The sequence below is a fragment of the Ochotona curzoniae genome, unplaced genomic scaffold (assembly GCF_017591425.1).
Source record: "Ochotona curzoniae isolate NIBS_2020 unplaced genomic scaffold, NIBS_Ocur_1.0 contig_3520, whole genome shotgun sequence".
Lineage (NCBI taxonomy): Eukaryota > Metazoa > Chordata > Mammalia > Lagomorpha > Ochotonidae > Ochotona > Ochotona curzoniae.
This window is the reverse complement of record NW_024465894.1, coordinates 6,501,733-6,631,483: the sequence shown is the minus strand read 5'-3', so window position 1 is coordinate 6,631,483 and position 129,751 is coordinate 6,501,733. Positions and strand designations below refer to the sequence as shown.

The 129,751-nt window shown below is 51.8% G+C and overlaps 13 protein-coding genes across 21 annotated transcripts; 7 read left to right on the top strand and 6 right to left on the bottom strand.

Moving 5' to 3' along the window:
* The first annotated feature begins 4,775 nt into the window (after positions 1–4,775).
* Positions 4,776–6,666, top strand: SPINT4 (serine peptidase inhibitor, Kunitz type 4). The gene is made up of 2 exons (XM_040981226.1): positions 4,776–4,890; positions 6,485–6,666. Exons 1-2 carry the CDS (start codon positions 4,776–4,778, stop codon positions 6,664–6,666), a joined length of 297 nt encoding a protein of 98 aa, XP_040837160.1.
* An 18,205-nt stretch (positions 6,667–24,871) lies between these two features.
* WFDC3 (WAP four-disulfide core domain 3) lies at positions 24,872–38,255 on the bottom strand. 3 transcript variants are annotated; one of them, XM_040981073.1, is made up of 8 exons: positions 38,216–38,255; positions 36,676–36,768; positions 36,038–36,169; positions 35,253–35,399; positions 35,042–35,044; positions 27,974–28,105; positions 25,617–25,802; positions 24,872–25,086 (listed from the first exon to the last, which is right to left on the bottom strand). In XM_040981073.1, the coding sequence occupies exons 2-8, from the start codon at positions 36,752–36,754 to the stop codon at positions 25,070–25,072; spliced, it is 696 nt and encodes a 231-aa protein (XP_040837007.1). In that variant the 5' UTR covers positions 36,755–36,768; positions 38,216–38,255; the 3' UTR covers positions 24,872–25,069. The 3 variants fall into 3 exon arrangements, with proteins under 3 accessions (XP_040837007.1, XP_040837005.1, XP_040837006.1); XM_040981071.1 differs by lacking the exon at positions 35,042–35,044; XM_040981072.1 differs by lacking the exon at positions 35,042–35,044 and having other exon boundaries at positions 27,974–28,102.
* A 94-nt stretch (positions 38,256–38,349) lies between these two features.
* On the top strand, positions 38,350–55,816 carry DNTTIP1 (deoxynucleotidyltransferase terminal interacting protein 1). Of its 2 annotated transcripts, none has more exons than XM_040981409.1 (13): positions 38,350–38,510; positions 39,051–39,121; positions 40,071–40,167; positions 43,799–43,897; positions 46,506–46,574; positions 46,813–46,869; positions 47,086–47,144; positions 48,299–48,344; positions 50,660–50,718; positions 50,820–50,880; positions 52,951–53,022; positions 55,296–55,351; positions 55,466–55,816. In XM_040981409.1, exons 1-13 carry the CDS (start codon positions 38,406–38,408, stop codon positions 55,602–55,604), a joined length of 990 nt encoding a protein of 329 aa, XP_040837343.1. In that variant the 5' UTR covers positions 38,350–38,405; the 3' UTR covers positions 55,605–55,816. The 2 variants fall into 2 exon arrangements, with proteins under 2 accessions (XP_040837343.1, XP_040837342.1); XM_040981408.1 differs by having other exon boundaries at positions 38,385–38,510; positions 48,296–48,344.
* A 1,360-nt stretch (positions 55,817–57,176) lies between these two features.
* UBE2C (ubiquitin conjugating enzyme E2 C) lies at positions 57,177–60,096 on the top strand. 2 transcript variants are annotated; one of them, XM_040981069.1, is made up of 6 exons: positions 57,177–57,305; positions 57,631–57,658; positions 58,083–58,169; positions 59,207–59,411; positions 59,510–59,569; positions 59,855–60,096. In XM_040981069.1, the coding sequence occupies exons 1-6, from the start codon at positions 57,202–57,204 to the stop codon at positions 59,911–59,913; spliced, it is 543 nt and encodes a 180-aa protein (XP_040837003.1). In that variant the 5' UTR covers positions 57,177–57,201; the 3' UTR covers positions 59,914–60,096. The 2 variants fall into 2 exon arrangements, with proteins under 2 accessions (XP_040837003.1, XP_040837004.1); XM_040981070.1 differs by lacking the exon at positions 58,083–58,169.
* Positions 60,097–62,183: 2,087 nt separating this feature from the next.
* Positions 62,184–64,379, bottom strand: TNNC2 (troponin C2, fast skeletal type). The gene is made up of 6 exons (XM_040981067.1): positions 64,326–64,379; positions 63,216–63,267; positions 62,947–63,090; positions 62,734–62,848; positions 62,478–62,614; positions 62,184–62,297 (listed from the first exon to the last, which is right to left on the bottom strand). Exons 1-6 carry the CDS (start codon positions 64,326–64,328, stop codon positions 62,266–62,268), a joined length of 483 nt encoding a protein of 160 aa, XP_040837001.1. The 5' UTR covers positions 64,329–64,379; the 3' UTR covers positions 62,184–62,265.
* Positions 64,380–70,754: 6,375 nt separating this feature from the next.
* Positions 70,755–75,850, top strand: SNX21 (sorting nexin family member 21). The gene is made up of 3 exons (XM_040981407.1): positions 70,755–71,175; positions 71,481–71,638; positions 74,842–75,850. Exons 1-3 carry the CDS (start codon positions 70,902–70,904, stop codon positions 75,514–75,516), a joined length of 1,107 nt encoding a protein of 368 aa, XP_040837341.1. The 5' UTR covers positions 70,755–70,901; the 3' UTR covers positions 75,517–75,850.
* Positions 75,851–75,888: 38 nt separating this feature from the next.
* On the bottom strand, positions 75,889–86,549 carry ACOT8 (acyl-CoA thioesterase 8). Of its 2 annotated transcripts, none has more exons than XM_040981405.1 (6): positions 86,358–86,547; positions 85,428–85,564; positions 81,742–81,967; positions 78,096–78,253; positions 77,362–77,556; positions 75,889–76,088 (listed from the first exon to the last, which is right to left on the bottom strand). In XM_040981405.1, exons 1-6 carry the CDS (start codon positions 86,480–86,482, stop codon positions 75,970–75,972), a joined length of 960 nt encoding a protein of 319 aa, XP_040837339.1. In that variant the 5' UTR covers positions 86,483–86,547; the 3' UTR covers positions 75,889–75,969. The 2 variants fall into 2 exon arrangements, with proteins under 2 accessions (XP_040837339.1, XP_040837340.1); XM_040981406.1 differs by having other exon boundaries at positions 75,945–76,088; positions 77,459–77,556; positions 86,358–86,549.
* Positions 86,550–86,678: 129 nt separating this feature from the next.
* On the top strand, positions 86,679–105,149 carry ZSWIM3 (zinc finger SWIM-type containing 3). The gene is made up of 2 exons (XM_040981404.1): positions 86,679–87,134; positions 102,769–105,149. The coding sequence occupies exons 1-2, from the start codon at positions 86,980–86,982 to the stop codon at positions 104,699–104,701; spliced, it is 2,088 nt and encodes a 695-aa protein (XP_040837338.1). The 5' UTR covers positions 86,679–86,979; the 3' UTR covers positions 104,702–105,149.
* Positions 105,150–106,496: 1,347 nt separating this feature from the next.
* ZSWIM1 (zinc finger SWIM-type containing 1) lies at positions 106,497–109,115 on the top strand. The gene is made up of 2 exons (XM_040981402.1): positions 106,497–106,563; positions 107,325–109,115. Exon 2 carries the CDS (start codon positions 107,440–107,442, stop codon positions 108,808–108,810), a length of 1,371 nt encoding a protein of 456 aa, XP_040837336.1. The 5' UTR covers positions 106,497–106,563; positions 107,325–107,439; the 3' UTR covers positions 108,811–109,115.
* Positions 109,116–110,052: 937 nt separating this feature from the next.
* Positions 110,053–111,141, bottom strand: SPATA25 (spermatogenesis associated 25). Its single transcript, XM_040981066.1, has 2 exons — positions 110,987–111,141; positions 110,053–110,645 (listed from the first exon to the last, which is right to left on the bottom strand). The coding sequence occupies exons 1-2, from the start codon at positions 111,039–111,041 to the stop codon at positions 110,053–110,055; spliced, it is 648 nt and encodes a 215-aa protein (XP_040837000.1). The 5' UTR covers positions 111,042–111,141.
* A 1,447-nt stretch (positions 111,142–112,588) lies between these two features.
* Positions 112,589–115,357, bottom strand: NEURL2 (neuralized E3 ubiquitin protein ligase 2). Its single transcript, XM_040981065.1, has 2 exons — positions 114,457–115,357; positions 112,589–113,722 (listed from the first exon to the last, which is right to left on the bottom strand). The coding sequence occupies exons 1-2, from the start codon at positions 115,193–115,195 to the stop codon at positions 113,607–113,609; spliced, it is 855 nt and encodes a 284-aa protein (XP_040836999.1). The 5' UTR covers positions 115,196–115,357; the 3' UTR covers positions 112,589–113,606.
* Positions 115,358–115,549: 192 nt separating this feature from the next.
* Positions 115,550–120,606, top strand: CTSA (cathepsin A). 3 transcript variants are annotated; one of them, XM_040981399.1, is made up of 15 exons: positions 115,550–115,615; positions 115,806–115,999; positions 116,154–116,265; positions 116,417–116,467; positions 116,552–116,638; positions 116,844–116,999; positions 117,262–117,353; positions 117,681–117,765; positions 118,288–118,379; positions 118,461–118,539; positions 118,634–118,773; positions 119,276–119,351; positions 119,781–119,870; positions 120,058–120,162; positions 120,313–120,606. In XM_040981399.1, the coding sequence occupies exons 1-15, from the start codon at positions 115,562–115,564 to the stop codon at positions 120,394–120,396; spliced, it is 1,497 nt and encodes a 498-aa protein (XP_040837333.1). In that variant the 5' UTR covers positions 115,550–115,561; the 3' UTR covers positions 120,397–120,606. The 3 variants fall into 3 exon arrangements, with proteins under 3 accessions (XP_040837333.1, XP_040837335.1, XP_040837334.1); XM_040981400.1 differs by lacking the exon at positions 115,550–115,615 and adding an exon at positions 115,635–115,669; XM_040981401.1 differs by lacking the exon at positions 116,417–116,467.
* Positions 120,607–120,810: 204 nt separating this feature from the next.
* On the bottom strand, positions 120,811–129,222 carry LOC121157293 (phospholipid transfer protein). 2 transcript variants are annotated; one of them, XM_040981398.1, is made up of 16 exons: positions 129,157–129,222; positions 128,570–128,683; positions 128,382–128,481; positions 127,508–127,636; positions 127,141–127,296; positions 126,237–126,300; positions 126,073–126,136; positions 125,431–125,522; positions 124,267–124,443; positions 124,107–124,163; positions 123,063–123,227; positions 122,904–122,971; positions 121,809–121,851; positions 121,651–121,714; positions 121,494–121,570; positions 120,811–121,076 (listed from the first exon to the last, which is right to left on the bottom strand). In XM_040981398.1, exons 2-16 carry the CDS (start codon positions 128,670–128,672, stop codon positions 120,984–120,986), a joined length of 1,452 nt encoding a protein of 483 aa, XP_040837332.1. In that variant the 5' UTR covers positions 128,673–128,683; positions 129,157–129,222; the 3' UTR covers positions 120,811–120,983. The 2 variants fall into 2 exon arrangements, with proteins under 2 accessions (XP_040837332.1, XP_040837331.1); XM_040981397.1 differs by lacking the exon at positions 129,157–129,222 and adding an exon at positions 128,762–129,068.
* Between the last annotated feature and the right edge of the window lie 529 nt (positions 129,223–129,751).

Below are 129,751 nucleotides of genomic sequence, written 5' to 3'. Positions count from 1 at the left end.
GACACATGTACGTCCTCATCTGTAAAGTGAGAATGATCACACGCTATCAGCGCTTTGCCTCACAGGAAAGTCAGGAGGACTCTATGTGTAAAGCTCTGAGGTCAAGGTCAGAAAGCAGGCAGTGCCAGGTAAGGTTTGTTAGTTCAGTGAGACATTGTGATGAACATAACAACAACACTTGTTTAAAAATATCCTCAGGGCGTAGATGCAATGTCTTAGTGTTTAAAGTTCTCTGCTTGCACACGCCTGCATCCCATGTAGGCGCTGGTTCTTGTCCCAGCTGCTCCATTTCCCATCCAGCTCCCTGCTTGTGGCCTAGGAAAGCAGTAGAGGATGGCCCAAAGCCTTGGGACCCTGCACCTGCATAGGAGACCTGGAAGAAGCTCCTGGCCCCGGCTTTGGATCAGCTCAGCTCTGGCCGTTGCAGCCTCTTGGGGAGTGAACCAGCAGATAGGAGATCTTTCTGTCTCTCCTTCTCTCTGTAAATTGATTTGCCAATAAAGACAAATAAACCTTTCTTTAAAATGTATGGTAGTATTGTGGGACAGAGGTTTGTACAGCTGCTGCCTACAGTTCTGGTGTTCCGTGTCGACGCTGTTTGAGCACCAATTACTGGGGTTCCAATTCAATTCCCTGCTAAGGCACCTGGGAGGGCAGAAGATGATCCAAATGGTTCAGCCCTGCACCCATGTGGGAGACACGAAGAGGCGTCTGGCTCTTGGCTTTGTTCTGGCCCAGCCCTGGCCATTGCAGCCATGTGGGGAGTGAGTCAGAGAATGGAAGATTGTCTCCTTATCTTACTTCTCTAATTGTTATCTTTAACCCTTATTTATACTCCTTCAGAACTCTAGCCTTCCCACTTTTTACTTGTTGGATATTATGGTTTGTGGTGAATTCAGTCTGTGATAATAGAGCAGATTGAAATTATACCTCTGCAAAAAATAAAGAAACAGAAGGGAAATTAAGAGGGGAAGAGGAAGAGAGGAAAGTATGGTTGTCTTCTTGGAACCTTATAAATAAAATACACAAAATGCATTTTTTATGTTAGTAAAAACACAATTAAAAGTGGTGTGGATTTGAAAACACTTCCTGGCCCAGTAGTGGCATCACTGGGAGGTGCCTGGGTTGCTGTCAAGCCCTTCAGAATTGGAACACATAGGGGAAGCACAGTCACAGCCCACCGACTCCAGGATTCTTCCCCTCCCTTCTTGAAGCAGCCATCCTTGGCCAGGACTACCTGTGCTGCCAGCACCACGAAGCCTGTACTGCTTCTCCACTTCCTGCTGGTGCCCGGGAGGCCCAAGCAGCACTTACTAAGTAGATGCAGGGTCCAGTGCCAGGTAAGGGAAGCAGCCACTGTGCAGCAGAGAGGATCTGCGAGCAGTCTGACACACCTCCTGAAAAAGTGCAACGTCAAGGCCTTACTGCCTTCAGTCGCTTGCTTTCAATCTCTGTCCCATTTTTTTTTTTAATTGCACCACCCTGGGCAAAGCAGCTGAACCTCTGATTTTACCCTTGTAGTGGATCTTAATGATGTTGGAATAACCAGGAAGGAAAACCAAGACAGCCATGCAGATATAGGGGACCCTTTCTATACCATGGTACCTGCTCAGAAAGTACCAAGGACCGTACATGCTATCAGCTTCCTCATGGAGCTGAACCTTGCTGCCCCCGGTTCTTCGATGCATGCCTGTGCTTGATCCCCTCTTTCATGCATGCAAAGAAGGAAGAAAATGAAGCTGGAATCTACATAACATTAAACTTGAAGAGTATTTCCTTAAAAGAAACATTAGGAAGTCTTATGCTTTGTTTTGTTCAAACATACAAAGGTGTTGAACAATTAACAATGGTTATCACCAACAGGACGGTGTAGAGTTTGTCTCAACAGCCAGCACTGCCCAGTTCAACCTAATAAGAGCAGCATGTCAACCTTGACCAATAACAAATGGGAAAGCACATCCATTTAACAAGTCTGCACTCCTCTGTGGGGACAGCACCAGAAGAGGGATGTATATGGAAGTTCAGGTGTCCAGGCCTGAAGACCTGGAGGAGGTTCCAGGCTCCTGGCTTCAGATCGGCGCAGCACAGGCCATTGCGATCACTTGGGGAGTGAATCATCAGATGGAAGATCTTGCTCTCTGTCTCTCCCCCTCTCTATAGATCTGACTTTGTAATAAAAATAAATAAATCTTAAAAAAAAAATTTTTTTCTCTAAGGTTAAGAATTTGCCTAGGGAATACTTAAAACTATTTTTTTTTTTCTCCAAAAGCACACACAGGAAACTAAAAGATGCTTTGCCTAACTCCTCTACGCAGAGCATTTGGCAAAGCTGGGGTCCGGCCTGGGGACCTCAGGAATGCCCCGTTTCCTCTTCTAGGTCAGAACTGCCTTTGCAGCGACCACTTGGTCTCTTGCTCCAGTAGTCCCCTGCAGGGGCTATCTGTGCAGTGCCTGGCGCAGCAAGTGGTCCAGGATGTGCGCAGCTCAGGGAGGCACACACACAGCCCGAGGGGAGAACAAAGCACTCAGACCTGCTCTGCTGGGGAATGAGCTCTTCCAGCCTCGGTCGGAAGGACAGGAAATCAGGCGGAACCCTTCACCCTGTCTGTGACTTTGGTCAGCTCACGGAGGTCATCAATGTCCCCCTGTGTCATGGGAAAAGAGAATCCTCACGCCTTGGGGTCCTGTGAAGATTACACTAGGCCATATCAAAGCTGCCAGCAACTCACGTCACTCGAGTTTCACTTTTTCTCCCTTAAAAAGAAGGGGGAGGGTGGCATTGTGGCAGAACAGGTTAAGCCACTGTCTGTAATGGCAGCATCTCCTAGGGGCGCTGTTTGAGCCCCAGCTGTTCTGCTAATGCACCTGGGAAAACAACAGAGGATGACCCAAGTCCTTGGTCATCTTTTTCCTAATGCACCTGGGAGACCCAAATGAAACTTCTAGCTCCTGGCTTCCATTTGGCCTGGCCCCAACTGCTACAGCTATTTGAGGAACGAATCAGCAGACAGAATCACTCTCTATAACTCTGCTTTTCAAATAAATAAAATAAATCATTAAAAAAAAATAAAAAAGAATGGGAGCCTGGCACAGTAGCTTGGTGAATAATATCCTCGCCTTGCATGCACCGGGATCCCATAAGGATGCCAGTTCATATTCGAGCTGCCCCACTTCCCTTCCACCTCCTTGCTTGCGGCCTGGGAAATAAGATAGCCCAAAGCCTTGGGACCCAGTACCCACACGAAAGACCCCAAAAGGGCTCCTGGCTCCTGGCTTTGGATCGGCTCAGCTCCGGCCGTTGTGGCCAGTTGGGGAGTGAACCAGCAAATGGAAGATCTTTCTGTAACTCTGACTTTCCAATAAAATATATATATATATCTTTAAAAAAAAAAAAAGAACGGAAGGGAGAGGACCTTAGTATCATAATTCTGATGTTACAAGAACGACGAATAGGAATCTTCCATCATTCCACCACAAAACCAAGGGAGTATTCATCCCAGATGTATCCCGTGATTGATTCTGTTCCAGAGTGTTTGTAAACAGCTGGCCTAGGGCCTTGTGCCCTTCCCAGAATTGGCACATTAGAATGGTGGTGTTTCACTGTCAGTAGATAGTGTGAGTTCCAGCTGAGTTGAAAAATAAAGAATTGGCATGTAGACCGGGCCAGCCAGAGAAAGAGCAAAGGGTCGAGAGTTTATGTTGGCAGTGGGGAGGCTCGCCCAGCGAGCCCTGAGGGTCAGCACTCCTGGAGTGCCATGTGACCTGAGACACTGAGTCGGGCCTGAACTGAAGAGGGTCTTTAAGTTAGACTAAGGAAATTCAGTGCATGGGGGAATCCTTAAGTGATTAACTGCAGCTGTGTGGAGTTACTGAATTGTGGTCATTTGGGAAGATGCAGCTCAACTTGGCTGCATGCGCTGGAGACCAGGGCTGGAGGTGGATGACACCGGAAGTACTCAGGCCCAGGAGGCAAAGGCTCATAGCAAAATTATAGTGAAGTGAAGAGGAAGGGCGAGTAAGATGGGAGGTGACATGTGAAACTCACATACTGGCTGTCAAAATACGGCATTTGTCATACATGATGATCAGTGAAATGCAGATCTGTAGAGAAAAGAAGAGACAGAAAGATCCTCCATCCACTGGTTTATTCCCCAAATGGCCACGATTGTCCGAAGCCAGGAGCCAGGAGCCAGGAGCCAGGGGCTTCATCCAGATCCCCCATTTGGGTGCAGGGTCTCAAGGGTTCAGGCCATCCTCTGCTGCTTTCCCAGGCCATAAGCAGGGAGTTGGACTGGAAGCAGCCAGGACAGGAGCAGCACCCACACACCCACATGAAATGTTGGCGCTTGCAGGTGGGGAACTAGCCTGTGACTGGTAGTGCCAGTCCCTACTTCCATTATTGTCAGATTTATTCCTTTTTTTTTTTTTTTAATGTACCAAGATTAGTGTCTTTGCTATAGAAGGCCAAAGAAGGAAAAGGAAGCAGTCGTGTTAATTCCTTGCTCTGCTGGTTCTACCCTCTGTGGTTAAACATAGGCAAAAGCTCTGACCCCTTACATTAATATGATTTCTAGAAGAATGTGGGACTGACTCACTATCAGGGCGTCTAATCAGTTGGAACCTTAGCCTTTATGGCTGGGTACCCAAGCACTCAATGATCAACTTAGTGCCCAGTCCTAGCCCTTGGGGTAGGTGAGCTCAGTGCTCTCAAGTATCAAACCTAAAATATAAAACCAGCTGATGCTGAGACTCTCCCACCAGCTACAGGTGGCACCATGAAGCTTACTCTGCTGGCATCTCTTCTAGGAATCCTCATCTTCTGCTCACTAACCCCCCAAGTATTGGGTGGCGTTCAAAATCTTCTTCAGGCCATATGTGGGGACCTCAAAGGTATGAAGTTAAGGCAGAAACTAAATTCAAAGACCAAGGAAGAATGAGAGAGAAAATGTTTGAAATAAGTGTGCTCTCTTGGTGGTGCTAGCATCCTGGGAGCACCCAGGGATTCTGAGGGTACCAACTCAGAACATTACTGACCATGGAGTTGTCATGACGATATGTGGGATGATGAAAAAATCAGGTGTGATACAAATAAATCCTTTCACAGATAAACTTTGCATGCCAGTCAAACATACTAGGAGTATTTCAGTTTTGGTTTTTTTTTCTTTAAAGCAGAAAGACATAGGAAAAGACAGACACACAGATAGATCTCTTGTCTGCCACAACAGTCAGGGTGGAGCCAGGATCAAGGACTCAGATCGAGGTTTCCATGTGTGAGGCAGGATCTCAGCTCCTAGAACCACAACCTGTGGCCTTCAAGGGTTTGCATTGACAGAAAGCTGACAACAGGAGCAGAGGCAGCATTGAAACCCAAGCATCCTGCTGAATAATGTGGGCAACCCGAGTGGCACCTTGACAACCATGTGCCAATGCCCTACCTCCAGAAGCATTTTGAACTGGGAGATTTGGGAACAATTTCAAAGATCCAAGACTCTTTTCAAGACCATGTCCTGGGATGAGAGAGCACATGGTTGCAGACTGAGCAAACGGATTCATTTTCAGCATCTGGACTCTGAGCATGTAGAAAACACTTGTTTCTCTGTTGAAAGAAGATCATAATGTATAGGAAAGGCAATAGGATTTTATTCCATAGTCTTCGCATTCAGGCTTTGTGCTTCCTCGGTGGCAGGAAATGTCTATCCATGAAGCAAATCTTCAGAGTCTAGCTGTGCCGTTTAGTATGTGTGGGTTCACGAAGAAGTGACTCTGTTGCCTACTGTCTCTTAGCCTCAGTGTCTACATGTGGAAACTAGAAGTACCTGCTTCAGAGGGTGTTTGTGATGACAAGTAAAATATGCATGTGACTATACTCCAAAAGTAAGTTTTACCAGAGTAAATTCCAGGGAAACACCTATTTGGTGTGTTGTCAATATAAGCATGTTTGCGGCTGCTTCAACCACATACTACCCAGCTCTTACCAGTAAAAACAGGATCTGTCCCCATGAAGGCAAGATAAGCTGACAGAGAATGGGGCGAAAGTGCATCAAGTCAACCATGCTGCTTCTTGAAATAGCACCAAGCACAGTTACCTGATTTTGCAATGCAGAGAACATTGTGAGTGTATGTAATCTCTAGAGTGTTCTGAACCATATACTCTGTGTGGGCAGTTAAAAAGGAAAGACGATAATGATGTGGGGGAGAGGCAATCTCACCTTTGTAAGCTGTAAGACATAAAATGTGGGCGAAACTCACTCTTTTGCACAAGCTAGTGACAGACCCAGCCCCTCAGTGCTCAGGACCACCACATGGAGGGTCATCAGTTTGACCCACTCAAGGGCCACCTTGCCTAATGACTCTAATTCCCAGAAAAAAATTTAGATGTTTTCCAGGCATCTTAAAGTTAGTCATGTTTTCAGACTACAGTGATGCAGCCTTTCTTCCCAGTCCCAAACAACTCCTCTAACTCATTGGGAACCCCCCCTTGCAGATCCCTGCAAATTGGATGTCAACTATGGAAGTTGCTATGAAAAGCATGTGAGTTTCTTTTACAACAAAAGTTCCAAAGCATGTGAACGGTTTGTGTACTCGGGCTGTAATGGCAACCTGAACAACTTCCGGCTTAAAATAGAATGTGATGTTGCCTGCGTGGAAGAATACCGACAAAAGTAAGCAGCCCGGTCTTGTCGTGGGTCCTTGAGGGAGGAAAGGGGTGGTTCTAAGGTCCCAGATTAGAGTAAATGCTTCAGGATCCAACTCTGATTTGGGATGGGGAAAGCAGAGAGTTATTCTGATGAAAGAATTCAACAGTTGGGTTGGATCTCAGGATTGTTTGTAGTCAAGAAATCCAAAGTCCAGAGAAAACACACACCTACTGAACACACACCTACTGAACACACACCATAAACCAGGTGCTTCTTGAGGCAATTCACATATACCAAACCTGATAGAGGTAAATGACTGGTCCAAGTTTTCATTATAAAATATAATTTGAAAACATGGGTGATGGTCACCCAATTCTTAACCATCTTACCCACACAAGATTAACCATACAAAATTCATGCACCCTCAGACCTTGAAATCTCCATGCTATTTCACAACACAATTAAGCTCTGAGCATCCCCTTGACCATCTCCCAGCCACTGGAGCCGCAGAAGGTCAGTGGAGCCTAACAGGGCCAAAGTGTAGCTGCTTCCCAAGAACAGATGGCGTATCCTTGGGAAGACTCCTTTTTGCTCAGAAATCTCCTTTTGCTCATTTTGAATTCCCATTCAATCTTTGCGACAGTTGGCACCAAAGAGGCAATAAATAAGTTTCCAGTGACCAAAGAAGTGAGAAATTAATCAATGGAAACAGAAAAAAAAAAAAAAAAAAAACCCCACCGAAAAAACAAAGCATCGTCTTAGCTTATTTTAGGATACATAGAACCTATAGGAGCCCAAGGAGACATTTCAAAACCTGTATCACAGATCTGTTTGGGTTTTGTTTCATATTTCCTTTTTTATTTTTGCTTAAACAGGATTGGAAAACAAGCAAGTGAACCCCAAATTCCTTAATGAACCATCTGAGATGGCGCAAGAAAATCTACAGCGCTCTTTTTAATACTTCCATAGTTCTTGAAACTGCAACTTACTATTTCCCTCGCTCTTTTGTTGTCTGTCTTTGGAAATCACTGAATTGCCATTAGAGTGACAGCATCTTTGTGTCACCCCTCCTTCCTCTCCCCTCGCCTTGACTACAGAATGTCGGCTGCTGCAACCTGCTGGGCCTCCCCTAGCCCTGGTGATATTTTTCAGACATTCTCACGATTATAACACTATCCCACAAGTAAGCTACCAAAACTTATACGATTTGTTTCCCTTCCTCTATTGATTTGAACTTCCTAGTGGAACCCCAATATCAAATCTGTGTACCCTTTTGACCTTGAAGCCAACTCTAGCAGTGACTCTTACACTCATATAAAATAGCCCTACATTCACAACAAACGTTTCTTGGTTGTTTCCTGAGTCATGTCTCTGAAGCCTTGAAAATCACCTGGTCTGAGCCTGGCACGGTGGCCTAGCGGCTAAACTCCTCGCCTTGAACGCTCTGGGATCCCATATGGATGCCGGTTCTAATCCCGGCAGCTCCACTTCCCATCCAGCTCCCTGCTTGAGGCCTGAGAAAGCAGTCAAGGCTGGCCCAGTGCTTTGGGATCCTACAACCGTATGAGAAACCTGGAGGAGGTTCCTGGCTCCTGGCTTCGGATCGGCACAGCACCAGCCATTGCACTCACTTGGGGAATGATTCATCGGATGGAAGATCTTCCTCTCTATCTCTCCTCCTCTCTGTATATTTGATTTTGTAGTAAAAATAAATAAATCTTTAAAAAAAATCACCTGGTCCTTTTTATGAGTAGCTCTTTGGTCATATTTCAGGTCTGCCATCATTGAATCGTAACTTGCCTATTATCAGTTTTCTGTGAAAAGGAATCATTTTCTTCTGTCCTGTTACTCTGTTTCAGCTACTCCTCCCTCCAAAAAAAAGAAAAAAATGATCAAAGAAACATCGATTTTCAAGACTCTTGAATATAAGGTTACAAGATCAACATAGCCATGTTTTGCTCAGCTATGAAAATCTCAGATCAGGAATTTGTTTTTCATATATTTGAATTAAATTCCCTAAAGTAATAAGACATATTCTGGCACCCATCATTGCCTTCTGTGTACCCACCCTGTCTATTCTGCACACAAAACCCAATTGCTCAACTCTGAGTCACAACTGAACTGTTCGCTACATCAACATCAAAGGTATTGCAAGCCAGAGAGACCCTGCAACCAGGCACACAATCCTCAGAAAACAAAATAATGTTAAAAAAAAAGGCAGATAAAACTAAAAGATAATACTTTGAAAAGCTTAAGAAGCTGCAGAAAGCATTGGCAAGCCAATTAAGTAAAAAAAAAAAATAGTGTGTCGGGGGGAATGTTCATCAACAGGGCAAATAAAAATTATAATATTCTCATTCAAAAGTGATAATATAGAAATGAAAGTATATGAGCCAGAATATACACAGAAAGGTGGATTTTGGAAAACTGATGTTTACTGAAAAAAAGTATAAACCCAAAAAACATAATTCACAAAACACAAAATAATAAACATTTTATTCTTTGCAAACCAAGGATATTATTATACAGGTACTTATACAAGAAGACATGAAATGTGTTTTCGCAAAAATTTATTGACATTTCAATGTAAAAATAATAACAGACTATTGACCTTTATAACACAAGCCTAATAATAGAATGGAGTGGATAGGTTAGAGCTCACATTTTGCTTAGTTAAAATTCAAAATTGATGTTCTTGATTCACAAAAGTTGAGTTCAACTATGTATCTGTTACAACTGATCTGATGAAATTGCATGAGCGTTATCTTTGAAGCTGTGTTATATACATGTGATTATATTGCAGATCAGTTACCTCTTTAAAATTAGGTACAAGTTCGTCTCTAGCTTTTAGAAATACGCATATTAGATTTTTTTCTCCTTAACGAATCTTAATATTGGCATCTGACATCAAGGCCCTTCTACAGAAGTTCTTCAGATTTTCTGCGTCTATTGTTTTTAAGATTTTTTTTTTTTTTAATCAGCTATACAGAGGAGGGACAGAGTCGAAAATCTTCTGTCAGGGGTGTTGTGGATTTTCACAGAGGTGATCTCAGAATTTCTACACAGCACATTTGAGTCAAATATAACATGAGGGTCATGATGCAGAGTGAGCAGGGAAATTTCATGCCTTGTCCTCACAGAATTAACACTTTGGAGGAGGCCTGGAACGATGGCTCAATTGACTAATCGTCCCCTTCGCAAGCGCTGGGATCCCATAGGTTACTGGTTCACGTCCACTGCTCCACTCCCATCCAGCTCCCTGCTTGTGGCCTGGGAAAGCAGAAGAGCATGGCCCAAAGCCTTGGGACCCTGCACCTGCGTGGGAAACCCAGAAGAATTCCTAGTTTTGAATCGGCTCAACTCTGGCCATTGAGGCCATTTGGGGAGTGAACCAGCAGATGAAAGATCTGTCTTTCCTTCTCTCTCTATAATCTACCTTTCAAACTAATACACAAATATGTCCTTAAATTTTTTTTTTTTTGGATGAGAGAGGGACACTAATCTCTCTGGCAAAAATTATAAATCACCATCACTTATTTGTGAATAAAGCACAAGATGCTAGAAAAAGGTGTAGCAAGAGAACTTAGTAGGTCCACAGATTTGAAGAAACACTTCCCATAGGAAGTGACACCTGAGCGGATATCTGAGGCATAACGAAGGAAAACCAGACAAAATGGGAGCCCACAGGAACTCCCAGCAGAAGGGAAAACACATCGACCTTGACGCACAGCTGCATCTCCCTATGACCATTTAGTTGCCTCTAGATGTTGCCACGCACAAACGGAACTTCACACTGAGCAGCAGTAACTTGCTGCTCCACGTGTTTTGGTGTGAAAGGCCTGTCCTTCAGGAGCGTGCCACAGCCTCACTCAGGAGGGAAACCGAGGCATTCGTTACTTTCTAAAAGGATGGGATTGGCAACGGGTTGATGCGGAGAAAGAGCAGATCCGAATTCGTTCCAAGAGTCTTTCACGCTAAAGGAGAAAATACAGACTTTTGGCTGTCGTGTGGACCAGTTTGAAATCAGGTTGATGCATCAATGTCTTAGCAAATTAGACACCCCAGCTGGAAGTTCCTGTTAAACACACAGAAATTCCAACCTAAACGTTCTAGAAACAGGTTCCAACCTTGTATCCTTCTAGCAAGTCCTCTAAGGTAGAATTTGACCTTATCCGCTGCCCCAAATCCTCTGGCCCATAGCTCCCCTCACATGAAATGGACGAACATGGGTTATTTCCTCCAATTCCCCGCCCCCAAGCATGTAAGTTTCCTCTGCCTGATGGGAAACTTTTTTTTTTTCCCTCTGTCTTTCAACAAAATGGGGCTGTAAATATTTTTTCACTTTTCCTAAGTTTTATTGTGTGACAGAGGGCTACTTATAAATCAGGAGCTGTTTTCTCATCCTTGCACTGCTGAATCCTGGGAACCCCGAATGAGGTCCTAACTGTGGGTTTTAGGATCCCAGCCAGCGCCGCAGAGCCAAGCATGGCCTATTCTGCGCCTGATTGATTTAAAACACCTTTCTCACTAGGTCAGACCACTGCTGGGCTCACTGGGTGACAAAGCCCTTCTCGCTGCCCTTCCTTTAAGAGATCTCCACCAGACAAAGTCGAGACGGTTTCATTAAAATACACATTAACTAGAGTTAATGGCTCTCTGGTTTCCACCTCATAAAGCTCTCATCCCATGTCTCACAGGTCATGCCCATCCTGAACTGGAACACTGCACCTGTTCCCATGTGGAGAGACCAGCACACTCTCATCCCTTATTTTCACATAACCAACCAAGTACTAAGGAGATTGAAATCCATGTGATTGGTTACCTGCCTCCCCAGAACACAGGAGCATCCATGTGAAGAATGCCGAGGCAACCAGGACTCTAGCAGGTTCCTAACCAAATGCTGTCCATCTTCCCTTCCACGCAGTCCCGCAGCTGCCTGGGCTGCTCCCTGCAGAGGCCTTGGGGGCCGGTGAGCAGGACACCCAAGGACCTTGGCTCCTTGGAGGTCACAGCCCTCTACATTCCTTGCCAATACTGACTCAGCATTCTCACCCCCAGGAGGCACTACAAACACCTTTACTGCTAGTTTCTTCAACAAGGATCTTATTTATATACATTTCTATAGCTAGATTCAATTTTTCTTTTTTTTTTTAAGATTTATTTTTATTGCAAAGTCAGATATACAGAGAGGAGGAGAGACACAGAGGAAGATCTTCCATCCAATGATTCACTCCTCAAGTGACTACAATGGCCGGAGCTGCACCGATCTAAAGTTGCCAGGATTAGAACTGTTGCCCATATGGGATCCTGGCACATTCAAGGCAAGGACTTTAGCTGCTAGGCCATGGCGCCAGGTCCTAGATTCAATTTTTTTTTTTTACAAACTCTGTCTTCTTACTAAAGTGAATGTAGTCTAATTCAGGAATATTTCAGACAAGTTCAAATATTTTCATTATGGCTCAAACCTAGCTACTTTAACATAAATACAAAAGCATTTCAAAAAGTTCACTGAAAAGATGAAATTAGAAGATAAAATTCTCAGGGCCCAGTACGGTAGCCTAGTAGCTAAAATGCTCCCTTGCATCTGCTAGGATCCCATATGTGTGCTGGTTCATATCCTGGCTGCTCCACTTCCCATCCAGCTCCCTGTTTGTGGTCTGCAAAAGCAGTGGAGGACGGCCCAAAGCGTTGGAACCCTGCACCTGTGTGGGAGACCTGGAAGAAGCCCCCGGCTTCAGATCAGCTCAGCTCAGCTCAGCTGTTACAGTCACTTGGGGAATGAACCAGCAGATGGAAAATCTTTGTCTCTCCTCTCTGTAAATCTATCTTCCCAATAAAAAAGAATAAATATTTTTTTAAAGATAGGTTTATTTTGGTGCCAAATAATCTACACAGTTTTTATAATCTATGCAGGTTTTTTTTCAGAATTTGCATTTTCTGCAAACATTTTAAAGACCCCTTACATTCATTCTCTTGCAGTTTTGTCTTCTGCTGTTACATTTCTATTAGAGTTTTCTGCTTTCTTTTTATTGTGGTAGAATACATAAAACCTCAAAGTGACCATCTTCACCATGCGCACAGTGCAGTGCCATGAAGCTCATCACACCGCGGTGGGACCACTGCTCCCCTCCTCCACAACACTTCTCCTCTTGAAGGATAAGGCTCTGCACCCCGGAAACAGCAGTGCCCCATGTCCCTCCTGCCCCGAGCACCCAGTAGGAAACAATTTATTCTCTTCTTGAATATTTTATTAATGAATTACTTTTTTAATTCTGTAGGAATAGCAGCAGAGAGCTAGAGCTTTCACGTGCTGGTCCATTCCTCAGTTGCGTGTGGTGCCCACGGCTGAACCAGAACACAGCCTGGAGCCAGGAATCCCATCCACGTGGCTTCCGGGGTGGCAGGGACCCAGATCCTGGAGCCATTGCCTGCTGCATCCCAGGGTGCACATTCGCAGGAGACCAGATCAGAAGACATCTAGGGTCTGAACCAATGGGTAAAAGACCTCTCTCTGCCTCTCCTTCTTGGTAAAATATGCCTTTCAAATACAAATAAATTTTTAAAAAAAAGCTCCCACCCAGATGATTCTACAAGTGAATGTTACCAAATGTTTATAGAATGAATACCAATCCTTTACAAATTCTTTTGAAATACAGAAGATGGGATACTTTACAACTTATTCTATGAGATGAGACAAAAATATCACAAGAAAACTATAAACAAATATTCCTTATAAGTATAGGTACAAGGATGCAAAAATAAATAATAATTTAAAAAACTCAATAACATAGAAAAAAGTTCTAGGACCCGGCATAGAAGCCTAGTGGCTAAATCCTTGCCTTGCATGCGCCAGCATCCCATACGAGTGCTAAGATCCCATATAGGGGCTGGTTCATGTCTTTTTCCAGCTCCCTGCTTGTAGTCTGGGAAGGCATTCAAGGATGCCCCAAAGCCTTAGGACCCTGCACTCATGTGAGACAATTGGAGGAAGCTCCTGGCTCCTGGCTTCGGGTTGGAGCTCAGCACAGGCCGTTGTACCCTCTTGGGAAGTGAACCAGCAGACAAAAGACCTTTCTATCTGTCTCTCCTCTCTGTAAATCTGCCTTTCCAATAAAAATAAATAATTCTTTTGTGGAACAGGCTGGACCAGTCTGCTGCACATATTGGCATGCACAGGAACCAGGGCTGCAGGCAGGCCCAGCAGGGGTTTTGGGGGGTTGCTCCCACTAGGCTGCAGTTCCTACTGGTGTACTTGAGGTAAGAGTGTGTGGTGGCAGCATTAGACTATGTCATAGCATTCATTGATTTGCATATGAAATGGGGCTGGGGACATGACTGGGTGACTGCAATCACCAGTGTCTTTATAGGCTGATACGTGTGATGGACTGAGCCAGCCCGCACACTGGCTAGTACACACAGGACTCAGGTTGGGGTCACCTCTGGCAAGATTCCCTTGGGAACCTCCCTACAACTGGGTCACTGGACTCAGAACTCCCAACAGTGGTGAAAATCACAGGATCTGAGGTCTAAGCGTGGAGTGCGTGCGTCAGGACTGGGTCTCCATGGTTGCTGAGGCCTCTGAGGTGGAGAGCATGCCCAGACGCTCGAGGGAGACATGACCACCAGTTCACTGAAGCCTGCAGAGAACATCGAGTACCACGGAGGGCAGAACAAATTGGACAGTTCTCCCAGACAAATACATGAGCGAATCAAGACTCTAAGGTGGATTAGATCAGCCAATGGACCTTGGAAGGATTTCCTCAACCTTGGAGCAATGAAGCCAGCTACCTCTCAGAATTATCAAAACCACTTAAGCAGTATCCTCAGAACATGCGCCACATTGGGGACCCTGGGATGACATCAGGTGGCCTTCCTCCATTCCTAGGTACTGATGCGGTTGGGTTGCTGGGAGCCGCCCTCTCCCCTTCTCTCTCTACTTTCCCCAGCTGGAAGCAATTGTCTCACTCACTTTTCCCCCATTCCTCGGCCCTTCCCACCCTAATGGAGGTCCACATGGGCGCACATCCCTCTCTACTATGTAAATATCATCAAAAATAAAGTGAATTTCTTATTTAAAATAAACAAGCAAGCAAATAAATAAAATCTTGAAAAAAATTATACATCATGACTAAATCCAGTGGAATTTGTCCCAGGAATTCAAGTTTACATAAACATGTAGAAATCAATATAACAAGCCATATTAATCGCGTAAAGAACAATCAACTCAATAAGCAAAAAAAGGTCATTGGCAAAATCGACCACTCTTTTGTGACAAAATGCTTCTCTAAATGCTTAAAAAGGATATCGATGAAAAAGTCACAGATAACTAGCCTCGTCATCCATCATTGATGTATTTTGTTATTTTTGCTGCATTTTCCCAAATTCAAGGTTAATTTATTTGGAAATTGTCACATTTGTTAAAGTATCGATAACAATTGATTTACGACTACTCATCATAAAAATGTTGATGTGCTGGGCCCAACATGATAGCCTAGTGGTTAAGGTTTTTGCCTTGTATATGCCGGGATCCCATATGGGCGCCGGTTCTAATCCCAGAGATCTCGCTTCCTATCCAGCTCCCTGCTTGTGACCTGCGGAAGCAGTCGAGAAAGGCCCAAAGCCTTGGGACCCTGCACTCATGTGGGAGACCCGGAAGAAGCTCCTGGCTCTTAGCCTCGGACTGGCTCAGCTCCAGCCATTGCGGCCACTTGGGGAGTGAATCATCGGATGGAAGATCTTCCTGTCTCTCCTCTCTATATATCTACCTTTCCAATAAAGATAAATAAATCTTTTTTAAAAAAATGTTGATGTGCTGAGCTTCAAGTGGTCATGATTTCTAAGTGTGTCAGTGTGTGTATGTGTGGCTGAGGTTCCACAGCAGGGCCCTGACAAACCATGGCCTTTCAATCTGCATGGCTGGGTACCCAAGCACTTAATGTTCTGCTCACTGGGCTGACTCTGGATACCCAGCCCGGGCTTCAGCCCCAGGGATACTAAATGAAAGGTGTGGGTTTAACTCCTCGCAACATAAAGAGGTCCACCTGCGTGACACAACCCCAGCCCAGGCCAGGCCTCCCCTGCTGCCCTCTGCGACACCATGAAGTCCAAAGACACCCGCTTCTCCCTGCGGCTCCTCGCCTTCTCCGCGCTCCTCCCTGCGCTGTCTGGGAACCTGCTTCCTCACGACCTCAGGGTTCAGTTGTGTGAAAGCGGGCACCTCGGAAGTAAGGCCAAGGAAGAAATGGAAGCCTAGAGGGAACGGGGAGAAACAGAGCTAGGCAGCCTGGGTGGATCACTGCCAACTAGCAGCATCGAGTCCTGCTTTATCTCAAACTACAGCTCTGAGGTAGCTGCTTGATTTTCCTCTGTGGGTTGGAGGAGGAAGAGCGAAAGTCAAATCAACCTAAATTTTTCCCAAACTCTCAATCCAGACAGTATGAAAATTGGATGGATGTCTGGCATATTCTAGAGATTTCTTTGTTGCTGTTTGTGTGTGTGTGGTTTGTATATGAGTTTCAAGTCGATCCAACGCTGACACTTTGCAGCACTGTGTTAGTTCTGACCCTGAGCTGCAGAGGTCTTTAGTTGCATGCTTAGGCTACTCCCATTCTGCTTGTTTAATTTTTTTCTGATTCAAGTTAAATGGGCATGTATGAAATATTCAAAATCCAGGAGAGAAATCCCCACTGAGGATAAGAACTGTAGCTGGACTTGAAGACAGACATTGGGAAGTACGGTTATCTTTATAGAAGTATACCTACGAAATTTGTACTGTTTATATTAATTAAAAAACAAAAAGACTGACATGAACTCCTTTATCTTCATGGTGGTCATCACTGCTGCTGTTCTGAACACCTCCCTCCATGATCACAGTCCGACCAGGTGAGTCTGGGTGCTGAGACTAAGCGGGGAGGGGCACTGGCCGGGAGTGGCCTGGGACTCTGGGAGAGACCAGGCGCTGAGAGCCTATAGCTCAGGAGCAAATGAGAGGGTAAAAGAGCCTTTCTGAGTAGGTATTTGTGGAGACTGGTGGGTCAGAGGGTGCAGATTAAGGGCTTTGAAATGTGTCTCCTTCCGGGCCAAGCAGTGGGGGTCAGATGAGATGTTCCTTCCAAGGGTTGTAGGAAGCGAGTAGAGAATCAAGGAACAGGATCTGTTGTACACGAAGAAGGACCACTGCCAACAGTGGAGGATCCCCCACATCTTTCTTGCCATCAACTCCAAGGTCAGGGAGCTACCTCCCTCTGCTTCTCCACCTAGTTCCCCACATCATGAACCCAGGCTATCATCTCAAGTCATTGCCACATTTCACACACACTGACCAATGTATGCTTAAGAAACTCTGTCCCCTTCTGCAATGTTAAAATCAGATGGGCTGATGTGAACTGATGGGTTTGAGTAGTCAACTACAAAGGCGGTCAAGAAAACCTCACTCTGGGATTTTTTTTTTTTTCCCCACAGAATACTGCAACTATCCAGTGAAGTCAGGCAACTGTAAGTTAATTTTGACTAGATTCTACTACAACACGCTGACATTTTTATGTGAGCCCTTCATCTTTTCTGGATGCCAAGGCAACAGAAACAACTTTCGTCATAAGTATATCTGCGAAAAATTCTGTCTTCCTAAAGAGTAAGTCTTTCGGTTCCTTGACACTGAACCCTGGGGACTACGGTTTTTCAGGAAAAAGCAAGTGAAAGGAAAAAGAAAAATAGGCAAGAAATTATACCTGGGTGGGGAGTTGCCGGAGTCCAGCTCCAGCTGAGTTTGGAACTCGCGAAGGGTGCGTGGATGAGGCGCAAAGAAAGAAAGAGACGGACCACTAGGAACTCTTGATCATAATGGACCATGCACAAAAGCTGTCTGCTTTATTTATACAAAATCAGTCAAACTCTGGCTCAGACTTTTTATATCATGGTCAAGTGGGTGCTTCTAAAGATAACTCTGCCATTTGCTTCACCTAAGGCTAGGATGTTATCCACCTGGCGCCTGGCTAGGAAAAAGTTCTCAGTAGATGGTGCATATCAATCAATAACAAATTCCTACCACAATTACTCTACAGCTTGATCTTGAGACAGTCAAGGAAAGAAGGGCTTCACAGGAAGGACCTAAAAGATCAAAGAAAGAGGGAAAGAATAGATTCCACTACACCTGAAGACAGAACACCCTTGATTAGCATAGGATCAAAAGGGGAGTTAGCACCCTTGATTAGCATGTTGCCACAGGATGCAGCAGTAACAGCAATAACAGCTTTTTGGCTAAAAATGGTAACAGCAACATCAGCTTCTAAGCTCCTACTGATATTTAACAGTAACTCCGCAGAGGCAGACAATGCCTAAATAGATTACAGAAATCTATTGGGGTTGTCCGGTGTCCATGCAAAGGGAGGCAGAGCTGCATTCAGGTGTTGTAGAGACATCCACCGGGCCTTGCCACACAGCAGGAAGTTCCTTGCGGCCTTGCCTGCAATGGAACCATACTCTTCACACCTTCCTGTCTTACACATCCATCACACAGACCCCAGCAGGAAGTTATGCCAGAGATAAATTGTGGTGTCCTGGATTAGACAGTTTAAGAACACTCTTAAAATTGAGAAAATTAAAGCACAGAAAAGCTAATGATTTGGCAAAGTTCACTCAAAGATAGACAGATGTTAGATAGATAGATAGATAGATAGATAGATAGATAGATAGATAGATAGATAGATCTAGATAAACAGACAGGCAGACAGGCATCCAGAGTCTAACTTTCCACCTGGCACCACACAACTGCCATGTTGGCCTCAGAATGTGCCCAACATGTAATGGCTTCACAAGTGAGAGGCACAGCTGTGAGTTCAGGGAGAGAGAGAACGTCAGGGGTGACGGCTCTGTATCCTCAGCGACTGGCTAAGCAATGGGCTCACACTCAAGAACAGAACTGACTGAACCCATACACCCTCAGAGTCCAGCAGCTTGTGCTTGCTAATAATCAACCAAGGATGGAGCCTGCGTCAGGAGGGCTGTGAGCACCCAGCACACCATGAGATGCTACAGAGACGCAAAGCTCCCCTTGGTAGATGATCTTTAAACATAACAATGTCTTTACTAATTGCTACATTTACTTATCTCATAGGGATAGAGGACAAGGAAGACCAAACTCTTAATACAACAGAAGGAAGAACAAGGACAAAGGAATATTCCTGATGGGAAAAAAAAATGATGCCGAAATTGTTCTACATAAATTGGATTTTTCTGGAAGTTTTTTGAATTCAGAATTTTTGCTCATTTCTTTGCACAGCTTTGCCTTTCATACTGATTCAATGTATAAAATTTTAACTGAGAATTAAAATGTCAGCCCTGGTCTGATTTTATTCACCCCACACCCTTCCTAGATTCTTCCAAAACTACAGATGATCTGTCTCCAGACACTGACCTACCCATGTAGTGAGTCAGTCTGTACGAAGGTAACATTGTTGTAAGCTCCTTAGCATGACTCACCCAAACCGAGTCCATCTCTGTGTTCTGTTGCTGACCCAGTGAGTGTCCTTGGAGATGGCACTAGAAGAATCATTAAACTTGTTCATTTGATACAAATGATGAGTTTCAACCTGCAACAATACTTGAATTCTAGGGAAATATCTCTTGCAGCCCAAGCACCAGCAGTATAGAAGGGCTGACTCTACAGTGGTGAGCCACAAGGCTGGGACCAAACTGAGCCTCTGCAACCAGCACACAGAGGGGCGCACCCCTCCACTTTGGCTGCTCAGATGGTAGTCAGACCCCCAGGCAAAGCCATTGCTCCAAGCAGCTAACGTCTATATTCTGAGGGCCATAAGAAAACAGGGGTGACGGCGTACAAGATGAGTCCACTTCTAGGTCACTCTCAACACTGCCAACCCAGGATTAAGGTATAACCTTGGAGAAATCTCGGGAATGGACAGGAAGCATAGGTTAGAGATGTCCCCAGAGGCCCTTTCCCAGAAATTATTTTCGTACAAAAAGAAGAGGGAGGAGGAGGGGGAGGGGAGGGGAAAAGAGGGAGGAGAACAGGAGGGAGAAGAGGAACAGGAGGAGGGGAGAAGAAAAGGAAGGAAGGAAGGAAGGAAGGAAGGAAGGAAGGAAGGAAGGAAGGAAGGAAGGAAGGAAGGAAGGAAGGAAGGAAGGAAGGAAAAACAAGAAGAATCTGATAGTCTCTAGGTATTGGGTCATTGTCTTGGAGTCCCAGAAAATGCTGTGTCTTTGTTCCATGGCCTGGAGCAATAGTTCAATCACTAAATCCTCACCTTATAGGCACTGGAATCCCATATAGACACAGTTCATATCCCAGCAGCCCTGTTTCCCACCCAGCTCCCTGCTTGTGGCCTGGGAAAGCAGTAGAGCACGGCCCAAAGCCTTGGGACCCTGCACCCATGTACAGGAAAGAGCTCCTGGCTCCTGGCTTCAACTCTGGCCGTTGCATCCACTTGGGGAATGTACCAGAGGACAGAGGATCTTTCTGTCCCTCCTTCTCTTTGTAAGCCTACCTTTCCAACAAAAAATAATCTTTTAAAAATATTTTTTAAATAAATGGATTTTAATAACAAAGAGCATATCAGAAAATGATGGTGTTGTGGTGTCAGGTGTCAGAGCACAAGTCAAGCTGCCGCTCACAACATCGTGTGCCGTGTTGGAGTGCTGGTCGGAGTCCCAGCTGCTCTGCTTTCCAGCCCAGCTTCCTCCTAATAGCCTGGGAAAGCAAAGATGGCCTGTGTGCTTGTATCCTTGCCATCCACATGGTAGCTCAAGATAAAGCTGTCTGGCCCAGGCCTGGTTATTGCCAACATTTTGCCAATAAAATGTAGCTGAAAGATACCACTGGCTCCCCTCCATCCTTCCAAATTTTTCTTGAAAAAAAAAAAAAAGGGAAGAGAGCATTTGAAGTTCAGTAGAGCATATAAGAAAAATATGAACTTACAGAGCGGGAAGTCGGAGCAGCAAACAAGGAGGAGAAGGTAAAGACTGGAATCAAGTGTGACTTGTGTGTCTGTGTCTTCAACATCCAGAACCAAGGGGTACCCCATAAAGAACCATGGACTCAAAGAGCAAAACCACAGACGGCTAGAGAATGGGCTGGCAACACTTCTCAGGACACACACTGGAGGGAAACAAGAAGACTCAGAAAGATAAAAGATTCACAAAGCAATGGAAGTCCAATCCAGCCAAACCTTTTATACATTTAAGTCTTTACTGGGTACTGTGTTACACACTTGGAAGTCATAAAGAAAACAGAAAAAAATAAGGGAAACAAGTATTTTACAGGATTTTGGGAGTATATATTCATAAGTTTAAACCAAAAAAAAAGGGGGGGGGGGTTTCTGGAGGACAGCCTGGCTGTCATTATCCATTTTTTTTTCCGTGACTGGACTTCTAGAATGTCAATTCTTTTTCCTGACCGGAAATGGTCTATGACTCTGACTTTGCTGCCCCCTGGTGGTTCTGAAAACAAAGCTCTCAGCTAAGCATTTTTTCCCTTTTCCATGTTGACTTCTCCACATTTTGCTGCTTTTTCTTTTTTCTTTCTCTCTCTTTCTCTTTTTAAAAAAGATTTATTTATTTTTATTGGAAAGGCATGTCAGGTTTACAGAGAAAAGGAGAGACGAAAATATCTTACATCCACTGGTGCACTCCCCAAATGGACCCAACAGCCAGAGCTGAGGCAATGTGAAGCCAGGAGCCTCTTCCAGGTCTCAAGCACCAGTGCAAGATCCCAAGGCTTGCGGCCATCCTCCACCGCTTTCCCATGGAACAGTCACACTTGAGGTTCAGCAAGTGCTGGAGCCCCAGAAGCTCCAGCCTGCTGTGAGATAGGGAGGAGAATTCCAGAGGCTGACTTCAGGGTTAGCAGCTGGACGGCGGGAAGAGAGTCAGCTTGAATGCCCTTAAACTGGAGACAGGGAGGGGCCTTGCAGCTTCTTTGGCTTAGGAAAGCTTCCCAGAAAGGCCTAGCAGAAGGGGAGAGACAAAATTTGGCCCCATCTCAGCCCTTGACCTCCAGTCCCAACACAGTCCCAAGTTCAAAGTCAGCCTTTTGGAGCCCAGTGCAATAGTTCAATTGGCTAATCCTCCCTCTCCCACCCCATCCCACAAGTACTGGGATCCCATATTGGCACTGCTTTGCATCCCAGCTGCCCCATTTCCCATCCAGCTCCCTGCTTGTAGCCTCGGAGAGCAGTGGAGAATGGTCCAAAGCCTTAGGACCCTGCACCCCTGTGGGAGACCTGGAGGATGTTAGTTATTTAAAAAGGTGCTAGAGTTCTAGTTCTAGTTCATACGATATTTTACGCACAGCTAATTCCGGCAACCTGGTTCTTTACCGTGAGCTGAAAACACCAGACGCAACAAGGTATCTTAGGAGGTTTATTCCAGCGGGGCAGGAACAGGGGAAGGGGAAGGGGGAAGGGAGGCCAGAAGGAGGAGAGAAGGGAAGAGCAAAGAAGAGAGAGCCGCACCTGGGGCTTTTTTTTTTTTTTTTTTTTTGTCTGCCAGGTGTGGGGGCGGGGATTGGGAGGGTTTGAGGGCAGGCCCCAGGGATTAGTGCCTGGGGATGATTGGTGAGTGGGCGGGGTTGGGGAAGCGGCTGGGAGATTGGGGGTGGGGTTCTCAGGTAGAATGCCAGGTTACATCTGATTGGTGGATGGCCAGACTGGCACGAATTTCGTGAGCTGTGAGGAAGAAGAAATGGCGCAGGGTCCAGGGTGGGATACTGGAATAAGTCCTTACAGAGGAAGTTCCTGGTTTCATATCAGATCAGCTCTGGCCATTGTGGCCACTTGCAGAGTGAATTAGTGGACAGATCTTTCTCTCCGAAAACCTGCCTTTTGAATAAAAATAAATAAGGCTTAAACACACACACAAAGTAGTCTTTCAATGCTCTCTCCCTATCCTTCCTTACTCCTGTCTCCTATCTCTCCCCATTTCCTCCTTCCTCCTCTCTCTCAACTTTGCCACCTGGAGCAGCTTGCGCATAAAGACAGGATGCCATAGATGAGAAGGGACAGTGCACAAGGGCCACTCTCCTACTGCTCAGCCTGAACTAAAACTCCCCCTCCCTTTCCAGATCCAGAAAATTATCCTACAGTACTTGAAGATTCCCAAACTGTCATTTTTCATTGAAAGCTCTCCCATGATGCCTTTGTAAAACCATTTATGTGTGCTTTTGTGATTTTTTTTTTCTTTCTGGAAAGAAATACAATGATAAGCAATTGGTGTGTGGTGTAGCCATCAAATTGCCACCCTGGGGCCCGGCACGATGGCGCAGTGGTTAAGGTCCTTGCCTTGCACGCCCGGGATCCCATATGGGTGCCAGTTCTAATCCCAGCGGCCCCACTTCCCATCCAGCTCCCTGCCTGTGGCCTGGGAAGGCAGTAGAGGTCGGCCCAGGGCCTTGGGACCCTGCACCTGCTTGGGAGCCCTAGAAGAAGCTCCTGGCTCCTGGCTTCAGATTGGCGTAGTTCCAGCTGTTGTGGCCCCCTGGGGAGTGAATCATCGCATGGAAGATCTTGCTCTCTATCTCTCTTCCTCTCTGTATATCTGATTCTACAACAAAAATGAATCTTTAAAAAAAAAAGTTGGTCATCGTCAAAATGTTTGCAATATTTAATGTATTGATACCTAGTTTAATGTTTTAAATTGTTTTGTTTGAAATTCAGAGTATCAGAAAGAGAAATAAAGGGAGACACAGAGTAAGAGATTTCCATCTGCTGGTTCACTGCCCAAACATCCATGATTGCACCAGGACAAAACCATGAACCTGGAACTCCACCTGAGTTTCCTCTGTACGGACAGCAGGGTCCCAAAAACTTGGACTATCACCTGTTGCTTTCCCAGATACATTAGCAGGGAGCCGGATGGGGAATGAAACAGCTGGGGCTTGGACTGGCCTCTGACTAGTAGCTTAACCCACTGTGCCACAACACCGGCTCCTGCCTCCTCAGCAACTTTTGATCCAGGTTTCAGATCCAGATGCGCTTCAAGGCGGTGTGATACATGCAGTCCACTAACTAGTTACTCAAAAGGCGCATTCTCTCCTTCTTCCTTCCTAGCAGCACCTCTGTGCTCATGTCTAGGCAGATGTCTCTTCTAGCCCCAGGTGTGAAGCCAGGTGTGAGGCATCCCATTGGCTTCCCAACTCCCTGTGGCCACTCCCGAGGGAGCTACCACAGCCACTGTAGGGTCACCAGCCAGGACACTGGGCATCATGAAGGCAGGAGGGAGCCCGGGCACTGGCATCCAGCCCCACACTACTTCCCTCTGCATCCAACGTGAGAAAATTCTACATCTTTGTGACTAAGCCGCAGCTGGTTGGGTTTACTTCTGGCAGTCCAAGGAATTCTTAATGAATAAACTAAAGAATGACACTCATTCTTTCATTCATTCAATAGACATTTATAGGGTGCTTTTCTAACTGAGAGCGTATAGGCTCTACTTAAGAAACTAGAACTCAGGCCCGGCGCAGTAGCCTAGCAGCTAAAGTCTTAACCTTGCACATACCAGGATCCCATATGGGCGCCAGTTCTAATCCCAGTGGCCCTGCTTCCCATCCAGCTCCCTGCTTGTGACCTGGGAAAGCAGTCAAGGATGGCCCAAAGCCTTGGAGCTCTGCACCCACATGGGAGATCTGGAAGAAACTCCTGGTTCCTGGCTTCAGATCAATTCAGCTTCAGCCATTGCACTCATTTGGGGAATAAGCCAGCAGATGGAAGATCTTTGTTTTGTCTTTCCTTCTCTCTGTAAAATCTGGTCTGCCTTTCCAACAAGAATAAATAAACTTTTTAAAAATGAAACTTTCTAAAATCATCTTGGTTTCAAGAATCTAGCGGTCTCCCCTCCCTTCAGTGAAACTGCTGACGGAGCAAGCTGCCTGTCTTGGAGCCAAGGACTGGCCCTCGAGGAACGAGGTGCAAGGAGAAAACCTTTACCCAACCCTGTTCCGCATCGAACCCACATGCCCCAATACAAGAAGGTCAACAGGCCCAAGCCAGGGATTGATCTGCACCTCCCGTGGGGCTTGAGACAAGTCTAAGAGAGTCATCCTAGGCTTAGCTTCCCCCGCATCTCCTGGAGCCCCACGCTCAACCAACACCCATGTCAGTGTTCTCAGAAAGAACCTATCAGCCCTCCTCTTTAGTCTCACTCCCACAGCCACACTCAGAACCCCTTGTTCTCCCTTGAGCTCTCATCTGGAACCCCAAAGAACACACACACACGAGGGTCAGAAGCAGCCTGTATTGGGGAACAGAAGCACACACACCCACTGTGTGACACAGGGCCAGCTCAACTCTCCACGCAGCAGGAGGAAGGAAGCAGAGTCAAGAAGGCCAGGAGGGCTCGGCACAGCCCCAAGATGGCACCTTCTCCTGGCTGCCAAGCCACATCTCCCAGAGTCGGCAAAAGCTCCAGGGAAGTCGGGACAGCTAGGGCTCCAGGACCTCTGCAATAGAAGGATTATCAAGTCACAAGTGTGCCCTCCAGGTCCCAGCTACCCAGGGAGTTTTATCTACTGTCAAGAACTTCGGCTCCCGAGTCCTGGACCATCCAAACCAAACTGGCACTGAGGGCTTACTCAGAGAACTACCCTGTATCTCCTCTTGCGAAAACGGAAGACCCATCTGTTCCTTCACCCACCCTTCACCTAACCCCTAGGCATGCCTCATCCATTCCCACCTCTATGCCTTCAGGAATGATCTCGGGTTATGTTTGGCATGTTGCTCAGCTAGCCCCACTTCATCACATAAGCTGAGTCTTGGGGTTTGGGTCAAATCACAAAGACCTTCCTGGGGAGCTGCACCCACTCCAACCTCCCACAAGCCCACACTGCTTACATGAAGGATCCTGTGCGTGGCACAGATTCTTTTTCTCCAACTAGATTCTTCTTGACCTTTAAAAGTTCCCTTCCCAGCACCTCCGCCAATGCGCCACACACAGCAGTTAAGTCTGTAGTTGCCCACAGACTGGACCCACCTGACTGGGAATCGGACCTGACTGTCCAGTTGGTGTGGGTGGTGTGTTCAGGCAGCAGGCCTCGTGGGACACAGAAGCGGCCGCACCCTGACTTGCAGCACTTCTCCCCAGCCTGACAGTTCTCATCCATCATACAGTTGACGATGCACAGACCCACCAGAACACTGGGACAACTGCCTGCTCGCCCTGTCGGGAAAACAGCAGGAAGAAAAAAAAAGGGGCGGGGGCAGAACGCCGGCTCATGGTCTCCAAGCTCCCATGTAGAATCTGGACACTGACCGAACAGGTGAACACTCAGTTCCCAACCCACATTAAATCAAATCAAAACCAAGGTCTCTGGGAAGTGGCGAGGCTGCAGGGTCCAGGCTTTTGTAAGGACCTTAAGGGGGTTCTGAGTCAAGGGGACTCAAAGTCTTCCAACTGTGTCACAAAGAGAGAGGTGACTCAGGAGTTGATAGCTCTGCAGGTATGGAGACAAAGATGGGCAGAGTAGAGAAGGAGTGAGACCCCCTAGACCACCACTCCTCTCCTCCTGTACTTGGGCCTTGTCACTTCTCACAGAGGCTTTTTCAGACACCTGGAAAAATTACGGTATCCCCTGCCCTGTGCTTCCGTAGTTATATCACACTTTATTATAATGCCTTGTTAAATTATCTATCTTCCCTGATAGGCTAGAAGTTCTATGTTGAAGTCTCTCCCCAAGGCCTCCAGCTTTGCCTGGGAATGTTAGAGACCAAGATGACACCTGCCCCAAGGATTCTGAAAGGGCACTCCACGGAGCCTGGCACAAAAGAGGGAACTCAAAAAACTTCACTATTTTTTAAAAAATAGTGAAGAAACAAAAGATTCATCACCTAACTGCCTTCATCTATATATTACAATGGAATTGGAAGGTAAGGCTATCTTGGTGTGAAAAAAAGTTTCAAAATCCATACATATAAGGAGTCTTTAAGATGTTCACCAGAAAAAAAAAAAAAAAAGACTATTGTGAAAAAAAATAAAACTAGGCATGGATTTCAGCTTTTCTGCATCCAAATAAATATTATTTTGCAAATATTTTATATTTTCATTTACTTAAAAGGCACAGAGAGGAATGCCCACAATAGCTAGGACTGGGCCTGGGTGAGGCCAAGAGACTGGAACTCCATCCGGCTCCCCTATATGGGAGGCAGGGACTCAAGTATTGGGGCCAGCATTTCTTCCTCACAGGAAGCCTCAATGGGACACTGGAGGGATCAGGAGCAGTATAGCCAGGACCCTAACTGGCACTCCAGTATGGGATGTGGGTGTCCCGGGCAATAGTTTAACCCACTGTGCCATGACCACCATACCCACTTGTTCTTTTCTCTTTTATTTATTTATTTATTTATTTATTTATTTTCATTTTTACTTGAAAAACAGAGAAGCAGAGAGAGAGAGAGAGAGATGTTCCATTCGCTGGTTCACTCTGCAAAACCTTCTAACAGTCAGGGTTATGTCAGACTGCAGCCAGGAGCCCAGAACTCCCGCCAGGGCTCCCACCTAGGCAATGGGGTCCCAAGCACTTAAACTCTCAGCTGCTGCTTCTCCAGGTGCACACTGGCAGGAAGCTGGAGCTGGAAGTGGATCCGGCACTCTACACTGGCCACTGTGATAAAGAACATGGGCATTCCAGGTGGCGTCTGTCCCACTGAGTCAAATACACATGATCAACTTATCTTTTCAATTCCTTTTTCTGCAAACGTTTGGAAGAAGCACCTCATAACTTGCTTCCAATCACAAGTTCACCTCATACAGGAGGGGTAATTTTGTACTAAAAATTACGTCTGGGGGCTGGCACTGCATCTCAACAGAATAATCCTCCATCTTCTTCAAGTGCTGGTATTCCATACGGGTGCCAGTTCATGTCCTGGCTGCTCCACTTCCTATACAGCTCCCTGCTAATGGCTTGGGAAAGCAGCGGAGGATGGGCCAATGCCTTTGGACAGTTCATCCTTGTGGGAGACCTGGAAGAAGCTCCCGGCTCCTGGCTTCAGCTCTGGCCATTGTGGCCACTTGGGGAGTGAACCAGTGGATGGAAGATTCTCTCTCTACCTTTCAAATAAATAAGTAAGGAGGAGGAGAAGAGGAAGATGAAGATGAAGCAGCAACAGTAGGTGTGCTCCCTTGCCACCCGCCCTGCCTCCCCCAGTCCTCCGAATGGTAACGTGTCTGCTTGGCCCTAGGAGAGTTCCTTTGGGTTGGAGGCTCTGGGGCACAAGAAGTCTGACAAATCTGGATGCTCCCTAAAATGAAATAGACCACTTGGGGCTCCCTCCCATGTCATCGTTACAGTGCAGAAAACACACAGGTGTCCCTTCCCAGAACAGTCAACGTACCTCCCTCAATGTCTCCGCGGCAGACGTGACCACAGCCGGTGCTACAGCATTTATGCCCCTGGGGACAGGACAGGTCTCCATCACACAGTTCTTCACATGGAAGGGGGTCAGCAGGACATTCACCACCAACTTCTGCCAGAGTCAAAGCATCGGAGCCCAGAGCATGAACTACTTTCTTCATTGCATTCCAGGTACATATTTATAGGTGTCATGGCAGTGCTCCCTGGCATTTTATATCTTTGCCATTTCTCTCTCTCTCTCTCTCTCTCTCTCTCTCTGAGAGAAGATCCCGACCATAAACTATGGAATTGATTTCAGCACTTACGGCTTAAAAACCACAATTCAACAGCTCTGACTGTGGCAAACACACTACGTGCCAACCCCACGTTTGTGTTCCCTTCTGTCTTACTGCGGCAGACATTTCCACTGGTGGCCTTGAAGGCACTGCATGCCCAGAGATTCGTGCCTTTGTGCAGGCCCCTTCTCATGCATGTCACCGTATAGCTTCAGCAAACTATGTGGGACATTAGCAAGTGTGACCCAAGCAGAAGTCTGCCAGGCACTTAGATGTTGGGGCTGCTTATCTTACAACATTCTCTTGTCAGAAACCAAGTGCCAAGCCAGAACACAGCCTAGGCTCAGACAACAGGTAAGGCCCCCACAGACAGAGAATACTGAGGCAGACAGACCACCCAGCTCACTCTAATCCCCACTTGGCTCCCAGCTAAATGCAGCTGCCAAGTGACCTTAGCTACATCCTGTGGTCACCCAAGCCCCCCCACATCTGTGAGAAAGAGTTACCCACTGCTGATGTAAGCTACTAAGTTTGAGGATGACTTGTTACGTAGCTACAGACAACCTAACACTGGAGGTCCAGCCAAACTGATGCACTTCCCCACATCCTTTTCCAAGCAGAGTGGCCACAAAGTAAGACATAACTTAGGTGACTTCTGAATTTCAATAAACGGAGTACTTCCCTTCCAAACTGCACCTCATTCTTTCTTTTCCCAGTCTGAAACAGACACGTCACAGAGGTAGAACCACCTTATTCCAACAGGAAGCAAGCAGCATGAGGACCAAGTCAAGGACTTGGTGAAGGACAAAAACAGCTTCACTTTTGCTGGTACCATGAAACCACCTGTCCAGCCTAGCCACCTACCAGGAACTCCCTGTTATGTGAGAGAAACGAACCCCTATTTGGTTAAGTTTCTGTTGTATGCAGCCGGGCACATGCTTGCTCTCCTCCTTCATCATTGCTGAGCAGGAAACTCAGAGAAGAGAAAGTGCTTGCCCAGAGGTAGCACAGGAGTCGGGGACAACACAGCACAGAATGGAGACGCCTTCCACCTCTCCACCTTTCAAACACGTAGCAGGTAGCCAGGTCCTCAGAGGCAGACGCATCCAAAGGCTGCAGCCAAACCAAACCAACTCGCCATGACTCATCCATCTCAGTGTTTATTTCAAATTTATGAAATGAAGGGAAAGGTAACAGGCAATTAAAGCTTTTATAAAGGAAAGAAAAAACCAGTCCAGGCAAGTATGATGGCCTGTGCCTGGCTCCAGAAAGTCTGTCGTGATGGAACAAGCCAGGATATGACTCCAAGGAAAACATGGGAAGCCAGACAACTGAGGTGCTTACCCTGCACTCCAAGATTTTCCCCAACAGCCCTTATTGCAAACAGTCTATGCCACTGCAACATTTCCAAATCAGGTGTCCTGATGTTTCTCTTTCAGAAAATATGATCATTGAAACCCTCAGACGCACCTGCCGACACCGCCCCAGCTTCCTGACAAATGCTGACATCCGTGTAACAATGAACAAAGTTTCTCTGTTCAAGAGTTGAGAAACCTAGACATAAATATCTCCTGTTGGGAAAAGTCAGTACCATCAATTCCATGTGGAGTTGAAACCATATACTCTATAAACTAGGTACCTAGAGCACTGCACCTCCCAGCTCTTCCTGTGTTGCTGAGCTTGACCCGGAAGTGGTCAATCGCAGGAGCATCCTGCTCTTCTCCAGCCTCTGTCCCAGGACTTTATCCTGACTTCCTTGTGCTCCCTTTTGCCAAACTTGAGAAGCAATAAAGGGGCACTCAGTGAAGGTGTTAAGGCTCACACAATCAAAAAACATCCTTCGTGGGTCCAGTGCAGTAGCCTCACCTTGCAAGCACCAGGATCCCATATGGGCATGGTGCATGTCCTGCTACTCCACTTCCCAGCCAGCTCCCTGCTTGTAGCCTAGGAAAGCAGTAGAGCACAGCCTAAAGCCTTAGGACCCTGGACCCATGTAGGAGACCCAGTGGAAGCTCCTAGCTTTTTGCTTCAGATCAGTTAGCTCCGACCACTGTGGCCACTTGGAGAGTGAATCAACAGATGGAATATCTTTTTGTCTCTCCTTCTCTCTGTAAATCAGACCTGCCTTTTCAAAAAAAATTTTTTTTAAATTATAATAAAGGAAAGAAAACATCCTTCGTGACCAGCACTGAGCAAGCCCACCTACTCCAATAGGCTTGAATGTCTGTCAAATGACACTCTCACTTGAACATCAGGAATTCACAAGGCCTCACTACCCCCAGGCCCGACTACACCCCCTTTCCTTCACACTCTGAAATCCAGTTCTCTAGCAATGTGGTCTTCTGATCCCTTCCACATCTCCCACAGACACTGCAACAACATGTCTCATCGAGACCCTTGGAGACACTGTCTTGAGCCTTTCACTAGCTAGCAATGTCTGGTCCTCATGAGTGGTGGTTCCCACAATCACCTGACCAGGAAATCGGGAAAAGGAGCGGGAATGACGCCCTGGATGGGGAGAGCATCCCTCTATCGTCACCATCCCCAAATGCCAAGTTATTAGCAAATCAGTAACATGGCAAAAGCCCAGGAGACAGTCACACGCCCCATCTTGGCTCCAGTGTTCACTGTGTCTGAGATAAGAAAGCCAGTTCCTGGGAGAAATTAGAACTTCAGAGCTTCTTAAGCCAAGAAGGGCTTCCTGGGCTACCAAATTATTCTATTCTATTCTATTCTATTCTATTCTATTCTATTCTATTCTATTCTATTCTAATTCTATTCTATTCTATTCTGTTATCTCTCTCTGTCTCTCTGTCTCTCTGTCTCTCTCTCTCTCTCTCTCTCTAATTCAGAGACAGACACCCAAGTTGGGAAAGCGTTTGCCTAAAGCCAAAGGTGGCAGAACCGGGTCTCAACCTCCAACTCTGGCACTGAGTTCTTTTGGTTTAAACCAAATCTTTGTGATTCCCTACATTCCAGCAAGGATCACCCTGAAACACATCAGTCGGGACAGGAATTCACTCAACTTGGTGTTTCCAAAACATAAAACCCAGTGGGAAGGGCAAGAGATGCAAGTGCGTTAAGCCATCACTTGGAAATGTCCATATCCCAAATCAAAAGTGCTTGGTTCAAATCCTGGTTATTCCAACCCAGCTTCCTGCTAATGAACCTAAGCAGCAGATAACAGCTTAAGTACTTGGTTTCCTGCCATTCACATGGGAACCTTGGATGGAGTTTCTGGACCTTGACTCCTGACTCAGGACTAGTTAGACCTAGTTACTATGGGCAGTGGTTGGAAGAAATCTATTTCTCTCTCTCCCTTTCTCTTTCTCTGGGCAACCAGAGTTTTAGAAAAAGGCCAACCAGACACATGGTAACTGCTCCGCCAACTCACACACAGAATGTGTTATAACAGGCAAAGCTGCGAGTCCCAGAGCAGCTGCCTTTCCTCCAGAGGGGAGGTGGGCCACAGCGGGGCAGGCAAGAGGACAACTCCTGGCTTCATCCAAATCTTGATTCCTCACCCATTCCTCCCCAGCAAGCAACACCAACCTCACCCTGCACCATTCTCTCCCTCAGCGTCCACAGCCACACCCAGTCCCACAGCCTGTGATCAAGGACCTGCAGCCCCCCACTTTTCCACACCTGCAATGTCACCTCCCACCTAAGTCACCCCAGTGGTTGCTGAACTAATGCTTCACCTGCTTTACCTGCCCACATGCTTCTTCAAACATGAAAAGAGCAAATGAAAACTAGACTGGGCCCAGACTGGTGGCCTAGTGGCTGAAATCCTTGCCTTGCATGTGCCTGCATCCCATATAGGCACTGGTTCTTATCCTGGCAGCCCCACTTCCCATCCAGCTTCCTGCTTGTGGCCTGGGGAAACAGTCGAGGACAACCCAAAGCCTTGGGACCCTGCACCTACATGGGAGAGCCAGAAGAAGCTCCTGGCTCCTGGCTTTGGATTGGCTGAGCTCCAGCCATTGCGGCTACTTAGGCAGTAATGAGTGACTGGAAGATCTTCCTCTCTGTCTCTCCTTCTCTCTGTAAATCTTCCTTCCAAACAAAATAACTAAAAAAAAAAAAACAAAAAACTAGGCCCAAACCTGCTTTTCAACCCCCTCAAAGACTTCCTTCTGTGCTTATAATAACAACTAAGAGGGAAGTCCTGAACACCACCCCCCAAGCCTACCCCTTCAACCTCAACTGGAACCATTCTCCCTCTCCGCTGTTCTCCAGACACGCTGGCCTCCTTTCACTTCCTTTGCCCTTGCAATGGCCTCTTCATAGCTTTCAGCGCAATGGCCACCTCCTTCTCATTCTCAGAGTTTAAAATGGCACATTTTTTCACACATTTCTCGGAGTTCAAAATGGCCCTTGTAATCACCCTCAGAGCTCACAGCACGACTTGTGGTTATTTTCCATTTGTCTACTTGGCTGTTTCCTGTCTTCCTCACCACGAGCGAGTGCCGTGCCAGCACCACTGGCTACCCAAATGCCAAGCAAGGCAGAGACACTATGCACTCAACAAACGAGTGTATGAGCAAGCAAGTAAGTGGGCAGGTCAGTCTCCAGCCGAGTGGGGAAAGCTCTCCAACAGAGCGGTGTTGGGTGTAACTCCACAAGCTACTGAGCATTCCTTGGCAGCTTTAGTGTAGACGTCTTAAGATGCGTTTCCTCTAAACTGCATCCTCAGACTGTGAGGTAAATATCCTCACTCCCATTTTATAGATGACAAAAGCGAGGCTCAGGGAGATAAAGGGACTCGCCCAAGTTCACACACCAAGCATGCAGAAGAGCTAGGAGTCACACTTACGACAGGCCACCACTGCTAATAGGAGGAGGAATACTTGTAAAATACAGGCTCCTACCAAGTTAGCCATGCCCCCCAGCAGGTCCTAGATCAGTGGGACACCCTTCCTCTGGCCTGTCCACCTAACTCTGAGGAAAAGGAAGCCCAATCTGCGTTGGCCAGGGGCCCAGGCAGCTCGCAGAGCCACTATGCCCAGGTGCCAGCCTCAGCCTCGGCCCCCACAAGTTAGCCATGACAGCTTCAAACACTGACCAGATTGTCCCAAGCCCTACAGGCGGGCAGGGAGCCACCCGAGACAGGTTCCCAGGGCTGGACCGTGAGCATCCTGCCAAGGAGTACAAACTTCTATTCTTCCTTGTGGGCAGGCTGCCCAAGGCAGCTGCCCCCGCCAGGCACAAACAGCTTCAGTGGGAACTGGGAAAGGACATACTACCTGGAGTGGTGTGGCTGGAAAGAAAGATGTTGTCATGTGTCATGGAATTTCAGAGTTTCCGAGAGGAAGTGAAGAGGGGAAGAGAAACTGTTTGTCCCACTCAACCCCCTTTAGGAGGCAAGATGAAGAAAGTGACTGTATACTGAGTGCCATTTTACATACTATGCATCCTTACAACCATCCAGTTTCATTGTATTTTGTCTTCCCATCTTACAGGGAAAAGAACAGAGGTCCAGAGCCACAGAAGACACTTGTGCAAGGACAGGCTGACCAGGCCTAGTGAACCCCAAGCCTGAACCTAAGACTCTTGACAACGCAAACCCAGGCTTTTCCCCCTGAACATACTGCCACAACACACACTCAGGTAGTGGAAGGCCCCAATTAGAACAATTGAGAGGAAAATAAAATATCGAGATATAAACTATTCAAGACATGCTTGTAAACTTTAAAACACACTGAAATATACCAAAAACAATTGAACAATGGGAGAAGACATAAAAATTCATCATTATAATGTCATGTTCCTCCTAAGTTAATTTATATATCTAGCATCATTCCTGGGGGTAAAATAAGTAAAAAAAACCTCAACATTTGCGAAGAGAGATATCATGATAGAATGTGTATACATCTGGGGGGCTGGCATTTTGGCACAGGGTTGAGCTGCCGCTTGGAACTGGAGTGCACGTCTGGTCCTAGCACTGCTGTTTCTGATCCAGATTCCTGCTGCAGCCTGGGGGGCAGCAGAACACAGCTGGAATTACTGGGTTCCTGCCACCCACATGGGACACCTGGACAGAGATCCAGCCCCCGGCTTCTGCATGTGCAGCTGGTTATTGAGAGACTTTCAGGGAATGAGCCAGGGGTTGGAAAATCTCTCCCTTCCTTTCATTACATATCTATTTATTTATTTGAAAGGCAGAGTGAAAGAGATACAGGGAAAAAGATGTATTTATCTGCTAGCTCATTCCCCAAATGCCCACGACAGCCAGGATTGCCCAGCTCAGAGCTGGGAGCCAAGAACTCCATCCAGTTCTCCCCCAAGCTCTTGAACCACCATCCACTGCCTTCCCAGGCACACCAGCAGGATGTCGGATGAGAAGCAGAGCAGCAAGAATGCCCAATGGCAGTCCCATATCAGAGGCCAGCCTTGCTAGCTGTGGCGTAATCCATTGTTACTTTCATGAGGCTCCAGCGATAAGAACTGGCAATCAGCAAGCCTTCCAAAACCATGTTGAAGGTATATATGTTGAAATGGAGATCTAGGCTATGGGGACCTCCCAAGTGGGAAAAGCCATCTCTTAGAAATACCTGCATACCAGAATCAGAATTCAGCAGGACCTATTTCCAACAGGACATGTGCGTGCACGAGGAGGGCACTGGCCCGCTAGAAGCAAGTGAGAAGGGAACTGGGAGCCGCCCTCCGCAGGCATCCTGATTCCATTCTGCTCTCCCTCTGTAGTTCCTCGGAGAAGCGTATAACCAAGAGCACCGCGGCTGGCGGTGGGAACTACCCCACAGCCATCACACCTGCTTGCAAATAAGGACACACCCGGCTTGCCCTTCCCACACAGCATGGCCTGGGTATTCCTCCTCCATCTTTATTTCTAAAGCCTCAAAATGTATCAGACACTTATTTTTTTTTCCAAAGTAAAACCAGCAACAGGAGGGTGTATGTGTTTCTGAAGAAGAACCAAGCAGGTCAGCCAGACTATGGGGTCTAGGGAGGAGGACTTCTCACCCAACATCTGTGCAGATTCGGGGACCACACAGCTCTTCTTGCAGCCAAACACGCAGCATTTCTTCTCGCCCGGACAAGACTCATCGTTGACGCACCTTCTGAAGCAGGATTGCTTTCGAAGAACCCTGGGGCATTCTCCTCTCCTCCCTGCAGCAAAAGAAAAGAAAAGAAAAAAGGGCGTGATGGCCACAGAAAGGAGACTAGGATGTCCAGTGCTAGGCAAGGCAGAAGGGGCAATCAGAGGAAGGAGGGAGGAAGCCCTGAGCCTCATTTCAGCTTTCTGACCCTGGTACCAAAGCAAAGAAACAATACAAATAACTAACAGTGGCTGACAATCACAGCAAACCATGACCTTGCACCAGGAAAATCACTTTTGACCCTTAGCTGTTCTAATTCCCCAGATGAGGAACCTGAGACTAAAACCTTAAGATTTTAAATCTTAAGGTTTAAATAAATAAGGTGTTTACAGCTAAAAAAAAAAAAAAATGTGTGATGCTATGGTCTCTCAAAATCCCTACCTTAAACAGGCTTCCTTTCCCAACTCCACCCTCTGGCTTCCCCAGGAATTCAAGTCCAAGGTAGGAGACCTGACAGGCAGAGCTGCACTCACAGAAGGCAAACAGCTGGAGTGCTAACTGACTGATCAAAGGGTGAGGGACCTCCAAAGGAGAGAGTAGTGGGATTCGCTAGGCAAAGGCCAGTCCGGGAGGTAGGTTTGTGTGGGGCAGAGGCAAATCCGGATAGCCCGTGGGGACAGACATTTTGTTCCCCTCAGGCCAACGTACCCTTGGGAAGGTCTCCTCGGCACACCCGCCCACAGCCCGTGCTGCAGCACTTGTGGCCGGCTGGACACGCGTCGTCACCCTGGCACAAGTCTCTGCAGGGGTTCTTGTCAGGAGGACAGGCTCCAGGTTTCACTGCAAAGACAGCACCTCAGGTTCAGTAATGATGGGGTGTGGGAGGCCAAGGGTACTTCCAGAACATTTGGGCTCTGCAGACTTTCCTGTACCAACATTATCTGCAATCATTTCCCCCACCTACCACACAATTGTTCACACACACACACACACACACACACACACACACACACCAGCACCAAAGGACCAGCCAGCCATTCTGCAGATACAATAATGCTGGGGTGATCCTGTTCACACTCCAGGGGCTTTAATGAAAAGCTGGGACCTCTAGATAGGCCAACCAGAAATCCCAGCTCTGTGCTCAGAGCGTTGGAAAAGCCAGAAGGACATGCTGGGCTGTCCAGAACACCGAATTGCCCAGCCTTGTTCTATACAGACCCTCGTCTCCACCAATGATGAACTCCATCCTGAGTAGCAGGGGGAGTGGGGAGAGGAGGAGGCTCGGGAGACATCTCGGCGGATCCCTTCCTGTTCCCACGGGCCAGCCTCCCCCAAAGGTCACTCACCAAGCTCTCCTGAGGTAACCCAGGCTGCCAGAGACGCAAGAACAAACGCCTTCAGGAGGAAGAGGCCACTTATCGTCATGGCGATGCTGAGACCTGAGAGAAGAGCTTCAGTCAGGCCAGACGCTTCCAATTTGCCTCAGGAGAGGGCAGGCCGAGGGCACAGCCCTACACCGAGTCCCCAAGTCTTCTGTGTGCCAGCGAATGTCTCCTCCTGGCAAGAAGCGGCACTGGCTGTGGGTGTGTGAGAAGATTCCTGGCACTACCAAAGGCAGCATGGGATGGCGGGGATCCAGTTCCACGATGCAACACACACAGCACCCCCTGGACACTGACGAGCAATCTAGAACATGGCTGGGGAAAATAGAGAGACGGCCACTGGATAAAGGAACAAAGGGAACCCTGGATGACCACGGCGACAGCTGAAACAATTGCGGGAAGGGATAAAGGCACGACTTCACAAGAAAATGACCAGAAAACAACACTGGCGAAATCAAACAACACTGTGACCCTAGAAAGGACAGAAAGGGCCACAACACTTGGAAATTACCGAGGCCAGAGTCATGCCACAAGGGGCTAAGCCCACTGCCTGCACTGCCTGCAACCCATGGGGTGCTGCTTGGAGTCCCACTTCCTTTATTTCCAACTGAGATCCCAGCTAATTTGCCTGTGAAGGCAGCATAAGATGACTCAAGTCCCTGGGCTCTTGTTACTTGCATAGAAGATGAGATGCAATTTCAGGGTGAGGCTTTTAGCCGCTTGCTCTCACTCTCTTGCTCTGTAACTCTACCTTGCAAATAAATCTTCTTTAAAAAGAACGAGTCTGGAGGGCTGGCATGGGAGCGTGCCATGCTAAGCCCTCACCAGCATTCTAGTTCAAATGCCAGATGCCCCACTTCCACTCCAGCTCCCTGCCTGTGGCCTGGGAAAGCAGCAAAGGCTGGCCCGAGTTCTTGGGCGCCTGCACCCACGTGAAGTCTCAGAGGAAGCTCCTGGCTCCTGGCTTCCACCTGGCCCGACACCAGCCTTGTGGACAAACGTAACAGCGTCCACTGCCACTGCTTGCTTAGTCTTGTGGAGTTAAAGGGCAGCAGACAATCAAGGCACAGGGTAAAACCCCCCTCAACAGGCGAAAGTTTGACACCAGGAAGTCGCCCCCTATCATGACAAAGCTGATTTCCGAGCAGAGATAATGACCATGGGTTGATGACCTAACATTCCCAAGTCCATCCACACATACATTTACACATACAAGATTTATTATAAACCTCCCCCCTCCAGTAATCTTGCGCAGGTAATAAAGCTAATTCAAAGTGGCTTAAAAGAGTCAAAAAGGGTTGAGGCCGCTGTAATTTCCGAAGAGGAATAACAGATGGCAGTGTGTGTGTGTGTGTGTTACGGATTAACTCAGTCCTCACTGCCTCGCTAGTCCCTAAAATCAAAACAGGCAATCCAATCCCAGAGCCAATGTCCCTAACCCCCTACCGCAACCGCTGTGAAGTCATTTCTGTCTAACTGCAAACACGCGTGCTCTCTCGCCTACCCCATCTCGCCCCGCTTGCACAGCGTCCCAGGACAGAGGCGAGAAAGGCGGCGGTTCGGTTCCCCGGGTAACGCCGCGGCGCTCGGCGCCCAGCTTCCGGGCCGGCCGGCGGCGCGCCCCAGTGACGTCACGGAGCCACTTTCCGGCCGGTGGCAGAGTCGAGCTGAAGTTGTGGTTGCCGGGGGGCGCCATGGGGGCCACGGGCGACGCCGAGCAGCCGCGGGGACCCAGCGGGGCGGAGCGCGGCGGCCCTGAGCCGGGGGATGCGAGCGCAGCCGGGCAGCTGGTTCTTACGGTGAGGACGCCCCGGATGAGGCCTGAGCTCGGGGCCGGCAAGAGCCTCGGGCTCCCGGGGACCCTGGCCCGCGGGCGAGAGAACGCGGCGGCTGGTGCTGCCCAAGAGGGTTGGCGTTTTCGCAGTCTCACGACCTGGGTTCAAATCCTGGTGCCGCCCTCTCAGCGAGGTGACGTGGCCGGTTCTGTCAGCTTCCCCCAATTCCCCCCACTGTCCGCTCCTCCAAGTGCCTGTTCTGTAAGATGGAGAGGAATGGGGCCCGTCTTAAAAGTTGTGGGGCTGGGATGACAGAAGCAGGTAAAGCTCCCGGCACTCCGAGCTGCCGCCGAGTGGGCCCTTCCCGGGAAGACCGGACTTGGGACATTGGAGGCAACCTGTTTCCCCGCCCTCCGGCAGTGCCTGCTAACCCTGGCCGCCCCCTTAGCCCAAGGTGGGAGATGCCATGACAGGATCTGAAGGGCAAGAGTGCCCAGGCTTGCCTCCATCCACCTCCACCCCGTGGACGTCAGTGACGTTTGCCCCCCACCTTGGTCCCCGCAGAACCCTTGGAACATAATGATAAAGCACCGTCAGGTGCAGCGAAGGGGTCGCCGATCACAGATGACAACAAGGTAAGGCCGGCCCTCGGTGGACCTCATCCCAGGCACTGGCTTGGAGGAGAGCTTCGAAGCCTCCCCACCCCCACCCTCCAAGTCTGAAAAGGCTTTGGGGGGACCAGGAGGAGACTTGGGTTCTGTGATTATGACACTGACCGAGTCTTTTCTCCCCTCTGAACCCATATACAAAAAGGGGGAGGGATCTATAACGCCCCAGATCTCTAACGTTCACTGGTTCTCCCACGGAGGAGTCAGGTAGCTACGTCCTGAGAGGCCCTAAGCTTTATGAACCTTGCCCCTCTGAGCTCAGGTGTCCCGTGATGCTAAAGGCAGTGAGTGCCCCCTGCAGGGAAAGGAGAGAGGGGCTGGGAAAGAACCTGGGCAGGACTGAGTCCCTGAGGGAGCCATCCCTTGAGGGACCCCCATGGGTGGGACTCAGCTGCAGCCCCCTGAGCAGGACCCAGCTCCCCCCCCCAGGAACCCACCCTGGGCAGGACCCAACTCCCCACAGGGACCTCCCTGGACAGGACCCAACCCCTGAGGGACCCCCTGGACAGGACCCAGCCCCTGAGGGACCCCCCTGGACAGGACCCAGACCCCGAGGGACCCCCCTGGACAGGACCCAGACCCTGAGGGACCCCCCTGGACAGGACCCAGACCCTGAGGGACCCCCCTGGACAGGACCCAGCCCCTGAGGGACCCCCCTGGACAGGACCCAGCCCCTGAGGGACCCCCCTGGACAGGACCCAGCCCCTGAGGGACCTCCCTGGACAGGACCCAGCCCCTGAGGGACCCCCCTGGACAGGACCCAGACCCTGAGGGACCCCCCTGGACAGGACCCAGCCCCTGAGGGACCTCCCTGGACAGGACCCAGCTCCTGAGGGACCCCCCTGGACAGGATCCAGCCCCTGAGGGACCCCCCTGGACAGGACCCAGCCCCTGACCAGCTTCCTCCTGGATACAGCTTCACAGACCCGGCCATCTCCATGGATCTCCTCCGGGCCGTCTTGCAGCCCAGCATCAATGAGGAGATCCAGACGGTCTTCAACAAATACATGAAGGTGAGAGGACACTGGGATTAGAAAACCAACTGGGAGAAAGATTTCCTGGGCAGCCTGTTCCTTCTGGGGTGCTTCACCACTGTCTCCCTTGCCCACTCCCTGTCCCCACCAGAATTTTTCCACTCTTTATTTTTCTCTGAAAGGCAAATTTTACAGAGAGAAGAGAGACAGAGTGGTCTTCTATCTGCTGTTTTACTCCCCATATGGCCACAAGAGCTGAAACTGGGCCAATCCAAACCCGGGAACTTCTTCTAGGTCTCCTACATGGGTGCAGAGTCCCAAGGGCTTGGGCCTTCCTCCTCTGCTTTCCAAGGAGCTGGATCAGAAGTGGAGGAGCTGGCGCCATATGGGAGACTGGGAGTGCAGGCATAAGCTTAGCCTACCACCCCATGGTGCTGGGCCTCCCTGTGTCTGTCGTGTCTTTCTTTCTTTCTTTCTTTTGCCTAGCTATTTTGAGAATAAGATTACTTGAGTGTAATGTGCTTAGCACATGTTTGGAAAATAATCACTGTTTTTATCATTAAATATTAACACTACTAATTATTATTTAAGCGTTATTTCCTTGACCTGTGAATAAATGCTCTGTGGCTCTAGCTGAATGTCCCATGGATGCGTCTAGCTTAGCGTATCAGCACTGACCTCTTTGGGCTTTTTTCTAAACTTCCGTTTTTATGTAGCCAAAAAAGTATTTTTTGAGTGACTGTCGCACTGCCACATGCTTCACTGGAGATGTAGCTGCAAAGGAAACAGAAAAAGTGCTTGGCCTTTCTAAGCAAAGCCATGCCGTGTTCGAGGAGGGGCTGGGGGGGCCTCTGCTGAGAGGACATTGGTGTGAAACCCAGATCGAGTGAGGAAAGAACAAAGCTTACAGGCGCGCGGGAGGTGAGCGGTCCTGCCCAGGGGAAGAAGGAGTGTGCAGAGCCAAGGAGCTAGCCGGCGTGACAGGAGCTCGCTGGTGCGGAGAGAAACGTGCTCAGAGGGGCACCGGCCTCTGTATAAAATCCTATATAAAATGGCCTGCAGTGATGACATAGCCACACTCCCTGTGTGATGGTACTACCCTTTCCGTGTCCGGAAATGTACAGTCCTTTTCACACTTGGTATTCAGATGCAGAAGAAGGGAAGCCACGAGCGATGGGGAGGCCAGGCTTCCACCCAGGACCGCCTCCCTCCGAAGCCCTTGCCTTCCCCTGGGTTTCTGTCCCGGACAGTGCTGGATCAGCCCCATCTGGCTGTGGGCTCCTTGTAATGCAGTCACCTGCTTCTCACATTCACTTTCAACAAGTTGCAAGTGGACTTGATTGCATTGCAGCATTTATTTACTTATTTGAAAAGTAGGGTGACCAAGATAGATCTTCCACACACTAGTTCCCTGCCCAGATACCTTCAACAGCCAGGGCTGGGCCTCAGGCGGGAGCCAGGATTCTCTGCTCAACCTGTGATTCCAGCTGAACACCCTGGGAGGCAGCTGGTGCTGGCTCAGGTCATTGGGTCTCTCTACCCACAAGGGAAACCAGATTGAGTTCCAGGCTCTCAGCTTCAGCCTGGCCCAGCCCTGGCTGTTGCCACATTTGGGGAGTGAACCAGTAGAAGGAAGGTTGCTGTCTCTTTATCTTTTAATAAATGTATATAAATTAAAATTATTTAAAACAAAGGGGTCATTCTACACGTTGTTCTGCAGCTTGACTTATTTCATTTACTATATTTTGCTCACAGTTTTAGGTTAGCACGTAATAGTTTGTCCAGATTGTGCTGTGAGAGGGACAGGGTAGTCTCCTTTGCCATGGGCTTCCTATCGTTTACTTAACTGGACCCTAGAACATGCAGATTGTCTTTAGGTTTTCTTTACTACAGTTAATACTACAGTGAACACTCCATGTGCATCGTTGTTCACTTGGGAATAATATTTCTGCGGGATCAATTCTTAGAGGTGGAATGGCAGGTAAAAGGAAAAAATGTATTTTTCCCCTCAAGAAAATTGCTCTCCGGAGAGGTCACGCTCTGTTGCATTTCGGTCCGCAGTGTTTGAGAAGGCCTCGTTGGTGGGCTGACTTCGTTGTGCCTTCCCGCGGTGGCGTGCACTCGCTCCGTAATGCCCATCGCACTGCTGGTAGCACAAGCTGCTGGTTGGAAATCCAGATTATTTCAGCTGGCCACCACTTAGCCAGGGATCAGTGTCAAACCCTAGTGTTCATATTCATCTCTAGTATTTAGGTATTTATTTGTTTTTGAAGTCCAACTCATTTAATTTGACCTAAGACATTACTCCTATAGTCCTGGGGTCTCTAGCCTGATCCTTTCACACTCTCCCCCTTTGTTGACGGCTAACAAGAAACCTCAGCTCTTGTTAAGCAGCCCATCCCTGCACTGTGTACCCTAGTAGCAGTTTTCCTCCATCCCAGAAAGAACTGACACTTCCCTGCAGAGCCATGATTGGGACTCTTGTGACAAATGCGTATACAGGTGCCTCCCGTAAGTACGAGGGCCTCCCTGTGTCCTGTGGTGTCAACGTATGGTGTTTTCAGACCCAAGCTCACCCTCTTACCCAGTGGGACAACCTTCTGCCTACCCTTCCCCAGCCATCTGCGGCTGCCAGGGTCCCAAGGCCCTTGCCAAATCTCACCCCTATGCAGCCCACAAAGGTTTCTTTGCAGTTGAATAGTCAAGATTCAATCAGAAATTTCTCCTGTCTCTTTTTTTGTTTGTTGTTTCTGGCCTACCCTACCCTGTTCACATAATGCAAAGGTAGTCTTTTTTTCCTAGCAGAAGTAGCACATGTTTATTGTGAAAAATTAAAAGGCCGTAGACAGGGCCCAGTGCGGTGGCCTAGCGGCTAAAGTCCTCTCCTTGAACACACCAGGATCCCATATGGTCACCAGTTCTAATCCCAGCAGTTTCACTTCCCATCCAGCTCCCTGCCTGCGGCCTAGAAAAGCAGTCGAGGCCAGCCCAAAGCCTTGGGACCCTGCACCCATGTGGGAGACCTGGAAGAAGCTTCAGGCTCCTGGCTTCAGTTTGGCTCAGCTCCAGCTGTTGCGGCCACTTGGGGAGTAGACCATCAGATGGAAGATCTTCCTCTCTGTCTCTCCTCCTCTCTGTATATCTGACTTTCCAATAAAAATAAATAAATCAAAAAAAGCTATAGATAAGCAAAAAAAAATTGATCCATGATCTTAACACTATGTGTGTGTGTTAAAGGTGAATGTATCTGAAGTCCTTTGTTTGTTTTCACTTATGTATATTATTTAGCTTTTACTCTGTTTTACAGCCTTCTGTCACTTGAGAGTATATCACATCACAAATGCTTTTAATACCAAAAACATACCTGCTCACTATCCTTACTGTGAGTTTCAGTATTTGAAAGTATGGATGTGCCATAACTTAGACACTGAAAGCTCCGTAGGTTCACACTGTTTATCCCCCGAGCCTTTGGGCGCCCTGTGATGATGTCTTGAGGAACGGGAACGGAGGGTGGGGGTGGAGTCAGGAACAGGAATCTACACCCCCGGGCCCTGCGGTGACGGGGGCTCTCCTGGTGGAAGCCAGAGGAAAGCTTCAGCTTTCTGTTCAGCTCCCTTCTGCACGATGCACATCAGGAGGACCTCTAACCTTGTCCCGTGTGCTTCCCTAGTTCTTCCAGAAGGCAGCACTCAATGTGCGAGACAACGTTGGGGAAGAGGTGGATGCCGAGCAGCTGATCCAGGAGACCTGTCGGAGCTGCCTGGAGCAGGTGAGGCGTGGGGGCCAGGGTCGTCCATGGGGACTTAACTAAGACATGTGGTCCTATCATGAGTGGTTTTTTGGAAAATGCTCAATAGACCGCTGTGTCCAGGTAGAGCTTGGAATGGTTGCTGACTGAGAAGGGAAGCAGAGTAGCTCCTGTATGCCAAGTACCATGACAGATGCTTTATGTATTCACTGATGTTTCAGGAGAAGGCCTGTGTGGTAGGTGTTTATAATCCCTCCGACAGAGAGAGAACGTGTGGCTTAGCATACTCATAGAAGCAGGAAGTGAAGTGGTGGTGGTCAGAGGCAGTGGGAGAAGCGGAGCGAGGGCGGTCAGAGGGCTTAGATTTTTGGTTATAAGATAAATATGTTCCATGGATCTAATGGGCAATTAATGCTCTACTCTGTTTAGTTGAAACTTGCTAAGAGAGTAGGGTTTGGTTTTGTTTTAAGGTTTACTTATTTATCTGAAAGGCCGAGTTCCAGAGAGGGAGAAACAGGGAAAGAGATCTTCCATCACTGTTCACTCCCCAGATGGCCCAAACAGCTGGGTCTGGGCTACTCCCAAACCAGCAGCCCAGCGCTCCAGCCAGCTCTCCCATGAGTTCCATGACCCAGGCATGTGGACCGTCCTCTGCCTGCCTACCCAGGCACATCCTGGGAGCTGGGATTCTCACCAGCCCTCGTGGGGGACACCCAGGTCACAGGAGGCAGCTCACATCCTGGCGCCACAGCACCAGTTCCACAGAGTAGGGCTTGTATCCTCACCCATGCACACGTAACACACTCACATAAAACGCTAATTGTGATTGTTGATTAATTTAATATGGAGATCATTGTGTTGTGTATGTATGTCATTGTATACCTTGACTATGCACAAATTTCCACCTCAGTGAAGCTGAAAATATTAGCATTAAAAATGCACATTAAAAAAAAAAGAAATTATGGCTCAAGACACACAAAAATTTATACAGGGGCTGACGTTGTACAGCAAACCAAAGCCATCATCTGTGATGCTTGCATCCCATCTCAATATCAGTTAGGGTCCCAGATGCTCTGTCTCTGATCCTGCTAATGTGCCTGGGAATGCAGCAGAACACATCGGGAATGCTTGGAAACCTGCCTGGGAGACCCAGGGGAAATTCCCGGCTCTCTGCTTCACTCTGGACAGCCTTAGCCAACATAGCATTTCAGAGAGTGCATTGGTGAATGGAAACATTCTCTCTCAGCCTCTCCGTCGCTGTAACTCTGCTTTTCAAGTGAATAAATAAATCTTTATAAAGAAGGAAAAAGGAAGAAAATAATTGGTATGGTTAAGATCTAAATCTCAGGTTGCTTAGTTCTTGGAGGACCACTTTCAAACTGTCTCGCCCCCTTGTGGTGTCCTGGGGACTAGCACCCTGACTTCTTTCCCATAGGGTGGGGTCTGGAGTTCTGCCGCCTGTTCCCAGGACAGTGCAGAACCTGTTTACGTATATCGGCTGCTGTTATTATTAGAAATTGTCACCATCACCCAGATTCTGTGTTTGACTGTGAGGCCAGTAGCTGTTAAAACTGGAAATTTCATCATAATCAGAGCCACGGGATTACTTTGAATTCAGTCTTGTGAGCGTAATTATAGCAAGAGGAGAAAGCAGTGTCTTCTGGGAGGTTGGCTGCCTTGGAAGGGAAAGGAGTGTGTGTGTGTGTGTGTGTGTGTGTGTGTGTGTGTGTGTGTGTGTGTGTGTGTGTAAGGAAGACAAGCCTGTCCTGCCACTTAGAAAATAAACTACAGTGTGTTAGTTAGACTTCCACTTTGTTTTTTTTGGAGGGTTTTTTTGGTTTTTGTTTTTTAAATTTTGTATTTTCTAACTTTTCAACAGTGATCATTAGTTACTTAAATTTTAAAAAGGATATATATCCATGCACGTGCTTTTGTGTGCATTTATGTATTTATGCCTTTATGTTGATAACTAAAATTTTTTTTTGTAGAAAGATTTGTTAATGGGATGAATATGATGGTTCAACTGGCTAATCCTCCACCTGCAAGTACCAGCATCCCATGTGGGCACCAGTTCATGTCCCAGCTGTTCCACTTCCCATGCGGCTCCCTACTGGGAATGCGGTTAAGGACAGCCCAAAGCCTTGGGACCTGCACCCATATGGGAGGCCCAGAGGAGGCTCCTGACTCTTGTCTTCAGATTGGCTTGGCTCCAGCTGTTGCAACCTTTTAGGGAATAAGCCAGTGGATGGCAGATCTTTCTGTAAGTCTGCCTTTCCAATAAGTAAATGAATCTTTAAAAGGGAGAGACAGAATAGAAATCTTCATTTGCTGGTTCACTCCCACAAATGGGGGCCACACCGGGCCTGAGCCAGGAGCTAAGAACAACTTCTGGGTCTCCCACATGCATGGCAGAAGCCCAGGCACATGAACAGAGAGCCAGATGGGAAGTGGAGCCTTGGGGACTGGAGCTGGCGCTCCGCTAGGGCATCCATCACCACAAGCAGCAGCTTGATGCTGCCCCACAATGCCAGCTCTAACCCAGCTTGGAGTCATTGTAACTATGAAAGGGACAGCAAAGTGTGCCAGCCCACCCAAAGAGCGATTGTTACACTTGCTCTTCTCCCACCAGGCTAAACTACTGTTTTCTGATGGAGAGAAAGTTATACCCAGATTGACCCATGAACTCCCAGGCATAAAGGTCAGTCACTGTCCTGTGGCCTCCAAGTGGGGGGCCCATTGGGCTGGGAGGTGAAATGTGTGGGCCCAAGGACATTTTCTGTCCCCCTGCCACTCTACCTGCCTTGGAGGGCCAGGTCAGAGTAACCCTCTGCTGGATCGGCTCCTGGGGCCACTGTCCAGGGGCTTGCCTTCCACGGCCCCGGAGGGCCTGCAGCCCAGGTCCTGCCCTTCTACCAAGTCTCTCCCTGTTCCTTCAGCGAGGCCGGCAGACAGAGGAGGAATGTGCCCATCGAGGAAGCCCCATTCCCAAAAAGGTAACCCTTTTCCCATTTGATTCTGGGGCCAGAAAAGGGCCCTTTGGCTCCAGACAGGGGTGCCGCACCTCCCAGGGCACCTGCAGGCCTCTGTGCCTGAGCGGCACACAGAACCTGTCGCCCCTCATTCCCTTTCCAGCCATGCTGGGGCTTGCCCGATGGGTTGGGGTATCCCACACGGTCAGCCCACTGACAGCTAACTGTTCTCTGTGGCAGAGGAAAGGACGGCCTCCCGGACACATCCTGTCCAATGACCGGGCAGCTGGCGGCATGGTGTGAGTAGAGGCCAACAGCGTGGGGAACAGAGAGGGAGAGGCCAGAGAGGCAGGGAGGTGGGTGCTGAGAAGGAAACGGTTTGGTCCTGTTGTACCCCAGGACAGTTCAGCCCTACTTGATTCAACCTCAGAGTGGCTTCCCTGGTAGTATATATGTGTTATATATTGTAGGCCCATAACTGATGTAAAGATCTAAAGCCCTTATACACTTGCCTTTTAATCCTTCCAGTCTCCATCTACAGAAGGTATAATTTTGAAAAAAAAAAAAAAAAACAGATATACTTACTCAAGCCCATGTCATTAAAAGGAGTCAAAACTACTATAGTTATTTTGAAAGATTTATTTTGAAGATGTTTCTTTTTTGCAGCAGTTTTAGATTCACAGCAAAATGGAGAGAAAGTTTTTTTGCAGCAGTTTTAGATTCACAGCAAAATGGAGAGAAAGTTACAGAGATTTCCCTATACCCCTTGCTCTGCCTCTCCATACATCCACATCTGCCACCAGAGTAATGCACCTGTAGTAAGCCAGGAGCCCATTCAGCTCGGCCCTGTGCCCCTGGGGCTTCGCTGTGGTGTTGTAAGCCCTGTGGGTGCACGTTCATGCATGGCGAGGTGGGCCCATACACGTGCGATCATGCAAAGTATTTTTACTACCCTCTGCATGTACCTCCCGCCACCACACACACACTCCTTACCATTATCATAGATTTTAGAAGCAGCAAAAATATTTTTTTCCAGACAGAAAGTCTATATGTCAGACAGACAAGGACACACTGTGGTTAAGAGGAGACCACCCGCTTAGGTGGTGTAACTGTATTACTTACCCTTCTGCTTGTCTCCCATCTACTCTGGCGGCAGGATGTGTTCCTCGCAAAGAAGAGATAGGGAGGGCAGGTGCTGCTTTCACCTCCTTTGTACGGAGGAGAAAACTGGAACTCGGAGGTTCTGGGCCTTGCCGTGGCTCCAGGGAACAGCAGGGCTGGTGCTGCGTGGTTTCTGGCCCAGTGCCTCTCCTTTGTACGTCCACTGAAAGCATGCCAGTGTGCACCTGGGGCTGACATGACAGCGTAAGGAGCTGCCACTGTCACCAGCCAACTTCCAGTCCTAGGCCTCACATCCTGGAGAACTGACATTCCTGTTTTTCCTTCTAAGCAGATGGAAGCCAAAGTCATGTGAACCAATCCGCCGGGAAGGCCCCAAGGTATGAACATGTGCACAGGGCAGAGACCACTGTCCCAACAGAGATTCGGCCATGACCCGGGACCTGCCATGATGGAGGGAAACTGGGGTTGTGAAGAGGGTCTCCCCCTCCGGCCGCTACGGGGGATCCCACAAGGAATAGGAACGAGAGGAAAAGAGAGGGCTCAGATTTCTTGTCGAAGGCTTGCTTCTACCCGTAAAAGCTAGTCTACTCCAATACTCTCCCCAGCACTTAATAGAAATGATGGATACTGCTAAGTCTTCTATAAGGATTATCTTATTTGATACTCAGAATAAACCTACAAGGCAGATTGCTCTCATTCATAGCTGGGAGGCATCCTTTCCTGTCAACTCCTGCATGCTAGAGATTATTTTGTCTCGGTTTTTTTTAATAACTTGATGCCCTTGCAAGTTGCACAAAATCACATAGCTCGTGACAGCCGTCTCAGGCCCAAGGTTTTTGGACGCCAGAATCTGTGCTCTCAGCCCTCTGCTCCTGCTGCCCCGGCACAGGGGACTGCGGGCTGTCTCAGCAGCCAGGCCCTTTCTGCACATGCAGTCTGCCATGGCATCCCGCCCTCACTCGGTCCCATGTTTTCCACACCTGTCTCCGGGACCTCTGCAGGGGCACCTTCTTTGACACTGCTTTCCTGGTGACTGCTTTGGCCTGAACCCCCCTGTTCCTGCCACACACCCCTTTTCTGTCTTCTGAGTTTTCATTCCTCAGCAGTGACTCCTGTCCATGAAGATCCCCAGAATTCCCCTCTCAACCTGCTTCTCCCCCTTAAGGTCCTTGCTGGATGATTATGGCGGCCATTCTTCTGGTTTTGGGGATCACTGCATGCTGAAACTCCCAAACCTCTTTGTTCAGCCTGCACCTCTCTCTGCGCAAGCCTTGCGTGTGCTCTGCGTGCCAGATTCCCTAGCCTTGGGGTTATATCAGCATTCCAACTCAGCAGATCCAAAATGGAAATCGGAATCCTCCTCCTAAACGTGTTCTTCGCTCTTCACCTTCGTCTCTGCCTCTTTCTTCCTCGCCTCCCTCCACCCAGTCAGGCCAAGGGTCAGTTCCATCCTGTCCCTCCAGTCTTGCTGTGTGAGGTCACCTCTCAGCTCACCTCCCTGCCTGTCTTCCACTTCAGGCCCCTTCTCCGTGGCAGTGCGCTCTGTTGGAACTAAGCTAGGGTGCTTGCTTGGCTCAGCAGCTCGCATTGCTGGTTAGGGTGCCCGCCCCCAACAGCAGAGTGTCCATTTCGGTTTCTGGCTGCTCTGCTTCCAGTCCAGCTTCCTGCAGCATGTACCCTGTGATGGCGCAGGTCATGGCTCAAGTCCTGGAATCCCTGCCACCCCACGGAGACCCAGATGGAGTTCCAGCTCCTGACTTGAGGAGTGTGACCAACCAGTGCACAATCTATCTCTGCCTTTTAAATAAAATGAAAAAAAAATTTAATTCAAGTAAATCTAACTCTCCCTGTTTAGAGGACTTCAGCAATTCTCCCTTGCCTCCATATTGACACCACAAGCCTCCCACTCTTACCTCTCCATCCTCATCACTTCAGTCCCTGACTGGCACTCTCTCTGCTTTGGCAGCACAGAATTGCTTGTTGCTTCTCCACCTGCTAGGCCATCACTACCCTCTGTCTGGAGTGCCCCTCGCTCCCCTCCGCCCTGTCTGCTCTCCGAGTTCCCTTGGGAATGCTCTCTTCAAGGGAGCCTCCCTGGCTCCGCCCTCCCCTTGGGCACTGCTCTGTGTCCATCTCCCATGACCTAGTGCACTCATTACCTTACATAGCTCTGGGGCCTCCTGGAGGAATGACTAGGCTTTTGAGTGTTTGGGTTCTTTTTTATTTTAAAGGCAGAGTGACAGAGGGAGAAACAGAGACACACAGTGAACCATCTGCTGGTTCATTCTCCAGATGACCACAGTGGTCAGGGTTGGGCCAGACCAAACATAGCCAGGATCCAAGAACTCCATTTTGGTCTCCACCTGAGTGACAGGGGTCTGAGGACTTGGACCCTCTTCTCCCCAGGCACATCAGCAGGGAGACGGATCTGAAGCAGGGAGCCCGAGCACCTGGACCTGCCCACTGAAATGGACTCTCAGTGTCGTAGATATAGTGACTTCACACGTGTGCCACAACACCAGGCTGTAGGCTGTGTCATCTTGTTTTGCTCTCCAGCCTCTAGTGGAAGGCTTGGGATAGTATAAGCACCCATTTTCTTGAGTAAGCTGCTCATTGACAGTGGTGTCTTCAGAAAAAGAACAAGAGGAGGCAGTGTTTCTATCCCTTCAGCTGCCCTCTGTTTTTTGCGCAGTGGGACCCAGCTCGGCTGAATGAATCGACCACTTTCGTGTTGGGATCTCGAGCCAACAAGTAAGTCTGAAGAGCCTTAGTGCTGATGGAGTGGTGGCTTGGCAAACAACTGCTGGGGCTGCACCTGCTGGGATGCTCACCACCTGTCCGCTCCTTTCCAGGGCCCTCGGAATGGGGGGCACCAGAGGGAGAATCTACATCAAGCACCCACATCTCTTTAAGGTATGTGAGTATACTGGGAGGCAGGTGGCAGTGGGGACTGCATGGCATACAAAGTGTGGCACACACACTGGTCTGGGAGACAGAACCCCTGGGCACCAGTTCCCTTCCGTACCTTTTGTCATTGACTCACCACCATGTGCCTGGTAACGATGGCTGCTTCCCCACGTGTCTCCTCCATTTCAAACCTGGTTTTAAATACAACCCTGATGTCATCTCATGGAACTATCCGTCAAGATAGGTGTTACCTTTATTTCACAAATTTGGAAAAAAGGAAAAATGGAAAAGTTGAGAGAGGCTACGTGAGGTAACTGGAGTCAGGGTTCATATCTAGTTCTGTCTGCAAGGCCGGAGCTTTTACTCCCTGCCCTATTCAATTGTCTATAAAAACACAGCACAAGGCTCAGCCCTTTCACAGAGGGGCCTCTGGAGGACACCTGTTCAAGGAAACAGTGGGGGAAATCACATGGAGTCACTAAGAGAATATATGTATCTTACCAGTCACAAAAGCATTTATATTGAGCAAGAAAAATACATGTGTATTCCTGAAGTTTGGTAACCCTTGCCAGAATGTCCAGCCCCTTTAGGCTCCCCAAACGGCTGGCTCTGTCTGCCACATCCTTGCAGATGGGCACACCTACCTGCTTACCCTTCACATCTTGCATCCCAGAATTCCCAGCCTCTAGATAGGTTGGTCAACTTGCTGCTACTTTTTCCTTTCATTGTCTTCACTCCTGCCATTCCTTTTCTCTGGATGACCTGCCCTACCCCATCTGCCCATCTGCTCAGGGACAGATAGATGTCTGCTGTTGAGCTTGCAGTCATCCCCCATAGAGTGCCTGGTTGAGTCCCAGCTACTTCATGCTTCCAGTTCACCTCCTGCTGATATTCCTGGGAAGCAGCAACTGATGGTCAAGTGCTGGAGTTCTGCTGCTGCCTGGGAGATCTAGAGGGAGTGCCTGGCTTTAGCCCTGCCTTGTACTTGCTGTTGCACCCATGTCGGGAGTGAATTTGTGGATGGAAGATCTGTCTCTCACCTTCCAAATAAATAAATAAGAATCTTCAGGGACTGGCATGGTGGGTAAAAACCAACACCTGCAACACTGGCATCCCGTATGGGTATGTGTATAATATCTGGCACAGCACAGAGCAGTGCCTCGGCTTGCGCATGACTGTGTGTAGCCGTGTCTCCTGGCCCTTTCGGGTATTCGGCTTAGGGTATTTTTTAGCTCCTAGTTCGTGTTGTTGTCTGGCTTTCATTTTAGAAACAATAACCACAATCATCGCAGGTGTTACAAACAAGAGCTGCAGAGCTTGCGTTAAAGGGGAGGCTCTGGGGCAAGCACAGTGCTTGACAGGTTGCCAACACCTGCAGTGCCGGCATCCCTTAGGGTGCCTGTTTGAATCCTGGCTGCTCCACTTGCAGTCCAACTCCCTGCAGTGGAGGACAGGTGAAAGACAAAAAGGCCCTGACTTCGGCCAGGCCCAGCCCTGGCTGATACAGCCATTTTGGGGGTAAACCAGGGCTTGGAAGATCAGTATCTGTCTGTCTCTCTTTCCTCCCACCCTGTAACTCTACCTTTCAAATAGATAAATACTTTTTAAAAATAAATTTAAAAGAGGAGGCAAAGTGAGTTAAGCCACTGACTATGAAAGCAACATCCAATATGGGTCCAGTAGAAGTTCTTGAGTTCCTAGCCTTGGCCTGGCCTAGCCTGGCTTTTTTAGCTATTTAGGAAATAAACCAGCAGATGGAAATTCTTTCCCCCTCCGTGTCTCTCCCTTTTTCTTTGTAACTCCGACTTTCAAATAAAAAAAAAAAAGCACTAGTTTAGAGAAGGTTCTAAATTAGTAGCTGTCTGTCCCACCAGTTGCTAGAGAGGCTGTTGAACAAGGAAACAGGTGAGGATGTTAGCAGTGTGCTCATTCTCTGGGAACTGGGTCTTGTGAGCCAGCCTGCTAGCATGACTGAGTGTGCCCTGAAGGGATTAGTGGGCCTCCTGCATCCTCCAGGCCCGGGCTCCCGGGGAGACCTGCCAGCCTCTCACAACTTCCCCTTCTCATGCTTCACAGTATGCAGCCGACCCGCAGGACAAGCACTGGCTGGCTGAGCAGCACCACATGCGGGCAACAGGAGGGAAGATGGTGAGTAAACAGTGTTCTCTGGGCCACTGCCCAGGACCACCCAGCTGGGAGTCCAGCTGCTGGCTGCTGGCAACAGCTCATCTCCAACCTGGGAAACCCCCAAAGCCTAAGGAATATGAGAAGGCCTGCTTTTCCATTACCCTGGGCTCCTTGCCCTGCCCTTGGGGGTTTCCTTTGTAGCTCTCTTCCACAATTCCACCCCAGCCCTCGCATTTGGATCAGAGCAGCTTTCCAGGAATCATGGGTAGAAGACACACTCAGTACCCCTGTGCCCTCCTTTCATTTATCAACCACAACACCCTTCCACCCAACACAGCTGAGGAATCTTGTCAACACAGTACCCTGGCCAGCACCCCTTGTCGGCAGGAGCTGGCATGTGCAGTGTGGTGTGTTTGCCACACTCGGCAGCTGCTTCCAGATCCACATCTCGAGTTCTCAGGTCACAGCAAGCAGCCCCTCTGGGGACACCGCCGGCCTGTTGGGCTGTCCCTCACATGCAGTGTTTGCCACCTAGGCACTCAGCCCCATGCTGAACTGCTCATAGAATCCAGTGTTCTTGCAACCTGATAGGCCATCTGGCTGGGAAAGCTGCCTTTGATTATATTTTGCAATTTGTCATGGATATGTCCATGCTTTATTTCACAAAAGATTTGAGAGAGCTTGTTACTGATGAACTGCAGCATACCGGGCCAGCACTGTGCCCTGGCGGGTGAATCCCAGTATACCGTGGTGGCATCCCACATCACAGTGCCAGCACGCGCCCCAGCTAGCTGGCAAGGTTCCAGTGCAGCTTCCTGCCAATGCACCTGAGAAGGCAGCAGAAGATGATGCCATTGTGTGGGCTCCTGCCATCCAGTTGGCAGAGCTGGATAAGGGGCATGGCTCCTGGCCTCAGCCTGCCTCAGATCTGCCTTGCAGCCATTTGGGAAGTGGGTCAAATGAAAGATGGAAGATCAGTGTCTCTCTTTCCCCGTCCCCTTTCACACACGTGCACATGTACACGCTCTGTCTTTCAAAACAATTCAGTAAGTAAATCTTTGCCATACAACATGGTGAGAGACCAGCATTGTGGCATAGCAAGGAAAGGTGCCACCTGTGGTACCAGCATCCCATAGGGGAGCCTGTTCCAGTCCCGGCTGCTCGACTTCTGATACAACTCCTGCTAATAGTCTGGGGAAAAACAGTGGAGGAACCCAAGTGCTTGGACCCCTGTCATCTGCCGGAGTCCAGCTCCAGCTGAGTTCGGAACTCGCGAAGGGTGCGTGGATGAGGCGCAAAGAGGAAAGAAAGAGACGGACCACTAGGACTTCATGATCATAATGGACCATGCGGGAAAGCTGTCCGCTTTATTTATACAAAATCAGTCAAATTCTGGCTCAGACTTTTTACGTCATGAACAAGTGGGTGTTTCTAAGGATAATTCTGCCATTAGTTTTACCTAGAAACAATAGAAGTTCCTGCTAACATTACCTAGAAGTTCCTGCTAGGATTCTTAACCTACAACTCAATCTTGTATCACAAAGAAAAGGAGAACTTAAAAATCAAGGAAAGAATGAAAGCCTAAATACAGGTCCCTTGATTAGCAAAGGTTCAATGGGGACAGCCAAGACAATAGGAATTTGCAAGACATTGACCTCCAAGCTCAGGCTGAGCAAAAGGTTAACCTCGCAGTAGCAAATGCCAGGATGGATTAGAATTCTTCCGCAGGGTGGTCCAGTGTCCATGCAAAAGAAGGTGGAGTTGCATTCAGGTGGTTGTAGAGACATCCGCCGGGTGGGCCCTGCCTGCAATGGAACACTCTTCACCCCCTCATGTCCCCCACATCTACTGCACGGACCCCAGCAGTCATCCACATGGGAGACCAGGAAGAAAGCTTCTGACTCCTGACTTTGGCCTAGTCCTGGCATTGCAGCTATGTGGGCAGTGAACCAGTGGATGCAGGCTTCTGTCTCTGTGTCTCTGTAACTCTCAAAATAAATAAATGCTTTAAAAAAATTACAGGGCCCGGCACAGTAGCCTAGTGGCTAAAATCCTCGCCCTGAACACACCAGGATTCCATATGGGCGTCAGTTCTAATCCCGGCGGCCCCACTTCCCATCCAGCTCCCTATTTGTCATCAGGGAAAGCAATAAAGGATGGCCCAAAGCCTAGGGACCCTGCATCCGCATGGGAGACTTAGAAGTGGCTCCTAGCTTCAGATTGGCTCAGCTCTGGCTGTTGCAGGAGTGAAGGGAATCCTAGGTTGTGATCCGTGTCCCTTGCTCCTGCCCCAGGCCTACCTCCTCATTGAAGAAGACATCCGGGACCTCGCGGCCAGCGATGATTACAGGTAAAGCCAGCCAGGGCTCCCGACCCCCGCCCCCACCCCCACCCTCAGCAGCCACGACTGGAGGCCAGGCCCACCTGCCTCATGTCCACTGCTCCCTTGCATTCTGTGTTCCAGAGGATGCCTGGACCTGAAGCTGGAGGAGCTGAAATCCTTCGTGCTGCCCTCCTGGATGGTGGAGAAGATGCGGAAGTACATGGAGACGCTGCGCACTGAGAACGAGCACCGTGCTGCCGAGGCACCCCCGCAGAGCTGAGACCCCCTCCCCCATCCGCCCCGCTGGGCAGCCCGCCACCAAGGACCCCCACCCCCCGTGGCGAGGCCAGTCCTGGGACTGCGCCTGGACGGATGTCAGCAGCATTAAGCTGTGCCTGGGCTGGTCTGCAGCAGCTCACTGCAGAGCACCCCCAGACTGGCATGTGGTTCTGTATTTGTAAAGTGATTAGGATAAGCAATTAAAAGTTTTTAATAAACTCAGATACTGAGCCTGCTGTGGCAACTGACACAATCCCAAAGACCGTGGCACTAGATGTGGGAGAGGACAGAGCGCCCCGCCCATCACAGGGCAGCCCTGGCTTTGTGAGACCAGGCTGGGGGCACCACGTGGCTGACCGTCCTGCCCTCCCTCCCCTCTCTGCCTTGTCTCACTACCAAATGTGGCAGAATATGAGTGCTGGCTCCATTGGAGTGTGATAACACACTCTATGAAAAGGAGTGGGCTCTGGTTACCCCAATCGCACAGATTAATACACTGACTTTTTCCGGGGCTCACAGCCAACAAGGTGTAGAAGCGTGATAAGACCTCACAGCCTAGGGCCTAGCGGCTAAAGTCCTCGCCCTGAATGTGCCAGGATCCCATATGGGTGCCGGTTCCAATCCTGGCAGCTCCACTTCCCATCCAGCTCCCTGCCTGTGGCCTGGGAAAAGCAGTTGAGGATGGCTCAAAGCTTTGGAACCCTGCACCCGCATGGGAGACCCAGAAAAGGTTCCTGATTCCCGGGTTTGGATTGGCGCAGCACCAGCCGTTGCGGCCACATGGGGAATGAATCATCAGATGGAAGATCTTCCTCTCTGTCTCTCCTCTCTGTATATCTGACTTTCCAATAAAAATAAATAAACCTAAAAAAAAAAAACCTCGCAGCCTTATGCTGCAAAAATCACCCCTGGGGACGCCCACCTCCCCAACCTGCTTGGCATCCGGCTTCCTGCCAGTGCTCGTGGGAGGCAACAGGCGGTTGGATGCATGGACCCCTGGCACTTGTTGCAGGCATTTGGGAGGTGAACCAGAGAGGAAGAACACCACCCTCTCTGCCTTTTACAATAAGCAGTCTGCTCGTGGGGGCTTTCGGCCTCCAGTTTAACCCGCCTTGGGGCTTCCAGCTCTCTGAGCCCCCACCCTAGGGGCTCGGGCTAGGAGTACTGGCTTGCGCTGGGGGGCGGCATCCCGGGCACAGTGCGCGGAAGCAGGGCTCGGCCAGGGCGTGCCGGGGATCCGGGAGCGGAGCGCGCCGTGACCCGCTCAGGCCCACGTGGGCGCCTTCTGGGCCCTTTAATGGTCGGCGTTTACTAAACCGGCCACCAATCCGCTACAGAGTCGTTAGTTACTGGCAGCCTCTCCTGCCATTCGGACGTTAGAAACAGGACCCGCGCCGCCCAATAGCTCTGCGCCTGTGGGTGGGCTTAGCAGTGACAGAGAGCTCCTGCGCGCTCCATTGGCTGGATCAAACCCAAGCGAGTCGCTGATTGGCCGGCGCCGCCCGGGGGTTACAATTCAAACGCGGGCGGGTGGGCCGGCATCCTGCAGTTAGCGTCTTGTTCTCCGAGCTGCTTCCTCGTCCCTGTACGCCGACCGAATGGCCTCGCAAAATCGGGATCCAGCCGCCGCCAGCGTCGCCGCCGCGGCCCGCAAGGGAGCCGAGCCCAGCGGGGGCGCCGCGCGGGGCCCGGTGGGCAAGAGGTGAGCGGAGCGGAGGTGACATTCGCCGGCCCCGGACTGCAGTGGGCATGGGGGAGACTGAGGAGACCCCCGCCTGCTGGACTGGGTGGTGAGGGGCGTCGGACGCTCCTGGCGCCATGTGGGACCGAGGGCAGGGACTTCCGACACCCCCACCTCCTGCGCTCAGGAGACCCGGGCAGAGGGTCGCGGCGGCGGGGATGCCAGGGGTCGGTGGGGCTGGAGGGCTCGCCGGATTCGCCCTGCGGGAGCCTGGGATCGGGACCGGCGTCGGGAGGGAGGGCGGCGTCCCCCGCACCCCTGGCCGACCCGGAATGCTCTTTTTCAGGCTGCAGCAGGAGCTAATGACCCTCATGGTGAGTGACTAGCGCCCGATTGGCCCACCTTGTCCCTCCAGCCCAGTTCCCAATATCCTCCTTCCCCTTTCTGCGCCCGCTTGCTGGGCCTGAGGAAGAACAGCTGAGTGCAATTTGTCCTGGGAGAGTCCCACGTTCCCACCTCAACTTTTCTTGCGGGATTCTCGCCTCCCTCCTGCAACTCGGTCCCGAAATCTCATGAGACCCTCGCCACCCACCAGCCTGTTCTGAAGCTTGCATGTCCACGCGAGCCCGTCCAAGCCCACACTGGATACCTGAATTCCTAACGGGCACCAGCGCTCCCTCAGCCTGCCGTGTGCCCTCTAGCCAGCCTCTCCCTTAGCCCCAGTGTGATGAGATCAGGGAGGGGCTTTGCCCTGCCCAGAGGGGAACTGTGCAACCCAGCCAGTGCTGTCTCCCACAGATGTCCGGTGACAAGGGTATTTCTGCCTTCCCTGAGTCAGACAACCTCTTCAAATGGATCGGGACCATCCACGGGGCAGCTGGCACAGTGAGTATGGGATTGTGGTGCTGAGTGACAGGGACTTTGCCAGCCAAGGCTAGGCAGCGGTGGCCAGTGAAACTCAAATGCCGAGTTCATGCCAAACTTTTAGCTGCGCAAGGCAGTTGGCGGCCATGCACCCTGGGCCTTGTTGTCTCCCTCAGGGAGATGGGTTTAAGGAGAGCCACCTGTCTTAGATTGCCTGGGAGGGGCCAGGCGATGAAGACTTGAACTGAGCCGGGACGTTGATCACTCCTGCGCTGGAGTGAAGCTCCAGACTCCTCCCCATGGCCGCAGTTCCTGTCTGAGCAGGTACTGGGGCACTGCTGGTTACAAAGTTGCCACTTGGGACACCTTCATCCCTTGTTAGCATCAGTCAGAGCCCCAGCTGTTTCCCATCCAGCCTCCTAGGGCAACATATGATGGCCTAAGTACTTGGGAGCCAGATGGAATTCCAGGCTGCTGGCTTGGACCTGACCCAGTCCCTGTCCCAGCTGTGAGGGTTAATTGGAGAGGGAATCAGCCAGTGGAAGTGTTGTCCCCCCTTCTCACCCTTCTCTGACCTGCCTCATTTAACTTGAAAAAGAGAGATCTTGAATCCCTTCTTCACTCTCCAAGTGGCTACAATGGTCAGAGCTGGATTGGTTCAAAGCCAGGAGCTTCCTGTAGGCCCCACCACAGGTGCAGGGGCTTGAGCCATCCTCCACTGCTTTCAAGATTTACACATCTGAAAGATGGAATGAGTACAGATCAGCCACCCACTGGTTCTTTTCCTCAAATGGCTGCAGCAGGTCAAAACCAGAAGCTCAGAACTCCATCAGGTCCCCCATGCCGCCAGCAAGGGGCCCAAGGACTTGGACCATCACTCACCATCTCTCAGGGACCAAAAGCTGGACCCCAGCTACAGCAGCACTGTGCTGTGGGGGTGCAGCTGTTCCCCAATGCCCATCCCAACCCAGTACTATAACTGGAAATCCCTGGGGATGCCAGTTCACAGCCTTCAGACCAGAGTCCCTTACCACTGCTGGCTTTTCTCCAAATGCCAGGTGTACGAAGACCTCAGATATAAGCTCTCCCTGGAGTTCCCCAGTGGCTACCCTTACAACGCCCCCACGGTCAAGTTTCTCACACCCTGCTACCACCCCAACGTGGACACCCAGGGCAACATCTGCCTGGACATCCTGAAGGACAAGTGGTCTGCGCTGTATGACGTCAGAACCATTCTGCTGTCCATCCAGAGCCTGCTAGGAGGTAAGCTCAGCCCCCTGCATCCCTGTGCCCAGGTGTCCTGGGAGCCGCCAGACTCCCCAGCCAGCCACTCACCTGCCTGTTCCTCTACGTTCCCACAGAGCCCAACATCGAAAGCCCTCTGAACACACACGCTGCTGAGCTCTGGAAGAACCCCACAGGTGGGGCCCCTGTCCACCATCCTGCCATGACCCTTCCCTGAGTCAGGGTCCTGCAGGTGGAAGGCTAACATTACCTCTGCCTTGGTGCTTCTGCTGGCTGTAGACGTAAAAGGGAAATTGACTCCTCCCAAACTTGAGGAGAAGGGGAGGGGGTGGCAGAGGGGCACTTCTGGACAGGCAGCAGGGGCAAGGTTCTGCAATGCTGGGGCCACCCCCCTCCTGCAGCCTCCCTTCTGAGCTGCCCCCTCCCGCCGCTTTACCATGGACCTGCTTGTTCTCTTCCAGCTTTTAAGAAGTACCTGCAGGAAACCTACTCCAAGCAGGTCTCCAGCCAAGACCCCTGATCCCAGGCCCTCCACACTCCTGTGCTGTCACCGTCGTCATTGTCAGTCTGCTCGCAACATCTGTCCTTTCCTTGGTTTCTGTATTGGACTCCGTCTCCTGAGCTGTGGTCTTTTTTTAAATTAAGTCTTGTTTTTAGTTCTTGTGATGTATATTAAATAAATATGTTTTTGATTGTTTTTGTACAGATCGCTGCTTTGCAGTTCCCTGGGGTTGGAGGGACTCGGGGTCTGCAGGCTGTGGGTAGTCTTGCCCTCTGGGCTCTCACCCTGCACCCCTGCACAGGGGTGACAGCAGGTGACAGGTTGTAAGGCCAAGCTGTGTATGGACTTGGGTTTTGTCACTTCTGCATCAGTGTGTGAAATGGTTGTCAGCAGCAGGGTCTGGTTAAGTCCATGCTCCTGGCTTCAACGAGGCCCAACTCGGGCTACTGTGCTTCGATTTGGGTTTTGTTTGTTTCTTTAGTATAAATTCTGATTCTGTTAGTTTGGAACAAGACATAGGGTACCCATCCTAAGCAGCTCCCAGATGATATCCCTGTTGTCTCTTTGGGAGACACAGAGCAGCATTGCCAGGGTATGGCCCTTCTCACAGCACTGGCTTCAGCTGGATACAGACAGGTGGTACTCCTGGCTTCAGCCTGGCCCTGCCTTGGCTGCTGCAGCCATTTGGGGAAGGAACTAGTGGATACAAAACCCCTCTCTTCCTGTTGCGCTCTAACTCTTTAAAACAGAACAAATGGGCCCAGCGCAGTAGCCCAGCAGTAAAGGACAGTCCAAAGCCTTGGGACCCTGGACTCGGCTCAGCCACTTCAGGAGTGAATTAGCAGAAGATCTTTCCTCCTCTGCGTATCTGACTTTCCAATAGAAAATCCTTTCAAAAAATGAACCTGAAACCAGAGACAAAAGCCTTGCTGGCCATCCTGTGGGTGGAGAGGGGGCAGGTTGGTCACTGCCGCTCTTAGCCAGGGTGGTGACCCTGGAGGGATGAAGCCATGTAAGGAGACCAGCAGCAGGTGGAGGGTGAGCACCAGCCCCTTTCTGGGTCCTTTAGACTCCTCCCAGACCCCTCCCTGATTACCCAACACAGCGGTGAGCTGCTGCACCTCACCCCCACAGGTCTGTTTCCTCAGCTGTGAAATGGGGATGCTCCCAGCCTTGGCCCCCAAGGGTGGCATGTGGACAGGAGAGATGATGTGTGCATGGCTTGGGGCACGGCAGGTGCTCAATAAGCGTACCGAGTTCCAAGCACTGCCCTTGCAACTTACAAGCTGGGAGCTATGTAAGTGGGACGAAGAAGACACACCTAGGTGGAAAAGGAAAGGCAGAAGCAATGAGTGAAGCACCAGGTCTGAGTTTCGAGGACGATGATGATGGTGCTGGTGGCAGTGTGCAATGCCTGGCACACTTCTCAGCACTTTGCACATACTACCTTGTCCTAGAGTCACTGTGAGCTGAGTATAATCATTATCCCCATTTCGTGGATGGGAAAACTGAGGTACTGAGTTTATCAAGGCAGGAAGGGTTTAAACTCAGGGGGCCTGACTCAACAACCGCTACGCTTGATAAGCCACACGCTGACACTTGCCATACAGAACTGAGTTGTGGAGGAAGCCGAGGGAGCCAGACCTGCAGCCTGTGGAGGCAGGCATCAAGGGGGGTGGGAAGGGACAGTGACCGAGTTCCTCAGCACCTCAGCTCAGGCAGGCAGAGACCGAAAAACGCTGCCCAAGCCCGTCTGGAATGGCTGCAGCAAGGAAGGAATCTGGAGTTGATTCTGGAACTCTGCCAGGAGAGGGGCCGGGTCAGATATCCACGCTGCTGACCTTTGACTGAGCCAGAGGAGGGAGTTGGATGCCGGGATCCAGGGTGATGAGATCAGAGCCTCTACCTTCCCTACCACGGCTAGGACCGCTGCCCAGCGCTGGGAGGGATTCCGCAGAAATCACACAGCCTGGGCTAAATGGACACCATGGTCCAGAGATTCCGGAACACACGGTGATGTGGAAGGTAGGGTGCTTCACCCCTTTTCCCCTGGTACGCCTTCTAGGCACCGTCCGCGGTTCGCCGGCTCGGCCTGACTCAGCTCCAAGCCCCTCGCGGCTGCTTTCCGCCAGCACCCGGCGCAACCGCCGTACATCTCCAAGCTGCCGCCGCTGCCACCCCGGCCCAGAACCGGCTCTCTTAGATCTGATGGCCGCGACCTCGTAGCGCCCAGGCAGAAGGTCCCCTCACTCAGGCCACAAGCTTGGCAACATTTCTTTTTTTATTCCTTCCAGACACGGAGCCAGAAGGGGCCGCAGCCCCGTCGTGGGGCGGGGAACGGGCCGACAGAGCGCAAGCGGAGATCTTTCTTTACTGCACGCCCTCCATCATCTTCAGGAACTCTGCAGGCAAGCAAGAGAGTCAGGGTTGGAGCGCTGCACCTGCTCCGGACCACGCCCAGCCCCGGCCAGGCCACGCCCAACCGTGACAAGGCCACGCCCGTCCTGAACAGGCCACGCCCGACCCTGGTTAGGCCACGCCCAGTCACGGTCTGGACCAAGCGCGGTTTCTGCTGCTCTCACCGTCGAAGTCGATGCGGCCGTCGTTGTTCTTGTCCCCGTCCTTCATTAGGGACTCGATCTCCTCGTCCGTCACGTGCTCCCCAGAGGCCCTGAAAATCTCGGCCAGCTCCTCGGCGTCGATGTAGCCGTCGGCATTCCTGCAGGGCCCGAGGCTCAAGGGTCAGCCGCCACCTCCCCCACGCCTCCTCCAGCCACTCTTCCCTTCCCAGGCCCGGCTGGGAAAGCCCAGCATCCCTGGGACACCACGGCCACGCACCTGTCAAAGATGCGGAAGCACTCGGCCAGCTCCTCCTCGCTCTTGCCCTTGGCGTCCTCTTTCATCTGGCGCACCATCATGACCAAGAACTCCTCAAAGTCAATGGTGCCGCTGCCTGGGGGGCGCGGGGGAGGCACTGAGCACGACCCCACGGCCCCACCCTTCCCTGGCAGACGCTCCCTGGCAGGGCTGTGGCGCAGCACACCCACTCACCATCCTCGTCCACCTCCTCGATGATGGCATCCAGCTCCTCTTTGGTGGGCGTCTGGCCCAGCATCCTCATGACAGTGCCCAACTCCTTGACGCTGATGTCACCGCCGCCATCGGCGTCAAACATGTCAAAAGCGGCCTTGAACTCTGCCGGGTGGACAGCAGGAGTTTGGGGGCTGGCTGGACTGGCTCACATCCACGAGCCAGCCGCATCCCTCTCCCCACCACACTCATCCACCCAACACCACACTGACCCCACCCCCCACACTCACCCGCGATCATCTCCTCGCTGAGGTAGGACCGGGCCTCAGCCTGCTGGTCCGTCTGCAGGAGACACCCAAGTCAGCACCGAAAGGGGCAGCCCCTCTCCCTTGGGTCTCAACACCCCCCGCAGCACCCTCTTCCTGTTCACCTGTGGGAACCATCACCAGCACACCTGTGTGTCCCCACAGCACCCGTCCATGTTTAAGAACAGGAGAGGAGATACAAGCTGTGCTCTAGGTCTTCATTTGTCAGTGCCTGTGAGTGGTCCAGTCCAGGCCCACCACTCCCACCCATCACTCCCTCTCCAGCCCTAGGGACCTTGGGCAAGTCCCATAGCATCCAAAGCACGGCCTCTGGAGGGTGAGATGAAATGAGAGGTGGGAAAGAGTTTTGCCAGGTGCCTGCCCCACTTCCTGATGAAGCTTTTTACACCCAAAGCAAGAATAATACAACACAAGGGTACTGAGCACCACCACATCCCAGACACTGGAGCCATCGGGCCAGGGGCTCCAGTCTGAGGCTGACAGTACAGAGGGGGTAAGAAGGCCAAGGAGTTCTGCAGCTGCTGGCCCCAAGCCTCCTCTCTCTCCCTTACTCCGGCTTGCCCTCCTCTCCCCACTGTGCCAGGAGGGCAGGCTATTTTTAGCTGGGCATGGGCAGCAGCAGCTGGCTTCTGGGGTCCAGTTACTCCTTGCAGGGGAAAATCTCAGGGGAAAATGCCAACTCTAAATGAAGCCCCTCTTGGGAAGGAGGGGGGTCCCTCGACTCCGGTTTGCATCTTCTGCCCCTTCCCATCATCCTCGGGTCCCCACACCTGAGTTGTCTGTAGACCCTTCCCAGGAAGGCTTTAACGGCAGCCCTGTAGGGACCCCATCTCCACGGAAAGGAAGACAAGCTAAGACCCCTCGCTGCTCTGTGACTGCTGGAAACTTCTGAGGTGGGCAGGACCCATCCCTAAAACAGCCAGCCCTCCCTGGCTGAGAGAAGGAAAGGTCCTCCCTCCAAGGATTCCTGTGGAACACCTGGATTCTAGAACTTTCTTGTTCCCCATTAAACATCCAAGTCCCTACCCCCACAGAACACCCTCATCTATCTCGAAAGAGGGCAGATGGCCTTACCATGGTTGCGGATTGCTGGGCCTTCCCTGCCGCGGGCCACCTCTCCTGCACTCCACTACACGAAGACGCAGAGGCCTGCTCCAGCCCCCTGGCATTTGTAGGGGCATCCTGTCCTCCCGCCTCCCTGCTCCCCAGGACTGGGTCTCCTGCCCAATCAGATCCTGGGGTCAGCAAGTCCCACCCCTCTCAGCATCCTAGCCCATTACCTAATTTAGCCAAGGGCCCTTGTAGAGAAATTTAAGCCTCTGAGCAGGTGGCAGGCCTTGACGTCCCAGATTCTTGGGAGGAGAGCCCGCCCTGCTCCACCGCCTTAGAGCCCCCACCCCCACCTTCACCCTCCACCCTGCCCCAGGAGACACACTGGCTCCAAGAAGATGAGGGCGATCTGTGACAAGTGGGGCCACATGGTGCAAGGGCAGGGGCAAAAGCCCTGCCTCTGCAGGCTGTGTGACCCTAGGCAGGTAGAGCTGCTGCTCAGAGCTCCACCCGTGACAGGGGTACAGGCATGGCCTCCCTCAGACAGACCATGGCCAAAGAGAGCTTGGACAGAAGCTGTCTGCTTGATCCAGACCTCTAGGGTTGATGCTTAGCAAGTGCAGTGCTCTGTGGTTGACTACAGGAAAGGGCAGGGCACAGGAGGGGACCATGGTGGTTAGGCATCCTCCAGGATACACTCCACACTGGGTTAAGTCTGGCAACTTCATGATCTCATCCAGGGAGCATCCCATGAGATAGCCGTTATTATTATCCCCTTTGGACAGGGGATGAGTTCATGAATCACAGAAGCCTAGAGTCATGGTGGTGATTCTTATGCTTCCCCACTGGGGAGGAGCCTCAAGGAGCCCATTTGGAAGGAACACTGTCCAGAGGGATGGAGGAGCACAGAGGGTGTGCCAGAAAAAGAAACAAGCATCAAAAACCCCAAGTTCTCGCTCAGAGTGACCTCCTCCAGGAGAGTATCTGTGATTCGCTGATTTGGGGGAGTGGCTACAACGGGCAGAGCTGAGTTGATCTAAAGCCAGGAGCTTCCTCTGGGTCTCCCACGTGTTTGCAGGGTTCCAAGGCTTTGGGCCATCTTCCACTGCTTTCCCAGGCTATAAGCAGGGAGCTGGATGGGAAGTGGAGCAGCCAGGATACAAACTGGTACCCATGTGGAATCCCAGGGCATGCAAGACTAGGACTTTAGCCACTAGGGTACTGCACCAGGCACCCTAAATAGATCTTTTAAAAAAAAAAGTGTTTTGGGGAGCTCAGTTGCTCATCTACAGTGAAGGGGTGAGCAAGTCGAGTCTGAAGTCAGCCCACCCTGAGAGTCCAAGTTGAATGCTTGGGAGTTGGTAGGCTCCCAGCCACACACCCATGTGGAAAGAAATCTCCCAAAAAGACTAAGACAACCGAGGGCAAGGTGTGGGGCCAGAACTTAGGGCTGGACTCCACGGAAGGCAGATGGACAGTGACAGCTGGGTCACCCCTCCCCCTAAGCAGACACATTCCAAGGAGAGCTTGGCAGAGCCAGGCCAGCCTAAATAAGGCTTCCCCTGAGGCACACACAGGGCAAAGGGGTGATACCCAGGGGATTCCAGTTCGGATGCCCGGGGAACCTAATGGTCCCTTTAGACCAGAGTGAGTGGATCCCTCAGCAATCACTTGTTCGTAAGTTGTTCCATCAGTTGTTCAGGGAAATGGATGATGTCCAGACTTCTTAGTATAGAAAGTCCTTGGGCCATCCTCTGCCACTTTTTCCTTTTTAAAGATTTATTTATTTGAAAGTCACAGTGACAGAGAGGCAGAGAAAAGACAGAAAGAGATCTTACATCCACTGGTTCACTTCCCAAATACCTACCACGGCAGAGGCCGGGCCAGGCCAGGAACCCGGAGCCTCCTCTGGGTTTCCCACAAGGGTGCAGGGGTTCAAGCACACGGGCCCTCCTCTGCTGCTTTCCCAGGCACATTAGCAGGGAGCAAAAGTAGAACAGGAGCACCCAAGTCACAGCACCCATGGGTGTGTACAAGAACCAGATGGGATGTGGCCCAGGTACACTACACATCCCATCATGCACAGGAACCAGGACTCGGGGCAGGCCTATTGCGGGGTTTTGGGAGTTGCCTCAACTAGCCACAGTTCCCACTGGAGTGCACAAGGGCTGATTTTGTGACACTCTGGATTGGGCTAAGCCACAACACCCATCGGTTAGCATGGGAGATGGGGCTGGGGATGGAATTGAACAAGTAACTGCATTCACCAGTGTGTGCATAGGCTGATGCGGGAGACACTGAACTTGACCCCCACTAGCTGATGCACGAGAGACAGGCCTGGTGCCTGATCACCCAGGTGAGGTTTTTTGAGGATTCTCCAACTAGATATCTGGACTCAAACTGCAGACATCCCCGGCCACAGGGAAAAACCACAGGTTATCTAGCCTGAGCTTGGAGCGCATGTATCAGGACTGGGCCGCCTCAGTTGCTGATGCCTGTGCAGTGAACAGCATGACCAGATGCACACAGGGAACACAATGGCCAGCTCAGTTAGGCCAGCAAGGGACGGCAAGTGCCTACTCAGAGGATGGAAAGCAGAGATGGAACAGGTTGAACAACTCTTCTGGTCAAGCTTTGGCAGCAAGTGTCTGGATGCAGTAAGGTAGACATTTTAAAAGATTATTTTTATTAGAAAAGCAGATATACAGAGAGGAGGAAAGACAGAGATAACGATCTTCAGTTAATCAATTCACTCTCCAAAGGCCACAACTGCTAGAGCTGTGCCAATCCGAAGCCAGGAGCCTCCTCTAGGTCTCCCACGCAGGTGCAGGGTCCCAAGGCTTTGGGCCGTCCTCGTCTGCTTTCCCAGGACACAAGCAAGGAGCTGGATGGGTATTGGGACTGCCAGGATTAGAACCGGCGCCCATATGGGGTCCTGGCGTATTCAAGGCGAGGACTTTAACCTCTATGCTATCAAGCTGGGCCCCTAAAATAGATTTTGTTAATCAATAGACCTTGGAAAGATTTTCTCAATCCTGGAACAATGAAACCAAGAATGTTTGAGAACTATCAAAGTCACTCAAGTAACACTTTTGGAACATTCTTCCTTGTATCAGGGTCTCTAAGATGACATCAAATGACTGTCCCCCATCCCCAGGTGCTAATGTTGTTTGGCTGCAAGGAGCAATCCCCTCCTTTCTTACCTTCCCTGTAGATATATGGAAAAAAAAATTGGAAACATTTGTCTCACCCTCCTCCCTCCCACCTCAACCATCCTCAAACTAACCAGTGACCCACATGGGCAGACATCCATTTCAACTATGTAAACAACACTAAAAATAAAATTAAACTTAAAAAAAGAAGAAGAAGTGAACCAGCCAGGTCTCAACCAGCACCCATATGGGATGCCTATGTTGCAAGCGGCAACTTCAACCACTAGGACACAAGGACAGTTCCACTTCTCCAGGTCTGAGAATTCATCAGGGAAAGCAGCAGACGATGGTCCAGATATTCGGCAGGTATAGATAGAATGCACAGCTCCTGGATCCTGCTTGGCTGTCGCGATGCTCTTGCAAAATGGACCAGAGGAAGGCTTTTCTCTTGGTTCCCCTCTCTCTTACTCTCTCTTCCTCTGCTTTTAAAATAGATAACCTTTTTGAAACTTAAAAATAAAAAGGGCTCTCCTTGGTCCAACTCCTTATGATCCAGTATCACCCCTTCCCCCTGGCTCCTGAAGGACCCCTTCCCCAGACAACCATGGCTTCATTAATAAATAAAAAGATGCATTTACTTTTATTGGAAAGTAAATTTACAGAGAGAAGGAGAGACAAAGATCTTCCATCCGCTGGTTCTCCCCAAGTGGCTGCAATGGCCGGAACAGAGCCTATCTTGGCCGGGAGCCAGGAGCTTCTTCCAGTTCTCCCATGTGGGTGCAGGGTCCCAAGGCTTTGGGCCGGCCTCGGCTGCTTTCCCAGACCACAAGCAGGGAGCTGGAAGAGAAGTGGGGCAGCCAGGACACGAACTGATGCCCATATGGGATACACTTGAAAGGGAAAGATTGAGCCATTGCACCAGGCGTGGCTTAGTTTTCCTAGCAGTATTACTGAGATGATTCTTTGGAGATTTGTTTATTTTCACCAGCTGAAGGACAGTGTGACACAGAAGTCTTCGGTTTGCTGATTCATTCCCCTAAATGCTTGCAACAGCCAGAGCTGGGTCAGGCTGAAACTGGGAGCCTGGAACTTCATGTGTGTGGTCGGGGCTCACGCACTCCACGCATCATCCACTGCCTCGCCAGGGGCTTTGACAGGACGCAGAATTTTTAAGATTTTTTTTTTTTTTTTTGCAAAGTCAGATATACAGAGAGGAGGAGAGACAGAGAGAAAGATCTTCCGTCCGATGAGTCACTCCCCAAGTGACCGCAATGGCCAGTCTGTGCCAATCCGAAGCCAGGGGTCAGGGACCTCTTCCTCCAGGTCTCCCACACGGGTGCAGGGTCCCAAGGCTTTGGGCCATCTTTGACTGCTTTCCCAGGCCACAAGCAGGGAGCTGGATGGGAAGTGGGGCAACAGGGATTAGAACTGGCACCAATATGGGATCCCAGCGAGTTCAAGGTGAGCGCTTCAGCCACTAGGCCACCGTGCAAGGCCAAGGTAGCAGGATTTGAACATGCATTTGATATGGGATTGTGGGTATCCGAGGTGGCACTTGACCTGCCCCACCCAGCCCATGGTTTCTAAACATTAGCTTCACACCCAGACTTGGGAGGCATATAACTGTGGACAAGCCTATGTCTGTGGGTGGTAAATAAATGTTAAATGAATGAAGGGTTTTTTTGTTTGTTTCTTTGTGTTTTGGTTTTTGCCTAACACTCTGACTGTAAGCTGCATAAAGACTAGTGAGAAGTTTGGAATCACTTGAGTTTAAATCCCAGATTCCCTCTCTCCCAGAGCCGGGTCTTGAGAAATCAAGTTACCCCTAGAATTATGGACGGTGGTTAGCCAAGAAGATCCCCCTGCCCTGGATGCTAAGAGGGCAGGGACTGGGGTGGCACAGGATGTGCTTGGGACAGGGTGGACACACCAGGACGATGGAGGGAGGACACAGGGGATGGGGCTTGCTTGCCCACTACAGTGTTCCCTGGCCCCTCACTTCCTAGTCTTGCAGACAGGGTAGGCGCGACTGTTCGAGATTCTAGGAACGCACATGCAAAGGTTTGTGGGGGTTGAATTAAAAGGTAAGTTTGTTTTTGGTGCTAACATTTTTGAAACCCATGCATAGCAGCTTTGTAAGAAGCATTTTCCACAAACTTTCTGAAGATTCCTGATATCTGTTCTACTGTTTAACTAGAAGAACCTGCCCCGCTGGCGGCTGACGCCAGCTCTCCAACAGGAAAGATTCCTATCACGAGTTCTTTTTTTTTTTTTAAAGATTTATTTTTATTATTTTTTCATTGGAAAGGCGGATATACAGAGAGAGGAGAGAGAGAGAGGAAGATCTTCCGTCCGATGATTCACTCCCCAAGTGAGCGCAACGGGCCGATACTATGCCGATCCGAAGCCAGGAGCCTCTTCCGGGTCTCCCGCACGGGTGCAGGTTCCCAAAGCCTTGGGCCGTCCTCCACTGCCTCCCCAGGCCACAAGCAGGGAGCTGGAAGGGAAGCGGGGCCGCCGGGATTAGAACCGGCGCCCATATGGGATCCCGGGGTTGCAAGGCGAGGACTTAACCACTTGCGCCACCGCGCCGGGCCCCACGAGTTCTTGACCTAAGCAATCATAGAGCTGGGAAGGGGTCACCAGGTCGGTGGCAGGGAGAGTCACCGATCACTATGTCAGCTGTATCCTATGCCAGGCGCTGCCTTGCGGTTAAGACAGCAGCAAAACTGGGAGTCTCCTTCCCCCGGCTCTGAGAGGTCCCTATCCCGCTCACATCACACGTCTGCTTGGCCTCAGTTTCCTCACTGAAGAAATGGGCTTCCCCAAGATCGCACAGTCACTTTATGTACAGTTTCCAGAGCACTGGGTTCAAACACGGAATAAGATGGGATAGGAGATGGATTGGAGCTGGCATGAGGTTCCGAACTGCGGTTGGGAAGTCAGGAGGAGGCGCGGCCTGGGACTCCCTCAGGCTGACCCAAGATTCCCTGGTCCCGCCTGGAAGCCAACGGCCCGGGATTCTCGGGGCGGCTCCGGGGAACGGGCGGGGCCGGAGGCGGGGCGGCGTCAGGAAGCGGCCGGAGCGGCGCTCCGAGCGGCCTGGGCCCGGTGGAGCCCGCCCGAGCCCGGCAGCCTCGCGGGGCCGCGGGGCACCCGAGGGGTGCTGCGCCGGCGACCCCCCAGAGGGCACCGCGGGACGCCGGAGGTAGAAGCGCGCGAAGGGAAGGACAGGCCGGGGGCAGATCCCTGACCTCTCCCGAAAGGAAAGCGGCCCTAAACTGCGTGGGTGGGAGAAGGCGGCACTGCGTGGGTCGCAGCATCCCCCACCCCGCACCCCGCGAGTAGAGGGGGTGTGGCCGCCGCGCTCCCTCCCCCTGGCCCGGGACCCGCCCCCTCCGCCCGCCAGGGCCGGGACCCCAGCATTGCGAGCTGTCCCTCAGGTGCCATGGCCTCGAGGCTCCTGCACCGGCTGCGGCATGTCCTCGCCGGCGACGGCCCCGGCGGGGAGACAGCGGCCGGCCCCGAGGCCGAGCAGTTCCCGGAGAGCTCGGAGCTGGAGGACGACGACGCCGAGGGCCTGTCGTCCCGCCTCAGCGGCACCCTTAGCTTCACCAGCGCCGAGGACGACGACGACAACGACAACGACGACGAGGATGAGGATGAGGAGGCCATCGCCGACCCGCTGGCTCCGAGGGACGAGGCATCAGGAGAAGACGCAGGCGAGTGTGCGGGGATGGAGGCGGGATCCCGCTATAGGCCTCCACGGCCCAAGGGTGTGCAGCGCCCAGGCGAATCCCGGGCCGCCTCTCGGCTGTGTGACCTTTGGAGTCACAGCGACCCTTGGAGCCAAGTTTTCCCATCGCAGGATGGGCATTAAACACGAGGTCCCGGGACGCAGCCGGATAGTGACGGGCTCTTGGGGGTCGGCGTGGGGGCATTTAGCGCAGACTGGCCTCGCTGACCCTCAGTTTGCATCTCAGTCAGTGAGGGTCTGAGCTCACGGCCCCATCACGTGCTTGTGCAGATCGCAGCCTCCCAGCTGATGGCCAGCGGACTGGTCAGCACCTGGCCAAGCAGCTGCAGGATTTCTGGAAGAAGTCTCGGAACACCTTGGTTCCCCAGCGACTGCTCTTTGAGGTGACCAGCGCCAACGTGGTCAAGGACCCGCCCTCCAAGTACGTGGTGAGTGAGGGTCCAGGAGTCCCTGGGCTGTCCCCTCTGCAGGTCTAGCCAAGGCAGTGAGGCGCCTTTCTAACCCGGTGGTGGCAAGAGCCGGCTGTTTGGTTGTGCATGCAAACGACTGTCCCGTTTTACAGATGGAGAAAGTAAGGCCAGAAAGAGGATGGGACGTGAGCCAATCTTCAGGCGAATGACTTAGTTTCTCTGAGATGCACTAAAGCTTTGAGACTTGGCCCATTCTGGTTTTGAGATGGAGAGAACTGGTTTGCCTGCATGCTCCTGCCTCCCAGGGTTTTTGCAAATTTCAAGACACAAGATATAATCAGGGTCAGATTCCAGATCCCAGTGGCATGCGGTGGTGGTGAGGAAATGGGACGTGGATCCAGCCCAACCTTGACCCCCACAGCACCCACGGCTCTGTTACCCCCACCTCTGCCCTGCCCGGGATGAGGTGCACCCATGGTGACTTGGTTTCCTCAACGGGGCTCATGCAGAATACAGCAGTGCATACCATGTACCTGATACCCTCATGGGCCCTGGCACCATTAAGCACTCAATAAAATGGTCCTTATGTTAGTTGGGGTTTAAAGTGTCTGGCACTTCAGGCAGGCTGGCTTTCTGGTAACCCAGCTGAGACCATCCAGGAGCACCCACCCTCTACACAACTTTCTTATCTCAAGAACTACATACAGCAGGAGGCTGGTGGGGACTGGCTAGTGAAGAGCAGTATCGGGGGAGGGCCTTGGAGCACCCCTTTCCCTTGCTATGGAGCGCTAAGATGTGCTGGGCCCTACTCCCAGCCAGGCCTGCACTTCAGCCAAGCCGCCTTGTACTCCCTTCCTCCATATTTTTGCAGCAGCAGCAGGAAGGGGACCTCTCCACCCATCTCTGTTACTAGCCAGGGCCCCGCCCATGGGGTAACCACTCCAGATGGGGCGAGGCTGATTTCCCGGTGACATGGCTCCCAGAGCCCTGGCGGTGGCCAGGACTGGGACACTGAGGAGGTGCAGCTTGGGGGCAGGCAGCAATGGGGGTGGCTCTGAGTACTCAGAGGGCATATGGCAGCCTCCCAAAACAGGTGTCCAGAAATTTTCCCCTGGGGAATCACATCAAACAGTTAAATTGCAGCTGGGCCACTTTTGGGCTGTGTGACTGAGGCCAAGTCTCCGAATCCTTAACCCACTCTGAGCCTGCTTCCTCAGCTGACAGATAAGGACACCTCCTTTGCAGAGCTGGTGTGATGGTTAAGGGAAATCATGGACAGAAAAGTGCTTGGTATGGCAGGAGGCACGGGTTAAGTGCTGAATGAATGCAACTACTATCATTATTTTCTCTTGGCGGGACATTGCAAGGATTAGATAACAAATACACAATGGGTTTTTGTCACAAAAAAAAAAAGAAAGAAAAGAAAAAATCGAAAGTAAAAGTAAAAGCTTTGGGATATTTAGCCTCTTGGTTAAAACACCAAGTAGGGCACCATGTCCCACACTGTGTTGGCTCTGGGTTCCAGCTTCCTGCTAATATAACCCTGGGAAGCAACAGTGATGGCTCAAGTGACTGGGCTCTCCCCAGGCACGCGGGAGACCCAGGGAGAGTGCCCGGTCCCTGGCTTCACGGTGGGCCTCTGGAAAGGGAAATGGCTAGGGGGCTCTTACTCTCAATACATGAAAGTTAGATGAACACAGAGGTTATTGTAGACCAGTAACTCCGGAAGTGAATCCTGAAGACAACTGGTTCGTTAGAGGGCTGTTGATAACTGCTTTTCCCACTTCAAAAAAAAAAAAAAAAGTTTGGCAGACAATATGTTTTGGGAACAAAGAGCTACATGAGAGTAAAATAAGCTTCTGTGTTGTTCAACTTTTTAATCCTAATATGAAAATGTACACAGCAAATCAAGTGAAGGACAGAACAGACAGATCTGATGGGAGGAACACTGGCAGTGTCATAGACAAGATACAACAGGAAAGGCTGTGTTGACGCTGGCTAACCGCCCTCTCAAGCATCATCAGACTCGTCCACACTCAAGGTCTCCGATCCAGGGACCAAGCTTGCTGGCTCAGTGTTTCTCAAACTTCATTCCAGGCAGGGGTGGGGATGCCCGGCCAGGGGGCTGTAGAAGGCCCAGAAAATCACCTGGTCTGGCCCTGCCAAGGCAACCACAGGCGGGACTCGAAATTTAATACATCTGTAGCAGGCTAGTTTTTACAAGGATCATTTCCAGTAGTCTGTGGATGACATTATAAACAGTAGCGTGACCCCTGGCAGGAAAGAGTTCTCACCCTTCTGGTACCACCATTCCTACAGCCTTTTTTCCCATTTTTCTTCTCTCTAGTAAGGTGAAAAGCCAGGACTGTATTCAGAAAGCCTCTCTTGCCAACAGTAAGAGTGGAGGTGACACAGTGCCACCAAATGCCGCCTAGAAGCTGTCCTGCCAATGAGGCTGACCTGAGATTCTCCCTCTGGCTCCTTTCTAAATGTGGAGGCAAGAAGTGTTAAAGAAGTGCTTTTTAAACACCAAACTGAGATCTCACTTTGTAGTCAGAAAAATTGAAAAAAAGACTGAAAGGGAGAACGCCCTCCCGTCTCCTTCCACACACTTTCATGTGGACAAGTGAAAGGCCTCAATCCCACAGCCATCCCCTGTTAGGGTCAACTCTGACCTGGCCCAACACTCCTTTCACTGGAGACAGAAGCACGCTCAGGGAGGGATGGCCTTGTCCGGGGCCATGCAGGGAGGAAATGGCTGACCCGGCTTGGAACTGCAATGCTAGAGCAGTCAACTTCTCCCAGTTTCTGCCTTCGGGCTGTCTCAACCTGTCTAGCATGGAACATCCAGGCCAGGGATCGGGGGAGGGGGGCTGTGTCCAGCAGGGACCAGAGCTCCAAGCTGGTCCTAAAGGCCAGCACCTCCAGGGCCAGACTTTCAGCTCACCAACTGGCCTGTGAGAAAAGCATATTCCCCAGAAAGGGCGCGAGGGCCAGCGGGGCTGCTGGAGCTCACCTCTGTCTTTCTTTCCCTGTGCTGCCTTGAGCCTGGGTCATTTCAGCCGAGTCTCAGGTAAGAAGGCGATGGGCTCCCGCTTTCCTGGGTTCAGTGCCAGGGGTGAAGGGCAGCGATGGGGGAGCAGCACCAGGGGTGTGAGAGGCGCGCAGGCAAGGGGGCCGGTGCACAGGTGTCCCTTCCCTGATTCCCACCCTCCGCACAGCTCTACACCCTCACCGTGACCGGCCCAGGGCCACCAGACCGCCAGCCAGCCCAGATCTCTCGCCGCTACTCAGACTTTGAGAGACTCCACCGAAACCTACAGCGGCAGTTCCGGGGCCCCATGGCTGCTATCTCCTTCCCCCGGAAGCGCCTGCGCCGGAATTTTACTGCTGAGACCATCGCCCGCCGCAGCAGGGCCTTCGAGCAGTTTCTGGGCCACCTGCAGGCGGTGCCAGAGCTACGCCATGCCCCGGACCTACAGGACTTCTTCGTGCTGCCGGAGCTGCGCCGGGCACAGAGCCTCACCTGCACGGGTCTTTATCGCGAGGCTCTGGCACTCTGGACCAATGCCTGGCAGCTGCAGGCCCAGCTGGGCAACCCCTCTGGCCCAGATCGGCCCCTGCTGACCCTTGCTGGACTGGCTGTGTGCCACCAAGAGCTGGAGGATCCTGGGGAGGCCCGTGCCTGTTGTGAGAGAGCCCTGCAGCTGCTGGGAGACAAGAACCTCCATCCTTTCCTGGCACCCTTTCTGGAAGCCCACGTCCGGCTCTCCTGGCGCCTTGGCCTGGACAAGCGTCAGTCAGAGGCCCGACTCCAGGGCCTGCAGGAGGCAGGCCTTACACCCATGCCACCCCCCAGCCTGAAAGAACTGCTCATCAAGGAGGTGCTGGACTAACCCTGGCTTAGGCCGAGGGTCAGTACTCCCAAATGGCAGGAGGAAGATTGTGCTGTAGACACAGAGAATAGCTGGGAGGCTGTAGGAGGTGTTTGGGGGACCCTAAAAATTCCACAAAGAGATAGTGTGGCAGTGTGAGGAGACTGCTTTCAGGACAAGGTTCAGCTGAGGTGGCCTGAGATGGTATCAAGAAGTCGGCCACAGCCATTGCAGGGGCTGCGGCCAGCAAGGCAGCCTGGCTGCAGGCCGAGGGTCTCTGCCCCCAGGATTCTAAAGGTGAGGATGGAGGGAGGGCTGCAGCTCTGGCCCAGGGAATTAAAGGCCACTCCATTGGTATGAGTCTCTTTATTGGATGTGGGGGGACAGAAGACTCTGCCCTCAACTGTAATTCCTGCATCAGGATCACAGGTGGGAAGAGGCCTTGGGAGGCTCAGGGCAAGCTGGTGCCTCTGGCTATAGCTTGCTCTGTGAGACCTGGGGCTTCACTCGGATCACACCCTCCTGGGCACAGGTCACAGCTAGGACCCCGTCCTGACGCCACAGCCGCCCATGGACCAGCCCCCGGGAGCCACCTGTGGGCGAGAAGGGTGAGAAAGGGCTTCTCTGTATGGCAGCACAGCCAGTAGCACTTCTTGCTGAGGCTCTGGCCTGAGCAGGGGCTGCCCTGCACAAGGCCTTGGGCTGCTCCGGCTGCTCTGAATCTCCAGGTAACCCTTTATGAGCCTACTGGACAGTCGCTGACAGGGCAGCTCCTCCCACAAGAAATCCACTTAGTAATCTGAAAGTGTACTCACCAACCTGCTCTCTTGCTCAGATCAGAGGGAGGAGCTCTGAGAACAGTCCCCCGCAATGGCTCAGCACAGCAGATCTGCTGTACCTCTGGCCCACTGGGGTAGGAAGCCATCAGTTCCCTTGTGAGCAGTCAAGCCAGGGCCTCCAGGTTGGCAGTCCCTGAACATCTTCCCCACTGCCACCAAGCAGGACTTGATGAGGGGGCTCAGGGAGGTGACACCTGAGGCCACAAGATGTGGCCTCCCTCTCTCCACCTGGACATTCTTCCTGAGCGTGATGTTGCTTGTTCGGAAAAGTGCGGGTTTCCCTCCCACGGGGCAGGACTCACTGGGCTCTCATGGGAGCAGTATAAATTGTTCTGTTTCCTAGACAAGACACTGAAGTCCCAGAGAGGCCCAGGAGCTCGGGCCTCAGGCGGGCTGACCTGAGCCCCAGGGTCTGCCTTCAGGTTTGTGTACCTTGTTGGTTCTCCAGTGAACCCCTTCCCTGGGTACAGAGTCCCTTATGTGCTGTCCCAGTTTGACACAGCAAGGCAGCTCTTCTGAAGACGTACTTTCTTGGAGAGGAAGCAGGGTTCTGACACAGCACGGAGCCGTGAAGCCCTGAGGGACCAGGGACTGATGTGACCTCTCAACATGCTCATCAGATCACTTCGGGCACTCTGCGTGAGTAGTTTCCGGGGCGTCATCCACCACCCGCTGAGTCAGAATTGTGGCAGGGTGGAGTCAGAATCTATCTGAACAAAGCTCCCTCAAGCAGCTGGCTGTTGAGCTATCAGGTTTGCACCCTACTTGCTTAGCTGGAAAACTCAGAGGGGAGCCAAGAGCTGCTGAGTCCAACTGGAGACCCTGGAGTTTCTCTTTACTGGACCTGGGTCTCTGAGCAAGTGAATCATCTTCTCAGCATGTGAGAGGACTTGAGAGCTAAGTGGGCCCCAGGAGAGGAAGTGACCCATGCAGAGCCCCAGAGGAACTGGGAGGAGGCAACACACCCAGGAGAGCGGGCTCTCTCCACCCTGAGGTCAGCACCCCTGTGCCCCTGGCATGTACTCACCCGCCCAGGGGCTCTCGCACTCATACAGCATCCAGTGGTCGGCTCGGAAGGGGGCGTGGAACCACATGGAGTGGTCCAGTGAGACCAAGACGCTCACTTTATGCTGCCCCTGGTGGGGCAGCAGCGCCGTGCCCAGAAAGGCATAGTCTGAGATGTAGGCCGCCACACAGCAGTGCATCTTCATGTCGCCCTCCCCTGCAACAGGTTCCAGCCAGGTCAGCCCTGGGCTCCTGGGCCTTACAGCTCAGGACCTACAGGGGGTGGGGAAGAAAGGGACATCCACACACGAATGTACAGATCAGCTGCTGGCCAAGCTGTGTGTGTGACTGGACAAAGGAGGTGCGGGGGAGACATGGGCTGGGGTCAGCAAGGACAAAAAAAAAAAAAAAACAAAAACAGGTTTCATCCCCCAAGTCTCCTGCCCTAGGACCAGGCAGGCGGGCCAATCTTCCAGTCTGCACAAAAGGCACCTTGCAGTTGGCAGCAAAGTGGGAAAAGAATCAACAAGATGCCTTGCCTTCCAGGAGAATCCTCTGTTGGAGTTCAGCCGCCTCCTCTCTTTCCCTATGCAGAGGGGCTGAGAGCGCCCTGGTGCAGAGCTGAGCCAACCACCCCATCATGCAGATGAGAAAGGCCCACAACAGAGGCAACGCACCCAAGGTTGCACAGGGCAAGCGGGTGGCAGGCCTGGGCCTCTGCAGAGTGTGTGCCCACAGTGACTGGGGTCTTCTTACCAATGTAGCCCCGGGACCGCACCCAGAACATCTGTCTGGGTTCCATTTTTTGTAGCTGGTTCCGGGAGTGTGGGTTTACCACCTTGATCTCAATGGGCACCTCCTTGGCAGTGATTCGGTTCAGCCCCACTCGGTACTTCTTTTGGAGGTTAGGGTCACTGAAAGTCAAAGGGAAAGGATCAAGGAGACTCCAGGAGAGGGGGAGCCTCTTGTGACCACCCCTCATTCTTCCAGAGGGACTCCTGCTGCCCCCAGAGCTCCCCTCCCGTTGAGGCAGCAGAGGAGCGAAGTGTGGGCATCCTTTCCTTGCCACTGAGCAGCCACGTGGTATCGTGTACGCTGGTCATCTCCCTGGACCTGCTTTCCTATCTGTCCAGGCCGGAGAGTGACAGTAACCCACATCTAACACACACATGATCACGTACACAAGCCCAACATCGTATGAGCACACATGACCACATGTGGAGTTTCAAGCACTGCACACTCAACTCATTGCTCAAAACAACCCTGTGAGAGAGGAACTGTTATCACTCCCTTTTGGTGACTGAAATGAGTCCAGAGAGCCTAGGCAGCTTGCTCAGAGTGCAGAGGCAGAATTGTAACTTGGAACCACCACTGCCAGATTTGGGGGACTCACTAGCAGGGAGCATTGTGAACCCCTCCACCTCCAGGGACAGCAGTGACCACCCACCAGGCTCTCAGAGCTTGCCATTTCCATTCCCCCAGGGGCACCGTCCATGTGAATCGAACAGGCCCTGCTGAAGGATGTTCATTGCTGTGTCCAATCTGATAATCACTATTCAGCACTTAAAACTACTGAGCACTTTAAAATGCACCTAGTCGGGCCCGGTGTGGTAACTCAGTGACTAAAGTGCGCACCTTGCATGTGCTGGGATCCCATATGGGCACCAGTTCTAATCCCAGATGCTCCGCTTCCCACCCAGCTCCCTGCTTGTAGCCTGGGAAAGCAGTTGAGGACGGCCCAAAGCCTTGGGGCCCTGAACCCACGTGGGAGACCCAGAGGAAGCTCCTGGCTCCTGGCTTCAGATCAGCTTAGCTCCGACCATTGCAGCCACTCAGGGAGTGAACCAGCGACGGAAGATCTTTCTCCTCCTCTCTGTAAATCTGACTTTCCAATAAAAATAAATAAATCTTTTAAAAAAATGTGGCTAGTGCAAGCAAGGAATAGAATTGTAAATTCCAATTCTTCTTTTTTGTTTTGTTTTTAATGATCTATTATTTTTATTGGAAAGGCATATCAGATTTACAGAAGGAGAGTCAGAAAGATCTTTCATCCGCTGGTTCATTCCCCAAGTGGCCTCAATGGCCGGAGCGGAGCCAATCCAAAACCAGGAGCCAGGAGTTTCCTCCAGGTCTCCCATGCAGGTGCAGGGTCCCAAGGCTCTGGGCTGTCCTTGACTGCTTTCCCAGCCACAAGCAGGGAGCTGGAAGAGAAGTGGAGCAGCTAGGACACGAACTAGCACCCATATGGAATCCCTGCGTTTGTAAGGTGAGGATTTAGCCTTTGAGCTATCTCACTGAACCCAATTAATTCATTTTTACACTTAATCTTAGCCAAAAGGCCAAGAAGTGATAATTAATTCATTTTTAATAACAGATTTATTTGAAGTTGGGATTGTGGCACCAGTTGCGTTGTTGTCTGCAAGACCGACATACCCTACAGGTGCCGATTTGAGTCCTGGCTGTTCTGCTTCTGATCCAGCTTCCTGCTAATGTGCCTGGGAAACAGTAGGAGATGGCCCAAGCACTTGGGCACCTCTGCCATCCAAGTGGAAGACCCGCATGTTGTTCCAGGCTCCTGGTTTCAGCTTGGCCCAGCCCTGGCCATGGCAGCCATTTCAGGAGTAAACCAGTAGATGGGAGATAGTTCTGGCCCCCTTCCTCTCTCTCAGTTTCTGTCTTTCAAGTAAATAAATATATCTGAAAACAAAAAAATTTCCCTCATGCAGGCAGTCACCCTGCCATGTGGAAGTAAGTGTTCTGTTTCCCACCAGGGGGTAGTCCAGCAGATTCTCCCCTAATAAAACTCCTTGCTTGAAAAATAAAATTACTTACTGGAAGGCAAAGTGACAGAGAGGAAATATTAGAGGGAGAGGAGAGAGGGGAAGAAGGAGGAGGGAGGGAGGCCAAGCAACTGGGAATAAACTCATCCACTGGTTCATAGCCACAACAGACAGGGCTGGGTAAGGCTGATGCCAGGAACCAAGAACTCTCCCACATGGACGGCAGGGTCCAAGCACTGGCCCTGCCATTGTTGCCTTCCCAGGCACATTAGCAAGGAGCCTGGATGGGCAGTGCAGCAGCAGGGACTTGAACCAGCACTCCAGTATGGAAGGCCTGAACTGCAACGCTGCCCCTTCATTTTAATGAATTTAATATAACCGCCATGGCTAGCAGCTGCCTTACTACACAGCACAACTCCAAACTCAAGGTCCCTTAACAGTGATATTTTCCTTGCATCAGCTGTTGATTCCAGCCAGACACCAGGCCCAGTGCTTGCTCCTCTCTGTTAACAGTGTGGTCTAACTACACTTTACAAGCAGCTACCAAGTATACAGCAGGCTCATGAGGTAGGAACGATTAGCATCATCTTATAACAGGGTACCAACTCAGGGTAGGAGTTGGCCCAAACTGACACAGCTATCAAGGACAGAGTTTACGTTTAAATTCAGGCCTTTCTTGCTCCCACATCTGGCTTGGTCCCACCCCACTTAGCTGCCTCACAACATCTAGTTCTCCTGATCATGAAGGCTTTCCGCCCTAGGAAGTAGGCAGAGTGGAAATGACCATTCCCACATTTATGATGAAAAAGTTAGGGTTTGACGGTGGGGGATTTGGTCTAAGTCCCGCAGCAGGTGGGCACCAGAGGCACAGTCCGGCCAGAATCCATGCGTCTGTCCTGTGGATGAACCCAGAGCTCTTTGCTCCCACACCAGTGCTCTTCAAACTTTACTGAATGGAGTACAAGCAAGAAGGATATTTTACCGGGTGACAGGCAAACTATTCAACATGCAACAAGGCAAAGGCAGTGACCACGCAGATACAGACAAGAGCCCTAGGGCAGAGTCTGAAGCATCTCAGCCCAGCCGTGGGCCTGAAGGAAGGAGGGGGTTACGCAGAGGGCACAAGAGAGGGCTGTGCCCCCCCATTAGGACGGATTTCAATAGGTGACACCTAGTCAAGCTGTCACAATGCCTGTACAGACTGAATATAAGCCTGGCATATGTCATGATCTCCCCCGAAAGCACACACACACACACACACACACACTCAGAGGGAGTCTTACACACTCCAATATGCTCTTCCCAGTCTGTGTTTTTAAATTGCTAGTTGAGGCCCACTAGCAGGGCTGCAGAACTTTTTTTCTGTGAAGGGTCATTTAGGCATTTACAATTTCATTCACAGACTCTACAAGATAACCAACTTAAACATTAGCCTGCCCCAGATGTATTGAATTTCATGTCCTGCCTCTACTTGCTTTGGCAGGGCCAGACTAGATAGCTGCTTTTGCGGCCCTTGTATGGCTCATCAGCCAGCTGTCCCCACCCCTAGAGGATTCTGCCAGCCACTATCAGGTGGCCAGCAAAGTGTGACAACCGTGCCCTGGGGCGACCAGGTGTCTCACCTTAAATATTGGCCAATGAGGGTATCGTAGTCAGGCAGCTCTTCTGGTGGGGGCACAGTGGGCATGGAGAACTGGTGCTGCACGGGGCTGGGCTGCGTCTGCTGGAAGGAGGCCTGGCAGATAAAGATGGGCTTTCCATGCTGCACGGCCTTCACGGAGCGCACGGAGAAGCTCATCCCCGTCCGTGTCCGCTCCACCTGGTACAGCACTGGCACCTTCGGGTCGCCTGCATTGGGTACAAGGGACAAGGGGAGTCTGAGTGGGCCTGTCTGTCATCCGCACATCCTCCTAGCCTTTTAAAGATTTATTTTTATTGGAAAGGCAAAATTACAGAGAGAAAGGGAGACAAAGATTATCCATCTGTTGATTCACTTTTCAAATGGTCACAGCAGCCAGAGCTGAGCCCACCCAAAGCCAGGAGTCTCTTCCAGGTCTCCCACGCAGGTGCAGCATCCCAAGGACTTGGGCCATCCTCCACTGCTTTCCCAGGATAAATCAGGGAGCTGGATGGGAAGTGGAGCAGCCGGGATACAAAATCAGCACCCATATGGGATCCCAGCGCATGTAAGGCGAGGACTTTAGCCACTAAGCTACTGTGCTGGGCCCTGAATAAATTTGTAAAAAACAAAATTCGAAAGCTCTAAAGAAATCCTTGGGTTATTGCTAAAATACAAATTGCCTAAGAGGATTGAAGAGCTGCAGCACTTTGCTGTCCCTTTCACTGTGATGGAGTTCCCAACCTACTGCTGCAAACTTTCACTAGAACAGAGCAGACAGGGGCCAGCTAATCCTCTACTGCAAGCACGGACATCTCATTCAGGCCACTGGTTTGTGTCCTGGCTGCTCTGCTTCCAATTCAGCTTCCTGCTAATGGCCTGGGAGAGCAATAGGGAATGGTCCAAGTCCTTGGCACTCTGCATCCATGTGGGAGACCCGGATAAAGCTCCTGGCTTCAGACAGTCTCTCCAGCTGTTGTGGCCATTTGGGGAGTGAACCAAGATGGTAGATTCTCTCTCCCCCTTCTTTCTATAACTTTCAAATAAAAACAAAACTGTAGAAAACCAGTAACAGACTAGCCTGACCTGCACTAGATGTTTTACCTGTAAAGATCCATAGAGGGTTCAACACAGTAGCCTAGTGGCTAAATCCTCGCCTTGCACGCACCAGGATCCTATATGGATGCCAGCTAATGTCCTGCCAGCTAATGTCTTCCCATCCTGCTCCCCGCCTGTGGCCTAGGAATGCAGTCAAGAATGGCCCATAAACTTGAGATTCCGTACCATGTGGGATATGTGGAGGAGGTTCCTGGCTCCTGGTCAGACCAGCCATTGTGGTCACTTTGGGTATGAATCATCGGACAGAAGATCTTCCTCTCTTTCTCTCCTCCTCTCTGTATAACTGACTTTGCAGTAAAAATTTTAAAATTAATTAAAATAAAAGATTCATAGATTTCTATCAACAGAATGAATTCAAATTGATTGGATAAAGTCCCCGCAAAAAAAAGAAAAAAATAAATAGCCAACTATCAAAGTAGGTTAGGGTTACCACATCCAAAAGCTAGGACTTGCACAACCATACCAAGTAAATCAAGTACAGATTTACTTCCAACTAGTGTAAAGTTTGGGGTCATGCTAAGGATCCACGGTAGGTTTCAAGTGTGTTATTAACAATGGCTGCCAGGATGGACAATGCAGAAACAGTGGGGCATGAGGGACGTGGGATAACATGAAAAACTGTATTTCTTATCTAACTTTTATATTTGTAAAATGGGTGCCGGCACTGTGACATAGCAGGTAACGCAGCACCTGCAATGCTGGCATGCCATATGGGCTGCAGTTCCAATTCAGCTCACTGATAAGGCACTTGGGAAGGCAGCAGAAGGCCCAAATACCTGGGCCCCTAGACCAACGTGGGAGACATGGATGAAGCTCCTGGCTCTGGCCTGGCCCAGCACTGGCCACTGTGGCCATCTGGGGAGTGAACCAGAGGTTGGAGAGCTCTCTCTCTCCCTCTCTCTATATATAGATATATAAAACTCTGCTTTTCAAGTGAACCAAATTTTCAAAAAAAAAAAAAGGTTTATATATTTGTAAAATGAAGGAGAAAACATCACTTTGTTTAGCCTCTTCCAGTCAGCGGCACCTGCCTCGGGGGTGAGGGCGAAGGAGAGGAAGCAAGTGAGGTTTTCATTCCTTCTTTAAAAAAAAAAAAAAAAGGATACAGGGGACTGGTACAGTAGCCTAATGGCCAAAGTCCTCGCCTTGCATGCACAGGGATCCCATATGGGCGCAGTTCATATCCCAGCTACTACAGTTCCCTGCTTGTGACCTGGGAAAGCAGCAGAACATGGCCCCAAACCTTGGGACCCTGCACCTGCATGGGAAGAAGCTCCTGGCTCCTGGCTTTAGATCATCAGTGCAACCACTTGTGGAGTGAACCAGGGCATGGAAGATCTTTCTTTCTCTCCTTCTCTCTGTAAATCTGACTTTCTAAGAAAAATAAATAAATCTTTACAAAATGATATTAATAAATAAAATTAAAAGGACACAGATGTTATATTATTTCTCACTCCTTATATTTGACTCCAGAGCTATAAGCACCGTACAGAACATACAAAGTCCAGCCCTCCTCATCTTTTTAAAAGATTTATTCTTATGGATTTGAGAGGCCATTTAACAGAAAGAGTGACAGAGTAACAGAAAACGAGATAATCCATCTGCTGGTCACTCTCCAAATGGCCACACTAGCCAGGTCAAAGCCAGGACCCCAGCACTCCATCTTGGTCTCCTGTGTAGGTGCAGAGGTCCAAGCACTTGGGTCACTTTTCACTGCTTTCCTAGGAGTATCATCAGGGAGCCAGGCTGGAAGTGGAGTAGCTGGGACTTGAACCAGTGACAGCTTAACCTTCTGTGTCATAACATGGGCCCCATTATTTCTATTATTATTTAAAAATTTTTTGATTAAAAGGCAGTAAGACAAAGAGAAACAGAGAGAGAGAATCTTCTGTTGACTCGCTGACCAAATTCTCCCAATGTTCAGGGCTGGATGAGGCAGAAGTTGGGAACTAGGAACCAGGAACTCCATTTGGGTCTTCCACGTGGGTTGTAGGGCTCCATTTCCTAGTGGCCCTTAGAGTGTGCCTGAACAAGAAACCAAAACTGGAAGCAGATCTGGGACTCCAGCCTGGGGCCACTGACGGGACCATGGGAGTCCCAAGTGGCAAGTGGCATTGTAGCTGCTGTGCCACGTGCTGCCACCGTGTTTACAGATGAAGTGAACCAAGGCCCGGGACAGTCATTCTCTCCCAAGGCTGTCTGACAGATTACAAGCAAGACTGAAGCCAGGCCCTTGGAGCTACAGATTCTCCCCTTGCCCAAGCTGCCTACATGCCAACCCCTAGCAGGTAACAGTACCTCTTTGCAGATGCTGCCGTAGGGGTTAAGTACCAGAAGAGTATGAATGGAATGAAGGAACTAAAGCACCGCACAAAGTCTGTTTGGCAAAAGACTCGTGCCTTCATGGGTCAGAGAACAAGTGTTGGGTGCACCTCAGAGGCCGAGCGCTCCAAGGACTTGGTCCTATCCTGTACCTCTCTGGGAAGATGGCTTCCAACTCCATCTTTTTCACTGTCCCCAGTGCCCTCCCACCCCTCCCCAGCAGGGCTGGCATTGGGGAAGGGGCTTTACCTGCCCGAACAAAGTAGCAGTGCAAAGAATGCACATGAACGTCTTCACTCACAGACTTGGCGGCGGCCACCAGGGCCTGGCCCACGATCTGCCCTCCAAACAGCCGCTGGGTGGTGGGGACCCAGTAATGCCTCCCTCTGTGGGGAGAGCAGAAAAGCCAGAACTGGACTCTAGCGTTTGAGTTTTGAGTGCAGCAGCTCTTAACCATATTGGGGCCGGAGGTCTTTTTCTGAATCCAGTCAAAACCAGACCGCTATCTTTAGATCCCTTGGCACGAGACCTCACAGTTTTCTGCAGAGTGCAGACAGGAGGATCAACCTCTTCATTTTACACCAGGGGCACAAGGATGAGACACACAGTGACTTGAGCAAGCTCACAGAGCTGACACGGTGCCAGGCATGGCCCCATCTGGCCTTTGATCGCAAGTCCAGTGTCTCCTCTGTCCCAGAAGCCAGGGTGAGGGAGAAGCTGAAAGGAACACCAGGGGCTGGCCTGGGCAGTTCTGAAGAAGGTCTTCCACCTCTCGACCACAACTACCCCCCATTCCTCCTAACTCCTCCAGGCTGAAGAGGGTTCAAAGGTTTGCCCAGCACCCAGTATTTAACCTAACAATGCACTGCCACTAAACCTCGGAAAGGAAGGATTAAGGGATCCTGGGAGGAGGAACTACCAGCACCCCTCACACTGAGCTGGCGAGTGGAGATGCAAGCAGCCGCGTGCAGATGCTAAGGCAGATCCACTGTGCGCACCTTCTGGGCTGGCTCCTGTGTGGCAGGCTAAGGGCCAGGTGCCTAGCAGGGAGCTTCAGGCGGCTCTGAGTGCACCTCCGCCTGCATCCCGGCCCCGGAGCCGACGGCCAGGGCCATGGCAACCGTCGGGATCAGCGGTCTCCACCCTCAAATGGGGCACGGGACAGACGCCCCCGGCTACCTGAAGAGATCCTCGTCCAGCGGCTCGAGGCTGAGCACGCTGGTGACCAGGACGCTACGAAGATCCTGGGGGTCGTCGTCGCGGCCCTCGCTGCCCTGCCCGTGCTCCGGGGTCTCAGGAGACATGTTGCTCTCTCGCCGCCCGGCCAGGTACAGTGCCCAGGGGCTGGACCTGCGGCACAGCTACTCGGCAGCCTGCGCTTCCGGTAGATCCTCTTTACCTACCGGAAATCCTGATGCGGTTGATGATTGGTGAATGCGTCTGTCAATCTCCTGGTGGGCGTGGCTCCCTTTCTTGGGCGTTTGGAGAACAGCAATGCCCGTCTGGGAACTCTAGGTGTGATTGGATACGACCGCGAAGGGGCGGAGCCTTCGGGATGGATAACACGGACTCGGTGTCATTTCCCCCCAGACCCCCTCTGTTAGGAAGCCGAGACGCCCCCAGCCTCATAACCTGGTCTGGCGAAGAAGCCCTGCTGAGCTCCGTCATAGGCCTCCCAACTGGGGCTGCCCGTTCAGGAGCCCTGGGCACCGCGCCAGGCTGGGAATTCCCCTGGTGTGACCTCTGACCCCGGTGAGATACCGGGCCCGGGGTTCGAGGCCAGCTCCCGGTGTAGGCGGCCATGGAGCTGGGCAGCTGCTTCAAGACCTATGAGGATTTCAAGGAGTGCTTCAACGCGTACAAAAAGGAGAACAGGTGTTCCTTCATCCTCAGAGACTGCGTCTCCGTCCGCTTCCACAACCTCAACCACGGCACCTCCATCCGCGAAGATGTCTTGTAAGGGCGGGGCGGGGCGGGAGGCTGGGAGGAGGAGGGCCCGAGGGAGGAGGGCGTGCGGCGCGGCCCCGCTCTGCAACAGGCGCTCCTGGAGCTCTCGCTTGTGAAGCCGGAGGGAAGCCGCTCGGCTGTTCACAAACCCTTTTGGAATTCCTAGGTGAAATTTCCCGCTCTCCCCCTTTCCCGTTTTTTGAGCACCTGCAGTAGCCTAAGGTGCAAAGGGGGTAAAAACGCCTTTGCAGTGGTAGGGTCATTTGTGGGTTTGTCCATTCATTCATTCATCACTCAAGTATGTGGTTCCGGGAGCATCCGGTAGTGGCAGTCGTTTGCAAACACTTCCCATTTCCATATCGCCAACAGCTTTTTCTGTCAGGGGTGCTGGAACTGTTAGCTTTTTGGAGCCACAAAGGCACACCACAAGCCAGGACGCAGTCGGAAGGATGACGGCTATGGCTGTCTCTAAAATCAAACCAAAAGAGAGCGGCAGCCGGCTGGCAGAGGATGAAGGTGATATGGAGAGAGTCTTTTAAGTGATGGACTGCTGCTGGGGGACAGCCCAGGACCACTTCCACATGCTGGGGTGACCCTGTAAGGGAAATGGCCGCCCATGGTGTACAACACTGGGCTTTTAAACGCCTTAGGTGTGGGGGCAGGGGAGGATAGCAGGTCCTTGGTTTGCGCACGCTTCTGATGGGTGTTGATCTGCGCAGACTCATTCCAAACATTCCTGGATGGGAGTGTGTTTGACTTCAGCAGAGTGCTGGAGTCACCTCTGCTTAGCCCCAATAAGAATCTGCAGCTCAGTTTTCAGAATGACAGGTCATTGTTATTTATTTTGTTTTTCCATCGAACAAATGAAAACAGATTTAGAAGCTAAGATGGGTGAAAAACTCCAAAGCCTTTAACGGCGGTTGGGGGGGGCTCCAATAAAACAGCCCACTATAGGAGAGTGCAACTTGTAATTCTTTAGTAAAAGGAATGAAGGCAAAACAGCGCTCAGCAGGGCGTGGTGGAAGGGACAGCAGTGGAAAGCAGGCGCCGTGAGGTCATCTGTAGCTACTGGCTCCTGTGTGACGTGATCTGATCTTGATGGGAACGTGTCCAGCTTTTACACACGGTTAACCCCTTTGAACCTGAAGACACACCACGTGGGCCAATCCTGAGAGTCAGTGTCCCTGAGTTTGACATCTAAGGGGAGATGTCTGGCTTTTAGTTAGAGACCCAGCCTACCCTGGGAGAACTTGGAAAAGATTTGGATGTAGACAGGCTGGCCAGCGTGGACAGCTCCCTGCCTGGGCAGCTGCTGTATAGAAATTCTACCTCTGCACTGAAAATGTAAACTTAAAGAAAAAATTCTCTAGGGGTGGGGAGGGGGGAGCAAGGAAAAAATGACTCCCTAAATAATAAATACAGCAGTTATGGCTTGTATCATGAGTAAGCTAAGGGTGGATCAGTAATCCAGGGATAATTTGAAGTCTAGAGATCCACTAAATCATTTTGTATACAAGACTTGTGTCTTGCAGGTTTTGGGAAGGTGGGGTGGAGGCCGGAGTGTCCTGCAGCTATTTCCCCAGGAGATGAGAGATTACAGAGGGTGATAAAGATGCCTAGGGGGTGGGGAAGGGCTTCCCCTTGGAATGAATGGTTCCTCGGGGCTGCTGATAAATGCAGAAGACATGAATGGGAGACTTGTGATTGCTTACCACACCATAGCCTAGTAGAGGAGTTTGACCCAGAGGAGCTGTGCGCAGTGGTCCAAGGAGCAACGACCTAGACCTCAGAAAGGTGATATTTTGGAGCAACTGAGTGGAGCACCTTGCTTGGCAGGCGCTGAGGGCAGTTGCAGTCCCTTGGCAGGGTCTTCAGGTGCCCCTGGTGAAGTAGTTGGACTTGATGCTGTAAGAGTGGCCCCTGGCTAGGCAGAGGTCTGTGAGAAAATCCCCAGCAGCCTTGAACACTGGGTAGACCATCTCCAGTATGTAGCACAGGGTTTGGCCCAAAGCAGGCATTTAATAATCGCTGCATGGGCAGGAGTCTTCAATGTAAACATATGCTTTAGGGAAATGGGTGCTGCATACACTCAGAAAATGCAGCAAGATGTCAGAGAAAGGCAAGTTTGAGACTGATTCCCAGAACTGGGGCGATGTCAGGAGATGTGCTTGTTTTTCTATTTGTAGTTCTTTTTAAAATGACAGGCTTAGTGGCTTAGAACGGTGAATTTCTTGTTTTCCACCATGCCCTGTGCTGGAAGTCAGACCCGGGTTTTCCTGGTGACCCCTTGGAAATAATGCAGTCTGCAAGGCTGCGTTTCTTCCTATAGGCCCTAGGGGTCGCACTGTTTCCTTTCTTCAGCAGCTGCTGCAGCTGCCATCACTATGGCTCTAGGCCCCTCTGCCTTCCAAGCCAGGGAGAACAGGTGGGGTCCTGACCTCTCTCGCCTTTCCTCTGCCTCCAGTCCCTACTTCACTCTTGTACTTCTGAAGATCGTCCTGATGATAGAGTCCAGGCTGTAGCCAAGGATAATGCCCCTGCCTCCTTGATTTTGGAAGTCATAGTTACAGAGAGAAACAGAGATCTTCCATCCGCTGATTCACTCCCAGGATGGCCACAATGGCCTGCACAAGGCCAGGCCAAAGCCAGAAGGTCTTAAAATTTTTTCTGTTTACTTCTTTTTCTTTCTTTCTTTTTTTTTTTTTAAGATTTATTTATTTTATTGAAAAGGCAGTTGTACACAGAGGAGGAGAGACAGAGAGGAAGATCTTCTGTCCAATGATTCACTCCCCAAGTGGCTGCAATGGCCGGTGCTGCACCAATCCAAAGCCAGGAGACAGGAACTTCTTTCTGGGTATCCCACACGGGTGCAGGGACCCAAGGCTTTGGGCCGTCCTCGACTGCTTTCCCAGGCCACAAGCAGGGAGCTGGATGGGAAGTGGAGATGCTGGGACTAGAACCGGCGCCCATATGGGATCCTGGCATGTTCAAGGTGAGGACCTTAACCATTATGCTATTGCACTGGGCTCTGTTTACTTCTTTTTCAAACAGTGTGGTTTAAAATTCAGTTTTTGAAACAGGAGGGTTTAAAATTCAGTATATGGGCAGGGGTTTCGTCCTGTGTCAGAGCGTCTGGGATCAAGACCCAGGTCTCCCTTTCGGTTTCCTGTCACCCTGGGAGGCAGCAGGTGGTGTCTGAAATGCTTGAGTCCCTGCTGTACACAGAGGAGACCCAGATGGAATTCCCAGCTTCTGACTTCAGCCTGGCCCAGCCCCACATGCCACAGGCATGTAGGAAGGGAACCAGCAAATGGATGGAAAATTGATTAATATCTCTCTTAAAATGTTTGCAATTAAAAACAAAGTGTTGGAGCTGGCACATTTGCTCAGCTGGCTAACCTTCCACCTCCTAGCACCAGCATCCCGTATCGGTGCTGGTTTGGGTCTCGGCTGCTCCACCTGTGGCCTGGGAAAGCAGCAGAGGATGGTCCGAAGCCTTGGGGCCCTGCACCCATGTAGGAGACCCGGAAGAGGCTCATGGCTTCTGGCCTTTGCAGCCATTTGGGAAGTGAACCAGTGGACAGAAAATCTGTCTCTGTCTCTCCTTCTCTTATAAATTTACCTTTCCAAAAAAAAATCTGTAGAAGAAAAACTATGTCATTTCCTTTTGCTGTTCCATTTCCTTCTGAGAGACACTAAACCTGAATGAGCGCGTCTTGTATGTGCATCTGCAGCTTTTTTGCTTTTTAACATGGTGGCAGCGGGAGATTTATCCACATGCTTTTGTATTCGACTTCTCTCACTTGGCAGTGTAACTTGGAGATATTCCTCGGCAGTTATTCCATTGTATGGGATTCAGTTGGTATTGATTGATGTCATCTATTTTAGCGGTGCTACACTGAAAACCTACTCCGTGCTATCATATGGAGGTGCATTGCTAGAAATAATAAAGCCGGTGCTCTCAGAGAGTGTTCCTTCTAGTCAGGGAGACGAATATGAAGCTGTAATCACAGAAAAAATTCTTTCCTTAAAATGGAAACAACAGCACCCCAGGAAAGGAGAAGTGTGGCATGTTGGGCTGATGGGAATGATGGTGGAATGGTTGATAGCAAGGTAGGCTGGCGTTCACACAAAAACAGTGTCCACCCTGACATTTTGTGGAGTTTACAAAGCATGCTCTATCTCATTGTCTGACTTGACCTTTGAAAAGTCTCCATAAAAGTTTTTTTAAAATATTTATTTTTATTTAAGGGCCTGGTGCAATAGCGTAGCAGTTAAGGTCCTTGCCTTGTACGCGCCGTGATCCCATATGGTCGCTGGTTCTAATCCCGGCGGCCATGCTTCCCATCCCGCTCCCTGCTTGTGGCCTGGGAAAGCAATTGAGGATAACCCAAAGCCTTGGGACCCTGCACCCGTGTGGGAGACCCGGGAAGAGCTCCTGGCTCCTGGCTTTGGATCGGCTCAGCTTCAGCCGTTGTGAACCATCAGGATAGAATGAACCATCAGACGGAAGAACTTCCTCTCTGTCTCTCCTCCTCTCTGTATATCCGCCTTTCCAATAAAAAAAAATCTGTATAAAATATTTATTTTAATTTAGAAGGCAGACTTACAAAGAGAAGGAGAGACAGCTAGGACAATATTCCGTCTGCTTGCTGGTTCATGGCCCAGATGGCTACAACGGCCAGAGCTGAGCTGATCCTGGCCAGAAACCCAGGAACTTCTTCCGGGTCTCTCACATGTGTGTGCAGCATACCAAGATGGACCTTCCTCTGTTGGTTTCCCAGGCCGTAAACAGGGAGTTGGATGGGAAGTGGAGCAGCTGGGACAGGAACCAGTGCCCATATGGAATGAATGGTGCTTACAGGTGGAGGGTTATCCAGTTGAGCCAAAACACCTTCCCGACAAGTTTTGTCATTCCCATAGAACAACATGATACATAGGAAGTGTGAAGAGACTGGCAGTTCCTACTTCTCTGTCCTGTGTAATCCTTCGAGGGTTCCGATCCTCGGAGTTGTCCGTGCTCAAGGAAAAGGGAGAAGAGCAGGCACAGAGACGAGCTCCGTCAAGCCCCAAGAGAATAGAGAGACAAAGCGCTCGTCCCCTCCAAGCCCCTCTCAGGTGTGTGTCTGGCAAGTCTGAACTCGCCAATAGAAGCGGGGAGGGGAAGAGATAAAAGGAGGGAATGAATCAGGGCAGAAAGTAAAATTCCAGAACATTCTATGAAGGTGTTTGTGTGTCAGGACTGAAGGCTGGGTCAGCCTATCTGTTGCCAGAATTCTGAGTGAGGAACCTCAGAATCAGAATCCCAACCATTTTCCTTTTGCTCCTTGCTAACTGCAGTGTTTTCTACTTTTGTGGCTTGACTGGGGGGCTGTGTGAGTGCGCAGGCCTGACAGCCTCTGTGACATCAGGAAGGAGGCCCCTGGTGTGCTTTTCAGATAAGACTTGCTCACTACCCCACAGCCCGCCAGTTTATACTATTTGAAAGTTGCTCGCTTCAAACCCACCAATAGAAGCTTGCCGACTTGCCCTTTTTTGAAGTTAACAGTTGAACTGACCGATCATGACTGTGTAATCGTGTGGAACTGGCCTGGAGTGCATAACAACTCTGGGACGCGGGGCTGCCCAGTCCCCCCGGCTGTGCGGAGGACGGCTGGGAGCCCAGGCAGGGCTGAATAAACCGCCAGCATGCGTTTGCATTGACTTCAGACTCGCGATGATTTTTGGGGATCTCAAAAATCTGGATACAACATGAGCTTTCATATTCAGCCAGTGGACTGTAATAGCTTCCTAGTGTCACATGTTCATCTACAAATATTGTTTCTGCAAACTGTTATAAAAGACCAAGTGTTTGCTGTTGGCCAGGCATTGAGCTCAGGGGTTCCTCCCACCCCATATGGGCACTGGTTGGAATCCTGGGTGTTCCACTTCCCTGCTTATGTGCCTTGGAAAGCAGCAGAAGATAGCCCAAGTGCTTGGGCCCTCTTGCACTCTTTGGAGTGAACCAGCAGATGGAAGATCTCCCTCTGTAACTGTCTTTCTAGCTAATTAATCGAGTGAAACAGAGACTAGGAAGCCTCATCAAGAGCAGTCACAGGGACTGGCACGATGGCTCAATGGCTAAAACCTCACCTTGTAAGCACCATGATCCCAAATGAGTGCTGGTTCATGTCCCAGATGCTCCACTTCCCATCCAGCTGCCTGCTTGTGGCCTGGGAAAACAGTGGAGGATGACTCAAAGCCTTGGAACCCTCCCCTACGGGGGAAACCTAAGCTCCTGGCTTCAGACCAGCTCAGCTCTGGCCTTTGTGGTCATTCGGGCAGCAAACCATTGGATGGAAGATCTATCTCTTCCGTAAATCTGACCTGCCTTTCCAATTAATGAAAAAGTCTTAAAAAAAGAGAGAGCAGGCAGTTCCAGCACTTTACCAAGCATACAGGAGGAAGTATTTTGACCTTTTTCACAATTGACTATTTTACATTAACATTCATTTTACGGCAAGCCAGACTGTTTACACTGAGCTGTGGCTGCCTGTGTCATCAGCGGGTGTGATCACTGGAACCTTGGAGAACTGTGGCCCCAGGGCTTTTGTGGAAAGAGGGGATGGGGCTGGGGTATCTGTCTTCCAGGTGCTGAATTCATTCCACACAAATGACCACAATGCTCAGGCTGAACCTGGAACTCTGAGTCTCCAATGTGGGTGGCAGGGCCAAGTATTAACAGGCGGATGGATTGGAAGTGGAGTGGCTGGGATTCAAACCAACATCCGTATGGGATGCAGGCACTGCAGACACATGGCTTAACCCACTGTGCTCAATACTGGCCCCTGTGTTTTTGTTTTTTAACATTCATTTACTTCTATTGGACAAGCAGATCAGATTTACAGAGAGAAGAAGGGTGTTCCATTCACTGGGTCACTTCCCAAATGGTTGCCATGGCCGGAGCTGAGCCGATCTGAAGCCATGAACTTCTTCTGGGCCTCCAGTGTGGTTACCTGGCCCTTGTTTTATTTTTAATAAGTAAGAAAGTCTATGGTTTTATACCCACTTTCTGCTTTCTCTCTGTCTCTCACTCTCTCTTAATTTATGTTATTGGAATGGCAGATGTACAGAGCAGGAGATACAGAAGGATTAGCCATTTGCTGCATCACTCCCCAAGTGGCCACAACAACTAGATCTAACCCGTTCCAAAATCAGGAGCCAGGAGCCTCCTTTGGGTCTCCCATGCAGGTGCAGGATCCCAAGGCTTTGGGTGGTCCTTCACTGCTTTCCCAAGCCACACTCAGGGAGCTGGATGGGAAGTGGAACAACCAGGACACAAAGCGGCACCCACATGGGATCCCAGTGCTTGCAGGGAGAGGCTTTTACTGCTGAGCCATCGTGCCCAGCCCTCCCTCTCTTTTTCTGAACTGCCATATTTTTAAATTTTTGTTAGGACTTGTTCTTCAAACAGTCGGCAAGTGCTCTAATGTCGTTCTCCATAGCAGTTTTGTCTGATAGCTGCCATTGTTTGAATATTTTACTGGAATGTGTTCCAGGTGACTCTGCAGGCATTGCGTGCTTAATCCTCACCACACCCTGTAGACCAGGACCTTGTTATCAGAGTTTTCATCCTCTGGTCACAAGGCTGTTTGGGAAAGCAAAGGTCATTACACAAAAATATTGCTAATTAGCTGCTTAGATAATCCGTCACCACTCACCCAGCCTTGCCTTCCTGTCTATTCTGACCATCCCATCACCACCTTTTCCAGTAATAAACACCACGATAATGTAACACAAACAATATTGTGCCAGTTGAAATATGGGCATCTCCTGCGTTTCAGAACTGGTCCAATCCTTCATGTAACCTTAAAGAACTTATAGGTTTGTATCAGTTAACTGATGGAGAGGGGCTGTTAGCAGGGAGCTTGCACAGCAAATGATTGAAACCTAAGCCCTTGGGAAACTCAGTAGGGCTCAGGTATACTCTGGCAAAATTAACTTACATTTGTTAAAGTGAGACAGGAAATGAAGTGTTATATTGTTTGAGGAGATGAGCTGACAGTTTACGCTATTCTTGGTCAACCCAAGAATTGACAGATACAGCAGGCATTGTGGTAAAGTGGGTTAGGCTGTCACTTGGGACGCTCACACTCCCATGTCTGAGTGCCCGGATTCAAGTTCCACTCGAGGTCCCACTTTCTGTTAACACACACCCTGGGAAACAGCACAGAAGGTTCAAGTAGTTGAGTCCCTTCTGTGCACATGGGAGATTCAGATGGAGCTCCTGGCTCCCAGCTGCAGCCTGGCCCAGCCCAGGCTCTTAGAAGCATTTAGGGAGTGAACCAGTGGATGGAAGATCTCTCTGTCACTCTCAAATTTGAAAAAAAAAAATTTTTTTAAGAAATTGGAATGTAATTGCCATTGTAATCATCTCTTGTGCAATATATCAACTTCATACTTCCCCCACCTATTTTTAAAAAGATTTATTTTTATTGGAAAAACAGATTTTATAGAGAGGAGGAAGATCTTCCGTCTGATGATTCACTCCCCAAGTGACTGTAATAGCTGGAGCTGCACCAATCCAAAGCCAGGAGCCAGGAACTTCCTCCAGGTCTCCCACGTGGGTGCAGGGTCCCAAAGCATTGGCCCATCCTCGACTGCTTTCCCAGGCCACAAGCAGGGAGCTGGACGGGAAGCGGGGCCACTGGAGTTAGAGCCAGCGCTGTTGGGATCTAGGTGCATTTAAGGGAAAGACTTAAGCCGCTAGGCTGCTGCGCTGGGCCATCCCCCACTTTTTTAAAGCAAAATTTCAATGTTTGTTTGTTTGTTTTTTTTCCATACTGTTTTCTGTATATTTTTGGGGATTTTTTAGTTGCAAGTAACTGAAAACTGTTCATCCAAATGGTTTATTAGTTGCCAGGATAGAAGCCAGAGTTGTGAGGCAGCACTGGGGACTGCCTGTGACACTTCTGTCCCACGCAGCAGTGTGCCTCACACCTGGTCTCACATGCAGCACGTTAGCTTTGAGCTGATGCGTAGCCTGTGCGAGGGCAGATGTTAGCTCAAGCACTGGGATCGCTGCCAGCCACGTGAGACCCAGATGGAGTTCCCGGCTGCTGGGGAGCTTGTGGGGAGTGAATCAGCAGGTGGGTCTCCAGAATGTGATGTTTTCATTGGCCCAAGCTGCTCTCCTGTTGACACTACCGATAGCAGGTGTCAGCTTTGCCCTCTCAGAAGCTCCCCACGGCACAGGTGCAGCGGCCACATCTCAAGATGGCTGTAGCTTTCCCATCATGGTTCCGTGCCCAGAACTTGGCCAATATCCAGGCCCGTTTCTAATGTGAGTACCTTAGTTAGCTTAGACTAGCCCTGAGGCGTTTAGCTGCATGGGGAACAAATAGCAACCTGAATCACACTGGCCGTTTGTTAATGAGAAAAGGACATAAGGATGCTGGGTGACCAGCAGCAGTTTCTGTCTCAGCGTTTTAGATGAATTTGCTTTTTTTAGCTCTAACTCTCTGGGTGTTCGCTTTCTTTCCTGGCAGAAGTGTAGTACTTGTGTACAACCTAAGTGCCTCCTCCTTACACTTTAAATCATCTGTGAATTTTTTATAATATGTTCATCAGACATGATTTAACATAAATATGCATGAAATTCAGTTTCTATTACCATAAAACTTTAAAAAGATTTATTTTTATTGAAAGGTCAGATATAAAGAGAGGAGAGACAGAGAGGAAGATCTTCCATCCGATAATTCACTCCCCAAGTGGCTGCAACAGTCGGAGCTGAGCCAATCTGAAGCCAGGAGCTAGGAACTTACTCTAAGTCTCCCACGTGGGTGCAGGATCCGAAGGCTTTGGGCTGTCTTCAACTGCTTTCCCAGGCTACAAGCAGGGAGCTGGATGGGAAGCGGGGCTGCCAGGATTAGAACCAGTGCCCATATGGGATCCCAGCATGTGCAAGGCAAAGACTTAAGCCACTAGGCTACCATGCTGGGCCCAAGAGAGATCTTCCTTCTGCTGGTTCATTCTGCAAAGGGCTGCAAAGGCTAGAGTTGAACTGATCTTAAGCCGAAAGCTAGAAGCTGATACCCCCATAAACTTTTTGAAGTAGCCTCAGATACTGTAAATGCTATATTGTCATACTGTATTGTTTAGCTGCTAATGACAAAGGAAAATAAAGTCTATAAATGCTCAATACAGATGCAGCTTTTCCCCCAAATATTTTGTACGTGCAATTGGTTGAATCCACAGATTTGGGAACCCAGACACAGAGAACAAACTGTGTTCATAGACAAATATTATTATGATTTCCATAATTATAAATAAGGAATTGAGGGCTACAGAGCTTATAAGTGGGGTTTAAACCCACATCTTCTGACTCTTGAAGTCCTGTTGTCTAAAATGACCCAATCACCTATAAAAATCCTACTTATTGTTCATTTGCAATGAAGGACACAAATCCATGTAAAATAAGTAAAATGCCTTAATTAGGCTGTACCGGTTTCTATAGTCAGATCGTGCATTCAGTTCAGTATTTGCTTCAGTTGCTGGCCCTGTACCTAACACTCTAGGCTTGGAGAACAGAGGCTGATTTGTCTCTGTAGCCTTTTCGACAACTGCAGTGTTTTAAACTTGGTTGAAATGGAATGGAAGACTTATCTGAAGTTAGTGTTCGCAATAGCGCTGGGAGTAGAAGCCAACTTTCCTGACAGAACTCCAGCCGATGATTTTTCCGGTCTACTGATTGTATTATAGGAGCAGTTTTGTATGTTCCACAATGTCCATTTAATATTGATCCAATCTATGTATCTAAGCCACTAGTCTGTGCAGGTGTCGTGGTGGCCCCAGGTGGCCCCGTGGGTTCTCTGCCTTGTGGCGTGACAGTAGCAGCACACGAAACCTGCAGGGTAGGCTAGGAGGGAACAGCTGGGTGGCTCACTGGGTACTCCTAGTACCAACGTTGATTCAGAGAAACCAAACCTTGTCCTTGTATTAAAACAAGCCTCTGCCTTTACCGGGAGGACAGAAATAAACACAGATGAAAATAATTAATGCTCAACAGTTTTTTTACGAAAGATGTGTACACTTTCCTGTAAATTACAGGTTAACAAGAGAAAAAGAGGGCCCAACATGATCGCCCAGTGGCTAAAGTCCTCACCTTGCATCCACTGGGATCCATTATGGACACCATTTCATATCCCACCTGCTATCCAGCTCCCTGATTGTCGCCTGGGAAAGCAATAGAGAATGGCCCAAGGCCCTGGGACCCTGCACTCACGTGGGAAACCCAGAGCAAGCTCCTGGCTCTTAGCTTCGGACTAACTCAGCTCTGGCCATTATGGCCATTTGAGGAGCAAACCAGTGGATGGAAGGTCTTTTACTCTGTATGTCCTTTTCTTTGTATATCTGCCTTTCCAACAAAATAATAATAAAATCTTTTTTTAAAGATTTATTTATTTTTATTACAAAGTCAGATATACAGAGAGAAGGAGAGACAGAGAGGAAGATCTTCCATCTGATGGTTCACTTCCCTAGCGGCCGCAACAGCTGGAGCTTAGCTGATCCAAAGCCAGGAGCCTAAAGCTTCTTCCAGGTCTCCCACACAGGTGCAGGGACCCAAGACTTTGGGCCATCCTCAACTGCTTTCCCAGGCCACAAGCAGGGAGCTGGATGGGAAGTGGAGCTGCCAGGATTAGAACCGACGCCCATATGGGACCCCAGCGCGTTGAAGTTGAACACTTTAACCACTACTCCATTGTGCTATGCCCTAATAAAATAAATCTTAAAAAAGATAAAAGAAGGGCCCGGTGTGATAGCGTAGTGGCTGGCTAAATCTTAAAGCCTGCACACACCAGAATCCTGCATGATGCCAGTTCATATCCCGGCAGCTCCACTTCTCATCCAGCTCCCTGCTTGTGGCCTGGGTAAGCAGTGGAGGACTGCCCAAAGCCTTGGGACTCTACACCCGTGTGGAAGGCCTGGAGGAGGCTCAGCGCCAGCTGTTGTGGCTGCTTGAGGAGTGAATCAGTGGATGGAAAATCTTCTCTGTCTCTCCTCCTCTCTGTGTATCTGACTTTGTAATAAAAATAAATAAATCTTTCAAAAAAGAAAGTCATGGTCCTGACCAATGTGTTGAGGGTCAGTATGAACAGGTGAAAATGGGAAATCAGGGCCCCATACAATGGCTCAGTAGCTAAATCCTCACCTTGCAAGCACTGGGATCCTGTATGGACACCAGCTCATATCCAGACTGCTGTATTCCCCATCCAGCTCCCTGCTCATAACCCGGGAAAGCAGTGGAAGATGGTCCTAGCCCTGGGAACCCTGCACCCGCATGGGAGAACTCAAAGAAGCCCCTGGCTCTTGGCTTCAGGTTTATTCAGCTCTGGCCATTGTGGATTTTAGGGAATGAACCAATAGGTGGGAAATCGTTTTGTCTCTCCTTTTTGAATGTGATCTGCTTTTGCAATACAAATAATAAATCAGTCTAGGGGCCTGGCGCAATAGCCTAGCAGCTGAAGTCCTCGCCTTCAATGCCCCGGGATCCCATAGGCGCCGGTTCTAATCCCGGCAGCCCCACTTCCCATCCAGCTCCCTGCTTGTGGCCTGGGAAAGGAGTCAAGGATGGCCCAAAGCCTTGGGACCCTGCACCCACGTGGGAGACCTGGAGGAAGTTCCTAGCTCCTGGTTTCAGATCAGCACAGTACTGGCAGTTGTGTTCACTTGGGGAGTGAATCATCAGACGGAAGATCTTCCTGTCTCTCCTCCTCTCTGTATATCTGACTTTGCAGTAAAAATAAATAAATCTTAAATAAATAAATAAACTAGTCTAAAAAGAAATGGGAATTCAGAGAAAGGAAATCATTTGAAAGACGGCACGCAACATAATACTTAACTAGGCAGACCAGCAAATTTAATTCAAATTTCACCTTTTCATCCTTGAAAACATCCTGAAGCCTGTTTTCCTATCTATAAATGTAGATAATAGGACAATTTTCCTGGTACAAAATGGTGTATATTAGGAGCTTAGGACAGCCTGGCATACACTAAATCCTCAATCCTAGCAACGGTAGGGAAGGATTAAAAAGACTTGCAAACATATAATGGTCATAGTTGAAGAGGAGGACTTGGAAAAAGATGCCCACGTTCCCGCCCTGGCAGGTGCACACATTACAGACATTCACAGAGCCAGGAATGTAAAAGAGCTCTGGGGTTGACAGTCACCCGTATTTTTCTTGGGAGGAGCTCCACAAATAGTCACCAAGTATACAGTCAGCATCACTTGGCGAGCTGGATTTAGGCTAAGGTATTGAGCCAGCACGGTGGTAGTGCTCACTCTAAGGGCTTGAGGAAGGCTTCCAAGAGAAGATGGTGGTGGCTCGTAGTTCTGGAGGTTGCATAAGCTTTGGGATGAAGAAAGCTGGGAAGGGCATTCTAGACCAAAGACAAAATGAGCCAAGACCCTAAAGCGCGACACAGCTCAGTAAACAGAGGAAGCTGGAGCTAGTTTGTCTTCTTCCCATGACATGAAAAACAGGATGTAAAACGAGGCAGAGGCCACCCAGTGCTTGCCGCTCACTGGCCTACTCAACCCCTCCCTGGATCACAGCTGGAGATGTGCTGCCCCCACACTGTGTGCACAGCAGGTGCACACACTCCGTCCCAGGCCACTCCACCCTATTATGGGACTGGCACATCCTGTTTTCCTTAACTTGCCCCACAGGGTGGGCAAACAGAACCGGCTGGATTAGAGTGCTTGGAAGAGTGTGCTTGGAGCTCCCAAGCCATGCCATGTCATGCCAGGGACTGAGGCTTTTTTTTTTTTTCCCCCACTCCCTTGGTCTTTAGGCTGGGAAATTCCTTGGAGATACAGGGGTGTGACCCATCTCAGCCACGGGTGGGACCCGAATTATTCACCTGGTCCATTGTTGATAAATATCTGCTGAAGCAGTCGCACTGTGTTAGTGCTTGGAACAAACTGAGGAGTAAGTTAGTCCTAGCACTTGAAGACATCCCCAGCCAACTGGAAAGGCACTGCATAAGCATTCACAAGAACGTCTCCGAGTTATCAGTTATAATAGTAAGGGTAGCTAAATTTAATTGGGCATGAGTAAAAGGCTAAAACACTATTGCTTGCAGCTCATTTAGTCCTCATAACAACCCTAAGGAAGTCATCTCATTTTCTGATTAGGAGATTGCACACAGATAGGTAAAGAGACTTGCCCAAGGAGAAACACCTTCCAAGCGGCAGAGCTGGGATCAGCATCCAGGCAGTCATCCTCTGGTCTCCTCAGCTCACCAGCAGGTGTCCTGTGAGCCAGAACATGTGCCAACCCTTTATGATAAACAGTGTGGCTTCAGAGACAGGAGCAATTCCTGCAGCTTAGGGACATCCACCACACGCTTCTTGGAGGACGTAGGAACCTAATGTGGACAGCAGAGCGTGGGATACATAAGGAGAGAAGAAAGAATGGCGATGCCATGCAGTGACCACTGTCCTTTCAGGCATTGCTGTCAGCCTAGAATAACAAAGCAAGAAGGGACCCCAAAGACAACCCACAACTCACAAACTTTTTCTCTCAAAAGATTTATTTGAAAGACAAAGAAACAAATTGTCCATCCACTGTTTTACTCCCCAAATATTCATCATCTAGGTCTTCCGCATGAGGGGTGGCACACAAGCCCGTAGGGCCTCTCCCATGGCTGTCTCAGGCACACCAGGGAACTGGGTGGAAACAGAGCAGCTGGGGCTTGAGCTCGTGCTCCTGTGGAATGTTGGCGTTACAGGCAGAGGCCCAACATACTACACAACGTCAGTCCCTGGTCATGACTTTCTTAGGATGTTAGCCATTTTATCATGAAACAAGATGTACAGAGAATCCTTGAGAGCAGACTCAGTCATCCCCTAACCCAGAAGGCCTTGAGGAGCTTATCTCCTCCAGTGTCCTTGGAGCTTAATTTTTTATCTTGACTGACCAGAGGAAGAAAAAGAAGTGGTTTTGCTGGCCCAGTGCAGTGGCTTCATCGGCTTATACTCCCCCTCAAGCACCAGGATCCCCTATGGGTGCTGGTTTGCATCCCGGCTGCTCTACTTCCCATCCGGCTCCCTGCTTATGGCCTGGAAAACCTGTAGAGGATGACGCAAAGCCTTGAGACCCTGCACCTACATGGAACACCTGGAAAAAGCTCCTGGCTCCTAGCTTCAGATCAGCTCAGCCCCGGCCATTGTGGCCACTTGGGGAGTGAACGAGCAAATAGATCTCTCTCTCTGTAACATCTGCCTTTCCAGTGAAAACAAATGCATCTGTAAAAAAGAGAAGTACCATGTAAGGATAGGAGTAAGGTGGACACTTTGACCAGGGAGTGACCAGCTGGACAGTCTGTAGCCACTTCTTGACAATCCCCTGTATCCGGCTTCAGATTGAGTTGGTGGTATAGCAACAGAGAGAAAAAGGGGAAAAACACTGTAGAGGGACGTAAAGAGAATGGCAACTGGAGATCGTAGGGTCCGCAGAGTTCATATAAATCTTTCTTTACATTCTGCACTACGTAATGGCCTTCAGGAAGCCTGTCTGCCTATGTAAATCCCAATAGTGCCTGATCTTACCAGAGCATTGGTGGCCGGCGCCTTTCTCACTGTTCCCTCTGCCTCCCCTAGATACATGCAGGTGAAATTTGTCTGTATTTGGACTCAGTCCAACAGGAAGAGACTTCGGCAGGAGGACATGTGCCCAGCCTACCTGCTCCTGCGGTACGACGAGAGTCTAGACCGACTGTGTATCAGTGAATTGAATACCCAACATGTGCATGTTGACTCCAGCAGAGCCGCTGGTCCCAAGGAAGATGCTGCTGGCAAACCTCAGAAGACCAGGTGCGTGCAGGCACTGCAGCCAGACCTCAACCAAGTGGAGAAGTTGCCAGCTGAACCATCCTTTTGCCTCGAAAAAGTACAAGGTCCCTCAAAGCCGGAACTAGAGGGTGTCACTCCTTGTGACCTGGCCAAGATAGCCAAAGTAATGAAGAACTTTCTGCAAGTGGATGAGGGTTCCATGGCCTCCTTCAACGTGGGCAACAACCAGGACCTGGACCGGCTCAGCTTCCAGAGCAGCAAGATGAGTGAGCTGTTCGTGCGCTTCCCCGAGAGCATCTTGCTGCACCGGGTGGAGAACGCCCGGGGCCACATCCTGTATGCTTTCCTGGTGGAGAACAAGGAACGCGAGAGCCGAGTGGTCCACTTTGCCATGCTCAAGGAGGAGACAGCCACCTCTGTGGCCAAGATGCTGAGCATCTTCACAGAGTTCAACTCCGATTGGCCCAAGATCAAGGTGGTCTTTGTGGAGCCCTCGTTCCCTCACCGGGCCATCCTGCAGGAGAACTTCCCCTCAGCCCGCATCCTGCTTTCCATTTACCACACAACCCGACTCCTGGAAAAGAAGTTGCATCGTAGTTCCACAGATCCATCCTTTAAAAGACTCATGAAGGAAGCGCTGCGGGAGGCCGTGTTCGTCACTTCCAACGCCAGCCTGAAAAACCTGCGTGACATGTCCCAAGCCCTGCTAGATGAGGATCTCTTCAGCTTCCTACAGGCGCACTGGTTCTCCTGTGAGCTGCTGTGGTACCTGCACGTGCGGAAGGGCCTGCATGCGTGTAACACCTACATGGACAGCCTGGACATCGTCACCAGCAAGGTGTCAAGCCTCTTTCGGGAACAGCAGTCCCTGTTCCCTGGGGATTACATCGACCTTTTTAACACCAAAGGTTTCAAGAACCTGCCCTCAGCACCTCCCAAGTTAAAGAGATCCCAGTCTGCAAGCCTGGCCACCAAGGCCAAGAAGCCCTTCCAAGTCTGTAGAGCCATCCTCCCCCGGCCGCCCGTGCAGGAGACCAAGGCAGAACCACAGCAGGTTCCCTCGCAACCGCAGGCCCAGCCCTCCCAGGCTGGCATGCTTGATACTTTGCACCAGAGCGGCTCTGAACTGGCCTATAAGCTGTGCCACCATGAGTGGGAGGTCGTTCAAAACTCAACCCATCTGGTGGACCTGGCTGGCTCCTTTGTGGACGTGCAGCTGATAGAGAACTCTCACCAGGTCAGCAAAGATTGCTGCAGCTGTAGCTGTTCCTTTCAACAGTGGTACCACCTGCCGTGCCGGCACATTCTGGCCCTGCTGCACACCAGCCAGCAGCCAGTGGGTGAAGCCATGGTGTGCCGCCGGTGGCAGAAAAAATACCAGCATCTCCTTGGGCCCAATGGCGAGCTCCAGGACCGCGGAGAGCTCCCCAGCCCAGGCCAGCCTGAGAGGCAGGGAAGGGACCACATAATTCAGGACCTAAGCAGGGAACTGGCCAACCTGCTGATGCAAACTGAGGGGCCAGAGCTAGAGGAGCGCTACTCCACCCTGCGCAAGATTGTGGACATCTGGACTGACCCCGGTCAGCTGCCTGACCTCGGTCAGCAGCCTGAGCCCAGTCAGCTGCCCGAGCCCAGTCAGCAGTCTGAAGACTTTAGGGACATCGGTTGCCTCCCCTTCCTTTGGGGAAAGCTGGAGGAAGGGGAAGGACTCTCTCCTGCTGAAACCCTGGTGCACGAGTGACGCATCCACACCGACGCATTGGACCATGCCCTCCTATCCTTGGAAGTGTGCGAGTTCAAAGAGGGTGACAGATGTCGGGGATCGGCATTGTAGCCACTGTCTCCCTAGGTGTGATAGGGGGAGTATTCCAGAAAGCAGAAAATCCTTCGAAGCTGCTCCCAACCCCTGCAGCCCCCATCCCCACGCCCGGGTCAGTCCTGCTTCGGGCAGCCCGTGAGACCTCATTCATTGTTCAAGGCCAAAGTTTTCTCCATGTCGAAAGGTCACCCCTCGTTCTCCCTCAGCCCCTGAGATCGGGTACACATCGCCCCAGGACAGAGCAAGACAAATCGGACCTGGGAAAGGGCTTATTTGCCAAGACAGAGGGAGAGAGGGCGATCCTTCAGTGTTGCTGCTCTTTATGAAGATTCTGTTATTTGTATCTATTTTTATTCATATTAAATAAAGCTTTATTAATAAAATGAAAGCAGCAGGGAAATGCATTGTGCTTGATCAGGGAAGAACAGGGGACTACACATACACAGCTGTACAACTCCGGGCGTGGCTGCCGTGAAGTGAGCACCCCAAGGTGGATTTACTAATTTTTTTAAAGATGTATTTATTTCAATTGGAAATACAGATTTACGGAGTAATGAAGAGACAAAAATCTTCTGTCTGCTGGTTCACTGCATAAATGGCCACAATGACCAAAATCAAGGGGATCAGAAGCCAGGAGCTTCCTCTGCGCCGCCCACGCGGGTGCAGGGTCCCAAGGCTTTGGGCCATCCTCCACTATTTTTCCAGGCCATACACAGAGAGCTGGATGGGAAGTAGAGCAGCGGGGACACAAACTAGTGTCCATATGGGATCCCAGTGCTTGCAAGGGGAGGATTAGCCAAGTGAGCCATTGCACCAGGCCCTGGGTTTATCATTAATCCAAAGGATGTTCAGGATTTCCTGGCTAATGGGGTTGTGAAGCCGAGGGAACCTCAAACTTCAGGTTCTGACTTAGTCCACTTGCCCCCTCCCTACCAACTCAAGACTTTGCAGAGATTTCCGGTTGTAGCTTGGCAGGAGGGGGTCAGGGAGACCGAGGAAAGCAAGCTGAATCCTAGCCTTGGCTGCAAGCAACTTGCTGGAAGCTGTAGGCCAGTCAATCATTTGACACGCTGTTTGCAAAAACTACTCTGTTGGGCTCTTCTCATTTCCCAATTCCCCTGTAAATTCACAGAAATCTAGAACACCTTTGATGCAGTGACAAGCACCAACACTGCCCTGTGGTGTTGCTGGTTCGTGGGCTTGGCAGCTTCCTCAGTCTGCCACCTTCAGGGGAGCTCTTGCACGTCACCAGGATCCTCAACAGGTCCTGGTGCCAAGCTGCACCTGTCCTGCACTTCCGGTCCTCGTTGAGCTGCCAGGGTCTGGGCTCCCCAGTTGATCCCGAAGGCAGACGACGCAGTACAACCGTTTAGGAGCCTCTTCTCACCCCCCTAGGACTTTGGCATTTGACCAAAAACACAAAATTACGATCTCTGGAACACTTCCCTTTTTTATTTATTCTCAGCATTTTCGGCCACTGAGGAAGTTCCTGCCGCAGTCTAACCAGGAGGGGCCGGGGCGGGGGCGGCTCCAGAGTTCAGCTACCGGGCTCAGGTTTCGTTTTGATGCCTTCATTGGTTGCTGCCTCGTAACCTTGGTAACAGTGCCCGCCTACAAGTTGCCGGGCGATGATTGGTCCACAAATGCTAAGACCCGCAAGCAAACACCTCAGACCATTGGTCCGAGTCACCGCGAAGCTCGCGCCGTGGTTGGTGAGCGGCGAGGTCGATCAGGGTCGGGAGTAGGGTCAAATAGGGAGAAATGGCGGCGAAGCCAAGCTGTGGGTGAGTGATTTCTGTGTGAAATGTGAGGCGACCAAAACGCCCCAGTCAGCTGTTCCCAGAGGGGTGGAGGATTGGCCGCTCCGGCAACAGGAAAGTCAGACTTTCCCCGTCTCCTGCCCGGGTTAGAGGTGAGAGGTCAGAGGCCGCCTTCCTTGCCCAAGCCGGTCTTGGTCTTGCACAGGAACCGTGCCAAAGGCTCCGCTTCCCGCTCTTTACAGAATAACGGTGGGCAGTTCAGTTAGCCTCCGTTTCCCGTCTGTCAGGCGGGGATGATGGCCGACTTGGGGGTGGAATGGGAGAGCCGTGTCGTCTGCAGTGCCCGGCAGCGAGAGTCGTGCACGAGTTAACCCCGTGCCGTGATGGAAGGGACCGGGGCTCAGAGAGGGCTGTTGGATTGCTCAAGGTTGCACAGCAAGTTTGGGCCAGATTTGCAGTTCTCTTGGATTCCCTTATACCAAGACCACAATTTGTGAATATAAAGTGATATGTAAATACTCCAAATACTATTTATGGGGGCAGGGGGGAGACACAAATGGACCATAAACAGTTAATTGTAGCCTTCCCAAACATTTATAAATTCCCCAAGCACCCTGTCTGTGGCCGGCCTCTTAGCATCCCTCAGCTGTGGGGCCTGGGGTGTATCCTTGTCCCCGGCGTGCCTGCCCGTAGCCCAGCGATGATGCACAGCACGCGTCCTCTGGGTGGATCCTTGACCCGCCATGCTCCTGTTGTCTTCCTTCAGCCTCTGCTCTTCTCCACAGGCCCATCTCGGGGATCCAGTCTGCAAACTCCAGTTGAGCCTCTTAAGCCTCAGTTTACACCCCCCACCCCCTGGAGAGCCCTCCCACCAGAAAAGCCTGCCATCTGCCCCTCCCCATGGCCTTGATGGTGCTGAATGGAGTCCTGCTCAAGGACCCCAGCCAGCCGGCCCTGCTGCAGCACGTCGGCAAGACGGCCCAGCTGGACACCTTCAGCTACCAGAGCTGCGCCATGCGAGAGGTCTTTGCCCACTTCCCAGAAGTCTTGTTCATCCACCGCACCTACAACCCCAGGGGCAAGGTGCTGTACACTTTCCTGGTGGATGGGCCCCGGGTACAGCTGCAGGGACCCCTGGCCCGGGCTGTCTACTTTGCCATTCCAGCCCGGGAAGATGCTGAAGGCCTGGCCCAGATGTTCCAGGTGTTCAAGGCATTCAACCCAGCATGGGAGAGAGTCTGCACCATCCTGGTGGACCCGCACTGGAGCACACCACTGCCCACCCTCGCCATGGAGTTCCCCACGGCGGAGATCCTGCTCTCGGCCTTCCACGTCTGCAAGTTCCTGCAGGGCAAGTTCTACCAGCTGTTCCTCGAGCAGCCAGTGGAGAAGCTGCTGCTGAGCTCCCTGCAGAACACCATGTGCTCCGCCACGGCTGGCAACCTGAGGAAACTGTCGGCCCTCCTCAGCAAGTGCATCCCGCCGGCCCGGCTGCCAGAGCTGCATCCTCACTGGCTGCTCAACGACCGCATCTGGCTGGCCCACCGCTGGAGGAGCCGGGCCGAGAGCGGCCGCTACTTCCAGAGCCTCGAGGTCACCACCCGCCTCCTCAGCCGCTGCTTTGGCACCGTGGCATCTGAGAAGCAAGGCCTGGCCTCTCTCTTCCAGTACATGCAGAACTCAGGGAGCAAGGCAGACCTCGGCATTAGCCCTAGTGCCCAGAACAGCTGTACCCCGACAGATGCCAGCCCTCAGAATCCCAAAGCAGAGCAGGTGGTGGAAGCCCGCATCCAGCTCTCCCTTGATGCCATCTGCGTGGGACCCGCAGCCCAGCTGTGCCTGGGCGAGCTTGCCGTGGTCCAGAAATCCATGCACCTCATCAGCTCGGGCTCAGAGAAGATCAGCATACAGATCCTGGAGGACACGCACAAGGTACAGCCTCACCCCCCGGCCAGCTGCAGCTGCTACTTCAACCAGACCTTCCACCTGCCCTGCCGCCACATCCTCGCCATGCTCAGTGCCCGCCACCAGGTGCTCCAGCCCCACATGCTGCCGGCCCAGTGGACAGCAGGCTGCGCCACTGGTCTGGACAGCATCGTGGGCAGCAGATGGAGCGAGGCCCTGGACAAGCACCTGGCGGTGACCCTTCTCACCGAGGAGGTGGGGCGGCTCCTACAACACTGCAGCAAGGAGGAGTTCGAACTGCGGTACAGCACCCTTCGGGAGCTGGCTGACAGCTGGATTGGCCCCTACGAGCAGGTCCAGCTCTGATCACTCCCAACTCCCCAAGATGCTCGGGCTGGTGCCCCACAGGCACCCTCCCTCCCTCGGTTCAACTTCCCACTCTGTCCAATGAATCAGCAGGAGCCCCCTAGTAAGTATTTGAGACTTTTACCGGCCACATGCAGTCTCCTGTATATTCTTGAGTTGGCCTTTTCATAAGAGGAACAGAAACATTCTTCAAAAATTGTAACAAACACGGGTAGCCCCTGAGAAAAACCATGAGGCAGTATGGCTCTGTGCTGGGCTTGCTAATAGTCCTAAGCTACTCCTCTGATCCACGTCCCCCAAGGGATGGGGGCCTAGGAGCTTTCCCACAGAGGAAAGCCCCTCGGAAGGCCAGGCTCCCAGCAGTGTTTCCCGCCCTTGCCCTGTTATGGAACTAATAAAGTTGAATGTTGCATCTTACAACACCCAGCTAGTGTTTTTTGTTTTGTAGAATGAAAGTTTAGCATATGTTAAGGGAAGAACAGTTTGGAACAGGACACATGAGAATCCTGCTTCTTTCCCGACCTTGTGTTTTGAGGCACCATTCCACCTCTACCAGCTGGGGGACTTTGGATAGGTCACCCCGCTAAGCCTCAGTGTGTTTATCTGTGAAAACAGAGATGCCCCACAGGGTAGGTGAGATGAATGATGGAGCAGCTGTTGCACTTGACCCACAGCCCATAACAGAGTGTGCCTGGGCCCAAGTCCTTGTTCAGATTCCCACATCAGGTTTGTGCCCACACACAGCTCGAGAGGCAGCAGGGGAGCGCTTGGGTCATTGGCACTCATATGGGAGACCTGGATTGAGTTCCAAGTTCCTCGCATCTGCCTGAGCTGGTCCTGACATGTGGGCATTTGAGAGACAAACCAGCAGGTGGGTGATTTCCCTCTCTTGTCTCTTTTATAAAAATATGTGATGGGCTAGCCACCCAGCTGGGGTTCAACTTCCTACTCTTTGTCCCACTAGCTGCTTTCAACTGCCTAGGAGGAAACCTCACACTGTCTAGGACTTCATACCGCTGGTCACAGCAGAAATCTCTTCTTGGTGGGATCAGCAGAAGCTTCATGCAGTCTAGGCCCTCAGGAAAGCTGGAAGTTGTCAGAGTGGCTCAACTGCCTACCAGGTCCCCATCCCTGTTAGGCCCTCCCGAAACCCCCGTTCCCAAAAACCATACGGAGAAGCCACCCTGTGGGTCTGGTGCTATTTCATCCAGCTATAAGCAGGAGCCAGGAGGCTGGCCGTCACTAGGGGCATCTGCCCAGGGGGTGCATGGATATGCACCTGTTCCCGCCACACCCCTCCACAGCTCCCTCTGGCTCTGGGTGAGCCATCATGAAAGCCTGGGCTGCCCGGATCAGGTCTTCTTCCCGCAGGCCTGGCACAGGCACCGTGGGGATGCCGGCGATCATCATGGCCAGGGTGAGGATACAGATGTCAGGCTGGGAGTCAGCCTCCTTACCCCCGGCCTCAGAGGGCACGGGCAGAGCCCCTGGCGACAGCCCACACAGCAGCAGGGGCCTAGGCCAGTTGGGGCCGTGGAGCTGGGCAGCTCTGCTTCGGGAGCCACCATCCTCCCAGCCCAAGCTCTCGGGCTGCCTCAGGTGAGGGGATGTGTGGCAGTATCGGCTGGACTCCTTCCTCCACGGCAACATCTCCCAGCCAGTTCCCCTAGGGAAGCCCCTGGCTTCAGGTGCTGCCAGGGCCGGGCCCCAGGCTTGGGCAGCAGGTGTCACCTGCTCAGCCTTCTGGCTTAGCAGGCCTAGTTGGCCAGGAGCCACCACCATGGGCTCAGCAGGACTATAGAGCCCAAGGGATGAGGCTGAAGGAGCGGCCCCACCTGCAAAGATAGGAGGGAGATGGAATGTTATTCTTGGTCTCCTTGCCAGGGAAGCCACAAGGGAGCAAGAAGAGCAATTAAGAGCAGCCCAGGAGGCCTGCACCTGCACCAAGGCTAGGATCTCAGTGTTGCTCATATCCGCACCCCTAGCTCCTGGCAGCAGGTAATGGAGAAGTGTTTGTTAAATGAATGACTGAGAGAGTGAGTAAGCAGGTAGTTACTGATTGACCAGGGCTTTTCCAAGTGAACTGGAAATGTTCCCACGGGGTACGGCAGAAGACCGCCCCCCAGTCCCAGGCCACAACTTTCCCCCTCTCCAGTTCTGGGAACCCCTCACTCACCTTGACCAGAAACAAGAAGACCTGGATGAGTTTGTGGAGACATGAAGTAGGACATGACTTCCACAAGCCCTTGTTTGTGAGGGAATATTTATCTGCCTCCTGTGCCACTTCCTGCATCCTTCTAGAATGCCACCTCATAGACCCTCCCCTTTACACCTGGACCTACCTCACTGCATTGACCTGTGCATTCTAGAACCTGTCTCTGACAATGGCAGGAGCTTCAAAGAGCCCCAGGCCAGAATTGGGGGTGTTCTAGATTCTTGGCATATCCGGACTTGACCAAGTCTACCAGATGCTCATTGGTCAGATGCGAGAGATGAGGAACTGAGAGCTTGAAGTAAGATCCCATACATGGGAGAAAATGAGAAGGGCCAAAGGAAGAGAAGGGGAGTGCTTTGTGCCCAGTGAGGCATGCACTCTGTGCCCAGTGAGGCATGCACTCTGGGTGGCCTCCCTAGGCCTGAGTTTCCCAGCACAAAAGGAAATGGCTGATCTAGAACATGGCTTCTGCAGTTACTCTCTGCGGGAGCTTTAAGAAATCCTGGGGTAATAATTTCCACAACCCTATAGCCCAGCCCTTGTTGCAGACATTTGGGGAAGTGAAACAGTAGATGGAAGATCTAGGTCTCTGCCTTTCAGGCAAAATGAGCACAACTTTCTAAATGTAAAAAATACAATCATGGGGGCAGTGCACTGGCTCAACTGGTTAATCCTCTGTCAATAAGCACCAGCATATGATATGGGTGTCGATTCGTTTCCAAGCTGCAACACTTCCTGTCCAGCTCCTTGCTTGTGGCCAGAGAAAGCAGTGGAGGGTGGCTCAAGCCCTTGGGACCATGCACCCATATCGGAGACCTGAAAAGCTCCTGGCTTCTGGCTTCAGATTGGGTCAGCTCAGCTCTAGCCATTGCAGCCATCTAGGGAGTGAGCCAGTGGATGGAAGATCTTTCTGTCTCTCCTTCTCTCAGTAAAGCTGATTTGCCTTTCCAATAAAAATAAGTAAATCTTAGTAAGAAAAAACATTAGAAAGAGAAGAAAGGAAGGAAGCCTGATGGCTGCCTCATCCCAGGCCAATTAGATTGTGACAAAGGGAAGACTAGCTCAAGTGACCCCATAATAGGAAGCAAGAGTAACTCCCATCTTAACACTCTGGGGGACCCCAGCCCCATTTGGTTTCTGAGAACTGCCCCAGCACGACATTAACAGATCATGAGATTTGTAATTGTTATTCCTGCAGTTACGCACCCCTCCTTTCATCATGCCATTGGCTTCTGTAAAAAGCTTGCTACAGCTTGAAAACTGCTTCTTCCTGCCTTGACTGCTCTCTGCTATTGGTTGATAGATGACCAGACGCCATAGCCAGCCGTAACATCCTGCAGACCTGGGTTCAAAAGGATGGGGTTTAAGCATTTAAAAACCCTTGACTTCAGCGGCTTGGGGCGCAGTCTATCAGTGTCTTGTTGCGTGGCTGCCATCCCAGCTGGTAAATAAAGGCTCCATATATCAACATCTTTGTGTCTGGCGTGGTCTATGATTAACCTCACAAGATCAGAATCCCAGTGTCAGATCCAGGTAAGAGAATTAAAAAAAAAAAAAGATGTGTTTATTTATCCATGTCTCTATTTATTTGTTCATTAAAAAGCAGAGATGCTGGGTCACATCCCAAGTGGTCACAACAGCCAGGGTTGTTCCAGGTGGAAGCCAGGAATCTGGAACTTCATCTGGATGTCCTAAGTGGGTGCAGAAGTCCAAGCCCTTGGGCCAATTTCTAGTGCTTCTTGGGTGCATTAGCAGGGAACTAGATTGGAAGTGGAACAGCCAGAACTCAAAATGACATCCAAATGAGATGTGGGCATTGCAGGTGGTGGTGGCCTGAGAAACTGTGCCACAACACCAGCCCCCAGGTGCTGAGATTCCTGGGAGATGACTGTGTGTGCCTGAACTGAAACTTCTGTTCTAGAAAAATGCTTCTCGACTCAAGGCCCAATCCCTCAATAAATTAAAAGAATCTTGGGATGAGGCCTGGCATTGGCATTCTGAATTTTCTACCAGGCTAATGAGAGTGGCCAGGTCAGGAACCACTGGCCTGGATGATGTCTGAACAGCTCTTGGGGCCAGTGCTGTGGGGTAGCCGGTAAAGGAGCCGCCTACAGCCCCAGCATTCCAGATGAGCACTAGTTGGAGTCCCAGCTACTCTACTTCCGATTCAACTTCCTGCTGATGTGCCTGGGAAAGCAATGCAAGATGGCTCAAGTCCTTGGGCCCCTGCATCAACATGGAAGACCAGATGAAGCTCCTGGCTTCTGGCCTCAGACTGGCCCAGTTCTAGCCATTGTACTCATTTGGGAAGTAAACCAGTAGATGGAAGATCTCTCTGTCTCTCCTTTCTCTTTAACTTTGCCTTTCAAATAAATAAATAAACTTTAACAACAACAACAACAACAACAAAATGCTCTCTAGCTCTGACCTGCCAACCCACATGGATTCTAGAAGATTCTAGAAGTGCCTCTCATGAGTTACAGGGGCAAGGAGATCCTGCAAGGATCAGAGAGCATCAGCATTGGCCGTGCTTATTTCTGGGCCAGCAGCCACATGCTCAGCAGCTTCCTCCTGCAGGCCTTCACTCATACTTGCAGAAGTCCTTGAGTCCCTTGGGCAAGTGGAGCCCATCGATGGCCAGCCGGTGCACCACACTCCTCTGGATCACCAGGCGGCACAGCGTCTGCAGGGACGGCACTGCGGAGAGAAGGGCATCGCTGGGACATTCAGAGAGACCCCCAGAGGTTGGGTCTGGGGACCCACTCTGCCACTCGTGTGGGTATGTCTTTACCTGCTCTGTTCCATAGCGGACCCAGGCAGCTGAGATACAAGCATCTCTTGAAAGCCTTCACAACACCACAGCCCCATGTCTGTTATAAACCCAGCACAATGCCTCCCCACCCCCTGTCACATGGCAGCTTCTGGGGAGAAGGGTGGCGTGGCTGTTTTTGCCTGTGCAAGCACATGACAAGTTCTATTTGGCTGAATTCAAGAACCACCCTCAGAGGTATAAACAGAGGCTGGGGGAAGAGAGGGCACAGGAGGGAAGCTATCATGACCCAGGACAAAGAAGCTCCCTATCTTGGGGTTTATGACACTTGTCAAACTGACATGCCCAACCAGGTTGCACTTTCCTAAAGAAAGAGCATACAGTTTCTCTAAGAGGCCCAAGAGCTCAAAATCTGCTTAGAAGCCAAAACTGGAAGGGAACTTGCAGGGTTTGGTAATCCATCTGCCCAGATGGCTCTTCTGTGGCCAGGGCCAGCAGCGACTGGTGCAAAGAGCACAAGCAGAGGGACTACCTGAAGCCACATATGCCCAACAGGAGCTCACACTGGGCAGACAGACCCAGGCCTGGCCAGTTCCCAGCAGGTGCCCGTTCCCACACTGGCCCAGGAGGGGTCACTATCTGGACGGAGCAGGATACCTACGGCCATATTCGAGCTGGACCAGGCGCACACTCTTGGTGGAGGCAAACACGTCCACCACCGCGTAGAGGGGCTGGGCAGCCGGCAGCCCCCTGGCGCTGGGACCCATGTCCTCACCGTTGATGACGATGTGCATGTCGGCGGTGCCATCCCGGCGTGGGCAGAAGAGGACGCCCAGGCGACTGCGGCGCGCTGTGGGAGGCAGCACGTTCAGCTCATAGAGCTGATCCAACAGGTGGCTGTAGAGCCCGGGCCGGCTGCGGCCCACCAGACGGTCCCGCGGAATGCGAAACTGCTCAATGCGCAGATAAGGCTCCACCAGGATTGGGGGTCGGCTGGGAGCCACCACCTCAACCCCAGACTGGCCTTCCCGGGGCACACGATTGTGGTGGCGTGTAATGGCGAAGACCCAGGTGTGGCCAAGGCTGACCAGATCGGGCAGCGAGAACTCGGGCACCACGGCCAGACTGGCAGGGTCCAGCGCAGTCAGGCCCAGGCGCAGATGCCCGCACCAGCCCAGCTCTTTCTCTTCAATCTCCACCAGGAACACCTGGCCCGGGGCCAGGGGCTCACGACTGAAACACACGCCGTGGGCGAAGCTCTCCACGCGCGTGGCCCGCGTCCCGGAGGGGTCCACGCGAATGTTGGCGCCGTGCACCTGGTGGAAGCGGGTGGGAGGCGGCTCTGGGCGCGCAGGTCCCCAGGGCGCATCGGACTGCACCGGCTCCGAGGCAGCAGCCATGTCTTGGCCACGAGGCCGGAGGCTGGGCGCCGGGGGCTATTTTTGGGTGGCGGGTGACAGCCGGGAGAAACCACGAAAGGCATTCCCCCTTCCCCTCCCCCCGCACTCACATCCCCAAGGCTGCGCCCGGGGGTCCTAGCGCTGCTAGCCCAGCCCAGACCGCCTAGGTCCCAAGCCTGGGAGGCTGGAGGAACCCAGCTGGTCCACACCCAGGTCATCTGATCGCAGGCGCCTAGGCTTCGGCCTTCGAGGCCCCAAGGACCTTGACCCAACATTGCCCCACCCTCCCCACCCCCCATGAACCAAAGCAAAATACCCGAGACAGGCTGTCACGTGAGGCCGGCGCCCACGTGACTGCAAGTACACATGATCGCCAGTGTCCGGGAGCCGCCTGGAGAGCGAGGACGTGAGGGACCCGAGGTGAGGGGTGGGGGGCTCCAGAGGCCGATGGGGGGGTCCCCGAGCCCCAGATCCGCAGGCGGTGGCCAGGGGATGGGGAGCGGCCGTGGCGCCACCTGCTTCTCCCTCGCTCCCAAGCGGGTGGCGGCGCGGAAGCGCGGAGCAGCCGAGGGGCCAGTCCGCCACCGGCATCCGCCGCTTCCTCCTGCAGATGGCCCGAGCCGCGCTGTCGCCGCCACCGCTGCTGCTGCTGCTGCTGTTGTTGCTCGCCTCCTGTGTGCCCCGAACCCTGGCAGCTCCAGACGAAGATGAGATCGAGTGCCTGCCGGGGCTGGCCAAGCAGCCGGCTTTCCGCCAGTACTCTGGCTACCTGCGAGCCTCTGAGTCTAAGCATTTCCACTACTGGTGAGGGTGGGTCTGGGAGGGGTAGTGCCAAGCTCACCCGGGAGACCCTGGGTATGTGCAGGATGGAGGGGTAGTGGGGGCAGCTGTGGGGGTCGCTCCTCCAGGATCAACCCTTCTCCCGCTACTCACACACACACACACACACCTTCCCCAGGTTTGTGGAGTCCCAGAAGGACCCCAAGAGCAGCCCAGTGGTGCTTTGGCTGAACGGGGGTCCCGGCTGCAGTTCCCTGGATGGACTCCTCACAGAGCACGGCCCCTTTCTGGTAAGTGACCCAGGGGAGCGACTCCAACTTTCCGAAAGGATTTCCTTTTTGTTGGTTGACTCTGCCTCCCCTTCTTGCCCTGCCAGGGTGGGGGGCTTCCCATACATTAAGGGACTTTTGGGACCTCCTCAGCCCTCCGTTTTCCTTTCAGATCCAGCCGGATGGTGTCACCCTGAAATACAACCCCTATTCTTGGAACTTGGTATGGTCTGAGCTGCGAGGGGTAATTTGGGAAGACAGTATTCTGGTTCCAGGATCCCTGACCTTATCACCTCCTCTCCTCTAGATTGCAAACGTGCTGTACATTGAGTCCCCAGCCGGGGTGGGCTTCTCCTACTCAGATGACAAGCTTTATGCAACCAATGACACTGAGGTGCGGTACTGGGTACTCAACCCCCTGCCCGGCTCTGCGGGTTCTCCCAGGGACGGGTTACCTATTGATCACAGGACCTTGGAGCCTGTGCTTGGCACTGTCCCAGGCTGTGTTGCACTGAGGTCACTCACGCTTGTACAAGCAGAGTAATCCCCTCCGAGGGCGAGCAAAGCCTTACTGACAACCTGCGTCCTGCTGCCCCCAGGTTGCCCAGAACAACTACGAGGCCCTCAAAGATTTCTTCCGCCTCTTTCCTGAGTACAAGGACAACAAACTTTTCCTGACGGGGGAGAGCTATGCTGGCATATACATCCCCACCCTGGCAGTGCTGGTCATGGAGGACTCCAGCATGAACCTGCAGGTGCCAGGGGCCGAAAGGGAGCTGCAGCCCTGTGATCCATGCCCCATCATGCTCTCCTAGCACCAGCAGCCCTGTCTCTGCTTGCCTTTCTCTCACCCCAGGAAGCTCCCCTGCAGGCTGCCAGCTCACCTTCCCACCCATCCACCCCCTCAAACCACCTGGGCTTTTAACATGCCAATTGCAAGGGGGCTGGGTGCGAGTCCCGGGAGGCCCCACCCATGCCCTCCCTCCAGGGGAGCTGAGCATCCTGGATGTGTCACAGGGGCTGGCCGTGGGCAATGGACTCTCCTCCTATGAGCAGAATGACAACTCGTTGGTCTATTTCGCCTACTACCATGGCCTTCTGGGGAACAGGTATGGAAACAGGAGAGTTGGGCAACCTTCGCGGGTGGGGCCGCCCAGCATGTGAACCTGTAACATCCCTAGCCCTGCCCTGGGTTGTGAGCGGAAGGTGGGGGCCGGATGTGACAGAGTTAGAGGTCACTTCCCAAGGGGCCAGGGAGGGTGAGTAAGGTCTAGTCCTCCAGGACGGTGTGTTAGGCAGCTGCAATTAGAGACCTGCCTAGTACGCCGCACCCCATGTGTGACAATCCTGCTTGACTTGAGCTCAGGAGGGGGCAGGTGAAATGGTCACCTCTGCCCACCTTGGTCCCACGCACTTTTCTCTTTGCTCTCCTATAGGCTCTGGTCTTCCCTCCAGACCCACTGCTGTTCTCAAAATAAGTGTAACTTCTACGACAACAAAGACCCAGAATGTGTGACCAGTGTAAGCTTCTGCCCTCGCTTGGCGCTGGCTCTACCATCCCAGCCCTGGCAACGGGACCACATCCCTGCCTCCCCAGCCCTTCTCTCCCCAATTGCTTCCTTACCCTGCACCCTTCAGCAGGCAGCTGGATGTGCTCAGGGACACGTGTCCACACATACACTCCCACCACCACCACGTGCAGAGGCAGGGAGGCAATGAGAGGGGCAGGAAGAATTCCTTGTTTTCTCAGACCCCAAGGAGGTACCCACTAAATCAGGTCCACCTGGATTATTTAATCCACATGCTTGTCCTTCATGGGAGATGGTAGCATATTCCCATTTTCCAGATGAGGAAACTGAGGGTGAGCCTGTCAAAGTCACAGGGCTGGGTAGTAATGGGACTTCCTGTCCTGGGAGATTCCTTCCTCCGAACCTCAAGTTTTCCTCCCTGTGAGGATGATGCGAGAGATGGAGACCAAGAGCACTGGATCTTGGGGCGGGGAGGACAGGAACCTGTAAAACCAGGCGCCTGGGTATGTTGCAGCTTCAGGAAGTGTCCCGCATCGTGGGCAACTCGGGCCTCAACATCTATAACCTCTACGCCCCCTGTGCCGGCGGGGTGCCCGGTCACGTCAGGTAGGTGTGGCCCTGCATCCCTCAAGCCCTGCCTTAGGCCCAGCCACAGCCCCAGCATCCTTCTGCTTGTCTCGCTTGCAGGTATGAGAAGGACAGCCTTGTGATCCAGGATCTAGGCAACCTCTTCACTCGCCTACCACTCAAGCGGACGTGGCATCAGGTGCGGGAAGGGGCCCGGCCTTACTCCCCAGGGCCTGCGGAAGGCCAAGGCGGGGAAGCCAGGCCCGAGTCTGATTCCTCTCTGTACCTCCCAGCTGCTGCTGCGAACTGGGGACAAAGTGCACATGGATCCTCCCTGCACCAATACCACTGCTGCCTCCACCTACCTCAACAACCCTTATGTGCGCAAGGCGCTCCACATCCCGGAGCAGGTGCCCACCTGGGACATGTGCAAGTAAGGGTCTGGCCACTCAGGACCACCTGCCCCCCCCATATAGGCAGCAACACAGCAGCCTCTGGTTCAGGTTCCTGGGGCGGGGGGGATGGCATGTGGCCAGTCAGCCCATGAAAACTCAGGGTTGTATAGGATGTTTCCTGTGCCGCCTTCTGCTCATTCACTTTTCAGTGGCCACACCAGTGGTCCATATCCACTGCATTCTGTTATCAGAGACTGCCCCAGCCCCGGCCACCCAGGTCTCTGCACGAGTAGAGGTCTCTATGGCACCTGACACAGCAGGGGCCACCGAGGTCACTTCTGACTGGTCAGCACCCATGCTGTGCCCTGCTACCATACCATAATCTGGGGTTCTCTTGCTTGCTGGCTCCTAGTGCCAGCTGCATCCCTATTGCCATAACAACCAGCATACCAGCACTGCAGCCTAGACAGGTGACACCCTCAGAAGAGAGAGGGTCTAAGCTGTGGACTCCTTCCCTTCCCCTCCTGTTCCTCCTGGCAGCTTGTTGGTGAACATACAGTACCGCCGCCTCTACCAGAGCATGAAAGACCAATACCTGAAGCTGCTCAACTCACAGGTGCCAGCGGGGCGGGGCAGCATAGCTGGCAGGGGAGGGGTCCCCTTAGAGTTCCACTCAGGACATAGGAAGCTGAGACTGCCAAGTGCTGAAGTCACCTGCCCGAGATCTGTGGTCAGGGGATCAGGACATGAACTTGGTTCCTGCCCCATGGTGGTCTCCTGTAGCAGGTCAGGGGGTCTGCATCAGCCAAGGAACCTTTAGGGTGAGAAGAATGGGATCTTGTCCTGGATGGGCAAAGGGAGATGCAGGTGGGTCCAGTTTTCCCACCTGTAAACTGGGGATAGAAATGAGATCTGCTTTCCACTGCATGCTTGTGTCAGCAAACAGACTTTCCTGCTTCCTTCAGACTCCCCCAGGGTGAGGGCTGGGCCCAGGACATGGCTGTGGCCTCAGCTTATCCCAGACCCCTCACTCTGGCCATTCCAGAAGTATCAGATCCTGTTGTACAATGGAGATGTGGACATGGCCTGCAATTTCCTGGGGGATGAGTGGTTTGTGGATTCCCTGAACCAGAAGGTAAGAGAGGAGGAAGATGAGGGTGAGGCAGGGGCTGGAGCAGGTGTGTGTGGCCCTAGCCCACTGTGGGCAGAACTCGAGAGGGGCTGCTAGTACCCGAGGGGGGTGGGGAGGGGGCGGGGAGGGGGACATGGCCGGCAGCTGTGGGCGGAGTTGAGGGCTATGACGGGTGTTTGTGGTGGAGCAGATGGAGGTACAGCGCCGGCCATGGCTGGTGGACTACGGGGAGAGTGGGGAGCAGATCGCCGGCTTCGTGAAGGAGTTCTCCCACATTGCCTTTCTCACCATCAAGGTAGAACCGGGTCATGGGGGCAGGATGGGGATAGAGGAGGGGGCTGGGCAGGATAAAGGGTTTAAGGTAAAGGCGGCGTCCGTGGGCATGGGGTCAAACTTGGAGGGATGGCATGCTGGGCAGGGCATCTCACGCAATGCTTCTCCCCAGGGCGCTGGACACATGGTTCCCACCGACAAGCCCCAGGCTGCCTTCACCATGTTCTCCCGTTTCCTGAACAGACAGCCCTACTGAGGCCACTGGAACAACCCTCACCCTCCCCACACGCCATACCTCACCCACCACTGCCCGGCCACAACCCCCATAGCCTCGCCCCGCTAAGAATGCCAGTAGGGAGGGTCTCCTTTATGCAAAATGCCCCTGTGGGGCATGTCCCAGCCTTCTGGAATGATCAGCGTGCACACATACACACACACACACACACACACACACACACACACACACACACACACACACACACACACACACACACACTTCCCTTGGCCCCAAACATCCTGCATTGCCCCCGCCATGGGTGGGGCCAGGTAGCACTTGATTCCCACAAGGGTTGCCCTACCTGGGGTGCCTGGCCCTGCCCCTCCCTGCTCAACAGTGCCCTCCTGGAGTACATCCCAGGAATCAAAGCAGAGCTCAGGATGGCCCACCAGGAGGGCGTGGACCAAGTGTAATTGATGGACCGACTGGCAATGGAATTAAACTGGATACAGCTTGGAAGCCTTCCTTGTTTGTGGCCCTGGAGGTTAGCGGGGATGCTAGGGGCTGTAAGCCAGGGGCATAGAGGGAGGGGGCTGCTGTGGGCTCAGGCAGCTGCTGTGGATGTGTTAAGGCTCCTTGGGTGCAGCAGGCTGATTCTTGTCAATCACCTCACGCAGTCCTTTGGCGAAGAAGAGGTCAGCCCCGATGGTGAGGAAGCCCTGTGCAGGGGAACAGGGAGAACAATCTCGTTGCTTTGTGTGGTACCTTGGAGGCTGAAGTTTAGCCAAAGTCTTTGGCCTTGGGGGTTTCTCAAGTCTAGAGGGGGAGAGCAAGCAAGCAAGCAAGCAAGCAGCAAAGCGGTTCTCCTATCTTGGTGCAGGGAGGCTAAACAAGAGACTTGAGGAGTACAGAATGAACATCCAAGGAAGGCTTCCTGCAGGAGGTGACTCTCAGCTAAGATCTGAGAGATTAGTAGGTGTTATGGGAGTGTGCTGAGAAAATTGTCCTCAGGAGATGCATGGTTGGTGTAAAGGGCCATGGGACGGACAGGAGGGGCAGGCAGGCAGGGCAGGGCTAGAGTCAGGAACTGCAGAGGGGTGCGGCCCAACCACCTTCCCCAGCAGCCCCCCACTCACCGCGTGGTTGGTGACCACCTCGTGCACAAAGTCGATGCCCTCGGGGATGGGGATCTGCACGCCACGCCAAGTACGCTCTGTGGGTGGGAGCAGCTGGTTCAGCCTGGGTCCTTGCCAGTTCACCCCTCCTCAACTCCCCCTGCACCCCCAGCCCTACCATTGAGCAAGGGCATCACCCCGAGCTGCAGCATGGTCTTCAGGGGGGCCTGGAGCGGGATCAGCTGCAGGTGGAGGACACAGGGTGGCAAGGGGGCTTGGCTTGCCTCAGCCACCCACCCCATCCCCAGCCCTAGCCCACCACCCTTCCGAACTCACAGCCAGGGACTCCAGGGCAGACTGGTTCGAGTAGATTCGGAATCTGCAGGAGAGACATGAGGCTGGTAGGCACAACAACTGGACCCCCTTCTTGAGGCTGCCCGTGCTGAGCTCTCAGGGTCTCCTGCCCTACCCCACCCCAGGCTGCTGTTTATTTGGGGTTTGTTAAGCACCTCTAATGCCTAGCTTTGGCACATGGCTTTGCAAGTGGAATTTATTTCAAGCAACAAAACTCACAGGGGCTTACTTCCTGTCACATAGGAAGTATTCTTTTTTTCATCTAGAAGTTATTAAATTATTTTCAAAGACCAGCTGATGTGGTCCTCATTGCAGCTCTAAAAAGCAGGCACGTGTCTCGCTAGCAGGTGAGATGCTCTGATCCTGCATCCGAGGACCAGAGTTTGATACTTAGTCCCACACAGCTCCTAACTCCTGCTTCCTGCTCATGCACACCAGGGAAGCAGCAGTGATGGCTCATGCGAATGAGCTCCTGTCACCCACGTGAGACCCAAATTGGGGTCATGGCTCCCAGCTTTGGCCCTGGCCCTGGCCACTAGAGTGTTTGGGGAGTAAATGAGTGGCTCTGCTTCTGAAATATTGTTTAAGCAAACACTCTCACGATTTGCACTTTGTACATGAGAGACTCAGTAAGAGGCCCAAGGTCACACAACTGGAAAGTTATCCAAGCCTCGCTCTAGTATCCAGGCTCTTAGCCAACAGTGGCCCTGGAACTTTCTGGGTAACATAACTTTATGGATCTGTGCTATGGAACTTGCTAGCCCTGCGTGGCTTAGTGCAGCTGAGGAATTTCATGGTGATTATTTACAACATAAATAGTTGCCATGGTTGGAGTTGCAGTCCCTGTGGTGCGCCTGGCACCTGCTGGAGGCCAGGTATAGGACCACACAACAGCACTGCTCCTAGTGGCCAGGCTGTTCTCATCCTATTGGCTGTGTGGCTACAGGCCTCTCACTTAACTTTGTGGGACACACACCCTGCTTGCTAACCCCCGGGATGTAGGAGAACGTGAAGGAACAAGACGGGCCAGCTCGCGGATGGTGAGGGTCCGCCCGGGATCCCCGTGCAGCTGCTTACTTGTGCAGGTCCAACTTTATGCGCAGCGCCTTCCCCTGGAGGGCCATCTTCGCACTCAGCCCCAAGTCCTGCGGGCAACCGAGAGGGGACTGTGACTGACCCACAAGGTCCCATAAGCCTCCCCATCCCAGCTGCCGGCCTCCCTCTGTGGCTCCACACCATGACCATGCTGGACAGCTGGACTTCAAGCTGGTTGGGTGGGACCAGGGCGATGGTGAGGCTGGCTGTGACAGAGATGGTGGTGCCTGAGGGCTTGATGGTGCAGCGCGGTGGGGTGGTGGCGTACAGCTCCACCTTGAGCGGCGAGTTCATCACTGCAGGGCTCTGTGGGTAGCAGGGCAGGCCATGGAGCCTGGCTCAGCTTCCAGGTGAGCCCAGGTGCTGAAAGACTGACCCTCTGGGAGCTCAGAGATGGAGAAACTGTCTTGCCAACAAGTCTCTCCCTTCTTGTTTGCCTCCATTTGCAACCTCGATTTCCCTGGGCGTCCCCAACCCCTGGCACCTCTTCCTGGAAGCTGCTTGGCTGCTTCTCAGATCTGGGGGTAGGAGTGCCATGAGAGCCGAGTGCTTGGCACTCAAACCTCAGAACGGTCCTCGGTTTTGAGAGAGGAAAATGGAGGCAGCGAGGCACCAAGTAGCTCTCCAAGGTCATGTGAATAGTTGCCTGCAGAACTGAACTCAGGTGGTCTGGCAACAAAGTCCACACCCTTAGCCTCTGGGCTAGAGGTTTGACCATGACCATGGGGACCACAGCAGTTCCGGCCTATCCACATATGCTCTGTCCCAGGGATTGTTCTATCTGAAGATATTAATTCCTTTAATCTTGATGACAAGCTTTGGAGCTTGTACTGCGTGTACGAGAAAGCCAATGTGACCTGGAGCCAGAGGTTCAAATCCCAGCTCACCCATTTACGACATGATACCAGGGACGAGCTTTTGCATGTGGGTGGGAATGCTTAGCTCCCACTGCCTTCCTTATTAAACAAGCAGAGAAATGTATTCCGTATTAAAACCCTGGCACTCGTCCAGCCTGCCTTCATGCACATCTTCACAAGGAGTGCCCCTCACTGCCTGGAGGCAAACTTCACAAGATGAAGACCATGGTCACAAGCAAAGGGCCAGTTCTCTGCCCTATCCAAGGCTGCTGCCAGGAGGCGAGACCCTCCAGCCCCAGCCCCATGCCTGTCCCCTGCCAGAGCTCACCAAGAAGATGCTCCCAAAGTAGGTGGCTCTCAGCAGCATGTCCAGGTCGTGGGGTACCTGTGCAGGGGGGTTGGGAGCAAAGCAGGATCACTGAATCTCCATCATCAAGCATGGTGTGGGGGGTCCCCCTCGACTGTCCCCCAAGCAGGCCATCAAGTACCTTGTCCCCCACCAGCGACAGCTTCAATGCCCCTGCCCGGAAGTAGCTCTCCATGGCTGAGTCAAAGAAAAACTCGGAGAAGGCCACGTACACCATCCGCTCCTGCTCCTGCAGCTGGGGCTCCACCGCCCGATTGAGGAGGCTCCAGTTGCCCTCGGCCAGGGGGAAGAAGGCTCCCTGGGGTTGGGGCATTAGAGTGGGCGTCAGGGCAGACTGGCTCAGACCCACAGTTGCCTCTCAGCCCTGTGCTGGGCGCTGGCCGGGGGGTGGGATGGTGGTGCACTGAGGGGTGGAAGATTGCAAGGAAGCAGTCCTGGAGAAAGACTGGAGAATGGAGCATCAGGAAAGGCTTTGTGGAAGAGGTGGCTTTGGGATGGACACTGGATGGCAGCGGGGTTAGCTGCTGTAGGCCCACACCATGATGACACTCTTCGGGTGCTCTGGAAGCCTGGTCTTAGATCAACTCCTTCAGCCCACAGCCACTTCGAAGAGGTGGGCTCCCTGGCTGATATGGTGTAGTTTATATGTTGGGAAGCAGGAACTGAAAGACTAAACCACTTGTGTAAGGTCCTACAGCCAATCGGTGGCAGAGCCGGGATTTGAATTTGAGACATTGTAACTCCAGATTTGTGTCCTGGAGTTCCACACTCCACTGGGAAGAGCAAAACTGATGCCCCAGGTTAGCTGTGTAGCCTTGGGCAGGTGAAATAATTTCTCCGGTAAGAATTCCCTTCCTTGAGAGGCCGACCGTGGGAATCCAACTCCCAGGGTGGTGGGAGGATGCAGTGGGTTTGTGTGCACACAGCTTCACAACCGGCTCCTCCAAGGCAGATGACGGGGAGAGACCATGCGTGAGCCAAGGCTCTGGGATGGGAAGGAGGGGCAGGTTTGCAAGAGGGGAGCTGCAGAGATGAAGGATAGTGTGAGGAAGGTGGAACCAGCTAAGGCTAACAAAGCACCAATGCCAGACCTGGGAAGTTGAACTTGGCTTTGTGTGCACTGGGAAGCCACCCAGCCTCAGCAGTAAGAGGGACCTCATAAGAGCATAACTTTGGCAAGGTGAAAATGAACAGCTTAAAGGAGGAAGGAATCTGATTGGGGGAGGGGTAACACACACATGCGCACACGCTCAGGCATGCACCCGCGCCAGCCTGGGAAGCTCACCCGGAACTCCATGTCCAGGTTACTGCTGGACACCACGGGATCCTTCAGGAGGGAATAGTCGATGCCAACGAGCTCATCCACAGGGCTACGCACTGCAGGGAAGGGAGCTAGTCACTCTGCCACCCTACGTGGCACTGGCCAGCGTGCTGGGTCTCAGGGGCTTCAGCCGTAAGATGGGGACTCATCCCCCACAGCGTTGTGAGAAATATTGGATTCAGTGAGTGCCTGAAGTGTAGCAAGCACTCATCACCTGTTACGGCTGATCGCTCTCACTAAGCCAGATGGACAAAGAGTCTTCCCCTTCCTCGGTGTGCCCTTCATCCTGCTTCCCTGCCCATGCCTGTTGGGCAAGAGGTCATGTCCAAGGAGCATGGCATTCCTGCCATCAGCACCTGTTAAGTGCCCATTTCCAGGACCTTGGGGATAATCCACAGAGCAATCCCTAGGGGGAGCCATTGCCAACGTCAGAAAGACACCCAAGGCCGGGCAAATACTTACCTAAGGTCACAGGATAAGCCTGCAGCAGAGGCTGCGTGTGTATCCTGAACTACTCCAAGCTACATGGTCCCTGTGCACCCAGCAGCTCCCCTGCCCCATCACCACACCTGCTCCAGAAACCTGACCCCACCAAGGCACACTCACCGGGTACAGTGTCCAGGAGGGAGTTGAGCAGGACTGTGCCTGCATGGAAGAGCACAGGACAGATCTGGAACATGTGGGCCCAGAGTCAGCGCCAGTGCGCCAAGGGAGGGCATGCCCTCTCCACCTCCCCCACCTCGTGCTTCCTGACTGGCATCTGCCCACACCTGCTGGTTGAGGAGGAAGCGGATCCCTGAAGTGATGAATGTGGAGAAGAACTCATACAGCCTCCTGTGAGCAGACAGGGGCGGGGTGAACCCAGCTCCCACCCCAAGCCCTGGAGAAGACGCACTTAGGGGAGGGGGTGTCCAAGTGGGGCTGCCTCCGCCTGATACCCAGCCTCCAGCATGGTAGTGCCCCTTGCTAACCTGATTCTATCAAGAACTCTCCTCACTCACTCCCTTTTCCTATCGGCCCAGTGAATCCACTTGTGGCTCCCCAGAGCTGCTCAGCATTCGCCCCCATCCGCAGACCCCCAATCTTCCTACCCTGTGCTTCCCTGCCAGGGTCCAGGGGCTGCCTTCTCATATCCCTCTCCTCTGAACCCCTGGCCAATCCCATGACCCCCCTCTCCTGGCCTTGACAAGCGTTTTGTCTCTTTGGCCAGCCTCTAGATTCCTTCCTGAACCCGTGAGGAGGGCCTCACATCCGCTTTGCTGGAGAAACAGAACACTGACAGTAAGTACATTAACAGCACGTGATAAGCTCTCTTCCCTGCCTCTCAGAGCTGGCACCAAGTCCTTTCTCAACCCAGAGCACGGGACGAGGACCATCGCTCTTCCTGTTACCGAGAGCTGTCACCGATCCCTCCGAGTGCCTAGCCCTGAGATAAGCACCTCTCACAGGCCCGGTACTGGTCTAAGTACTTCTCTGTACATTAGTACTAATAAGCCTCAGCATGACTGTAATACCGTCCACCAGCAGAGATGAAGTACAGAACTTGAGCGACTTGCTCAAGCTCACACAGCCGGCTACAGGTGGAGCTGAGCTGGACCCAACCTACTGTGCTAGGCCAATGGGCTGCAGGACTCCCAGGGCCAGGGGCGGGGGGCACTGGGACTCGCAGCTTACTTGAAGGTCCCCTCAAAGGCCGTGTGCATTCTGGAGACGGAAGCCAGGCAGGAGACGTCGGACACTTTCATGCGGCCAGCGAGATCCTGGGAGAGCTGCAGCCCGGTGCGGATGGACACACCCTCGGCCGAAGCGTCGATGTAGCCCCCATCATATCTGCCCAAGAGGTAGTCGGTCACTCCAGCTGGGAGCTGGAGCCCTCACTAACTACTTCCAGCTCCTTAAGTTTTACTTGTGCCATTTACTGGGCAGCTATGGAACCCTGTTATCAGGGTCTGACTAGGACTGTACCTATTGTATAGCCCCACAGCACCGCCACTGCCCCCCCATCCACCCTCCCCTTCCCCCAAGGGTGCTGGATCCTTACAAGAACCAGTAAAGAAGTTGCCTTTGGAAGCGCAGCCCGAAGGAGGCATTGGTGATCTGTAGTGTCAGCTCCTGTTGCGGCTGGAAGTGGAGCTCGGAAGAGCTGAGCTGCAGCTCCGTGACCTTCACACTGCAGGAGGCCCTGGGGTCAGGTCAAGCGCCACCAAGGGGCACCCCATACCAAGCCTCCAGGCCTGGGGCAGCTGGGGTGGGTACAATGAATTCTTCCATTACCCTTCAAGGACCCAACATGGATTTGGGGCTCAGAGAGGGGGGGATTCCCCTGGCCCAAATGTGGAAGATGAGCTTCACCCCATCTCTTGGAAGTTTGGTTGCCTGCATTCCCTCACTCCTTCTTCTTGAGGTTGCTGTCGCTGTCATTTAACCAAATCTCATAAATCTAACGGGGCCAGTTCCCCCATTTCCAGTCCTCAGCCACTCCTCCCAGTAGCTCCATCCAATGGCCTCAACTCCACTCTCCATCGGCAAGCTCCTTTTCCCTGCATACCCTTTCGGTGCTCTTAGACTATGGTAGTCTCAGTTCACTGGTCCTGCCTTCTCCTAGGTCCCACCCACATGCCCTAGGCCACGCCCACCTCCCTGACCCCGCCTATGCTGGGGGGCTTGGCCTTTCTCCTTTCGGCTCCTTCCAGCCTCCCAAGTCCCGCCTCAAAGACCTAGCTACATCTCCTACCACGTTCTGCCGACCCGTAAGGCTGTTCCAAGCCCCGAGTCCAGTCCCACCCCTCAAGTCCTGCCCCAGACCCCGAAGCCCCGCCCCACGCTGCTAAGCCCCGCCCCAGACCCGAGGCCCCGCCCTCCAAACAGCCAGTCCCGCCCCAGACCCCGAAGCTCCGCCCCCGGGAGCCGCTTACTCGGAGATGTTGTAGTAGAACGGGCCCTCTCTCCCGCTCAGGTCCGGGATGGTGATGGTCTCCAGCTCTTGCTCCAGAAAGCGCAGCCCCTCCTGCTTCACTGAGGCCGCAGCGAGGCTCTGAGCTGCGGGCGGCTCCCTTTGCCAGGGGGCTCCCACCCCAGCCGCCCCCCTGGCGCCGGTCCTTACCCAGCTCCAGCGCCTCGGAGGTGATGCGGATCTTGCAGCCAGGGATCTCGGCGTGAGCACCTGCCAGCAGCGCTAGGAGGACGGCTCCGAAGAACAGGGCCATGGCGAGTGGACCTGGGGTTGGGGTGGAGGTTCACTGGAAGCCACCCTGGGGCGTCCAGCTGGGAGAGAGCTCTAGCTCGGGGCTGTTACCCTGAGTGGAGAATTTGGAGCCGATAATCCTGGCTCCATTTGGCAGATGCGGAGACTGAGGCTCCGCGAGAGGCGATGCGACTGGGCGATTTGGGGCGCAGGGAGAGGGTGTTCTCTCTTCCCTGGTGCAACCGCCGCGTGAGCAGTCCGACCTCCGCTCCCCGGGCAGCCTCCCCTTGCCTCTCGCGGCGGCCGGGTGGAGGCTTGCACGCCGCCATGGCAACCGCTGCACGCGCATTCCTGGGGGGCGGCTCGCGGTCTCCTAGGTCCGGGGAGAGGGGCTCCCGGGTCCTAAGGCCTCCCCTCGGGGATCTATCCCCCCCCACACACACACACACCAGCTCAGCCCATCCCTTCTGACCCCAGGGCCAGGCACGGTGAGGCCCCCAACTCACTTAACGATGAAAGCTGGGCTGGGGTGCGGCGTGGTGCCTGTGGCCGGTGGGCAGCGAAGGGGTTCCGGGCCGCGGGCTCTGGCGCGCAGCGCGCCTCCAGCCGACTTTATAAAGCCGGTCCTCCGCGACCCCCCTCCTCTCTCCCGGGGACTGGGAGGGGACGGGGCGGGACGCTGGCGGTCGGGAGAGTGCCAAGCGCCCAACAGAGCCCCGTGACAAACCTGACTGCTGTGGAGACAAGTGGGGGACCCGAGTCCAGCAAGAACGAGGGAGGGGCCGCAGCAGGCCCTCCCAAACCAAGCAGAGCTGCTAACCCCCGGACCTGGGCGGAAATGGCAATCTCCCGCCTGTCCCTGCGTGACCGCGAGTGAGTCGCTCTGCCACCGGCCCCACTACTTCTAGACTTCTCCTTGCTTTGGGAAGGCATGTTTAGAGAGGGGTGGGGGATCCTTAAGGACCCAGAGACCTTTCCTAGCTTGAAGAAGCAAGACCCAGCAGGTGCTGCCGGCCCAGGAAGGCCCCAGGTGCCTGGAGTGCCCCCAGGGACTGGCCAGTCAATCCCACATTGTGGAACCTTTTGCTAACCCTTGGAGCT

Bases quoted from the DNA above. Each gene is read 5' to 3' on its own strand.
- TNNC2 (XM_040981067.1), bottom strand. The intron at 62,615-62,733 runs GTGCGTGGCCGT...CGGGCCCTGCAG, and splicing joins TGCTTCCGCATCTTTGACAG to GAATGCCGACGGCTACATCG. The intron at 62,298-62,477 runs GTGAGAGCAGCA...GCTTGCCTGCAG, and splicing joins CGGCCGCATCGACTTCGACG to AGTTCCTGAAGATGATGGAG.
- ACOT8 (XM_040981405.1), bottom strand. From the start codon at position 86,482: ATGTCTCCTGAGACCCCGGAGCACGGGCAGGGCAGCGAGGGCCGCGAC. The intron at 85,565-86,357 runs GTAGCCGGGGGC...CTCTCCCCACAG, and splicing joins CTGGACGAGGATCTCTTCAG to AGGGAGGCATTACTGGGTCC. The intron at 81,968-85,427 runs GTAAAGCCCCTT...TACCCAATGCAG, and splicing joins CTGCTACTTTGTTCGGGCAG to GCGACCCGAAGGTGCCAGTG.
- CTSA (XM_040981399.1), top strand. From the start codon at position 115,562: ATGATCGCCAGTGTCCGGGAGCCGCCTGGAGAGCGAGGACGTGAGGGA. The intron at 116,266-116,416 runs GTAAGTGACCCA...TTTTCCTTTCAG, and splicing joins CAGAGCACGGCCCCTTTCTG to ATCCAGCCGGATGGTGTCAC. The intron at 117,000-117,261 runs GTGCCAGGGGCC...GATGTGTCACAG, and splicing joins ACTCCAGCATGAACCTGCAG to GGGCTGGCCGTGGGCAATGG.
- WFDC3 (XM_040981073.1), bottom strand. From the start codon at position 36,754: ATGACGATAAGTGGCCTCTTCCTCCTGAAGGCGTTTGTTCTTGCGTCT. The intron at 35,400-36,037 runs GTACGTTGGCCT...CTTTTGCTGCAG, and splicing joins CCGAGGAGACCTTCCCAAGG to GGAGGAGAGGAGAATGCCCC. The intron at 25,803-27,973 runs GTACGTTGACTG...TTTTCCCGACAG, and splicing joins CCGCGGAGACATTGAGGGAG to GGCGAGCAGGCAGTTGTCCC.
- DNTTIP1 (XM_040981408.1), top strand. From the start codon at position 38,406: ATGGGGGCCACGGGCGACGCCGAGCAGCCGCGGGGACCCAGCGGGGCG. The intron at 47,145-48,295 runs GTGAGTAGAGGC...TTTCCTTCTAAG, and splicing joins CGGGCAGCTGGCGGCATGGT to CAGATGGAAGCCAAAGTCAT. The intron at 50,881-52,950 runs GTATGTGAGTAT...CATGCTTCACAG, and splicing joins AGCACCCACATCTCTTTAAG to TATGCAGCCGACCCGCAGGA.
- SPATA25 (XM_040981066.1), bottom strand. From the start codon at position 111,041: ATGTCCTACTTCATGTCTCCACAAACTCATCCAGGTCTTCTTGTTTCT. The intron at 110,646-110,986 runs GTGAGTGAGGGG...CTATCTTTGCAG, and splicing joins TCTTCTTGTTTCTGGTCAAG to GTGGGGCCGCTCCTTCAGCC.
- ZSWIM3 (XM_040981404.1), top strand. From the start codon at position 86,980: ATGGAGCTGGGCAGCTGCTTCAAGACCTATGAGGATTTCAAGGAGTGC. The intron at 87,135-102,768 runs GTAAGGGCGGGG...TGCCTCCCCTAG, and splicing joins TCCATCCGCGAAGATGTCTT to ATACATGCAGGTGAAATTTG.
- SNX21 (XM_040981407.1), top strand. From the start codon at position 70,902: ATGGCCTCGAGGCTCCTGCACCGGCTGCGGCATGTCCTCGCCGGCGAC. The intron at 71,176-71,480 runs GCGAGTGTGCGG...GTGCTTGTGCAG, and splicing joins GGCATCAGGAGAAGACGCAG to ATCGCAGCCTCCCAGCTGAT. The intron at 71,639-74,841 runs GTGAGTGAGGGT...CCCTCCGCACAG, and splicing joins ACCCGCCCTCCAAGTACGTG to CTCTACACCCTCACCGTGAC.
- ZSWIM1 (XM_040981402.1), top strand. From the start codon at position 107,440: ATGGCCTTGATGGTGCTGAATGGAGTCCTGCTCAAGGACCCCAGCCAG.
- NEURL2 (XM_040981065.1), bottom strand. From the start codon at position 115,195: ATGGCTGCTGCCTCGGAGCCGGTGCAGTCCGATGCGCCCTGGGGACCT. The intron at 113,723-114,456 runs GTAGGTATCCTG...TTCTCTCCGCAG, and splicing joins GGTCCAGCTCGAATATGGCC to TGCCGTCCCTGCAGACGCTG.
- UBE2C (XM_040981069.1), top strand. From the start codon at position 57,202: ATGGCCTCGCAAAATCGGGATCCAGCCGCCGCCAGCGTCGCCGCCGCG. The intron at 57,306-57,630 runs GTGAGCGGAGCG...GCTCTTTTTCAG, and splicing joins CGGGGCCCGGTGGGCAAGAG to GCTGCAGCAGGAGCTAATGA. The intron at 58,170-59,206 runs GTGAGTATGGGA...TCCAAATGCCAG, and splicing joins TCCACGGGGCAGCTGGCACA to GTGTACGAAGACCTCAGATA.
- SPINT4 (XM_040981226.1), top strand. From the start codon at position 4,776: ATGAAGCTTACTCTGCTGGCATCTCTTCTAGGAATCCTCATCTTCTGC. The intron at 4,891-6,484 runs GTATGAAGTTAA...CCCCCCTTGCAG, and splicing joins CATATGTGGGGACCTCAAAG to ATCCCTGCAAATTGGATGTC.
- LOC121157293 (XM_040981397.1), bottom strand. From the start codon at position 128,999: ATGCGCGTGCAGCGGTTGCCATGGCGGCGTGCAAGCCTCCACCCGGCC. The intron at 123,228-124,106 runs GTGAGCTCTGGC...TGCTACCCACAG, and splicing joins ACTTTGGGAGCATCTTCTTG to AGCCCTGCAGTGATGAACTC. The intron at 121,077-121,493 runs GTGAGTGGGGGG...TCCCCTGCACAG, and splicing joins AGGTGGTCACCAACCACGCG to GGCTTCCTCACCATCGGGGC.